The sequence below is a fragment of the Lacerta agilis genome, chromosome 3 (assembly GCF_009819535.1).
Source record: "Lacerta agilis isolate rLacAgi1 chromosome 3, rLacAgi1.pri, whole genome shotgun sequence".
Classification (NCBI taxonomy): Eukaryota; Metazoa; Chordata; class Lepidosauria; order Squamata; family Lacertidae; genus Lacerta; species Lacerta agilis.
Window position 1 is genome coordinate 77954173 of NC_046314.1, and position 143439 is coordinate 78097611.

The 143439-nt window shown below is 41.0% G+C and overlaps 6 protein-coding genes across 10 annotated transcripts in view; 4 read left to right on the forward strand and 2 right to left on the reverse strand.

Moving 5' to 3' along the window:
- Window positions 1–4600, forward strand: part of SLC30A6 (solute carrier family 30 member 6) — a 14315-nt gene extending 9715 nt beyond the window's left edge. Inside the window, exons 10-14 of the mRNA XM_033144418.1 lie at window positions 960–1079; window positions 1170–1272; window positions 2297–2344; window positions 3370–3438; window positions 3597–4600. Coding sequence (XP_033000309.1) covers window positions 960–1079; window positions 1170–1272; window positions 2297–2344; window positions 3370–3438; window positions 3597–4097 — 841 coding nt within the window. The 3' untranslated portion in view covers window positions 4098–4600. The remainder of the gene's footprint in view (window positions 1–959; window positions 1080–1169; window positions 1273–2296; window positions 2345–3369; window positions 3439–3596) is intronic.
- A 2979-nt stretch (window positions 4601–7579) lies between these two features.
- On the reverse strand, window positions 7580–35632 carry QPCT (glutaminyl-peptide cyclotransferase). Of its 3 annotated transcripts, none has more exons than XM_033144421.1 (7): window positions 35614–35632; window positions 15538–15684; window positions 12093–12374; window positions 11817–11996; window positions 10572–10671; window positions 8670–8786; window positions 7580–8309 (listed from the first exon to the last, which is right to left on the reverse strand). In XM_033144421.1, exons 2-7 carry the CDS (start codon window positions 15610–15612, stop codon window positions 8164–8166), a joined length of 900 nt encoding a protein of 299 aa, XP_033000312.1. In that variant the 5' UTR covers window positions 15613–15684; window positions 35614–35632; the 3' UTR covers window positions 7580–8163. The 3 variants fall into 3 exon arrangements, with proteins under 3 accessions (XP_033000312.1, XP_033000311.1, XP_033000310.1); XM_033144420.1 differs by lacking the exon at window positions 35614–35632 and adding an exon at window positions 23724–23822; XM_033144419.1 differs by lacking the exon at window positions 35614–35632 and adding an exon at window positions 20814–21316.
- A 689-nt stretch (window positions 35633–36321) lies between these two features.
- Window positions 36322–84550, forward strand: PRKD3 (protein kinase D3). Of its 2 annotated transcripts, XM_033144423.1 has the most exons (20): window positions 36322–36462; window positions 41004–42025; window positions 59215–59353; window positions 59870–60001; window positions 61863–62020; window positions 63444–63633; window positions 64942–65019; window positions 67874–68057; window positions 69975–70098; window positions 70923–71000; window positions 71847–72123; window positions 73466–73518; window positions 75744–75816; window positions 77358–77464; window positions 77889–78050; window positions 79383–79481; window positions 79900–80167; window positions 81368–81453; window positions 81926–82023; window positions 84022–84550. In XM_033144423.1, exons 2-20 carry the CDS (start codon window positions 41735–41737, stop codon window positions 84038–84040), a joined length of 2616 nt encoding a protein of 871 aa, XP_033000314.1. In that variant the 5' UTR covers window positions 36322–36462; window positions 41004–41734; the 3' UTR covers window positions 84041–84550. The 2 variants fall into 2 exon arrangements, with proteins under 2 accessions (XP_033000314.1, XP_033000313.1); XM_033144422.1 differs by lacking the exon at window positions 84022–84550 and having other exon boundaries at window positions 81926–82633.
- A 2216-nt stretch (window positions 84551–86766) lies between these two features.
- Window positions 86767–98761, reverse strand: NDUFAF7 (NADH:ubiquinone oxidoreductase complex assembly factor 7). 2 transcript variants are annotated; one of them, XM_033144425.1, is made up of 10 exons: window positions 98678–98761; window positions 96833–96996; window positions 95531–95611; window positions 93481–93591; window positions 91502–91709; window positions 91069–91127; window positions 89295–89408; window positions 88493–88636; window positions 87943–88116; window positions 86767–87649 (listed from the first exon to the last, which is right to left on the reverse strand). In XM_033144425.1, exons 1-10 carry the CDS (start codon window positions 98757–98759, stop codon window positions 87434–87436), a joined length of 1353 nt encoding a protein of 450 aa, XP_033000316.1. In that variant the 5' UTR covers window positions 98760–98761; the 3' UTR covers window positions 86767–87433. The 2 variants fall into 2 exon arrangements, with proteins under 2 accessions (XP_033000316.1, XP_033000317.1); XM_033144426.1 differs by lacking the exon at window positions 98678–98761 and adding an exon at window positions 98167–98272.
- Window positions 98762–98833: 72 nt separating this feature from the next.
- On the forward strand, window positions 98834–115609 carry CEBPZ (CCAAT enhancer binding protein zeta). Its single transcript, XM_033145438.1, has 17 exons — window positions 98834–98882; window positions 99023–99198; window positions 99962–101496; window positions 102458–102689; window positions 102871–103036; window positions 103948–104036; window positions 105094–105147; window positions 105665–105767; window positions 105861–105929; window positions 106931–106997; window positions 108375–108475; window positions 108909–108969; window positions 111143–111330; window positions 112053–112136; window positions 113213–113274; window positions 113359–113440; window positions 115324–115609. Exons 1-17 carry the CDS (start codon window positions 98834–98836, stop codon window positions 115461–115463), a joined length of 3258 nt encoding a protein of 1085 aa, XP_033001329.1. The 3' UTR covers window positions 115464–115609.
- A 5847-nt stretch (window positions 115610–121456) lies between these two features.
- On the forward strand, window positions 121457–128903 carry SULT6B1 (sulfotransferase family 6B member 1). The gene is made up of 7 exons (XM_033144427.1): window positions 121457–121665; window positions 123344–123456; window positions 124199–124288; window positions 125734–125860; window positions 126568–126662; window positions 127498–127654; window positions 128541–128903. Exons 1-7 carry the CDS (start codon window positions 121470–121472, stop codon window positions 128660–128662), a joined length of 900 nt encoding a protein of 299 aa, XP_033000318.1. The 5' UTR covers window positions 121457–121469; the 3' UTR covers window positions 128663–128903.
- The last annotated feature ends 14536 nt before the right edge of the window (window positions 128904–143439 follow it).

A 143439-nucleotide genomic window follows, 5' to 3' on the forward strand; every position in this document is an offset into this window, starting at 1 on the left:
GCAGAATTTAGAAGACAAGGTACATAGTTCCTACATTTTCCAAAAGTATTCAAGTGTGGTGGTCTGTGTTTGCTCTCATTTGGTGTAATGGTTTAGAAACCTGACATCCTTGCTAAACCAACTGTCCTATGCTTCCATCTGGTCTTGGGAAAAGTGGGTTCCTGGAAAATGTTTCTAGAAAATGTCACAATAATAAGAAAGTGTTTTGAATTTGCTAGGTTGATATTTGATGGCATCTGTCTCTGCTCTGGTTAACATCATGAAACACCTCCCTTTTATGAGTGAGAGTAGGATCAAGCAGAGTTTGAGTTCCCCAATAACCTTTGTGTCCTGTCCGTCATCAGATCATATGGTGGCTGGCGATGTCCTTCATGTTAAGTTTCTCAAAATACATACATGAAAAAGCAAGATGATTCCCCATGTCCACTTTCACATAAAAATCTGTCTTATACCAAGTCAGACTATTTCTCTACCTAAAATTCCATTCTGTCAACACTTGATTAGCAGCATCTTTCCAGGATTTCAGGCAGAATTCTATTTCCCAGCATGTGCCACCTGACCCTCTTAACTGACAAATCATGCCAGGGATTGAATTGAGAACCATCTGAATGCAAAGTGTGTCCTCTGCCACTAAATAAATAAGTTATAGTTGGAAAGGCCGTCGTGTAATTTCAGTGGCTAAAACCTTTTATGAAACTGGGCACTATCAGTTAAAGCTTGGAGGAAATATGTGTAACTAAAATTGAACAGCTTTTTCCTTGATTTTATTTCTGTATTTAGCTATGCTCCTGTCCCTTGTATCATTTCCCTCAGCAATAAGGCCCACACCTGTGTCAAGTAGAGTTCCCTGTTTGCAGAGGGCTGCCATAAGAGCCACCACTGTACCTATAAATTGCGTGTGTTGCTGTTTAACTGGATGTTTCCACTATTGATCCATCTTATTCCTCGCTTTCTTTTAGTTTGTGTGGGATCATTCCTGGGCTGAGCAGCATCTTTCTTCCACGCATGAACCCTTTCATCTTGATTGACCTCGCGGGGGCTTTAGCTCTTTGCATTACATACATGCTAATCGAAATTAAGTAAGTACTCATGAATTTAACGAAGACATTCATAGATACCGAAGGCTGAAAAACAGGTGTGCCCGCTAATGTTACCCTTGTTTCTTTCAGTAATTATTTTGCAGTAGATACTGCCTCTGCTCTAGCCATTGCCTTGATGACGTTTGGTACCATGTATCCCATGAGCGTCTACAGTGGGAAGGTATTGCTTCAGGTGAGCCAATGAGAGAAGTGACTTTGTGATAGCATCTTTCAGTGTAGCCAAGGTTGGCATCACCCATTTAATTTAAAAAAAAACACACACAGCCTCTCACTGTATGAAATGTTTAAAAATGTTGCATATTACACCTAATATGCAGGATTTGCAACAGCTGCCTATATGATACTGGACCCAATTTATGCTGGGCTGGCATAATCACTGGTGGCTTTCCACCATATAGTTAAAAACAGAGCTTTTCTAGGTCTTTAGAGGATCTGATTAGTTTGTTCTGAATTTGAGTGCTCTACTGTTGTAATCCTTTATTTTTTTTACTTGCATTTCGTCTTCATGACTGTATTTTTTTAAGACTGTGGGTTAGTGTTGTGGGACCATCTGGTGGAAAGCAGTCTCCAAATTTTACAAATAAATAAATGTAAATTTTAAAATATTTCATTGAATTGTAAACAAGGGCCTACAGGGTGAGAACTGAGCATGCTCAAGGCCCCCAACAACCACAGAATGATACATGTCAGTCAGAAAAGAAAACCTGGAGGCATGGGTGGGGAGGGTTATGGAATGGAGTATCCTGGGAGGAGAACACGGCTAGTTTGCTAGAACCTTGAGAAAGAACGCGCCTATTAAGAGGTGAAACACAGTGTCATTTTTTAGAGTCCCACTTTAGAGTCAATAATGCATCCTCAGCAGAAACGGCTTTCTATGCTAACTTCCTGGCATGTGGGCTGCTATTCCTTACCAGAGTGGGAGGTGGCGGGGAGGTCAGTGTGGTGCAAACACACTGGCGGAGCCAAATCTAGTGGTGTTCTTGGTGCATCTACGTTATGCCAACCTCCCTGCCCCCTCTCCCCCCTCCCTCCTGTTAAGCAACGTAAGCCATCTGCCAGGAAGCTGGCATAGCAGCTCCACTTCATGTAGTGAGCCACTTTTATTGTCTTTATATTGTTGAGTCATTTAAGAACTTAGAAAGAAAAAAAACCTCTTTGGCAGTTTTAAAAAGTAATAGTATTTTTTGTTTTTTCAGACAACACCACCTCATGTGATTGGACAGCTTGATAAACTTTTAAGAGAAGTAAGTTAGTTTAAAATGTTACATTGGTATACAGTGACCAGGGCCACCCTTGCCCTAGAGCATGCACAATATATATTTTTTATGGGATGTGTATCCAAGGGAGAGGAGGCAATATTTCCTTATTTTCTAATACTGGTGTTTCAGTTTTCAGTATTGTCAGGGATCCTCTTCCCTTTGGGGTTGCTCATGAGAAATGACCAGCTCCCCGGTGAGCTATAAAACTATTTATTGTTCATTAAGAATTACAGAGTCTTGAAGCATGACTGCTTAATCAGTTTCAGTTTCCCGGACTGCCGAGTTCTCCTGCGCGCACCAACAGAGCCAACTACTCGGCACTCTAAAATGACGTCTGCACCTCCTCCCCCTCGGCTCACTCACTTGTCTGCTACTGACAGTGTTTGATATCTCCCCCTCCTCCGGAGACAATTCCTGATGAGGGCTGGAGGAGGAAGGTGAATGTGTTGAAATTATAGGCAACTGCTCTCTATATCCCAGCGACCCCCCCCCTTTTCTCCCAGCTGCAGCTTGCCCCTTTCTCTCCCCCTGCTCCTCCCGAGCAATCCCTCTTTCCCTGACAAGTATCAATGAAATATTGTGCTTTTTGTAGGGATTTGGTAAACAGCATCTCCCATTAATTTTCCAATGATCACTTTGTTCACATTTTTAGTTTGGATACTATAGAAGCTATAGATACACATTTTTTTTTTAAAAAAAGAACATTGTTAATACTTTACTAATAAATTAATATATAAATATAGAATGTTCAGATCAATATTATGAGATGTATCTGATGCTGTCTTGTGTTCCAAGTGGAGTAGCCTTTTGAAGAATGCAGTTGGTAGAAGTATAAATAGGCTTACATGTTGATCTTCTGCATGTTTACATAGAAAACACATTGATTTCAAGGAGGCTGGACTCCAAGTGAGCTTTTCTATTAACACAACCCTTGGGGCTTTATGAATAAGCTGTCAGAAACATTAGCATTTTAATACTAATATTGTGATTCATTGTATGTCTTCAATTAGGTTTCTACATTGGATGGTGTCTTAGAAGTACGAAATGAACATTTTTGGACATTGGGATTTGGTTCTCTGGTATGTATCCCCCCACCTGACTTTATTTTATTTTATTTTTTCAAAACAAAGCATGTCACTCTTTTTAATCACGTCACTGGAATATTGTTTCTCTCCTGCACAGTTTATATGCTTCAAGTGCAGGGGAGCAATGAGCTTATTCTTCATTTGTTTTCTAGGCTGGATCAGTACACGTGAGAATTCGAAGAGATGCTAATGAACAAATGGTACTTGCTCACGTGACCAATCGGTTGTATACGCTAGTGTCTACGTTGACTGTTCAGATTTTCAAAGATGACTGGATTAGGCCAACCTTAACCTCTGGAACTATTGCAAACAATATGCTGAATCTTTCAGATCATCACATCATTCCAATGCCACCTCTAAAGATGGCAGAAAACTCTAACGTGGCTACATCTACTCCAGCTAAAGCAAGTAGTCCACCTCCAGAATTCTCCTTTAACACACCAGGCAAAAATATGAATCCAGTCATTCTCATGAATACTCAGACTAGGCCCTATAGACTAGGCTTCAACCGTGGAACTGTACCTTACAGCAGTGTCTTCACACAAGGATTTGGAGTCCCAGGAATAGGGGCAACCCAGGGATTCAGGACTGGTTTAATAAATGCTCCCCACAGATACGGAACTGGCACTCAAGGTCAGCCCAGGCCCCAATAAACTATTTTCCATATTTATTGTTTGATTATTTTTTATCTATTTTATTGCTCACTTTTTTCTACAAGACTATTCATATTTTTTAGATGGACCAGGATCAAATATTTCCAATCATGAAAATGTGTTTTTGTTGTTTTATTTACTATCTTATGCAGTTACTATACAAGCGGTGAGCTTATTCATGTTTTATTTTTGCTTTTGTAAGTGATTACAGTACAATATATCATTGGAGCTTCAGAAGATAACAAATTTGATCAAAAGTGAGGTTCTATATAGTTTTCTTGATGGTGATGAAGAGTGTTTCCAATTTCCAAATTTCTCCAAAACTTCTTTGCCTATGATGTAATCATACAATCATTTTTTAAAAGTTACCATTTCCTTAATTGGAAAGGTGTGTGTCATATAAAAATGACCACTTGGAGGTCCAACAGACCCATTTGAAATCTTATTTGACATTAAGAGATGCTTATCTAAATAAATACTTTATATTGCTGCCAGGTTCACAAGAGTTATGAACTCTCCTATGGTGTTAACTATCACAGATTCATTTTTATTTCTGTCATCTGTGTTTGACAGTGTGCTGGGAAATCTTAGGGTGGTCCTTTTAAACTATTGTTAATCCTGTTTGAAGAGTTCAGAGTAGTGGCATTGTATGTGGAATGGATGCTTTGGTTAACCTAGTAGCATTTTTTATTTATGGAAACACTGATTTTAAAACTTCTTTCCAGCTGCTTTTTAAAAAGTGATGGTACCTCTCTGCATGAAGGTAAGCAAGGTGCTTAAATGGGAAGTATAGCAACAGGTCAGTCACTCTGTATCTGAAGAAGTGTGCATGCACACGAAACCTCATACCAAGAACAAACTTAGTTGGTCTCTATGGTGCTACTGGAAGGAATTTTTTATTTTGTTTTGACTCTGTTTTTTGTTAGCAGTTTCAACTAGCATGGTCAGTAACTGATTTGCGTGCATATTTTAATGTTTTGCTAATAAGTATTGTGATACTTTTTCCTTCATTCTGTTGCCAGTGAAAATTTGTATACCACCTGCCTACATTATATACTGTACCTAGTTTTCCTTCAGTGAGTCCTTACCTACAAGGGCACATGATTTAGATTAGTTGGTGACCAGCATCAACTTTACTTTTCTACCATGGAAAACCACAAAGTGTGGCTGCCTCTCTCCTCCACCCTGCTCTCCAAAACAGTCACACTAACAGCATGCATGGAACCAGGTTGCTGCAGCAGGCATGTGGATTCTCCCACCTTCTTCCTACCTCCAGGTTTCTATCCACAACTAAAGGCAGCCATTTACATTCCTACCCTCGCCTGTTTGTGATTGAGAGGACCCTTCTGCAAGGAGGATGTGGGGGTGGTGATTCGATTTCAGGATTTGCCTTCTCCACCTTCCCTTTCCCAAATGCCTTGCTGGACAGAGATACCCTTCCTTTTCTAGCATGTCCGCTGCTGGGTGTCTGGTTTTGATTGTGAGACATATCCATTTCATGCTAAAAAGGCACATGATGTTCTTTGAGGCAGGACAACCATACCAGAGCCATTTCAGGTTTTCCAAGTCCCTCTCCTTGATGCGGAAGAAGTCTATATGCCCTCTTCCACCCAGCTCAAAGAGGCGTGTGTCATTGGGTGTGGGTAGAATTAAAAACAGGGCTGAATCCATTGTTGCTGCTCTACATGTACAACAGATTTCCATGTGCCCAGTGGAACTTCCTCAAGATCAGCTGCAAAGGGATAGGGGTGCCTATGGAGCAGATTTGGGGGTGTTGGGTTCTGGGGGGAGGAGAGGACATGGAAGTTGTGTTATATGAGTGGAACTCCCTTTGATAACAGCCCATTCATTCCCTTGGGCTGTTTTTATTCTGCTAAGCCACAGAAGTTGTCCAGTAAAATCAATTATCTTACCCATTTTGTATATCTTGGTCCTTCAGACCAACATAACTCTGGAGAACTAAATGTGAGGGAGAAAATAGGCTCCAACAGACTTAACAAGTGTTTATTTTATTATACAGTGCCAATATACAGGACACGCGCTTATCCAAATATAAACACAAAAAATGGTGCTCTGTTTTTAAAGACTACATCCAGGTCATTACATATTCATGAATTGGATACAAATCAGACTTAGGACTTTTATTTCAGAATAACTCGGTAGTGTAAATGTTAGATCAGGGGTAGGCAACCTAAGGTCAGGGAGCCGGATGCGTCCCAATCGCCTTCTCAATCTGGCCCGTGGACAGTCCGGGAATCAGCGTGTTTTTACATGAGTAGAATGTGTGCTTTTATTTAAAATGCATCTCTGGGTTATTTGTGGGGCATAGGAATTTGTTCAATTTTCCCCCAAAAAATATAGTCCGGCCTACCACATGGTCTGAGGGACAGTGGACTGGCCCACGGCTGAAAAATGTTGCTGACCCTTGTGTTATATCACCTATCCAAAGTGAAAATTTTACTAACAGCCATAAAATAATGCTGTTAATCCTGCATGCCTGGTACATGGTTGAAGGTTTAAACATACTTTCTAACAAATGCATTCCCAAGTTTGGGATATAATGAAAGGTAATGGTTATAGAGTGTTGGATTGTGACATGTGAGGCCAGAATTAAACTCAACACTGCCGTAAAGCTCCCTGGGTGACCTTGGTCCAGTCATTGTCTCTTGGCTTAACATATCTCACCAGTTTGTTGTGAGGATAAAGTGTCTCACCTTGTTCTCCTTTGAGGGATACACGTGTAAGCAATAAATGCCCATCACTACCATATACTGAAGCCCATAGTTACAACTATTTAGAAAGATATATTTCTAAAGACCATGCTTGTGTAATTGAGGTATTGGAGCTCAAATGTATTTGCAGACATCCTGGCATAGCAACAAAGCTCGCAGGTTGCAGCATTATGTTCCCACACAGGCCCAAACTCTGAAGGGAGGTGGTGGGGAATAAGCAAAGTGGAGGGAGGCAGTGAATCTCAGTAGTGGAAATGTTCTGTGTGTTCATGTTCAGGGAAGAGGGACAGGAACTGGGAATTGACCAAGCCCATCAGAGGACGATGTTTTAGCTGTAGTGGCAAAACTATTCCGGTACAATTACAGCAGGGTTCTGAGATTGAACTGTACAATGAAATCCACAAGATACTACCACTGATGTGCATTGTGTGTGTGTGTTTTTTTTTTAAAGGATCTAAAAATGCAGCCTGAAAATGTGTTACACTCAAAGTCAGGGTAGCTTGATATATTCAGTGGAATTTAGTTAGGCATCAAGCTGTTGCTTCATCTATGATTCACCTCGAAGCTTGAATTCCACTGTTGAATATAATTGCCTGTAGAGATATCACAGTAAGATGGGATGACCCTTCACCTGATAAATGATCGTAGGGCTACACAGTCAGGGCATTGTGTGGTAACATTACGATTTAAAAGAGACCCTTATCCCCCTCCCTACCTTGTACACAATGGTAATCCAGGCATAGGGACTCCTTTTACCCAGTTAGACTACAAGTTATGGCACAGTAAATGAACATTTATTTTGGAACCTCATACAGTGGACCACTTCATGAGATTCATCTGGACAGAAGAATATTAGAAGAAATAAGAAACAAGGATGGATTCCTCTCATCACCTATCTTCTATTCACATTTAACTGCATACCAAGTATGCACTAAATTATTATCACTTGATATTAAAGGAAATAGCACTTAATTTTTTGGAATGTTGCTGTAGCTGAAATCATGAAATACTGTACTGAATATCATTGTGTAGCATAATGAAACTCAGAATTTTCATTTATTTCTTCTTCAATGAAAGATGAACAGTTGTGTTTTTCCTTCTACTTGAACACAGTTTGGTATAAATGTTTATTTTCTCCACACAGTTGTGTGCACCACTAAACCTTTAAGAACTGCCGTTCTTTCCATTTTCCTCTAGGGGGCAAAGCTTAAAAACTAAGCTATTTTATTCCTACACTGTAGTCTCCAAAAGCCTGTTTTTGGAAGCAGCTAAAGCGGAACCAGTGGTAGCCTTAAAAACAGAGCAGGAGTAGTGTGGGAGCCAGCAGTGTGCCATCACAGATTGAGATATTCCAGCACAAACACTTGTAGAATCTTGTTGAGGTTGTCAGTGGTTGGCTTGTCAAGATTTTCTTCATTGTCTTCCATGGTGTGCCACACTCTAGGGAAAGGAGCTGGGATCAGGTGTAGGATTGGAACCCCTGGAGGGAATAGAACAAAGAAGACGATTCTGGAGATCACTGGACTTCTGGGCATGTACTTTACTTGGTTATATAAACACATAGCACTGTGGTGTTGCATTCTAGTCCAGTGATATTTCTTTAGTGAGTATTAGATCAGAAATAATTCCAGAGTTCACTGGTAAGAGGGTAAAGAAATTAGAAAAGCAACCATATAAATAATAACTAAAAAACCCCAATGATTTCCACCTTTCAAGCCCAACCAAAAATGCAAGAATATCACATCATTAGTTAATGCCTTATATCCCTTCTGCCATTGCCCCAAGTTCTCATCTTTCAGACTCTGCTGCCAAAAATATAATGTATAAAAAGTTGTCATACCTCTTCTTAAAAATGGAACGTGGTCATCCTCTACTGGATGTCTTCGTAAGTCAGGCCGGAAATAGGGCCTTTCAGGAGAGTAATTGTTTAGCAAACCCAAAGCAATGAGGTTTTGTTCTGCAGGGTTGTTTTGTAATTAAAAAAAAAAAGTTAAAACAGTGTATGGCAATATTTTGTTAAAAAAAGTCAAGGCCCTAAATCTGAAATGTTTTAAACATTTTAACTATCCTTCCCTAACCCAAGGTCCCCAGATGTTGGACTACGGCAACTCCAAGCATTCACTATGCTATCTAGAGATGATGGGGGTGTAATCTAACAAGTGGGGATCGAAGGATAGGGAAGACTAACTTTGATGCACAAATGAGTAACACACACCCCACACACAATTTCACACAGTACATTGGCCTTGTGAATGATGCAGCCTGTGTATTGTGGGGGATCAGCAGCCAAACAAATGCATATTCTTGCTAATACCACAGAGCTGTATTGTTGCTAGGCAGACCATAGAAATACAAGTGGTAGAGAGTGCTCTGTGTGATGTCATTTCCGCTCCTTTTCCTGGAGAAGAAGGAACATAAAATACTTCCTGTTCCTCTTTTCCTTTGACCAGTGTTGGATGCAGACATGTCTCCACTTGCTCCAGCTCCAGGCACATGCCTGAAGCTGTTTATACTGTAAATATTTTGCCTGCATAGATTTGCTGCTGCCTTTGCTGTGATCCAATGCATAATTATAAAGTAAGTAAAATTATTTTTAAACTTACTTTACCAGTTGTTGCCTGATTCTTTCTTAAGCAGGTTAAAAAGGGGAACGCCAACTTACTTCATAGTTGGATTTGCTCAAAACAAAGTTTTACAGCCTAATTCCTATTAATATTGCTGCCAAGGGTGAGATTTTGAAACTGTTCAACCCAGACATGTGGGAACCTGGAGGAATAAATTGCAATGAATATAACCTCTCCTACCTATTAAAACCCCTCCCCACATGTACTACTTGTGGCCCTCCAGATGTTGGTGGACTCTCAACTTCCCACATCCTTGACCACTGGCCACAGGGGCTGGTGCTAAAGGGACTTGTAGGCCAATGATCCCCCATCCTTAATTTATGACATCTTAGGTTGAAAACAAACAAGTTTGGACTTCTCATATGAAGTACAGTCGTCCCTTGGTTTTGAACAGCTTAGTTCTCAAACGTTTTGGCTCCCGAACGCCGCAAACCCAGAAGTGAGAGTTCCGGTTTGCGAACTATTTTTGGAAGCTGAACATCCAATGCGACTTTCGATTGGCTGCAGGAGTTTCCTGCAGCCAATCAGAAGCTGCACTTCAGTTTCCAAACGTTTTGGAAGTTGAACGGACTTCCGGAATGGATTCCATTCGACTTCCAAGGTACAGCTGCACTGCTAAATGCTGGCCAACTAGCAGCCCATGCTAGGAACTCACTGTTTGGGTAATATCAGCATAGATTTTTATCTTACAGAGTTGGGTCTGGAAACTTAAAGATGAAAGGAAGAACCTGGCTATTGTCTCAGATGTTTATGAAATATGAACTCTGCTGTGAATCAGCTGTAGGCGGTTGTTTGTTGTTTCAGCTGCTTTGTTTTCTTTTATGAATTAATTCATTGATTTTAAATGATTTGATCCTGTGAGGCTTATGAATATTTTAATAAAGAAAATGTGAGATGGGTTACAATATGATATGTGAGTACTATAGTCAGAAATTATTCTTATCATTAAGATTCCACCCCAAGGCAAAAACAATTGCCATATGCAGAGCTGTAAAATTTGGAGAGTAATTTACAGCCAGAATTTAACTCCTACACACATGAAGCTAGAAGAGCTTGGCATTCCTGTTATGGCAACTATTATTTTTTAAGTTGTCATGTTTTGCATAATCTGGTCTTACCGATCGCTTCAAGTCTCCCCAGCCACCGGGCTGTGTTTAGAAAGTAAAGGGGGAAAGTTGGGTTCCGAGCACCGATTAAATCCAGTAGTACAAAAAGATCCTATGAGAAATCAATAAAGAAATAGGCCTTTTAAATGTCACTCACAGAACCCTATAAATATGTTGTACTGACTGGCCCAAATCAGGGAGTGTTGACAGACCCAGGGCGACCACACATACCTTTCATGTTTTCCAGACCCAACCCACACTTTAAAGTTTGCTTGTTTGTTTGTTTTGCTCCAGAGCTTTCCCCGTAACCCCCCCCCCCTCCGCTCTTTAGAGCAGAATTGGAGCAAACTGCTATCTCTGGGCTACTAACATGAGTTTGGCCAAACTGCGAGAGGCAGTGAAGGATAGGCGTGCCTGGCGTGCTCTGGTCCATGGGGTCACGAAGAGTCGGACACGACTGAACGACTGAACAACAACAAAGCTATCTCTGGAAAAGCCAAATTGCCATTTGTTGCTCTTAGAGCTGGTTTTTGTGGGGAAGTTCTGGGGCAAAAAGAAAAATTAGTGCTCAGACAATGAGCTTTAAAATATGGGCCTATGCCTGGAAAAAGCGAGGCAAATAGTAATTGTGGATAAGCCCCCAGAGACATTTTGTGACACAGCCATTCACATGGTTGAACATTGACTATGGACAGTGGCTCATACACAGACCAATGGCTGCATACTGCTATTTGAAACAGAGATGATTTGTTCCACAACTCCAGTGAGAGAGTAAGTTACATGCTAAATTGCCTCCCTTTTAAAAATCAACAAGACTTTGGAGTGCTTAATTTTAGCTGGATTATGCCCAAGATGTCATGCAAAATAAACTAAAGAAAAGAAAATTCTCTGCATCCCTTAGCTATACCCATCAAAAGATTGCAAAGCACTTTTCTGCCTCCATATACCCCATATCCTTCACCAAGCAGAGGTTTTTTCTGGTCATGCTTTAAAACATTTCAGACAGTTGCACCAATGAAATATATTGCACTTTTCTATCTGAAGAAGTGTGCATGCACAGGAAAGCTTATACCAAGAAGAAACTTAGTTGGTCTCTAAGGTGCTACTGGACTATTATATAAATATAGAGACTGCGTCAGACCAACACGGCTACCTACCTGAATCTTGAACATTTCTTAGATTTGTTGTCTAGATCAGTTACTCTAGCTCATGAGCCTTGCCCCCCCTTCCTTTTCCCTCCATAAAGTTCTCACTTACAATGCCTTGAATCTGAGTTGTATGTGTGGCGCCTGGAGGGTGTGGAGTCGATGCCATTTTCTGGGCCAAGTGCCGAGAGCCATATAGAGAATCTGAAGGGGACCATCGGACGAAAGCTTCTTCGCCATCAAAGAAAATGAGCTGCAGGGAGAGATCTGTCTTGCCATTTGAGACGGCCTTCTGTGGAATGAGGGACGGAGGACAAAATGCAAGGTCAGTTGCCATGCTGTGGTTCATGGTTAATGCAGAAACAACTGCAGAAAAGAACCAAATTACCTTCAGACAATGAAGCTGCGTGTCCAGGGAACGTGCCAATTCTAGCATCATAGCACAGGGCACCGCTGAGTCGGTGGCTCCGACAAACACTTTGCCGTCCGACTGTGGTGGGAAGTATTTTGAATCGTAATGGCAAGCAAGCACCAAGTGGCGCTTGGCAAGGGGATTGAGGGTGCTGATGATGTTTGAAAAGGTGCGGTATCCGTAAGGAGTATGGCTCTGAAACGTGTCTTCTTCAACTACCCAGCCAGCCTGTAGTCCTTGAAGACGATGCTTGATATGCTGAAATGTATATGGCCACAAGTCAAAGGAGGCAAATACTTCTTATTTTCAAGCAAAACTTTATTTTGCTTTAAAAAAAACTGCCTAGAAAGGTGTGCCATTATCTGCTGAAATTCAACACTGAAAGGTTAAAGGTGAAGGTAAATGACTCCTGGACAGTTAAGTCCAGTCAAAGGTGACTGGGGTTGCGGCGCTCATCTCGCTTCCAGGCCGAGGGAGCTGGTGTTTGTCCACAGACAGCTTTCCGGGTCATGTGGCCAGCAGGACTAAACCACTTCTGATACAACGGAACACTGTGATGGAAGCCAGAGCGCATGGAAATGCCATTTACCTTCCCGCCCCAGTGGTACCAATATATCTACTTGCACTGGCGTACCTTCAAACTGCTAGGTTGGCAGAAGCTGGGACAGAGCAATGGGAGCTCACTCTGTCGTGGGGATTTGAACTGCCAACCTTCCAATCAGCAAGCCCAAGAGGCTCAGTGGTTTAGACCACAGATCCACCCACATTCTTAGCCGTATTCAGAGTAGAACCGTGGAAATCAAGGGACTTAAGTCTAGAAGGCCAGAGTCTACTAAGCTAGAGTCCCCAAATCTGCTTTGGAGGATCAAGAGAACATCTAGAACAGCACATAGTGGGAGGGGAGGGGGATCCTCCTGCCCAGAAAGCAGAAATCAGAAGAGCACAACGTTAAATTTGTCCCATGGATGCCAATGTGCTTACTCTGACCATACCACCCTACCCATTATTGGGAGTAGAGGTGGTAAGTTGTTCTAAGTTGTTTTTAACATTTTGTTTTGATTGTTGTAATGCACCCTGGGACCTTGGGGTGAAGGGTGGGGAGTGAACTGGAATTGAATTGAATTGTAATAGTTTGGGCCAGTTAAAGTCCAGAAGATTAAAGCATTGTTCAGTAGAGGCAGCCAGAGACACTGGTGGAGGAAGAGGAGTGCGTCGGGGGGGGGGGAGTGCACCGCCCCCAGCAGCGTGATCCCGGTGGGGTGCTATTGAGGCTGCCCCCCCACCTGTGTTGGGCGCCACGCCCCTGCAAACAGCATGCCACGCCCCCAGGACACATGCCACACTCACGGGATGTGCGCCAGCCCTGCCCCCTCCTGTTCTCCGCCTCCCCCCCCCGATGCCGGAGCATGAAGCTCCGCCACTGGCCAGAGATAAATCAAGGTTTCCACGGTGGCAGCGGTGAAGTTAGAAGACGGAGCAGTTGGTTTGCTTGCCTCCCTTTCCTCTCCTACTGCTGGTTGCAGCCTGTGCTGTCACAGAAGGCAACTAGGTTTTTTTTGGACTCTTAACTGTTGTCAGTTAATGACATTTAATTGCCCCTCATTGATGTTTCCTTAGCAACACGTCTCATCTGCTTTAGAAATGGTCCCTGCGGCACATTTCATGTTATTGGAATCAAGGTTTAACAGGGCATCTTATGTAACACTTCAATACGTATGCGTAAGAATCATGCTGCACAAATGAAAAGAGATGTGACTAAAGGATAGCTCTTGATTCAGAAGTATATTATACACTGTCACTTCCATGAAATCAAGCCAATGAACAGGAAATCGTGGATTCAGTCCTTATGATAAGCAATGTGAGAAACAATAATTAAATAAGATGGACCAGCAGTAATGAAAACATGATGCTCAGTGGAGCCCTCTGTGCATTATGAGAAAGGAAGCCCCAATAAATCACATTTAAGCCCAAGGTCCAGAGAAGGTGTCTGATGCATTGCTATCTGCAAAACTAAGCGGGTGAAGAACTCAACAGTTTTTGGGTGGGAAGTCAATAACCTTAGAGATTAATGAAGGAACAACAGAATACAAATGAAACAAAAACAGTAAAACAAATACAAGAATTCAGGACAATGGTTCACCTGTCCTGTGGTGGCGACTGGTATCACACACACACACACAGAGAGAGAGAGAGAGAGAGAGAGAGAGAGCGAGAGAGACAGAGAGAGAGAATGAATGAGAATGAATATTGTCCACTCCAAGCAGATAGTGCTAACCTGCTATTTGACATTGGAAATCTATAATACCTAAAGGAGACATTCTAGTAAACCCAATTTCCATTTCAATTGCATAATTTAATATTCTTTCTAGGAAGTTTTTACTTTGATATTGTTCTTCTCCCCTAGCAGTACAGATTCTTGTCTGTACATGCCCAATGACTGCTGTTCCAGAGATGTCACTGTTTTCTCTTTGTTTGGGCTCTCTGCCAGTAAATCTCCAAGGAAACTACAGCACTAAATGCAATAGATGCTCTTTGAAACTGGCTATCCACCTCCCCCTCATCAACTGCAGATCATTAAACTCACCTGTCTTCAGGTTGCAACTGTACCAAGATGGCTCACAGCTGTTTGAGGGCCTTTCCAAGGGATAAACTTTCAGCTGTTACACGTTCTGTGTTCACTTCGTGCAACTTCCCTCAAAGTTCTACTTCCACTGAAAATATTTTTGGATATTTCCAATATGCAGCGTAGCTGTTTCATTTCATTTCATATCTTTTTTTTTCTTTTTTCTTTTTGCAACTGAGGAATACAATTATTCCTCCAGCTAGCAAAGCTATGCCATCTGGTCCATTATATGAGAATGTGATATTATATTACTGGAGCTAGATCAGAGATAATTATTATTATAACTATTATTTATTATATTTATATAGCACCCTTCATCAAAAGGTCTCAGGGCGGTTCGCAAGATAAAAGCACAAATAAATAATGAAAACAAAAACAACAAAGCAATATAATAGTTGGAAGTGGCTTCTTGCTATGGTGGCTGTGTTCTAATGCCTCTGCATCCCAGTTGCTAGAAATCACAAGTAGGGAGTGTGCTGTTGCCCTCTTGTGAGCTTCCCAATGACATCTGGTTGGCCACTGTGGAACAGGGTGTTGGGCAGCTGGGCTATTGTCCTGTACCAGCAGGGTTCTTGTGTTCTACAGAGTTGGGAGGGCCAAGCCACTGCTGTGAATGCAGAGATTCTTATGGCAAATTGTGACCTATAATCTACAGACCATCGTGCGAGTAATTTACCGAAAACCAGTATCACCCAGCATACCTAGAACTGGTGGAAGGTCAGAGGTATCCTGGAAACGGAAAAGGAAGGATTATTTCAGACATCAGTGTGGACTGCACGTTCAGCTTGTCAGACTCACCTGACGCACGGCATAACTGCCGGGTGATCCTGGATATCGCTCAATCAGTATCGGGTGCAAATCATTTTGCCACATCCGGTTGATATCTGTGTGAGCAGCAACTTGTTGGATGCTAGTTGCATTTAAAATGGTTGGACGGTGGGAGTACTGAGGAAGGAATTGGAGGCAAGATTATTTTAACATAATAAATAATCATAATGAATGACTGGATGAATTTTGCTATAGTGTTTTGTATATATGACAGTAGTGTAGGAAGTATTATTTTAAAATACCCATTAGCAGTTTTCTGTTAAAATAATCATCCAAAGTGCAAAACAATGGAAGTATGTACAGTGGTGCCCCGCTAGACGAATGCCTCGCTAGACGAAAAACTCGCTAGACGAACGCATTCGTCTAGCGGAAGGCTGCTCCGCAAGACGAAATTGTCTATGGGGCTGCCTTTTTCTTTTTTGTCTAGCGAAAACTGCGGTTCGCATTGCCGCTTCGCTAGACGATAAAACCGCTAGACAAAAATATTCGCAGAACGAATTCTTTTCGTCCAGTGGGGCACCACTGTATACGCATGCATCCCCACCCCCAGAAAGAGAGAAATATAGAAACATATCAGCATAATGGTTGCTGCATATAACTGGTTGGATCCAGACTTTGCTCCCAACAACAGAGAGGAGGGTTGGGGACCCTCTCAACATGGGAGGTCATTCCAGGGCTGGTGGGGGGTTCCAGAGTTATGGGGAAAACATAAAAAGTTATTTCTCCCCTCTGCAAACAGGATCTCTCACCGGATCATACGCCATCTGTGGACAGCAAAATATGGATCCTACTGGAGTTTGGGATAGTCATCTCAGACAGATCATGCAACCGTGAAACACCAGGAGGAAAAAAAGGCTACAATGCTGCATACAAATCAAAGGCCATATACAGACCTTACATTTAAAGCATAAATGTACAGACGATACATTTAAAATCCCCCAACCCCAAGAATAATTGGAACTGTAGTTTACCCTACAGTTACAATTATCAGCACCCTTAAACTAAAATTCCCAGGTTTCTTTGGGGGGGGGGAAGTCATGTGCTCTAAATGTATGGTATGTATACAGCCCACATGCAGTCTGCCTACACACACCTTAGCCATGTAGAAACTGCTTTTTCATGGCAAGGATCCACACAGCAGTTGTTATTTAGTATATGAATATCAAACCCAATTACTACCCTGCTGGGTGAGATGATGATAAATAGATGGGAAAGGCCCACAAAATTAGTCCTACACATACAATTCTAGTATTAGTCACACATATTCCAGGGCCACATAGGATAGCACCACAGGGAAATTCTCCTCCCTCCCCAGACCTATAACTGTGCATGAAATGGGCTGTGAGTTTACAGTTCTTTGCAAAAAAAAAACCCTACTGTTTCAACATACATGAAGAGTTTGATTCAGGTTAAAAGTCACCACAGTTGAAGTGTAGGTGGGTTCCCATGAGGCAAGACACCGTGAGTTTGATAAAATTCTAACACTTAGTAAATCCAGAAACTATGGGTACCTTGCACCCACAAACTCTGGCACCCAAACTCATAACAGTATAATATAATTTGAGAGGTATGAAAATATGCAAATAGTTTGGGAGAGAAGTCTTGAAGCGAAACAGAGAGGGTCTTTGCGAATTTTAATATTCTTGTTTTCTTAATTTTTAGCATGCTCAGTTTACTGTGATTCTTAAATTATAGCTTTCTTGAAGTATGAATAGTGGAAATCATTATGCATCTTAGCCAACAAGGCTCTTTGAACCACAGTGAGATTAGAATGATGTTAGTGGGGAGAAATGAGCACACTTAGCATGAAAATCAATAAAAGACACATACAACGGCAATCTTCCTGGCAGGACCAAACAAACATTTACTGTAGCCATTATAAGACAAAATACAGTAATGCTATAATCATGCTAATGCAGAAGAATACGTTTTCTTTGGAAGCACGAGAGATAAATGGAGAAATGGAATTGCTAGGTCTGATCACTGATTAAAGGAATTATAGTTTTGAAAAGTTGTAAGATCTCTCCCCTCCCTATTATTTCATGTTGTAAGTTGAGCTGGGTCTCCTTTTGAGTACAAAGGCGGGGGGGTGTATATGTACATCTTCTCCCCCCCTATATATAGAGAGAGAGAGAAAGAGAGAAATAAATGATTCACATTGTGATATGCATGACTTTTTTACAGGTTTATTTAAAAAACAAAACAAAAAGGAGCATCAATAGAAAACAAAGGGCACTTCCAGACGACTACCGTTTTGAAGCGGGATTCAATCACATACAGTTATAGTTGCTTGGGATGTTTTCTGCAATAAATGCAGTACCCCCAAATATCAGACTTTTTGTGATAAGGAAAGCGATGGGAAGACACACTGGAAAGTGTTCAACATTCTCTAGCCTCCTCACAAACAAATTAGGATGAGTGCTCAATATACAGGTAATCTGGAAGCCCCCCAAAGAACCAGGCTGTGATATATAGCCTGGGTTCTCTGACCTCCAGTGCAAGGGCTGTTGTGTGAAAATACTGGTTGTGCATCCAGTGCAACAGCTGTGCAAATGGAAGTGTATTATGCAGCAGGAAATATAGGAGTTACAGCAATCTGTGGTACACAATGTTTCAAATGTGCTTCAAAGATACAGTGTGTACGCAGCTGCAGAAAGGGAAAAGGAGGTAGCACTAGATTTTGAGTTGACACATGGGTGAGCAGCAGTAAGTTAAAACAACAGCAGCAACTGAAATGCCATGTTTATTTGCCCTTAAGTGGATAAATTCTGCCCAGTTATTTTTCTGCCTACTTTGGCATAAATCCTGGACTGCATCTGTGGCCCCATTGTATGTGCTTTAACATCATATGCACACAGACAGAGCCATTATTTTATAAGACACTTTGATGTCAGGAAATCATATGTTCTCATCAAATGGATGACCCGTCTAGATCAGAAGCAGCAGAAAACTAGACAGCGCTTAATGTTGGCCACAATTATCACAGACTTCAGAACGAAGGTGTTACAAAAGTACAGCATTAGGAACTCTCGTGAGCAGGGCGAAATCCATACAGGTATTTAGGCTTGGCATATGATCTTGTAATAAGGAACTTACAGGTGCTACCTTGCTTGCCATAGCCTGAAATCTGGGATGGGGAACCTATGGTCCTCCAGACTACAATTTTCCTTGGTTATGCTAGGTGGAGCTGATGCAGGTTGGGGTCTAACAGTATCTGGGGAACCACAGGTTCCCCATCACTGCCCCAGATTACATCAAACCTGGGACAAAAGCAGCAAGGGAAGGAGTAAACCATTGCTTGTCCTTAAAAACATAAGGCTTAAAGACACATCAGGGCTTTCTGTGACACACTAGTATTAAGAGTATAGTCTACTGCAGTTAAAAATAACCCACAATGCCCCAGTGCCTTCAAAAGGAATTGAATTGAACCCAGGAGGCCTGGTATCTCAGGGTCTAAGGGACTAATTTGCATTTACTTTATGCCAGCATAAAGAGTGCTAACCAGGCAGTAAACATGTAGCATTATTGAATGTAATGCAATGCACTATTAATACAGTAGGATAGCACATAAGTGTCTGAAGTTAGCATTTATAGGCAAGCTTGCATGAAGTTTCAAAACATGCTTCCTGAACTTATGCTATTTGGCTACACAGAGACCATTTCCCTAAACACAATCCAGTGCATGTTGATTGTTCAGCTTTGCACTTGCATCGGTGGCTGAGCCAAACCTTCTACAACCACAAACACACTTAACAGCAGCACACAATCTTATAAGAGTCTTGTCCAGTTCGGTTCAGAAAGGTTATCATAGGGGAAAGAAGTATGCATTGTTAAATAAGGTTGAAATCTTATGTGCCTTGGAATAGCAGGGCACACCCAACACCCCATTGCCCTCTCATTTTTTAATTGTAGGGTTTGTTTCTTTTCTTTTCTTTTCGTTTTGTTGGTAGGGGAGGGCTGCCTGTCTTTTGGAGGGGGTGTCCTGCTTTCTTCAGTCTGTTAGTTTTGGTGTGAGTAGGTGCTGATTTGCGGAGAGGGGTTCTGAACATGCCCAGTTTTTTATTCAGTGAAATGTGTATTGTGTGGTGCCCATAACCATTTCTTTAGATTTGAAAGTGTTCCTATGGGGCCAAGAAAGTTGGAGGCCCCTGCTATACCCACTTACTTTGGAGAAAGCTTAATTAAACTCGGTATATATGACTATCCATTAAGTGTCTGCCTCCATCAACAAGCACCTTGATATATATATAAAATGGTAATCTGATCCATATAATCAGATCCATATAACCTAAGTTTATAGCTCCAAGCTAGTTACAAAGTTAGCCACCATTTTGGTTTCTGAGCAGATTTTGAGAAGCTTAATTTGAGATTCCTGGGGTACCAGCATATACCAAGTGTGTGCTCTAAGGTTACCTCAAAATACAGTGCACCATTCTGGTTTAGGATTAGCTCCAGTTGAACTCATTGGGACTTCTGAGTGTATGCAGAATTCTACTGTTGTACGTGCATTGTAGGATATTCTAGTTGTAGTTTGTCATTTTACTTAGTGCATTTGTACCCTGCTTTTCTTCCATCATGTAACTACACACACACACACACACACACACACACAGAAGCCTGCCATCCAGGCACCAATCAGACCCAGAACTGCTTTAGAAAGGCTGGCACATCATGTGCCTTGAGACCATGCCCTCTTTTGATTCACTATGATTCACTCTCAGTGTGTATTTAGTGTGCAATTTGCTTGTCTTTCCCTCCTGTTGTTTTGGGGGGTGCTCTCATTGTGTCAAGATGATTGGGCTGAGTGGGTGGCATTTACTTGTACTGTACACCACCCTGCCAGGTCGCCTATTTTTAACATACACAATCACGCTACTGGATCATCTGCCTTAGGGCCCTTCTGAGAAATCCACATACTGTATAGAAACATACACAATTATATAATAAGTGGATATATAAAACGCACAATAACTGCTGGAACACCACAGTGAGCTCATTCCTCCCACACACCCATATTATCATCTTAAGGGTGCGCCTTGGCACCAGTGATTTGCCAGTAAGGATGGAGAAATCTGATGCCTGATAAACTATTTTAAATCCTGCAAAGCCGTGGTGACTGAGAGGCCTGTGACCTTTGCCCACACCAAATCCCTGTCATTCCCTCTCTCCACATGCTACACGTAACCCTCCCCACAGAAGCAAAATTACAAAAAGCCACCAGAGAGAGAGAGAGGCCACCGACATACCTTTTCCTGGGTCCAGTCCACTCGTCCACTCACGAGCTGAGGGAAAGAGGACAGAGCCAGAGAGAGTGCCCAGGCCAGGCATAAGGATGCTGCAGCCTGGCTGCCTCTGCCTCCCCCAGCCATGCCTCTTCAGAAGCGGCTTCTCCTGTTTATGTGGCAACACCCGAGGCTGCCAGTTCTCTCGCTGAGGAGGATCTCTCTGCGCAGACAAGAAGCAGCTTCAAAGTACTAGGCTGGAGGAGGAGGGAAAGGGGGCAGAGCTGGAAGAGCAGGGCAGCCGTTCAGCTGGGAGAGCAGGCATGAGATGTGTGCGGCTGCATGCGATTCACCTGGCAGCCTCTACCTTTGCATCTGCTCTCCTTAATTAGGCACCTTTTCTGCTTCTTAACATGCTTCCTGCCTGCCCGCCCTACAGAAAATGGAGATGGGTGTTTATTCACACATCCAATCAATCCAGCTTCGCCTATCATTTCCTTAGGGAAGTGAATTCTGTCCCTGGCACCACGTCAGCAGCATCAGGAGGAGGACACATGACTAATTCCTCAGGCTTGGGCAGCAGCCACAGCAGGATGGTCTCTCCCCTCCCTCATTTCCTCTCCTCTCCCCCCAGAGATACAGGGAGTGTAGCAGTGCTGTGATACAGAGGAGGGTGGGTTATTCTTTTTTTACAAGTAAATCCATAGCGAGGTGCACTTTGCAATTTTGTTTTTCAAAAACAAGATCTCCATGAAGTAGTATGGAATCAAACCACATTGTTTATTTCTGTTGAGAGAGTGTCATTTCAGTGCGTTCAGCCCCAAGCGCCAGCATAAATTTACAGAGTTCTGTTTTTTTAAAAAGCCACTTATTTTAATCTCCTACAGAAAGCTTAAGAGCCTAACTATTAGGTCCTTTCAAAATAAATTGCACTATTGTTGTTAATCTTCTGTATGAGCCTTGTTAATACATCAGTCTAAGGCTGCAATTCCGTGCATCCTTATCTGGTAGTAGGCCCCACTGAATATACTGTTATGCGTTTGTGGGATGCCTGGACTCCTCTTCTAATTCCTGGGTGCCAGACACTGGATTTAGCATGTTAACATACAAGTCAGGAGCCAGCCTGGTAATGGCCTGTTAAATATGATGGGGGGGGGGCAAAAGGAGTAAGTTGAGAGGGCAAATGGGAGGGACCCCTCCCTCAACTCAGAATTAGTTAGAAAGATAAGAGCCTTTGAAGTACGGGAGTTTTAGAGTTGGAAGAATAGCAGTTGTTTTAGGATTGCAGTTGACGATGATGTGGGCTGGAGGGGAAATAGTTGCAATCTGTTAAACACGGCAAGCTGAGCAGAGGGCCATGGATGATTTCTGCTGGCACCCAAGACTGTGGCAATAGGAGAAGCAAGAACATCTTGGAATATTAATGCTATGAACACTTTCATGGCAGGCTCAGGTTCTATACATGTGTAAATAAACAATGTATCATAAAGGCACCACGGTCTCCACTGTGCCTCATTTCCAAAAGGAAACATGAACCCAGGGTAAGCACCTGGAATCTCTGGAATCTCACACCAATTGGGGTGGCATGTAAGCAAGTAAGCATACATAGGATTACATTGTAAGTCTTTGCAAAAAGATGGGTTTGCATTTGGGTCTCTGGTCTTCCTCCCTCCCATCCTGTGAGCCACAGATTCAGGGTAGCACATCTGCTTTTTGTGCAGAAGGTCCCCGGTTCTCTCCTTAGCATCTTCAGGTGGGGCTGGAAGATACCCTTGCATGAAATCCTGGGGAGTCACTGATACTCAGTGTTAATACTGAACTGGATGGTCTTACTTAGTATAAGACAGATTCCTAGGTTCCAATGAAACAAAACTGGTAAGATGGTCCTGGTTGTGAAATCGAGGGCACATGGCTAAGAGAAAAGCTCTAACTCATGTCATGTCACACAGGCTTCCCACTCCTTCCCCTGCTGCAGGCCAGCTGGTCCCTTAGTAGTTGGATTACCCTTTTATATGCAAATTCTGTATAATCTTTTGCAGGAGGAAGGCCCATAAATTAATCAGGGGCCATACATAATAAGATGTCTGACAGATGGACTAGCAACAGGTGAAGATTTCCCCACAATTGCATTTCCATGCTGGAAAAGGCTCTGACTTAAAAATGTCTGACTACTATCCCTGCTCTGCTTTTCTCCAATGCCACCTCTAAACCATGCCAAGAACTGAAGTTACATGAGTTGTAGAGCAGTTATTCAAAGTCTTATACACCTGCAGCCAAGATACCTGAGGAAGCACCTACCTGCTTAATTACATTCCAACTGTTGGGGCTCAGTAATTAATTTCTGCTGTGAATGTCACCTCCTTTTGAGGCTAAATTGTCTCCCAACAATTTACAGAACATTTTGTCGCAATCCCATGTTTACTGCTTGAGATCCACCCATTCCAAGTGCTTGGCTCAATTAGACAGCCTATTATGCTTTCCTTTAACAGCAGGCTTTTCACCTCCAAGCCTGATGGAGTATACAGTACTTGGGTTGCCATTATTCTCCCTGCTGTGAAGATAATGCTGTTTACATTTTTTTTATTTGGGTTTTGGTTTCTATGGCAGTGTTCTCTGCTCTCAACCAGCTTTGTCAAGTCAGGCAAAGCTCCTGCTTACCAACAGATTACAGTACTTGTAGTTCCTTAGAATGGGAAGAAAGAATGTGTGGTCCTTAATACACTGTTGGACTTCAACTCCCATCAGCCCCAGCCAGCATGGTTAATGGTCAGGGTTCATGGGATTTGGAGTCCAACCATGTTTGGCGATCCACAGGCTTCCCATCCTAACTGTACAATCATTTAAAGTGAATGGAAGTCTGACATGGACCCATTCAGTTGTTGCTGCCAGACATAAAGTCCAACCTAAAGACATTTAACTTTATCTACAAATTACCTAGCAATCGGTGGGCTGCAGAGGACTCATTCTATGAGTAGGGAAAGGTAGAACTAAGCAGCTTAAGCATCCCCTGGAGCAGCTCTTTGAGGCTGGGATCTGAAAAGCAATTACAGAGTAGGAAGATTTCTTTTAATGCATCATCCTAGCATAGATTATAACTAAATTGCTGCATATGCAATCTAGCATTCCTGTAAACAAGCTACAGATTATTCCATCACATCTAGTAGCTGGTGTGGGAATTGGATGCTTTCCTTCTAGGCTGATAATTTCACTTAAAGTGGGAGAATTAGGCAATCACAAAGAAGGGAGGGCCCATAACTAAGCTGCAGCTAAACTGCCTGTTATTTGTTCAGTTGTTCTGATTCAACATCCTGTTGTGGATTTGGCTGTTTTGATCCCCTTTAATGCATGTCAATGACCCGACAAAAGAACATACAAGTTTCTTAAGGACTGTGGATGTTTTATTGAATGGGTGATTCACCTGCTGGGGTGGAGTCTGAGATCAGTTTTGCCTGTAACCTGCCTAAGTAGTTAATTTAAACACTCAGCTGAGTGGATAGCAGCTCAGTTGATTAGAGGGTGGTGCTAACACCAAGGTTGCAGGTCTGATCCCCGTAAGGGACAGCTGCATATCCCTGCATTGCAGAGGGTTGGACTAGGTGATCCTTGGGGTCCCTTCCAACTTTATGATTCTATGAACTGTCTCAAACAGAGCCATTCACCCATGAGGCAAGGTGAGGCGACTGCCTTGGAGGGCAGGATCCACAGGGGCAGCAGGTCTGGCCTCCAAGGAATGAAACACCAGCTGCAACAGCTGCAACCCAGTCATTGAACATCAGACCTGCCTTCTCCTTTGCAGCCCTCCCCAGTGCAGCCTCTACAGTGGCCTCTTGACAGATGGGAGATGCTGCTGGTCAACTCCCATCCTTATGTAGATTTTTATTCCTTCCTTGTTCCTGATGTAGATCTTCACCCACCTCTTCTTCCCTGGTGGGGAGCAGGCATTCTGTGGTTCACCTCAGGTGCCAAAATACCTTGGGCTGGCCCTGGCATCAAATAACAAGAAGTCTGGGCTGTACTTTTTATCCTCCCTGTAAAATGGTTTATCCTTATTTTCAGGGCTTTATGGGACAACTGATGCTTTTGAATTTGGGATCCAAATGGTCCACATCCTGCAGACATGCCTGGAGTTGTTCAGTGACCACCTGCTCAATCACCTTGCCCAAGAATGGAAGATTTGAGACTGGGCGATAGTTGGCCATGATGGCAGGGTCCAAAGATGTTTTTTAAGAAGCAGTTTAATAACCACCTCTTTCAGTGGGTCTGGGAAGGCTCCCTCACAGAGAGAAGCATTCACCACCCCGCGAAGCCCATCGCCCAGCCCTTTTCCAGCTAGCTTTTATGAGCCAGGATGGGCAAGGATCAAGATGACAGGTGGCCTATTTCACACGTTTAAGCAGCCTATCCACATCCTCGGAGGTAACAGATTGGAATAGATCCCACACAATTTGACTAGACAGGACTCTAGCACTCCCCCGCCCCAGTCCTGCTCCCATAGTGGAGTCTACTTCTTTCTGAATCTGAGCAAAATCATTGCAGGAGATCTTGGGGTCCTCACCAGGCCCTGATGGCAACGGTGGTTCAGTTAAATTGAACCTGAAAGAGTCTCCTGCTGCTATTTTCTGCAGATGCAATAGAGGCGGCGAAGAAGGTCCTCTTCACAATCTCTATTGCCACTTGGTAGACTTGATGTTGATCTCTAACCCATGTTCGGTCTGATTCAAAATGAGTTTTCTGCAACCGGCACTCTAGCCATCTCAGGGATTGTTTCATCGCCCTCAGCTCTGGGGAGAACCACAGGGCCGTCCAGGCTCCATGTAATCGGAGAGGAGCCAGACACTTGATAGCCTTGGATAATTCCACATTCCAGCGCGTCACCAGGGAATCCACTGAGAGGCCATCAGCATGGGATAAAACATCCCCCACCACTCTCTGGAAACCATTTGGGGTCATTAAGTGGTGGGGGCAGACCATCTGAATTGGCCCCAACTCCCTGCAGAGGGGAAGGGTTGCAGAGAAGTCATGGATGGCGGTGGTCTTGTGAATCATTGACCTGGCATTACACAGCAGCACCTTAAGGTCATGTGGGTCACCCTTGTTGATTCCAGTATTCTTCTGGTCAGGACCAGGCCCAGAGGCAGGCAGAGTCCTCAAACAATGACTAAACCTGCCTCCTCAGTAATGACATGGTAACTCCTCCTCCTACCTATGATCACTGAGATTGGGTGTCCTAGCGCATCCCCCCTAGTGGAACCTGCTCCAGCCATTCCTCTGGCTAGGGCCCACTCCCGGGGCAGCCCTGAACCTATCACCTGAAAAACAAGTTTTCTTATACAATCAAAACAATAAGCCCACAGAGAATAAAAAGAAACACAATTTGCAAGTACAAACAGATGATGGAAAATGATAAAATTACTGTATTTTTAATTATTTTTAGTAGAAAAATAGCACAAAACATTCTTGAGTTTTAAAAATACCTTGCTTGATTGCTGTTCAATGTAATGTTACAGTGCCACCTGATGGATACTGAACAAAACAACTCTTACAACAAACATATTTTAGATTCTTAGTTAAAAATACATTGTGGTTTAGAATTTTCATATCATTTGCTAATAATATGAGTCCCTGAGGTTCCATTACAGTGCTGCATGACACACAGCAAAGGGGCAGACCTGCAGTTGAATATCACATGCAGGCTCAAAAATCAGTAAGATTAGTTGGCATCTGTCTGTCTCACGAGACAATAGAAGAGTTGCCTTTGGGGGTGAAGTCAAACCATTGGAGAGTTACAGCACCTGCTGTGACTGCAGAGACCGATATGGGAGTGAAATGTTTATTACAGATGGGGCAGATGAAGGCATCTGATGCAGATGTGCCATGGCGTTTCTTCTTTCTGTGCTCTTCCCAGCTTCATTCCTCCTCTGGTCACTGCTGTGGATGCACATGGTATCTAAAATTAAACAGCATAATAAGTGCTTCAGCATCCCACTGATTTAAATGGGACACTTAAATGCATGCACTGATGGATTTCTAATTAAAATCAATGGGGCCCTTGACTGTACTGCTCTTTAAGTCTATTTTTGCAAACACAGTTCATGCCATAGCTGTGAACCCACAGGGTAAGAAGATATAATTCATTCACTTTTCTTTTTTTCTTCTTTCTATGATCTGAGACTAGGCAGAGACAACCTTTCAGTTTCAATAGACAAGTACACTGCAGGAAACCTCAAACCACATTGGTGTCTTATCAGGAAGTGATAATTTACAGTGCCACAAGCATATACGACAGAAAATAAATTTTCATCTGGGGAACCAAAGGATTGTTTTAAACTTGGATACCAAAACAATTATTGATGCTATAAAGTATTTAATTCACAGTGGCCTGAATCCTATGATGTTACCGTAAGGAAATTTGTAGAAGGAAGCTTTAAGCTGCAGTCCTAACCTCACTTCCCAGGGAACAAGCCACATTGAATTAAATACGATGAGTGAGTAGATGTTTACGATTGTGCTGTTACTGTCCCTTTGCTGCCGGCAAGTTAGTGAGGCAAGACTTGCCCTTGCAGAAGACATGCTGGCTCTGCTTCAGCAAAGCTTGTTCTTCTATATGCTTGGTTATTTTATTTTAACAGTACTTTCCACCAGTTTTCCTGGGACAGATGTTAAGCCAGCCAGCCACCAATTTCCAGAATCCCACCTGGATCCCTTAAAAAAAATTAAAAACTGTGCTGCATTGGCCACTTTCTGTTGTTGTTCAGTCGTGTCCGACTCTTCGTGACCCCATGGACCAGAGCACGCCAGGCACGCCTATCCTTCACTGCCTCTCGCAGTTTGGCCAAACTCATGTTAGTAGCTTTGAGAACAGGCCACTTTCTAGTCCTCAGATATACCGGTAGAGGCTGACCTGAAAGACAAGCTACAGATTTTTAAAGAAAACCAGCAATTTCACATTTGAGTTCATATCTGGTCCCAGTGATTTCTCAGTGTTTATTTTGTCTGTTAGGCCTAGACCTTCATCTCTTATCATCACTAACTGCTTCTGTTCTTCAGACTCCCTGCCTGCATAAGCTAGTTAAGGCTCTGGGATCTGCCCCATATCTTCCTCTGTGAAGACAGAGGACAGGGCTGCACTGACAGTCACTTTTATGTAAAACTATGTTGCAAGCAGCTTATGCATAGTGTGACTTGAATTACACACTAAATAAAACCTAAGCAAATTAAACAGTTCAAAATCAATGTTATATAGGACCTGGGACAAAGGGAGAGGCACTGTGTTATAAGGAACATTGTTATAAGGAACAATGCTACACTAAGTTCCATGTGACCTGACCATTTTAATTTCACTTCTGTCTAATAGAGGAAGAACAACACTAAAGAGCCAAAGTGTGGGAGCTATCTCCAACCTATTTGTATCATAGCAACCAAGGGGGCTTCCAGATGTGGACAATTTAGCAGTAATTATTTCTGTTCTGCTTTAAGATAGAAGTGAAATAGCAGCTCTGCTTTCAGACTTCTTGCACCTATTCTCCAGCACTGGATTATTTTGGGATATGTGGCTTTCATTAGGATTTTTGTGTGTGTGTATTTTGTTAAGTATTTGTTACTGAATTTCTGATTGTAATTCCTGCCTGCTGAAATTGGGGGGCAAGGGGAGAAATAAGTGTGACGGTATTGCTATTTGGAAAGCGAAGGGAAAAAGTGATAAAGCTGAGAGGCAGCCCATAAAGGAAATGACTAGCTAAAGCAATCTATGGAAGCCAGAATAATAGCATGAAAGACCACCCACAACAATAGAAAGTTTGCAGGTGTTGCATTGAGTTTAAAAAAAAGTTGGATTTTTCTTAACTCTTTTTAAGTCGGAGGAAGGAAGCTGAACAGAGAAAAAAGTAAGAAAGTTATGTTTTGTTCATGGCACTGTGTAGATGCCTTGTAAAAAGTGAACAAAGTGTAGGTATTCCACAGTAAATGCCCACTGTGGTAGCAGCTCGATACAACTTGCACTACTGAAATGGGAAAAAGTTTGCCATGCTTCTCAAAGTAGCTAAGGGAAGGCTCTCAGAAAGCCTCTGTTGGTGATCTGTTCATGATGTATATGAGGAACAATTAAAGGGCCATTTGTCTTGCACAGGGAAACAAGAGACTGAAATGAATAATATGGGGAAAGGGTCAGTGGTGTGAGGGCAGTGCTAAGGACCAGCCCATGCCAACCCAGTTCCTTCCAGATATTTTGGACTCAATTCCCATCAGCCCCAGTCAGCATGGTTGGGGCAGATGGGAATTGCAGTCCAAAACATCTGGGGGGCACCAGCTTGGCCAAGACAGCCTTAAGCTGTGATGTTCCCATGGCTACTCTCTTCTTCGTTGCTTGGCAGTTAGTGGAAACCATTGTGTTATGAAATACTGGGTTGGTTTTCAAGGGAAAGTAAGGGCATAGGTAAAAGCAGTCTTGCCTGGCAGTGGTGATATCTGTGCACAAACAGGAGATGTTGTATCAGGAGACAGAAGTATTTCAATAACCTTACATTATAATAGATTTTGCCTCTGCTTTCAATGTATTCAAGCAGTGTTTCCCTGAATGGCTTCATGATGGTTCCTAAAAACATTAATTTATTAAATTAATATGTAAAACTTTAAGAGGGTGGGAAGAGAGAGAAAATGACATTTCTACACACACAGAAGCAAGCGCTCGATCAGATATTCAGAAACTGATAATGGTCAAGAATGCATAAAAATAGAATATTGTAATGAGTTTTTTGAGGGGGGCTAGATCCCCCTAAACATTTTATGATTTTGAATTAATCCAGGTTTGATTAAACTTTGCCAAACACAGAAACCCCCTGGATTTAGTAATGCTAAGGAACCAAGCCAGCTGGCAGAGCAAGCTGGATGGGCCATTAGCAGGGGGCAAAGACTGGTGGTCTGTCAAGACTGCCAGTCAAGGCAAGGGGGATCTTTTGCAATAAATAATTGCTGAATATTCTCTACTAGCAAGGCTTTTCCTGCTCTATTCCATTACATGAGGATGGATGTGACTATACGAGTAAAAGCTAAGAGAAAACGATATTACCTTCACAAGAAAGGACCTTTGTCTGGAAAGGTCTTATCTTGCAAAGTAGCTTGGGCAGCAGTTAAAAGTGGAGATTTTCTTCACTGGAAGTAACAAAGTAGCTTTCTGTATGTAGTCACAGTGAAGGTGTGATGTTGCAACCTGGCAGAAGCTCTGTGGGTACCAGAGGCAACTGGCGAGGGCAGACCAAGGTTCGCCACAAGGACTGCTGAGACTGCAAAGAACAATGTGCTGCCAAAAAGGATTGGGATGACTTCAAACCAGCAGGATGCAGAATAGAATTCTGTGGGGGGGGGGGGAATGCCAAGGAACTTAAGAAAAACAAACAAGGAGACAATAACTCTTCCATTTGAAGAGACAATTATTGACTGATACTTCCTTGTACTGGCTCCAACTTTCAGAGCAAGTTGCAGATGGCCATGCTTGCATTTCTAAAGTGTTATCTCAGGTTTATTGTACATTACATTATAGTAGCATGGGAATATCTCATCAGGCAAGCATGTGCCACAGTAGAGTTGCAATAAGGATAGCAGGAAAGGATAACCTCTGCAGGATTTTTTAAGGGAAAGGAAGTACAGTCATACCTTGGTTTTCAAACAGCCTAGTTCTCAAACGTTTTGGCTCCCGAATGATTGAAACCTGGAAGGGAGTGTTCTGGTTTTCAAACTTTCTTTTGGAAGTCAAACATCCAACAGGGCTTCGCGGATTCTTATTGTTGGAAGGGCTTCCTGCAGCCAATCAGAAGCTGTGCTTTGGTTTTCGAAAGTTTGGAAGTCGAACAAACTTCTGGAATGGTTTCTGTTGACTTTCAAGGTACAACTGAAGATTTGAAAGAAACCAGGGTAGACATTTGGAATCTGGCCATTTAGCAAATAATGGTCATTAGTGAAGTATTTTTCCAGTACACTATGATACACACACACACACACACACCTATGTTTGAATACAGGAAGGAATCTAGCTGTTGTACTAACAGTACTAGAACCTCCTTAACCAGGAAAGTGACACTGGCACTTTTTTCCACAATAGAAAGGGTGGTATAGTTTGATGGAGGCATGTGGCAGAATATTATTTGGTGACAAACCACTCACAGCAGGATACTTTGTTGTTCAGTCATTCAGTCGTGTCCGACTCTTTGTGACCCCATGGATCAGAGCACGCCAGGCACGCCTATATTTCACTGCCTCCCGCAGTTTGGCCAAACTCATGCTAGTCGCTTCGAGAACAGTCCAACCATCTCATCCTCTGTCGTCCCCTTCTCCTTGTGCCCTCCATCTTTCCCAACATCAGAGTCTTTTCTAGGGAGTCTTCTCTTCTCATGAGGTGGCCAAGGTACTGGAGCCTCAACTTCAGGATCTGTCCTTCCAGTGAGCACTCAGGGCTGATTTCTTTAAGGATGGATAAGTTTGATCTTTTTGCAGTCCATTGGACTCTCAAGAGTCTCCTCCAGCACCATAATTCAAAAGCATCAATTCTTAGTTATTACCAAGTCCTTTAGTAAGTGACTGATATTTTAGTAGAAAAATAATTGAGCAAATAATTGTATTAGAGATTGCAGGGTGGGATTAAGGTTGCTTTATGGTTGTTGTTGTTTTTAAATAAAAAATATTCAGCCACAAAAGGGAATGGAATGAGCAAATATTATTGTGAAATAACCATTGTGATTTCACATCATTGAGGTTTATGTCAAACAAATAGGCTAAACATAACTCTGAAATATAACACTGTTACCAAATATGTTTGAAGTACTTGACAAGTCACTTCATAATGTTATTACAGAGTTGAGCAACTGTACATTTTCAAATATGGATGGAAATATTTGTTCCCAGTGTTAATGTTAATACTACTACTTAGTGGTCAGGTTTAGCACGAAGTGTGCTTGACAAGAAATAATTCTAGAGAAGTTGGAAAGAATGGGAAGCCCTCACTAACCACTCAGACTTTGCCAACTCTGGAAGCAAAAATGCCTAGTATTATAGTTCCAGTAATCAAATCATTAGTAGTCCCCCCCCATAAATTTTGTGACAATTGGAGTTAAGTTTATTTGATTCCTGAGTCTTTAGGATATTGTACTTTCTATTGTTTGCAACAAGGCGCCAAATCATACTTTTAACAGGGAAGGCTTGCAATCTTTTTACATGTATGCACATAATTATATTACTATTATAATTTGTTATGGCCTTTGACTGTACTCCTGCTGCTCTCCTGATCTCATGCATCCTTGTGTGACACAAAATTGCAAAAAGACAAAAACAATGCAACTGGATTGTCTGGGGGTGTTGCTCACATCCACCTGGACTTAATCCTAACTCATGTAGTCTAAAGGACTCCTGATTCGCTACTCATTACCAATCGGGGGAAAGACAAAGTTAAATAGAGGAGTGTTGTGCCCCAACATCTTATGTAGTCAGTCCTGGACATGTTTTCAATGGACAAAAAGGAATTCCTTGTTAAAAATGTGTTTTCCAACCTCATGGGGATGGGGTGGGGCCTGGAAACAGACAATGATTGCTGATTGGATGCATGTGTCTGCTGGCTTGTGGCAGATTGTCCAACAGAGACAGCAGCAAGAATGAGTGATCTGATTGAAGATTATGTGTGCAAGAGGGTATGGAGAGAGAGCTTACCCAAAGGTAAATTTCTTGCTACCCCACCAATGAATTTAAATCACCAGTGTCCTAATAAATAGCATGATTTCAGTTACATTGTACAGTATAAGCACATACATGACCTCTGCATTTACAGTTACATGTAAAGGTGATCAAAACTACAATGAGATTTAATAGTAAAAACAAAATGTCCCCTCTGGTTTAGTAATGCAGAATCAGAAAATAGCTAAACATCCCAAATGGATGTGTTATTTTACAGACTATTAATAATGATTTTTACCTAATCCACTCTCATTTTTAACCTATGAAAAAGCAGCTAGTATAGTTTATAGCAACAAATTAAAGAAGCTTTGAATCTAGTGGATGTTACATAGCTAAGCTTTACAAAGAAGCTTAATTGCGGCCCCAAAATGGTTGCAGTAATACCCAATATCCATCTGTTATTATTCATAAACTGATATACATTTGGGAGTGGCTGGAAAATATTCTCTGTATACGAGAGCTTGCTTAAAATACTGAATCCAGCTTTGCCTTTAAATCTGTTTATACAACCGACCCTGAGGATGTTCCAAACGCTGGTGTGTGGGAGCCACACTCAGGGTGAAAAAAGAAACAAAGATTGCTCCGAACTATTTAGCATAGCACTTTAGCAGCAACAATAACATCTGTTCATTGAACATACATCATTAAAATGAGCCCAGAAGGCATTCACTTTTAAATGTACAAAGCAACATGCCTCTACAAATGTTATTTAAAATACATCAGGATTTCAACAGTGATAAATTCTAGGCAAATTATCTGGTTGTATAGTTGCAACATAGCTTTGTAAACAATCTCTAACTGTGGAATGTAATGGAATAAAGTATTCTCCCCTCCAAGTTCCTTGTAATATAAAAAACCATAAGTTTCTCAATTCTTCTTCTTTGCTTACCGATGTGTGACATATTTGTGAGAAAAATTGTATAATGCTGATATTTTGGAGGCTCCTCCGGAAGTCTTTTTAAAAATTGTGCATTCACAATGCTTTGTGTTCATGATAGTAATGGGATGGCTAAACAAAACACTGCTCTCAATTTTGTTTGTTCCTGCAAACATTTTAGGGCACACATACTGCTTCATTTCCAATTGGTGCCTGGCCTGTATCTTCCTGATGAAATCCTGTAACCTTGCATACCACAAATGTTCCAGTTTTTTTTTTTTTTTTGGTCTGCTTTCATTGCACTATAGTGCAAGAGTGCCCTTCCAGATGGCAATAATCAAGTAACACTGGGGAAGCACCACCGGGGAAGCCCCACAGAACAACTGGTAAAGCTGAACGATGTGTGGATAGGTCAGTATAAATCCACCACTAATGCAATATTATTGAGCCAATGACATGTTGCAGAATGCACCCACAAGAAAACCCACTCATATTTTGCAAATTGATTTTTGCCATTGAATTTAGACTTCTAGGAGCAAATACAGCCATAGGCATGAGGATGAACAAAGTTATATTTGCCTATTTAATTTTCTGCAAGGTTTTTCAACTGTTAATAATTGGGAGTTGGTTTTGCAATTGTATTTTAATGGATTAGATGTAAATAAATGGGCATATTATCAAAACATCAGAATCTATATAGTGAAGGAAAAGTTAAGATACCCTACAATGTATTAAACAAAGCCTCCAGTCATTGTTAGACAAGGTAAAAAAAATCATCTTTAATATTGCTCATTCCTAATTACTGTTACCTTAGAATAAAAGCCTAAAAAAAGAAAGGCTTGCAACTTGTTGGCTAAAGATTTCTCTCACTAATTAAATGTGGCCTGTAGCTATGGCCATGATCCAGAAAACCACCAAGCTAGTTCCATGATTCCAAGGTTGCTTTAGAATTGCCTTTCTTAAACAGTACTCCACCACATGACAAATTGCTTTGAAGCTGAAAAGTGTTTCAAAGGCGTTCGAAACTGTGTGATGGCATGGGGTCAGCTGTTCAAATAAAAATACACTGAGCTAGTGCAGGCTCCTGGTATGAGCCCAAGCAGCTCTTTAGATCCACAGCTAACACTGTGGGATGATTAACCTGCCAATTAAATCTTGTGACCCTTGCGTTTCATCAAGTGAAAGAGCAGAAGTCACACAGTGTACAAAAGTAAAACGTGCACAGAATTTGTGGAAACTGTGAGGAAAAGGAACAGTGAAACATATAGAAAGGGATCCCATACTAACACTGAGCCTTTTTTTCTCATCATCAAACAATTCCTTCTATGGGCGGGTGCATGGAAGTGTTGTAATGGACATGTCTGGGCCATCTTATCTAATGTAACATGACAAGATAGCGGTGAGCCTTGCGCCCTTTCATGCACTCCCTTCCTCCCTCGCCTGAGGCAGCCACCTCACTCTGCATAATAGCAGGGCTGGCCCCAGCACAGTTCTGTCACCCTGGAGTGCAGCAAGAGTTGGCTTATTGGAAAGCCTTTCCAATTGTGGCTGTGAAGTGAACTGCATCAATGTATTTTCATTGCTGCCAGGGCAGAGAGACCTTGTGGGACACTGATTGCAGGATAACCCACGAGGTCTCTCTTTTGCCCTAGCAGCCAATGAAAATCTGGGCAAGGGTTATTAAGGAGATTGCAGCTGACTGCTTTGGGGGTGCTCTTATTTAACCATAATATCTTTTAATTTTTTTTAAAAAAATCTATTAAATTTTACCCTTTTAATATGCTAAGTTCTATATAGGTTACATGTGATCATTGTAGTTTTGTAAAGATGGTAGGTTTTATGTAGGATTCTTCCAGGCAGCAACATGATTTTTATGCAGTATTTTATACTGCTGGGTTATCTTATATGCGAATAGACTTTGACCCAAGCATTAATAAATGTAAAATAGTTAGTAGGATTGGAATATCACTTGTAGTTTAAGGTTGAATTCTGGACATAATGGAAGAGGTAAAGGATTTGGATTATCATAAAAGATGTGGGAGGAAAGAATGAAGAATAGGGGAGGATGGAAGTTCAAGGGATTCCTTGGAATCTTGTTTTTATGATTTGTGTTTGATATATCTCTGTAAAATTTTAATTTGAAAAACCAAATAAATTTATTTTATTTAAAAAGGAACCAAAAAATAATAATATAAAAAATAAACGACATGTGACGAACTGTAAGCATCAAACCTCTGGGTTGTTTTCGTGGGGGGGGGGGGGGCCTTTTTTTTTAAGGGTCTCGAATGATCACGTTCTTAGCTTGTCCTCAACGCGGCAGACCAGGGGAAGCGAAGGCACTTTGGTAGATGCTCGGAAGAGAAGGGAATGATCAAATGCGCTTGGAATTCGGAACGGGAACGAGCCGAGCGCCGCTTTCTGGCTTCCTTCACCAGAAGCCGAGGAGCTTCTCCCGAGCAGCAATAACGTGACTGAGGCTTGGCGGGGCGCCTGCCTTAAACCAAAGTCAAACAAAACTTTGCGGTTCCCCCTCGCACGTTTGGTCCACATTTCACCCCCTCCTTTTTATTTTTTTAAAAAATGGTGCACCTCCAGCCTCCTTAACCTCATCCCGCCCGTTTCCCTCTGCCGCTGATTACTTTTCTCCTCCGCCTCTTCCAGCGACTCCCTCCATTCCCCGCTCCCCTCACGCTCCCTCGCGCTATAGCGGTTCAGAACACCAACCGCCACAGGCACTAGAAGTAACGGAAACTCTGTCCGGCGGCCCGGCGCCTGCGCCGTCTCAGCCTCTTCGCCTCGCTCTCGCAGTGGCCCCGCGGTCGTTGTAGTTCCCTGCGCCGTTCACCTCAGGAGGGAGGAGGGGGAGGAAAAACTCCCCTTCCCAGCATGCCTCTCGGCCACCCCCTCCTACCTCCACCCCCTCCTCCTGTCCCATCTCGGGCGGCTGAGGCTTCTCAGTGTGTGTGTGTATGTATGTGTGTGTACAGTAGATGGTGTGTTGCTCGAAGTGGGAGCGGCGGTAATGAGATGCGTGTGAAACCGCCCAGTCCCGGGAGGAGACGGAGTTTCGTCGAGACGCGAGTGAGTGGTCGGGAGTTAGAGGGATGAGGGGAAAGAGAAGGAGTCCGAGGGCGGGAGGAGGCGGAATGGGCAGAGGGGGCAACGTGGAAAGTTCCTCCGGTCGCGTCGGGGGCAGCAACGCCACCCTTCCCGGGTGGGTGGGGTGAGGAGACGAAGCGAGGGCAACAGGGGCGCCGGGCTCGGGCTGAGTCCCAAGTGACTCCCTCCTCCCGCGTTGACCATCCAGCTGTGGTCAACGGAGGTGGGGGGTCAAAAGGAGGCCGGGTGTGCCCAGATGTGGAGGGGCCGGTGACTCTCTGAAGGCCACATCATCCCTGCCCCTCCAGCTGTGAGGGATGCTTCCCGATGGAGGCTGCCCCATCTTCGGGGGGGGGGGCTGGATTCGCCTCCTTTCTGAAAAAAAATTCCTTCTCGCTCAGAGCAGTCGGTGCCCCAGGATGGAAGAGAGCCACGCGCTCCCGTCCTCATCCTCGCCTCCTCTGCAGCTGACGCCCCCACGACTTTTCGAGCCTTAATCTCGCCACCAGCTTTCTCCTGAAGTGCTGCAAAGGAGGGTTCAAAACGCTGGTGAGAGGGATCTGGCGGGAAGGGAATGATCAGTCTCCCCCTCCCCACTCCCAGTTCCCCGCAGCAAGTTCTCAGCCTGGCAACCTGTTGGATTGCGAGGGAATTAAGTAAAGATGCCCATGTGGCTTTAATGTGACCCATGTAACACTTCAGTGCTTTAAAAAAAAGTTTAAAAAAAGTTGTAAACTGCTAATTTCAATGGGGGAAAATGTTCTCAAGCGCAGGGGTGCTGCTGTAACTGGCTTGTGAAGCATAATATTTAGTGTGAAGAGTGTAATTAAGAGTTTTTCACTTAGTGAAGGATTTTTGGGAATTGATGGTAATCTCATAATAAGGAAGCAGGAAATGTAGCCTTGGGGAGCAATGGAGGTGTAAATAGAGAATGAAGTGAGTCAGTTCAAATTGTGCCTGACACCCACAAACCGCATGGGGATTATGTTGTTACCTATGGGGATTGCTGATAGTTTGGCTTTACCAGAGGCTATCAGGGTGTCTAAACTGCAAAGAGGACTGCAGTGCACTGGAATGCTGTGTTTTTCAGCTGGTTTCTGCAGTTACTGAAATCTTTCTTTCTGTTCTTTTGACTTTAAGCCTGACATGTACACACAGGATTTTATTAACAAAGGGGGTTCCCTTTTGGTAGCTTGCATCTGTTGCAATTAGGTCCACAAAGTGTTCAGCAGTATAGAGTACAGTAGCCTGTCAGTGTGCCAAGTATCTTCCCAAAACTAAAGCATACTGTGCATGCTTTCTAGAAAGAGAATTGTTGAATTCCAACTTTATTTCAAATAAATTTGCATAATTTCGGTCTGCACAGCCCCATTGTTAACTGGCACCTCTTTACTGTAAAACTTATTTCTCTGCAGCTGGTGTAGTGCTGCATTTTGATTGCTATGTGTTTCAGTTTTAGGAACATTAGGAAAAACTTCAAGGCAATAATCAAGGCAAAAAGTGTGGTTGTCGGCACCCTTCCTCTGCCATTGGTGGTTAGGTCTTGTGTGGCTCCTTGCCACCTTTCTTGCTGTAGGTGCCTTGGCCTCATAGTGGCTAAGGAACTCTCTGCCTCCCGTGCCACTTTGTCTGCCTTGTGACTGAGGCATAGCAATCAAACAACAGCCATCTTTCCTCCCAGCCACAGAGCTGCATCTACGAAGACGACTTCTGCTGCCCCAAGGTTTGAAGGAAGGCTGGGCATGTCATGTTTGCCAGCAGATGAGTGTGAAGAAAGAAAATATGGAAGCCTACTTGTGGCTTTTGAAAGTAGTTTAGGCAAAGGCAAGTAGCAGGGCAAATAGATCAAGATCTGAACTGGAGTGATTACATAAGGATTTGCTAGCTTCTGACTTTGCAACTGATTCTTTGAAATTTAGCTGAAGAAGTTATTAGGAATGGTTACAAAATGATGTTCCTTAAGTTAATCATGCCTTTAGTCGTGAATGAGTCAGTTTTGGTTGCTATTGCAATTTAGAAAGTGGAAGAGAGCCATTTCTAAATTGAATGTATAGTCTGATCATTGTGGTTCTTCATCTCATAGTTCAAATTAGCTTGTACAAGGTTTAGAGCTGCACTGAAGTCCCTTTAGGTGTAAGAGTAAATCTTGGAATGATGTAGGCAAATTCTTTCTTGACCCCATTTCTAGCAATTTCTCTTTATTTGACCACTTACCTTTCTTGCTTAACTATTTTTTATTTGGTCCTTATACTTGGAGTTCCTTTCCCAAAGTTAAGACTGCTGCAATAAAAACCATGGTACTTAAACTGGAGCAATTTGTGGTAATTGAAGAAGCATTCTGAAATTGTTAATTTAAATGACACAGTGCATTCCTCCTTTCTTTTGTTCATCCATTTATTAGCTTGATATTGCCATGCCAATGGGAAATGACACTGGCTTCAATAACCCTAACAGTGCTCTTATAACTGAATTTGCAGTAAGATTCTTCAGGCACTTCTTTGCATTTACCACTAAAAATCTCTCTATATTTTCCCCCATTCTCACCTCGATTACTGCAGCCTCCACCCCTCCAGCTGGCTCCTTACATTTTATTCAGTTCAGATTACCACTGCTAAATTAATGTCTTTCTCCTGTTGGCCAGACTCTCTGTGTAGAGTTTGTCATATTTTCTAGAACAGTGTGACACCAAGTAGTAGTTTGTTACTTACAAAATACTGTACTGATATTTCAGATTTTCACCTCTGGATTTGCTGGAGTTTTCACTGGCAGTTGCACAAATATGTTTCTCTGGCAGCTACTTTTGTAGTTATATTTTGTAAAGGGATGTGCCATTTTTTAGAGGCCTTGAAATGTAATAATTCATAATCAGTTTGTGAAACATTTAAGAATTTACAATCTTTTCTGCTAACACTATGTAGCTTTGTCACTTAATCCGCTAAAGAGAAGCTTGTTCTAACATTGTATGTAAAAGGTAAAGGTAAAGGGACCCCTGACCATTAGGTCCAGTCATGGACGACTCTGGGGTTGCGGCGCTCATCTCGCTGTATTGGCCGAGGGAGCCAGCATACAGCTTCCGGGTCATGTGGCTAGCATGACTCAGCCACTTCTGGTGAACCAGAGCAGCGCATGGAAATGCCGTTTACCTTCCCGCCGAAGCGGTACCTATTTATCTACTTGCACTTTGACTTGCTTTTGAACTGCTAGGTTGGCAGGAGCAGGGACCGAGCAATGGGAGCTCACCCCGCTGCGGGGATTCAAACCACTGACCTTCTGATCAGCAAGCCCTAGGCTCTGTGGTTTAACTCACAGCGCCACCCGTATACTATATACATTGTATACTTTATACATTGTATATAGATAGTACCAATTGAATCAGCATTTAGGATTTGATATATTTGCAGTCTTGTTCTTCTAGTGTTCTTCTTTTCAGTGATGCTATTCCTGAGAGCATACTGCTATGCCAAATACCTTGTAAAGTAATATACCGGTATGCCTGCTTTTCCTTTGTGTCTTAGACAAAATGGCTACTAATGAAAATACCTCTGATGCGTTAGTTAGAAATTATATTAGCACATCTTCAAAAAAGTTGAAACAAAAACATTGCCAATTAACTTTGAAAATTAAAAGTTAAAATGAACATGAAATTACATACTGTTTTAGAAGAGACCCACCATACTTTTCTTAAGTGTGCAGGAACATTGAACTATGGTAGGGTAAAGCAGTGGTGCTTAACAAATCCTTTGGACCCTTCAGTAGTAGTCATTGTGGGAACCTTATCAATGGTTAGCTACAAGGAGCTGAACAAGGAGAGGAAGTGTAGGTATGTTGTGTGTGACTTCCAATGCTAGTGCAGCTCACAGCACACATGAATATGGCATGCACTTTCAATCCTTCTTGATTCTCTTAACATCTGAACTGCAAATGGGTGAAATGCATGTGGAGGAGAGGGATAACATTCTACTTTTTCTGCACTATTCCTTGCACTTTCTCTTTACTGCACATGCACTAGACTGAAAGCACAAGGTACTCCTTTTCAGCCCTGGATTTAGTACTGTGTTTGAGAGACACTTATAATTTCACTGAACTTTTCTACATATATTTAACTACTCCATATATCTGTATTCCAAACACCTTCACTGTGGACCTCCCACTCCCTGATGTTAAGACTTTTTGAATATAACTGTTTTCAGTGTCCCTTCACAGCAGCATTATTTTTATTGAACAGCTCTGCAATCAGTGTGTTGCATATTATTTTTCTGCTGCTGCTATGAGCCATGCTAGATTAGATGTAGCAGTTATGTCGAGGAGCTGCAACATCTTGTTCTTGATATAATATACATGGCAGCTCCCTAAAAGATAGAAGAATAAAGTCAAGTATCTATGCCTTAAGGAAATTAAAGCAGAAATAGGTTGTGGCATATGCATTTGGCCTCCCAGTATCATTTCTGCTTTAAGTAGATTGATTTTGGTGTTATGTAACATTTCTAGCATGTGTGAAATGTACCTTTTTTCCCTTCTACTAGGCAGTACTTAACACTTCAAAATGCTGCAGACTACCACTGTGAACCCAACAATTCCGTTCCTTGTACTTGTATTCGTAGAAATTTTGTTCCTTCATTTCGTAAGATGAACATCTTCCAAAAATGACGACTCAGAGACCATTGAGTGGAACCTTATTTTTTCATCTCTATTAAATGAAACAATAACGTCTGAAAGTTGAATAAATTCATTGAAGACAGTACTTTTGATCCCGGACATTATCCACATTTTTTTAAACTAACAAGCGTATTGACATAAATTTGTAAGTTGAATCCTTGAGTGCACTACTTCGAAGTGTGCTGTTCAGCAGGTTTTTCTCCTCCTGCTGAAGCGAAGTCTAAGGTTGTCCTAGAAGTGGTGAAATGAAGAGGCTGTGTGAAAAAACAATGTCTATTTCTGTTTCTGAAGAGAACAATTTCATAATGATGTAAGCCTCTCCCAACATCTGGATGTGGTGCTAAAGGCAAAGCATTTTTGATCAGCTGACGTGAAGCTGTGCAAAGAGGACCTTCATTAAAATAGCTTCTTGCCAAAATAATCTTAAACTTCATCATGCACAGACTGAAAAGAAAAATGAAGATGGCTTAGATACGAGGATGTTTCCTTGAACCTTGAAAGAGAAGTGTGAAATTACACTTGCAACATTGCAGGGTAAAGAAAGAAAACACATTTTCTTGACTATTAGACAGGTCTTGACAGATTTAAATCAAGTCAGATGTCATCAAACGAATCTTCTCCTCCATCCTTACAGAAGTTTTCCCCATCTGCGTCCCATGTTGCTGCTCCACCTACCCCTTCTTTATCTTCAAGTCCACAATCTGGACTCTCAGGCCGACTGTCCAATGGCAGCTTCAGCACACAAAGTCTCACCAACTCCAGGGGCTCTGTGCATGGCATCTCCTTCCTGCTGCAGATTGGTCTTACTCGTGAGACTGTTACAATTGAGGCTCAAGATGTTTCCCTTTCTGTTGTCAAAGACCTAGTGTGCTCCGTAGTTTATCAGAAGGTACAGTACAACATAGAACATTATTGATTTTGATTATATTATTCCGACCATTTTTTTTACCCTCAGGGATTGGGGTAGATACCTTCAGGCTTAAAGTGGGGAGGGGATGTGCATGCAATCCTCCCTGTGTCTGCCACCTCCGCTTCAGACCTTCCAGTGCTGAGCAGGAATGTCTTTAGGAAAGGTCTAAGCATATTCAGGCAAACTCCTGAAGAGGGCTTAAACAATCAGAAATGTCTGCATGGGAGTTAAATGTTGCTCTGAATCCAGAGTATAATTGTTTATTTAATGAACTGTTTGTAGCATTATAATTTGTCAGAGGGAACTAATGAATGTCAGGTTTTTCATCATTAAGGTATGATTACCTCTTTTGTAATTTAAGTGTTAGCAGCAAATTTTTACATTGTGCACCCTCACAGTATGATTTGTTTAGAACGTTTGATACTGTATTGTATCCTGTCCTTCTAAGGAGCTCAGAGTGGTAAGTTAGCCTCACATCTATGCTGGGAGCAGACTGTCAAGAAGGCCAGTTTCTATTTCTGAGGTGTTTCTTATTTGGTTCTTCCCCCCCCCCTCTTGTGTCTGCAGAAGAATGGATTTTGGGTTATCCCTCTTTCTCTCACTGTGGAGAGAAGTTAATTTTCTAAATCATAAAATCTGACATTCTCAAATGGTGAAGGGAGAAAGAAATGGGTGCAGAAATTCAAGGTCCACTCTCAATTTTCCCCTGGATAAAATCATTGGGGAGAATATATCAACTCAACAGGGCTGTGGGGGCTTGCCAAAAACCACAGAGAAATGCTTCATAGCAAGTGGGTATTTGAATGGGAGCTTCTCACATATAAACTTGACACTCAGATATTTGCATTATGCTAGCTTTTTGTACAGATGAGGAAGACTGCAGCTTGTGTGTTTCCTAGTACCATGAATAAATTGGGCATTGGAATTATGGAAAACTGGGGAATGAAAATGCATTGCATTGTTCTTGAATGCCTTTGATCCCCCTACATACAACTGTAGAAGGCTTGGATTTCCTTTCCATGTAGTGTGAATCTGCCCTGCTTATTGCACAGTATGTGGCTGATTAACCAAAATTCCATTCCTGTGAAAAGGACCTGATGTTGCTTACTAGGATATGATTTTTGCATTGGGTTTGACTACTTGCTAATAGAATCTGAGTTGAATTCCTAGTAATTGATCAAAAATGTATTATCAGGTCCAGCGTTTAGAAAATGAATGAAGCAACATGAGTAATAGATCTAGTGTATTGATGATTTAATTTTCTAGTTACTCTGTGCTTTTCTGAATTGTTTCTCTTGTGTAGACTTGTTAAATTTAATATGCAGGTGCTTGTTCCTCCCTGCCCCAGATTTTAAAAGTTTAAAGTGACATTGGATTTTTAGAAATTCAATTCTTTTCTCTCTGTTAGACAATAGTTTCTTTTTTGTCAGTTTAGAAGCTTGCATCAGCATTTTGTTTAGTTTATGCCCAAACTTTGACAGCATGCTTGGTTTTTATTGTATTTTATTTTATTTCATTGTATTGCAGGCTAATCCATATTTCTGCCTTTAGAATAGTTTGTGTGTGCGCACACACATGTACACTATCTTCTAACACTTTATTGATCTGCTCTTCCTTATTTTCCTGACTTCACATTTGTCTCATGTTTTTCTTTCTTGCTTAAGTCTTTTAAGTTTGTCTTCCTGTCTGTTCTTGGCAACTTCTGCTTGAATCAACAGAAGCTCAAAAGTACATTATATAGGGAGCCAATTGTACTGTAAAATGACTAGGACTTCAGATTCTGGTCTTGTCCTGTCCAATTGGCTTTAGTACAGCTTTATGTGAAGGAAAGCTCTGATTATGCTAGCATCAGCTGCAAAGTGAGCACATGTCCTATGCAGGCAGCAAACTATAGTACTGATCAGGAAATGGGGAGGAGGGATGCTTATTTGTGGTGGATTTCTTTTTCATAAGTACTTGTGCAGCTGGTGCACAGGTGGCAGTGTTACTCCAAGAGCACCGGCAGATTTAAAAAGTGCATCTGATCCTTGGCTAGGTCTTAGAGGCACATCTATAAGTCCCAGTGCAAAGATCTAAAAATCAGATTATAGGCAAGTATAATATAAAGTCTGTCCAACTTGAAAGCATTTCTCTACCAAAAAGGAGTGGATAGCAATTCTGTAATGTTAAAGGCTCCTCTGTCTTTGCTATTCCATTGCTGACAGAGGTTTTTTCCCTTGGTGCTGATTGCTTTGTCAACTTTCTGGCAATTTAGGACCTGGGGATAACATCTCTATACTTGTGTTTTTAAAAATGTATGCAATTCAATATTCATTTGTGTGCATTATATTTATAGCCCACCCTTTCTCCCAAGATCTCAGGCATACATGAAGTTTCCACACCTTTAACCTCACAACAACACTGTGAAGTAGATTTGGTTGAGAGAGTGTGATTGGCTCAAGGTCACTTAGGGATCTTCGTGGCTGAGTGCAGTTTGAACTCAAGCCTCTGTGACGCAAACTGAACCTCTCTACTAGACTATGCAGTTCCTCTTCACATTTTACTTCCATGGAAGGCACTGAATGAGGAGGAGTGAGATTACACTACTGCCAACAACACATGGCCACGTTAGCTCTGGTGTCACCATTTTGAGCACCAGTGTCTGTAGAGGCATTTGTATGCATAAACAGCTACTCATGTATAGTGGTTGCTTTTAGACACATACTCTGTGGTTGATTCCAGGGATAGTCCTGCCACTTCTACATGAGAGTGGTCTTCATGCAATTGAATTGTGTATCGTGTAGAAACATTTTTTATTTTTTTTTGTAAAATGTAAGACTTCAAGTTTCTGACTTATAATTGGGAATGTGCCTTGATGGTGACTCAGTTACTTTGAACTCCATAGAATGAAAATTGCAGGCCATGTTCCCTTTAGGAGTAAAATAATATTATTTCACCATCATTTTTCATGATTTATATTGCTGTAATGTGTGTTGAGGTGTTTGTGTGCAACAGAGCACTCTAAATTGCAACTGTTTTTGTTCTAGCAAGAACAAAGTCGGGGCATTCTGATGGCAGTACTACAGAAGAGTTAGTGCTTAAATTCCAGTCAGATCCTTGTTTTGTACATTTGCCTGAGTAGCAACAGTTGGGTTTACTTTTTTGAAAAGGTTCCTCGCTTCTATATTTCAATCCAATATCAGTTCAATTGTCCGCCTCTACTGGCTACTCTTGCTCTTCTTTCCATTCTTCTATTTTCCTATTACTTTCACCCGCCTGCCTGCACTTTGAAGCTGATCCCAATGTTCTCTGTGGTAACTCACCAGAGCTTCCTACAGGTTTCTCTACCTTTGAGAAAAGGAAGTACTGTATCAATGTGGCACAGGAAAACAGTGTAATACATAAATGTTTGTTGACTTCAAATAGACTCAGAATAAAGTAGCCGCAGGAGTAGCTAACATGTTGCCATACAGCTGTAGTTGGACTACAGCTCCCATAATTGACCATTAGCCTTACTAGATAGGGCTGTTGGGAGGTTGGAGTCCAGCTTCTAGGTGGCAGCATGCTGGCTACCTTGGAAGTAGAGTAACCAAAATAAAATGGAATGAATGTTTCTCTGGAACGTTGGAAGCTGTTGTATACTAAGTGAGACCATTTTGCTATCTATTTCTCGCTATGGTCTACATACACTTGCAGGCTGTGACTCTCATCTTGAAACTGCAGAATCTTTCCTTATCCTACCTGGAGATGCCAGGACAGAACTTGGGACTTTTCGGATGCAAAACTTGTTCTTTATGACTAAGGTCCCTCCCCAACTGTGTGAAAGGTGAAAGCTATAGATGTAAATTAGGAAGGTTCCAGTTTGCACTAGTTTTAACTATACCCTAATTTTGCAGCGTGATTTATAATCCCTTGTTGTTTGTTACTGTGGTAGACAGTGGGGTTTTCCTGATAGCAATCCGGTATTTCAGAATGGGAGGCTTAAAAAATGTGTGTGTGAACATTTTGGGTGTTGAGTGTCATGTGAGCAGGCTGGTGCAACTGGACTTCTCCTTCCTCTCTACCCCCTGCAGCCCATCAAATCTGTTTTGAAGGATTTTTCAACCCTTGTTCTGGTTCTGGTGCCGTGAACTATGTCATGCTTTGCCTTAGGGACAGAGGTTTTCAACCTTTTGGGGTCCATGGCTCCCTTGACCAACTACATTCTTTCTGTGGCATCCCTGTGGGGCTCAGGAGCCCAGCTATGTCACCCCTTGCCTGCAGAGCTGGCAGCCTCTCAACCCTTTTCGAACACCATCCTTTGAGTGTTCCCTCAGCCTCCTCTCTTCTCCTTGGGAGTCCTCTGGGCAGCCGCAGCTGCATCCCTTGGTCTCTGAGCTGCTCCCCTGCCCCAAAGAGAGGTGCCTCCTCACACTGCCCCACAAGGGCCTGGGAAGCATCCCCTGGCCAGCCCCAGAGGCACCATTCGCCTGGGGGAGCTTGTAGCCAGGGCTGCTGCAACAAACAGCTGTGCAAGCCTTTGGGAAGCAGAGATGCAAGAGGGCATCAGAGGACGGAGGGAAGGAAAGAGGGACTGAGGCCAGTGTTGCCCACGGCACCCCTGACCATCATTCAAGGCACCCCAGGATGCCATGGCACACTGATTGGAAACCACTGCCTTAGGGGGTTGTCTGACCCTGGACTCATGTTCCATCTCCTCAGTTCAACCACAAGCTGTAAACCAGAAGCAAACTTTGGTTCCAGCTCATGGTTTGTTTGGACTGAGACAAACGGGGGTTCAGACAGTATGCTAATCTAAACTACACTTCTGCCAGTAGGTTCAGAGAAGGAGCAAAGGGGCCACAATCTCCTTTCTGGAAGCCCACACACTGACACTAAGCTATGGTTTGGCTTAGTGTTACATGCAAACCTAGGAACTGTTGGATGTCAGCCTTTATCTGCTAGCTGGCCATTCATTCTCCATCCCACCCTCCCAATCCATAATTGTTATTATCATGAAGTTAGATTACAAGTATTATTTCTTTTTCCTAAGAATTTATGTAGCGTTTTACATTACTCATCTTTCCCTGATTTGCCTTCCATTTTTCATTGCATTCTGGCTTTTCTCTTATCTTAACTAATGGCTCCTACAGTGTTTCCTTTAATGGCTCATCTTCTCATTTCTGTTTCTGGCATCTCTTAAAGTGGTTTTCTCCATTATCTGCTCTTTTGCCCAATCTTATATGTGCTCTAATTTCTTTGAACTGCCAGCACTCATCTGATTTTGCATTCTTCTGGTTTCTAGCCAGCCTCTCCCTCATGATTCAGCTCCATCCCTCCATTGTTAGAGCAGCTTTTTGGCTTCTGCTATTTATCCTTAATTGACTTCCTCAAAAAGTTAACCTGCTTCTAATAAACCTATTTCTATATCCATTAACAATTTCTCATTATGCTGTCTTTAAGACCGGTAAGCTTCTTTCTGCTGCTGTGCTATGTGACTCTTCCTAATTTTGCTTTTTCTCTCACCTTAATTTTTGACTAATCTTCTGAGTCTCTCTCTCTCTCTCTCTCTCACTCTCTCTCTCCTGCTCTTGGTGTGCATATGTGAAATATAGAAATGCATTTTATTTGGTTTTAAATCTGATGGCCATAAAGGAAGATCAGTTCATTTTACCCTTCCAATGTGTGCTATCATATGGTGAACAGATGCATTCTGTGTGAACTAAAAGTTTAGTTCTAAAAGATGGAGAATTGTATACTTTTTCACATTCGTAACTTCTTCTGGTAGGGAAGTGTATTTGATCATTATTAACAGGAATGGCTTCCTTACCCATTCCATGCTGTTTTCCCCTGAATGTGAGCATCTGCCACACAAACACTGGAAGGAAGAAAAGACAAAATTGACCACTGAAAAGGTTATTATTTCCCCATACTTAAACTGCAGTAGGTTCCATTGACAGGATTGCACTGTTAATACTGCAAAATGTCATAGGCTCTTGCTGGCAGACTGCATATGGGAATATTTAAGAGACATTCCCTCTGTAGGTAAAAGAAGAAAGCATGCAAAATGTATTCAGTGAGAGAAACCAAATTCAGGGCCTGGTTGTAAAAATGAAATAATACTCTAGTTGTAAACGAACCACAATTTAGTGGTTAGATTTGTACCACTATTTAGTAAATATATCAAGAAGTATCAGTGGGAAACATATTTTAATTCAGTTATTTAAATGGGGCAACAGAAGAAATACATTTTTGGTATCTCGTCTTTTCTGGAACCAATATGACAACAGCTGTCTTTATGATTGCCTCATCCTTTCAGATTTCCATTAAATGCAATGTTTTCAGATACTTTAAAAGTGCTTTCTTTCCTCCTACAGAGGCATCACTCTTTTTAAAATCTATCTCACTGCATCAAAGTTGTTTCTGTGTGCTGTTTCTGCTTATGTCTGAGTATAACTTCCCTATCCATTTAGCTGTGTCTTTGAAGCTGCCTTCCATTGTTGTCTATCTTTTTGATCATAATGTCTTCTGTGCCATCTGCAAAGAATACATTTCAGACATGACCTATCTCTTTTTCATCTCATCTCATGAATGTTAAGTTTCCCCCTTAAACAAGCATTCAGCAATTTGTGTGTGCATTTATATCTATCTATAATTGCTAGATACTTATAATTAAAATAATTTTTGCCAAAATCATAAGCAGACAAAGCTGATTTTAAATGTATGTAGTTGGGAAATAATTTAAAAAGCATAGTATAAATTAGCAGAAGTGTCATGCTTGTTTTGACCTTGCATTTTAAGCAAGAATCATTTACTTTTTAAGGTTGAATTAGGCATTTAACCTGTAGTGATTTGTCATTCAATACATTTCGTACTACAACTGCTGATTTCTATTTTTTTTTAAATGCAAAAAGCACATTCCTCTTATTGTTTTAGCTGCTGTGATCAATCAAACATGCAGAATTGGTTTCCCCTGAAGATTGTACTTTTGAACAAATTGTGGTGAGTGTGGTTTCATGGCAGCATCCACTCTCAAACTGTGTATAGCATATACAAACGTACAGAACTAAATGGGGATGTCTGGGAAGCTTCTTATAGTTGGTTCAATAATGGCATGGACTCTAATGTACTTCAGAATTTGAGAGTCTGAAGTAGTATACCTTCAGGAAGCAAAAAGAAAATCAGTAGCATGTATGAATGCAAGTTATGAGAATAATGGTTGTTAATATATTTTATCCAATAAAACAATTGCTTCCACCTTATTTCAGGAGATTTTTGGGATGCTGTGTTTGCCTACATTGGCTCCTTATTTGTAGTTCACTTGGCAAGTGGTTCCTGATAGAATAAATTGTTAGAGGAAGTAAATAAACTGATATAAGGAAGGTATAGAAATGAGGTATAGAAAGGAAATGGACTATTTATAGATTTTTATATAGAATGTTCTACTTTAGAAGGTATTGCTCACTAAATTCATGGATCACAAGAGCACAGACAAGTCTAATTTCAGTTTTATGTGACACTCATTAATGCTTCACCAGCATAAATTTTGGCAATGCTTGCTATATAAAAAGGATATTATAAGGTAATTGTTGTATTTATAAAACAACACTTTTAAGAAATGTGCTCCATGGTCTATAAACTAGCTAAGCCAGAATATATGGTTTTCAAGATAACATAACACCTTGCAACAAAACGGGCTGAAATGGAGTTGTAAGTAATTGGTTGGGGTAGCTATAATTTATTCTCAGGACTTTAGGTTGTAGTCTTAATACACACTTAACTGGAAGTTTGCCCCATTGAACTCAAAGGGACTTACTTCTCAGCAGACAAGTGTAAGATTGCATTGCTAGTGTGCTTGTGTCTTTAAACAGGATCTGTGACCTCACCTGGAAGGTCTTCTGCCACATCTGATGGCATAAATACCTCCTGGACTCCTCCCGAGACACTGGTGTCATCCTCAACTTCTATATATTTTTTGGCTGAAATGCCTACTTCAAAATAAAAAGCAGCCCTGTCTCATTTAATAATTAATAACACTATCATTTTTTGATGTGACTCCCTAACTGAGAAGGTGTGGGAATTATTGAAACTAGAAGCTGCTTTCTCCCTAAGGCTCCCGTAGAATCCATAGCATTGTACAGTAGTTGGAAGAGACCTAGAGGGGCATCTCGTCCAGCCCCCCAGCAGAAAGGAGCATAGCTACCTGCTCTGCTGCTTCAGTTGACAGTCCAGTTAAAAAGCTGATTCTCCAGCTTCTTGCTCTGAGGAAACACCTGTGGGCTATTATAGTGAGAATTACAGCTGGTGAACAAAGAGTAGAGCTCTGGCTGATGCATTCCAGAGACTGGAGGCGGGAGAGACGGTACTGGACAGGAGGAAATACAAACAGAATCTATTGTGAAAGCAGAGAGTGCAGTTTTAGTTGAAGAGCTGAGATCACAAAGTGAACTTGACCTAGTTGTCACAGAGGCGGTAAAACCATTCCTGAACTGTACTGCTTGACATTATAATTGAATTCTTCTCCCTGCAAAAAAATGGACTGCATGTAGAAAACTAGATACTGGGAAAAGGTGTTCTAGTTTTCTAAACGGGGGGGGGGGGGGATATGGAAAAAATATGAATCAACTTTCAGTTATGTGAACCCATTTTGCACTCTCAGCGCATATAGGCTTCTCAGCTCAGTGAGCGAAGGCTATTTCTTTGTTGTCCAGCAGCTGTTATTCAGACACGTGCTGCTTCTGTCCTGGAGGCATGTTCACGGAGAGTAAGGCTAATCCCTTTTATACAGTGTCTGTATAAAATTTTTCATACTGTATGAAATGAATACTGCTGGTATGCTTGGGAGACATGTAACATGAAAAATAACAGATATAACTAAGGATTGTTTGATCTGCAATTCAAAGTGAACTGACCTCTTGGGCTAATGTCCAAATTGGAATGCAGTTATTCTCCAAATTTTGCAATGCAGTTCTCTGCTTAGAAAACTAACCAAAATGCATATTTTGGGATAAAATATTTAGCAATGTATACACTCGGATAGAATACCTTCCAAACTATGATTTTAAAGACAATTTTTATGCATTTATTTTGTAGATTATACAGAAATAGGACAGAAAGGATTTGGGAATAAATACCTACAAAACTGACATGGCCTGGAGATGGATGACTATCCATCCCTAGATATAACCCTTAGGCAGGTAATATTTTATGATGCTCTAGAGATATTTCAGCTTCTTATATGTTATAGGAATTATGTTCCCTTTTTAGGATTACTGTAATTTGTTAATCTTTGTGCATTCAGTGCTGTCCAACGTTGGGAACTGCTAATGTACTGTTGCCCTAGGTTGTGAAAAGAGCCGCTCAATGAGCATCAGCTATGGACAAGTGCTACCCTCTTTCCTAAGCTGAGGATTTTGGCAGGAGGCCACTTATTTCTGAAACTCTTCCACTTAGGCGGACTAGCAGGTTTATTTACTTTGCAAGGGAAAGTGGTAAGGCTTTCTACAGGAGGCACTTCATACAATCAACACTGCTGCTTTGGCATGGATCTGGCTTAGGACCAAATTAGACATTGCATTAAATATATGGCTGGCTCTTGGATGCTTGGCTTTCCTTTACTAAAAAACAGGTGAAGCTGATCCAGATTGGGAACATGGTGTGGAGGAGAATGAATTGAACCCTTTGCCCCCATTATGAATGGTGTATGGAATTACCGTAATACTCTTTGATTTGGCTTATTTCAGAGGGGCTTTCTTATTTTGTATAAATGATTCAGCTTTCAGGGTTTTCATCTGTATGTATTGAACTAAAATTCATTGTACCTAATGCACTAGCATTAAAAAAACTGATTATGAAATTATTTAACAGGGATGCGCTTGTGAACAGAGAGAGATTGGCTTGTTTTAGTTAACATGTAGCTTATTTTGGACTGTACTTTTGTTTTCCTGTTACGGAGGGGTGTGGAAGAACATTGGTACATAGACTTTTAGGAGTTTGGAGCTTATGAAAATAGTATAATATTTTTGCACCAAAAGAAAATTAGTGTTGTGACCCAGAGTTGGTCATTAGTGTATTGTGCAACTTTGAAGCAAAACCTCACCTTGTAATTTGCCCATTTTCCTGCTTTTAAGCAGAGACAGTTGTATGAGGCAGTTTTACCCACACTGGCCATTGGACTATTATATATATATATTTCCTGTGGAATATGTGTGGTATCTATAGTTTCAGCAGCAAACACTGCCCCTCACAGAGTGTTCTGATGTGATCTTTGTTTGAACAATATTTGGTGGCAAAGAGGACATGATACAATATGTATTTTGATTTCCTGCACTCAATGGCTGCTCACTGAAGTGATGGTGCTTAGATTGGTGATAGTGTGTGTGTAAAATAGTAGAATTTCAGTTTAATCAGACTGTGATTTCTGACCTCTATGTTAACTTCTGAACATTTGAGAGAACTAAGTTTTAAAATATAGTGTGTGTACATCTAACTGTATTGGGTTCAGTTTTGAACTGAGTATCTCACTTTTGAGATATTAAATTTCCCAGTGTTGTGATACATCCTAATTGGGTGCCTTTAAGTGATGGGGGTGGGATTGCTGGCTGAACTGCTTATCGAACATTACATTAAGAAAATCGTTTAAAAAATAAAATTTCCAATATCATAATGCCATCATTAAAGTCTATTGTGTGACTGCCCTTGGTATACTATTAACAGTTCTGGCTACCACACCTCAAAAAAGGATATTGTAGAGCTGGAAATGGTTCAGAAAAGGCCAGCCAAAATAATTATGGGGCTAGAACAGTCTCCCTATGTGGAAAGGTTACAAGGTGGGAGCATGATAAAATTGTATAATATTATTCAGAGAAAGTTGATAGAGAACCGGATCCATCTAATGAAGCTAAATATTGGAAGATTAAAGACAGACAAAAGCAAGTACTTCTTCACACAGTGTGTGATTAATCAGTGGAATTTGCTTCACAATATGTAGCGATGACCATTAACATGGATGGCATTAAAAGAGTTTAGACAAATTTAATGAGAATTTAATGTTGGGGGCAGTATGTATCTGAATGCCAGTTGCTGAAAATCACAAGCAGGGGGACTCAATTGTGCTCATGTCCTGCTTGCAAGCTTCTCATAGTTGCTTTGTCAACATGAGAACAGAATGCTGGGCAAGATGGGCCTTTTGATTTGAACTCTTGTCTTATGTCCTTAAATTGACTGCTGTGTCATAGCTTGGCCTAAGACTCCCAGGGAAGGCCTGATGGAAGAAGTAGCACCTATAGAAAATGACACAGTAATGTCCAGAAAAAAACAGTAACAAGTCTGATGGTCAAGTTGATGGTAGGCTATGCCAGATCGCAGTTGGCAAGAGGAGGGAAGGTATGGTGTGTCAGGACCCTGGACAGGTCACTGTGGCAGGTTCTGGCTGAAACTCACCCAAGGGGAGCTGCTATCTTGGCAGCATATGGAGCCCTTGTGAATACTGGCTGGTCTGGATTGGCTATTAATCCTTTGAAGAGCTGTCTAGATTTTAAAAGAATATTGTCTGATTTTGCAGCTGCTGGCTCCTACAGCATGGGAGCCGTGAGGACTGTATTGTGCAGGGCAGGTCATCTTCTGAGTCTGAAGAGTCTGGTCTTGATAGTTCTGTACTGAGGGATGATGACTTCCTAGGTGATGCCTCTGAGTTAGTTTGAGGTTGATACCAGAGAACATGACATTGCATGCTGAAGAAGAAAGCAAATCAATGTTGAATTTGCACAAGAGTTGCCATACACATTTGTTTACTGTTGTATAAATCACTACAGATATCTTTGCATCAGTTCTTTTATGAGCTGATGAGGAGGAGATAAAGCAACAAATGTAAGGAACTACAAATATTACACTAGGAACTGGCTTCTGCACAGCCTTCTGTACACCTTCCCTACCCATAGAGTTTTACATCCTGACATTAACTTTCTGCCTTTTTCCTTCCCACACTTTTTGGTTACTCTTTTACTATTTCCCCCGTTTTCTTTCCCACTTCCCCTAGTTCACAGTATTTTGTGCATTGTGGCCAGAGAGTTTCTGCCACAATGAGTTTAGGTCTGCAAGAGGACCATGTCTTCATCAGTGCGGTGAAGTTTCTTGAAGCCATATTTAGTGTTTGTACATATGCAAAAAATAACTGACATGTAACTGAGGGATCTGGTAAGTGTTAATAGTGGTTTTCCTTTGTTTTCCATTTTCATGTATGCAAACTTCCAGTCTTGCAAAAGTCAAATATTTTAATATTGAACACAAGAGAAAACAGACTTTTCTAAGACATTAAATTTTGTCCTGGTGATCTGCATAAAATATGTATTAGGGGAAGAAGACCTCAAAGTTGGAAGATACCATGATGAACCTCCTGATATTACTTGGTACTTTCCAGTTCTCTGACAATGAAGAACTAAACATGTCAATATACCTGCTAGAGGTGGTGGGAAGAACAGGCTGTGTCAGTAGTGTCTTGTTAATGATCAGCATTTGGAGATCTAAGGAATTCAAACTGTTGTTGATTACTTACAGCAGTTGCATTTCACATTGCCTGGTGAATGTCCTATTTAACTATTAGCAATATGTGTTGTTTTTCTAACTCCTTTTTCCTAGTTCTGCTTATAGGCAGCTGTGGTGAGCTGGTGTGAGAGTAAAGCATATTCTTAGCCAAAATATGCATACTTGTTAAGGCCAAAGAAAGTGCAGATGAGGTAACTCTTCTTTTCTTTACCTAAATAAATAAATAGTGATCTCATTCAAGCCCCGAAATACACAGCAACCAAGAACCAGAAGGCAAGTGGTAAAATTTCAGGAATACTTTCCCACATTAATGGATGGTGCAACATGATTCATAGGAAAGTACTGGTTATTCAGTTGCATATAGCCTACAGGCAACCATTCTGAAAAGAGAAACTAGTTAGGGCAGTGGGAAGAGAAGTATAAATGAGAGAAGATCCTGGTTTATGAACTCTGCCAAGAAGCTGGAATTTGAGTTTATCAGCCTTTTGGATGAAAACATGGTTGCAGCTGTGTCATTCTTGGGTGCCATTTTTTAAAAAGAAGGAAATGAACTGTTATACCAAAAATGCGTAAGTTTTTTTTTATAAAAAAAATTGTTCAAGCCTTATATCCACAATGAAAACTGCAGTAAGAAATAAACTAGAGCCATTTGTCAAGCTGTATTAATTGTTAGCTGGGACCCAGTTCTTCTCTAAATTCCATCTGTTAATTTACCAATTTCTGCCAAATTTGTACATTTTGCTACCTGTACTTGAATGAAAGGAAACTGGGCCCAAACATTTTCACCAATAGTCAATAGAAATATTAGGTATTGTTTCTTCTATTATATTGAATGACATCCTTGGAAGGTTTTAATATCCTATGTAAAATTATATTTGCTTCCAATAATTTTGGGTCACCTGACATTCCTCCCACATATGAAGAAGCTCTGTATGGGTGGGACTATGCATGTCTAACTTGTAAAACAGAAGCAGCAACTCAGAGCAGGATTTTTTTTTATTTTGTATGCTCCTATTCTGTGGAATAGTATTCTTGTTGAAATACAGCGGGCACCCACTACTTGCACTTTCTGGAAACAATTGAGGACATTTTTGTTCTGAATGGCTATTCCAGCTTGTTAAATGGTCCTTTACCATGAGTGTCTACTTTGATCGAGTTTTAGTCTTGTTTTGAAGTTTTTGTGTTTTTAACTTTTTCATTATGTTATTTGTAATAACCTTGAAATGGTTGTTTAGAAGGCAAGTAATAAAGTGATGATGGTGATGGAACTGAGAACATCCCATTATGCCTGCCTGGTGTTGAGCATCAGCATAACAATCATTTATATTGCATCCTGGACAGAGAGGCTTCAAGCTGGTAGCCTTAGAGAAGGAAGAATTGTTTCATTTTGGTTCTTATATTATAATTCCCAGATCTCTTTTCTGCAGCTCCTTTAACTTTTGCCTACCTTTTCCCTCCATACTGCTAGTTAGGATGTAGAATGTAGAGATACTTACATTCACCACTTATATGTCAAACTTATTAAGCTGTTACTTCCTAAGTGTATAGGAAGGTCTTAATTATTCATTTGAAAACAGCAAAATTATGGGGTTTGGGGGGGAGTAGGTGGGGAGGAGGGAAATGAAGCTATCTCTCTGGGTTTGAGCAAGCTTCTGTCCAGATTATGTCTCCCCATCTACTACCAGTTCACCAAATGCTGACACTTTATTCACTTCTCAATTGTGCAAAGCATAAAACTGACCTCTCAAATAAAACTTTTCACATTTTACCACAGGTGCTAATGGATACATCCTTGGGTGTTATTTTTTTATATGTACCCCATGTTTTCATAAGTTGTTGTACAATTAATCTCAACTCTTTTTGGTAATCTGTTTCATTCTTGGAGATCCAAGGGAGCACTTCTAATAGGATAGCAATGCAGAGTTGGTCTAATTGGTACCATGTGTTTTTCAGTATTTTCTGATGTCTCTGAACATAGCCAACATAATAACTGTGTGGCTTCATAGTATACTAACAAACTTGGGACTGTAAATCCATCCTTGTGCATTGGGGCCTGTTTAGTAAGAGCCTTCCTCAATCCTGTCCAATATCTTCTGCCAATTTTCCAGCTCTTGATCATCTGAAGCAGTGAAAATATGAATACAAATAAAACTTAATAGTTGTAACATTTTAATTGTACAGATTAGATAGTTTGTTCCAAAATGGGAAGTGAAAGTTATGGCTGCTTCGTAGAAATAATATTTCTATGTAATTTTAATTTGAGTTGTGTTTACCTGAACCCAGTGGCTTGGATTCAGTCGGAGGAATGCCAGCTGAAGGGTGTTGATGGAATGTGACTTTCCCACCCCTGTAAAGCTTCTCTTAAGGATCCTGGCTGGGCTGAGGGAAAAAGTGGATTACAAAAATGAAGCAGAAGCACTTTCCATGAATAGGAGATTTGTGATTAGTCATTTGGTTTAGAGAAGCAGATGTAATTCCGGCAGGGAGATTCTAATCAGCAAATAGAGCATTGCTCATTAATGATGGGTTTTCATAACCTCCTCAAGGACAATAGAAGGCTCACCAGCTTACCCTGTTTCTCCTAAAATAAGACATAGCCATAAAATAAGCCATAGCAGGATTTCTATGCATTTGCGAAATATAAGCCGTTCCCCAAAAATAAGCCATACCCCGAAAATAAGCCATAGTGACGTGGTACCTCCCATTAAAACTGCCTGGGGAGGCATGGCTATGCAGTGTACCGATGCAACACGGTTAAAATAAGACATCCCCTGAAAATAAGCCATACTGTGTTTTTTTGAGCAAAAAAAAATATAAGACGGTGTCTTATTTTAGGAGAAACACGGTAGGCTAGTGAACAAATTTGCGAAAAACTGTTCCACCTTGCAGTGTTTCTCTTTGTCAAAAGCAACAAGGCCCTTGGGCAGCACACATCCAAGCATTTATAGGACATGCTGGGACACAGCCCATCTCCAAAAGTAGTTTAGGGAAGAGAAAAAGTATATTTCTCCAGGTCTACCTTATTGTGGGGCTGGAGTTTGGAGGAAGCTTCCTCTGGTTGGACTGGGTATAGATAACTGGAATTCTCTTCATCTCCCACTAGCTTCAGCAGTTCTCTGCTTGGGAACCATCATGAAGCTTGGCTTTTTCTGCCACTAAAATTCCTTACATCATGACTGTTCAAAAGTCTCTCACTGATATTGGCATGGTCTCCTTCTCTTGAACAATAAGCTTTCATGAGGATTGAAATCCATGTTTTCCATTTGTTGCTGACCTTTGATGATATACTGATTTATTGATAAAAGTATTGGTTGGAAACAATTTTGTAACCATAAAACCTAAATGCTCTTGTTAGTGTAAATAGACTGTGATGCCAAGGGAATTAGGTAGCAATCAAGGATGTGGTGATAACCGGGACATTCTGGTGAGGTGAGAAATGTAGTCCTATCTCACTCCCCATCAAATGGAAATGATCCCATCCCTCATGCTGAAGGGAGGAACCTCTAGAACAGGGTGGTCGAGCTTTTCATAGCAAGTGGGCCACAAAGTTAGTACAAGCACTAATTAGGCTTTGTGAAGGAGGTGGGAAGCACTCTTAAGACCCTGTCTGAGCCCTCATGCATGCTTCCCACAGCTCAGCATCTTGCTTACCTCGCTTTGGGCAGGCAGTGTGAGGGCTGGTGTGCGCGCCAAATGTTGCTGAGGACCACCAAAAAGTCTCAAGGGACCACCCTACTCTAGAATATGGTGCAATGCAAAACACAATATTCATTTATCAAATCTGGTTGACACTTTGAAGAAATGATGCAAAAACATCTTGCCTATAGTTTTCTTTATCAGAAACAGCAGCTATTCCATCAGGCTGAAAGGCTCTTTTGGTGGCTCCTACTCTAGCTGGTCATTCCTCTATAAGTAAGAGGTTTCCTCTCCTCCCCCCCCCCCAATTCTAGCCACTTTCCTTTTTTATTACGTATCTTAGGTTGTAAATTTGAGGGCGGGGATTGTTATCAGTGCCATTTGTAAGCCACTCTGGGAGTCATCTTTGGCAGAAGAGTGGGAAGAAAGTTCCTTAAATAAATAAAACTAATTTTACAGATTGTTCAGAAAGTTGTCAGGAAAGTGTACGTTTTGTAATGTAGAAAGCTTCCGACCTCCTTCTCTGGAGTTCATGCACCTTATAGAATGGATCTGAACATTGGAACATTTAATCATACATGCTTAGCTGGCTTCTGGCTGTTTCCCTATATAAATAAGAAATGGGGAGGGAGAGAAATCTATCTGAATTTTCTAGTCAGTATTTCTTCTGCCTGGTTCACATACCAATAGTAGTATGCGCCAGGTTTCACTTGCTACGTCTTCTATCTGAAGAGGAGAGATTATGCATGTTTATTCTATGTTTATTCTATCAATGCCAATGAGAAAATAGCACAGAAACTTTATATCATTCAACATTAGGTAGCCTCTATTGCAAACCTTTTAACTTTCAGCTTATCTTCATCAACACATCTATTTTTCAGAAGTTATTAAGGTATTAATAGGTTTGCTGTGTTCTAAAGAATGCATGCATTCGGGTTTTCTGTAGTAGCAATAGTTGGAGATTTGTATCAGTTTGAGATGAGCAAATTATGACATGCTATAATTTGGAGTCTGCTTTTTTGTTGTTGCAGTTCCCAGAGTGTGGTTTTTTTGGCATGTATGACAAAATTCTCCTGTTCCGCCATGACCTGAACTCAGAAAATATTTTACAGCGGATTACATCAGCTGAAGAAATACGTGAAGGTGACCTCGTTGAGGTTGTTCTCTCTGGTAAATAGGTTTTCAATGTGGTTCCCTTGTTACATAAAGCCATCATATTACCATTGCTTCAAAATGGTTGAAATTTGTGGACTGTTTTATAAATATTAGAGGTTACTTGGAATAAAGTAGATGAAATGACACCTTACTGAACCAGCTTCTACAGATGAAAATTGTTGAATTTGCGTGTAACAATTGGATAATCTTAATTATCTTCTGAATTTTTTGGAATTAGTAAATTGTCAGTAACTTGATCTACAATAGTAATTGCTGTGTTCTAAATAGTGTAGAAAGTTCTTCATGCAACCTTTATTAAAAAACAGGTTTGTTTGTTTTTATTAAAAAATGTATATAGTTGTATGTCTTGCAATGCATGCTTGTAGGAGTTGAGCATAGTCAGCAGTTTCTACCAAAGGCAGTTTGCTGAGGCTACTATTATTTTAAAAAATCATTTCAGTCAACCATTCTTATAAATATTGCTGTAATCAAGAGGGACTCACTCCTGTTTTATAATGTATTTTTTAAAAGCATTGGCTACAGTCGAAGATTTCCAGATTCGTCCTCATATGCTATATGTGCATTCTTACAAAGCTCCCACTTTTTGTGACTATTGCGGAGAGATGCTTTGGGGCTTGGTACGACAAGGGTTGAAATGTGAAGGTAAGTTTGTCAATAAGTGCATCTTAAGTATGACATGTATCTATTTTTTTTTTTTTTTAAACCGGGAATTTTCTTACTTAGTATGGTTGGCAAGGAGATACCAAGTAAACAAAAAGAAGTTTTTCTGTATGCGACCGCAGCGGCCAGAATGGTAGTCGCAAGGTGCTGGAAAGATCGAGAAGCACCCAGAGTCACTGATTGGCAGGTCAAACTGCAAGAATTTGCGGAGTTGGCCTTATTAACAAACAATTTAAGAGATAATACCAAACAGGATTTTGCAGGCAAATGGGAAGTCTATAAAAGATACATGCTGAAATATAATAAGAGTTTTCTTACCATGCCAGCATTCGAGGGATGAATGGTATAGAAAGAGATTGTAGAAAAAATGAGGAGCAAGGATATATTCAAGAATGTATTTAAAAGGTGGCATAAGAGATAGCAAGGGATTGAAAGCATTCATATAAATTTTTGTTTAAGCGAAGGGGTTTGTCAGGAAGTCGCAAACTATGTGGGGAGATATTTGTTATTTATTTATTCAATTTCTTTCTTTCTTTTTTTTTGATTATTATTTATTATTATTATTATTATTATTATTATTATTATTATTATTATTATTATTTTTCTTCTTATCATTTTTATTTATATTATTATTATCTATTGATTCACTATTTTGGCAGTGTTTAATAGGTGATACAGTAAGAAGTTACAGTGTAAAGCAAGACACGGATTAATATATCGGTATTGTAAATAACTTTATTATTAATGTAAGGCACTTTCGTTGTTTTTTCTTTTTTTCTTTCTCTTTTCTTCTTTTTCTTTGTCCACGATTGTTGCTTGTTGTATTTGAGATGCTGGAACTTTGTATGTGGAAACTTTAAAATATGCAAATAATTAATAAATAAATATGGAAAAAAAAGTATGACATGTATCTATTAAAGTCCATGACAATACACACTTTCAGTGATTTTGTGTATTGTACTTCAGTCATATTTAAAAATCAAACATAGTAGGTGTAACTCAAAGAGCAAGACATGTTATTATTTGAATTTGTTTTTCTAAAAGTCTTACAAAGTCAGCAACCACTTCCTCCCCGATAATGGCTTTCTTCTGTGGCAAGCAAAATTCCTGTTTGACAGTGCTACAGAGATACAAACAACCCAATCCTAAGGGTTTTAGGGCTGTCATATTAGGTTTAGGGTATGCAAAGCCAATGTCAGTGCAACATTGGAAGCTGTAGCATTATGCCAGTGCTGCAGACAAACATGCTGGTACAAATGTTTTGGTGTGACGTGTTGATTAGAGAAATGTTTCCTTTTCTTGTCACAGCTTTTTATAACATCCAAAAAAAGTTCTGGATGGGCATACCTTTTCATGTGGCCCTTGTTCAGTTGGCTGTAGTACCTTCCTCAGTTCTCCTGTCAACAAGCTGTTGTCCAGGTATTAGTAACACGACACTTCATGCTTATTGGCTTTTACTCAACTCCTGTGGTTCCAGCTGAGCCAGGAGTACATTGTTTAGATAGTCTGCCAGGGGAAAGAGAGCTGAGGAAGATCAGCAGCAACATGTATTGCATAACAGGCCCCGTTTTCAGGCTTTAGCTAGGGTGAAGCAGGGTCAGAAAAGCAAGTATTCAGGCCAAAAAAATTCCATGCATTACACAGATCTGCTGATAATTACACCACCACTCTGTTGTTCTAGGAGATTATTAAAATTATATTGAGAGTCAAATTCACCATGTTTTGGTTTGATCTGTCTTTTCTGAAAATATGATCCTAATTTATTACTGTGAATTCTATTTAAACGAATGGTATCATTCATAATAAGTTGTTTATCCCCCTTCCCTAATGTTAATTTTATTAGGGTGTGGATTAAACTACCACAAGCGATGCGCCTTCAAGATCCCAAACAACTGCAGTGGTGTAAGAAAGAGGCGTTTATCTAATGTATCTTTACCAGGATCTGCACTTTCAGTCCCAAGATCAGTGCAAACTGAATACACAGTCGCAGTCACAGAAGAGGTATTTAGATGAATTTTTTTCTCTTAAGGTGGGATTCCATTCAAGTTGCATAAGCTACTGTCATGTGTCAAGGCACATAACCCCAAACCCTGCATTCCTAAATATGTGGGGCTCCTGGAGCTCCTTATCTGTCTTCTGATTTAATTTGTGCTGAGGTTCAGTGGCTCAAATAGCCTTAGAGTAGATTTTCAATTCCAGATATTTGCCCTGGAAAGTTTGTTGCTAAGCTTCTAAAGCACTCTTCTACAAAATATCAAAACGGATATATAAAAATATAAAAGCATAATAAAATAATAAAGTATAGTCTGAAGTCGTATGAGGACACCATCTTGCTAGAGCTCGGTAGGTCTGGGTCTGGTCAGTGCTTGGATGGGTGACTTCCAGGGAACAAAATTCATGCCACCTTGGGTTCCATGATGGAAGAGAGGTAGGTTATAAATGTAAGAACAAATGATTTAATGGTTCAGATTTGTGAAGTAATTGTGACAAGATGCTAAATATGTAAGCCGTACACTTACCAATACATGACATAATCCCATTTTTGGCATGGTGCATGTTGCCATAAATCATTTGAAGAGTGTGATGCAAGGTATAATCACTAACAACTTTCCCTTTCTTATTCTACCCCTCCAAAGTACAGCAAATTTAATATGGTTTTCCTTTTTTGCATGTTGTGTGTGTTTATAACCAAATCAGTCACTTAACACTAGGTGATAAAGATTAACATTGGAAATATTACATACTGTATATATTAGGTAAAAGTAGGATTTAAGAACCTGATTTATTGCTATTCTGAATGTAATAGGATGAATATATAGTTCAGCAGTGCCCTATTACTTGAAAGGTGGATGGCTTCATTCATGAATGTAGATGTTACAGTTGTATTAAATTAAAAATCCACCCCGTCTGCAATCCAGTAATGGCTAGATCAGGTTAGATCAGGCCCTCAGTCTGACTTGAACCCTCATCTCTCTCACTTTAAGGAATTAAACACCAGCTGGTGGCCATAGCAAAAACAAGACATGGAGCTTATTAAAAGTGATGGTGGATGTCTTCTGAAGTATTAGGGAGGACTGTTTAATATCACTGGTAAATGTCAACTATTTGGTTTCAGCTCACGCCTAGGTTGGTGTAGCAATATATGGCTTCTGTGTTATTTAGATTCCTTATTATGGATACTTTTTCCAGGCTTAAGTAGAAACATAAGAAGAGTCCTATTGGATCAGACGCATCTAGTCCAGCATCCTGTTCTCACAGTGGCCAACCAGTTGCCTTTTAGTTTGCTATACTGTAGTCTTATTGGTAAAGGAGGCCTGGAAAGGATTGGGGAGCTAGGAATGATAGGAGCCTAGGGAAAATATCAGGAGAATTAGGTCTGAACCACAAGTTCAAGCCCTGCATGTCTGTCTGCTTTTCTTTTCAGCGTCCCCTTCTAGAGCCCAGTAAAAGGATTCCTTCCTGGAGTGGGCGTCCAATATGGATGGAAAAGATGGTGCTCTGCAGGGTGAAGGTTCCACATACCTTTGCTGTTCATTCTTACACTCGACCCACCATATGCCAGTACTGCAAACGATTGCTCAAGGGTCTCTTTCGCCAAGGAATGCAGTGTAAAGGTAAGAGTATTCACTGCTGCAATATTGTTATTCGTACAGCTTTTTCATATTCTTAGTCATAAAACCATGGCCTGAGTTAAAATTCTTTCAGCAAGAAGGGATGCAAGCTTTGAACTACTCCACTAAGTCCTCTTTGTAGCTTTCTTTTTTAAAAAGAGAAGTAAAAAACCAGGCAAAACTACTGTGGTTTTTCATGAACATAGAATATCCCAAGTGCACAGAAACTCCTACCTTCTCACATTCACCCTATTAGTATTAGACACAGGACCACAAACTTTGCAATTGATATACATAGCATCATAGAATCGTAGAGTTGGAAGGGACCCAACCCCCTGCAATGCTGGATTACAGCTAAAGAATCCCTGACAGATGGCCATCCAACCTCTTAAAAAATCTCCAATGAAGGAAATATGAGGGACCAGATGGGAGGCTGGGGTGTGGTCCAGCAGATTAACCTCCAGTTGCAGATCCCTGTTGTAGGCTATTGGCAAAGCAAGTATTTATAAAGCCATGCCCACTTTAAAAAAGCTGTTTGCATTTAATTTATACTCTTACTAAAACTTTAAAGAGTGTATAAAATATTGTATTATTATACTTAGCTGAGAAACCCACTTACTTTCCTAAGTCTCAAATGTAACCTCTGATTCAACATGGCAGTATAGTTTTGTTGCTTATATGCCATCAATAGCCTGTGTCTCCAGATCATGGATCATCTTTTTTCTTTCCCCCCGCAGGCATATGCCTCTGTATATTTACTACTTGGTATGAACCCTTGTCTTATATTTTCTAGGTAAAGTGCTTAGTTACTTGTGGCACTCAATAATACGTTGTTTGTGTAGGGATTAGTTTTTTAGTTTCATAGCAGTAGAGATATTTTAAGGTAGAGAGTTCAGTAATGAAGTTTGCAAATTAATACACACAAATCGTTTATGTGCCATTTAAAAGAAACAGTCTGGGGACATCCTTTTCAAGAACATAGCAGTGGTAAATAAGCCTGCAAAAAACCTACTGGGGCCTAGCTGTGTTCTTCCAGTACCCCATTGCTTTTCTGTGCTGCCTTTCCTCTGCTGGCATTTTTCTACTGGTTTTTCTCCATCCACTTGGTTTCTGTGGAAGGCAGAGAGGAGGGATGGTTCATACCCCTACATGCAATTTCTTGTTGCACATGGCTACTTGGTGAGTGCTTAGATACAATGCTAGGCCAAATACGTCCTGAAAATAAATAAAATGTGGTGTCATATAAGGGATATTTCGAAGGAGTTTCTCCATAAATGTATGACTGAAAGAAACCATTTTTTCTTGCTTTAGACTGCAGATTTAACTGTCACAAACGTTGTGCTTCTAAAGTACCCAAAGATTGTCTTGGAGAAGTTGTGTTCAATGGAGGTAAGAGCAAACATGTTCTGAAAAAGTAAAGATGAGTAATGAAATTATTTTTGTATTAATTTTCAATGTGACTTGCAATATATTTAAAAGGTGAAATAAAAGTACTTATATATTTAAATTTGGGTACTTTGTAAATGTTCTTATATACTTGAGTTGACTGAAAGTGCTCCCTATCTTTGTTGAAGTGAAATGTATTAACAACTTTGGCCTCTTCAGCAAAGTTGATAGTGAATTTCCACTGGAAGAGTATTCAGTCTTGTGGTCCCTAGTAGAGTGTCTCAGGAGCCATAAGATATTGTGCTAGGGTAGGCTGCAAGGCACTCTGGGCAATTTATGCTTGGTAGCACCACCACCACCATTTCCCCTTTAAGTATTACTACTGTAGGTCTGGCAGTAAAGAAATCTAGACCTGAAGTATTTATAGTATTATGAGAGCAGGGAATGCTTTTCTAGACTCCAGCTGTGCTTATGGCAGCAATCCAATATGTAATTCTCAGTTTCTCTCCTTAAAAGCATAGAGGGTGGGGAAATGCTAGGCAAGGTGAGTAGACCAGATCCCATAGCTATGCAAAAACATAATCAATCCCAGAGTTCAAATTACAAGAGCAGATTTATTTAAAGCACTGGAAGAAATAGAAAGCTGTTTTAAATATAAGGAAACATCTATTTGCTATCCAAGGCAATCTTAGTAATTTACAAATTATTTTCAGCTGACATGCAAAACAGCATGGGTTATCCCAGGCAATTCATAGAAGGCATTCAAGGGAGAGATGGAGATCATTTAAAGACCTTGCCCTTAAAAAAAACAAAAAACTCTGAAGATTCATTTGGGGGTGGTTGCGGTTAGCTGGCCAGGTAGGTAAGGTATCCACCAACCAAGGGAAGAATGTTCTACTTGGCATCTTTGAGGTTCATCACATATGCTGATGAAAGGGATAAGAAGTGTGAATGGGCAAATTACCTGATTTTTCCCAGCCCCACCCCATGGGGTCAGAATGGGGTAAGCAATCTCATATGTATGTGAGGCAGATATTTTAGATGTGACTTATGTGTCCTAACTAAGGACACCAAACCATCAATTTCAGCTGGGATTCTGCGCAGTTCTAAGTGGAATTCAGTGTGGGTGAAGTGGGGGATGCATAGTGGGGAATATACTGTTCCCTCCAAAGTGTTGCTGGGCTGTGCAGGCCAGGCCAGGAGGTGAGGAGGGGGCAGACCTGACCCAGTGTTTTCCTTTTACACAGTTTTCCTTCACATTCTATTCTCTTTCCCTGCTCTGCCTAATTGGTTTCAGTGATTGGTGTGGTTTTCTATGGGTCCCTCAGGGTACCTGAGCTAACTCCTCCAACTTCTCTCACCCCTCATCCTGGTCTGGACCCCCCCCCCCATGTCTCATGATATTAAGGCCCAGTCCAGGGTCTCTTTGGAGAATGAAGGGTCTTGGATTCAATGGAACCAAGCCTCTGTTGGATCCTTCAGAATCCCAAGCTCTGGGGCATAAGTTGCTTTAGGGCCTAGTTGTCAGTGGTAACTGTGTTGGTAATATAAACCTATTGCACCTCTGCAGGTATAATAGGGGCTTCTGCAGTGGTAGTGCCTGCCCCCTTGGTAGAGGTCTGTGGGGGGGGGGACCTACCTATGCAGTTCTGGACCTTACCAGCAGTGGGATCTGGAGATTGGGATCTCTCCATTAAATATTGAAATTGAGGGAAGATGTTTGGACAGCATATGCTTTCACTGGTGCCTTCAGCATCCCACTGCTTCACCCCTGTTGCAATAAAACTTGAAATAATTATTCTACTGTAGTCAGTAGAATACTATTTTCAAGCATATTTTAGTTGGTGGGTGTTTGGATTAACCTTTGTATGCTGAGCTGTGACACTCCCCTGCCTGGCTTGAAAAATTAGGGTTTTAAAATTGACTCTGATACAAGGCTTTTTTCAATAGTTGGGGGTGGGGCATGATCTTTCTTTTGGGAGGGAAGGTTAACCCTAATGAATGGCAGGGTGGAAGTTTGAATGTGTGTAAGTGTGGTTGTGGTGCACAGAACAGTTTCTCAGGTTCTCAGATTTATCCATAGCCCGCAAAAGTTGGGCAACCCAATGCCAGAAGTTGATTCTGGTGCCTCACAGTAGCTGCCATTCTTTGCACTCTGCTGGAATTGACTTCCTAGCCTTAAGTTTGACACCTCTGTTTTAATTGCTAGCATTACATAACTCCTAATTTCTTCTGTGTAGGGTAGAATTTGCAGAATCTTTTCTAAAGCAGAAATGTTGGAGCGCATAGCTGTCTGTGTAAAATTACTTCTTCATAATTTTGTCTCTGTGCCTGTCTAAAGATACTAGAAAAATCAACCCTGTGTGTGGCAGTTGTGGCTGCCTATCCTTGGCTGCCCTGCTCTGTTTGAAGCAGCAGGAAGCTGGATTTAACTTGCATTAGTATTGAACCAGGTGTAAAGGGAGTTCTGTTCTCTGATTCCCATCCTGTCCACACCCTTCCCTGGAAAGACATAGTCATGATGTTCTTGCATCAGAGGAGAGGGAGTTGGCTGGCACAGGAGGTGGAAGAACTATGATGATGCCAACTTTCCACTGATGGAGAATTGCCCTGTGTCAGGAAGTACCTACATAGCATGAAGTGGCCTTAGTAAAACAAAAACATAGCCCAATTGTTTTTACTTTTTATCCTGTCTTGGCTGTGTTTGATTGAGTATATTTCATTTTGTTACATATGTACTGAGGGTTGCTACAGATTCCTAATTCATTCCTGACTAAAATTGTGATGTAAATGATTTTTATAACAACCTTAAATGAATAATAATATTTGGGAACCCTTTGTTTTTATATGGAATAAGAACCGGCTAGTCCAGGTCAAGATATGGATATGCCAATGGAGGTTGACAGCAGTGAAATGAACAGTGATGGAGGTAGGAGCTTGGATGATACAGAAGAACCCTCTCCCCCAGAAGACAAAATGTTTTTTATGGATCCAGCAGATCTAGATGGGGACAAAGATGAAGAGGCTGTCAAAACTATCAGGTTTGTAAAATCAAAGCATTGCATTGCAGGTCTGTGAAGCTCCTTATTAAAGACACTTTTCTGTTGAAAGGAGAATGAATTCTGCTGTTCACTTTTTATTATTTATTATTGGTTTTACAAGAGATGCTTTCTCACACTTCAGCATAAGTGAAAAACAGCAATTAACATAATTGATTAAATGTGAAAGTATGTAGGCTTGAACCTATTGGAAGTAGAATCCCCTGTGAGCGTCAACATGGAAATAAATTACATTATTGAAGAATGCTTAGCTATACTGACTAGTTGATGGAAAATGTTATGCTGACCTAGATTTATAGGGCTACTTTATTCTCCTGACCTTAGGCCAAACTCATTCCAGTCCTAATGCAAGTCAATTGATTGAATGGAGTTACATAAGGAATCAATTTTGCTCCTTGTGTGTGTTGCAAGTTAGGTTAAAGGAAACAACTTTTGGCTCATTGGATGTGACCTCTAAAGGGTCATGTGTTTTTACTTGTATATGTACTACTAGAGTAAATTATTTGAATTACAGCTCATACTATTGTTTATAAAAGAGGAGATCCAGTGTAGTTTATTGAAATAGAGCAATGGACTTAGAATAGTGTTCAGCCATGGACTCATTAGGTGGCCTTTAAGAAATTTAAGCCTTAGCTACATACTGTAAAATAGGAATAATAAAGACAGATTTCAGTGGGATGTAGTGAGAATGAAAGGGAGGATTGTAAGGCTATTTATCTACCTAAAGCTCAATTCATGTCTACTGTATGCTTCAAATCGTTTTCCTGTGTAGCAGGGTGGGGAACCTCATGCCTAGGGGTCAGATGTGGCCCTCCATGCCTATCTGGTCCTTGAGACACTCCCCAGCCTCAGCTCCTCTGCCAAGGCCACACCCCTCTGCAGCACTGCTTTCACCCTCCTTGCGTGTTTTTGTATGGAGGGCCTATGTCCTTAGATTCTGATGTTGCTTCCTGCTTGCCTGCATGGAGGATAGAGAAGAGTGGGTGGATGTGTGTAAAAACTAGTCTACCGTACAAAAGTAAAATTCATGTTCACAGCTCTTTCTGTTACCATCCCCACTTTTGCTTGTAGCCTCGCCTCCCACCAGCATGTGATTCCCAGAAGGTTGCTTAGAAGGGAATACAGCCCTCTGACTGAGAAAGGTTCATCACCCTCAATGTATAGACAGGGCTTGGACTCAGTACATGGCAGCCAGAATGCAGGGCCCTGCTTGGTACCATCTTTCTTATGCTGTGCTTGTCCTCTATTCCCATGAGAAGATTTCAGAGGGGAAGTGGAGCTGAGTTCCTGTCCTACTGGGCACGATTCAGGATAGCTGCTATAGTACTTATCTCTCCCTTCAAGAAAAATAGGAGCACAGGAAGATGATTTTAATTTAGGATAAGACTTAATTTAGGATAAGATTTTTGCTCTTTGTTACTGTCTCTGCTGCTGTTGGATGTGTGTATATGGGGAAAGAGGACTGAGTTTATATTCAGGCTTGGTTTGATGAAGGAGATCCTCCTAGGACCCCTTGTTTTGTTGTATTGGTTCATAGGGCAGGTTTGGGCTTTACTGTGACCTACTGCCCAACAGTTAATAAGTCTGCCTTGGCATTTTCTATAATGTTGTAAAGGACTTTGACTTCCTTATCTAAAACTGTGTCATAGCCCCTTAACATGGTAACGTGTCTTGCCTAATCTGGGTGGGTGGGGGGGTTTAGTGGTTTTAAAAACAACTCTCTTGTCATCTGTATGATCATGATGTGCCCTACATAATGTTTTTTCTTTAGAAGATTTTTGTTTAAGATACAAGTAATAGACAAGAATATTCTACTTGAAGTTTATCCTGAATTATAGCACAGCTATAGGGTGTGCTGAAATATGTATGATTAGAGACATGCGTTTCTTTTTTCAACAGCCCATCGACAAGCAATAATATTCCATTAATGAGGGTTGTGCAATCAATCAAGCACACAAAGAGGAAGAGCAGTACAATGGTGAAGGAAGGATGGATGGTTCATTACACTAGCAGAGACAACCTGGTCAGTAATTTTGCCTCTACTTTTCAGTGTGATATTTACATTTAGTTATTTTAAGTCTGGGATGGAGAAACTGGCCTTGTAGATACTGTTGGGCTCCCAACTCCTTCAAAGCAAGGTAACTTGACCAATAGCTAAGTTTATGGGAATTGTAGTCCAAGATTTAGAGAACCACAAATTCCTCACCTCTGTTTTAATTTTAAAAATTGCTTTAAAACTCTCAAGAAAGGAAATAATCTATGCTGCTCTGTTTATGCAAGCAGGGCTTCTTCAGTACCAGCTACGGGAGGAGAAGGAACTCTCTGTGCTGGCTGAGCTCTGTCTGCCATTGTAACCAACAGAAGCCTTGTTTATATGTTGGGTTCAGGATCACAGTGCTGTAGTAGGGTCTCCCTTATCCAAGACAAGCTTCCTGAGCCAACTCTGTTGCTCCTCTGAGGAGCAGCTAGAAAATGGGGCCACAGTATTGTCCTCCCCCTTCCACCGTTTTTCTGCTCTGATCTCTTGAGTCTTAAAGTTACCCTCTTGTGCCTGATAGGGACTGTCCCAAAGTGCTAGGACAGTGATACCTACTGCTGCTACCCTGGGATAGGATGTGGTCACAGGGAAAAAAAAGAGGGGCACAGGAGGTACTGAGAAACATCTTGGTCCTATGCATTGCTGCACAGGCTTGAGCTTTAGAGTAGGCACTGTCTGAAAAAGCATAGCTGATAGTACCTTTAAAGGTCATCAGCATCAGTACAGGCCATTGAAATTGCTAACATGGATTCTGCTAGAGGGTACCAATGTCTGTGTCTTAAAGAGAAACCCTCTCATATTTGTTGCAGAGAAAAAGACATTACTGGAGGCTGGATAGTAAATGTCTTACACTATTTCAGAACGAATCTGGGACAAAGTATTACAAGGTAAGTGATAATACAAATCTTTTTTTTTTTTTTTTTACTTATGTCAGTTTCCATCTAAAGTGCCGTTCCCCTAATGTTAATCTGTAGTTGAAATCCTTCATTAACATCCTTTTATCTGCACAAGACTCTTTGTGTATTAGCTGTTGAAACCTGAATATCATAGGTATGTTAAAATTGAGATGTTATTTTAATGAAGCTGCACAGTGTCTCTTGTGTACAGTTCTTTATCTGTTGATTTGTGTGTTACAGTGCCCAGCCATGCATGGATATTTTATGCCCTTTGAAACCACACTAGTGAATGTTTGAGGGACTGGGGTAACAGAAGTAGAATACTTCCCGAAGAAAAGGATAGCATATATGGGAGGAGGCAAAGGATTGAGAGAGCCAAAATTGATCCTGTCCTGTGACATAGCTGGGAGTAAGAAGGCTTACAAAGCTCCTGACAGGCTGTAAAACTGAAAATAAGCAATTATGTCTGCTTGCTGAGTGGATGGTGAAAGGTCTTCTCACTTTGGATATAGTATGGTGATTCTGTAATGATGAACGGGGTCATCGGGCTGCTATAGAAAGATTAATTCTATAGACAATGTAGCACCAGAGATGAAAGGCAATTCTAAACTGTATCGTGGGAGGAAAATGCCAGTTGGGTCCAGAGCAAAGACAAAACTTTATTAGTAGCCCTTCTTTATTGTAATATTTGTGCAATCCCTAGGAACCTAAAGAGGGACTAAAGCCAAGGCCACTCAGTGCTATCAAAATATTTCTGGTTGAGTTCAGTAGCATACATTTTGTTATTGTTGCATATGCCCCCCACTCTTAGTGTTTAACACCTTTTGTTTCCTTTAGGAGATTCCGCTTTCTGAAATTCTTCAGGTGACTCAGCCGCGGGACTTCTCAAATGTGGTGCAAGGCAGCAACCCACACTGCTTTGAAATAATCACTGACACCATGGTGTACTTTGTTGGCGAGAACAATGGCAGCAATCATCATAATCCAGTTTTGGCTGCTACTGGAGTGGGACTGGATGTAGCGCAGAGCTGGGAGAAAGCTATTCGTCAAGCTTTGATGCCAGTCACGCCTCAGGCTAGCATTTGCACTGCTACGGGACAAGGGAAAGATCACAGTAAGAGCAGAGAAGCACTCTCTTCTTCCTAACGGAGATCTGTGAAGTAATGGGCCCTGGTTCAACAAAATATTTTATGGGTTGCTTATGCCTGCAACATGTCATGGGGTTGGCTCTGTATTTGAATTAGACCAACTGCTACATATTTAGCATTAGTTAGTACGCCAGTGCTGTGCCTCTTGGAGTTGATTCCTGTCTTGCTTATTCTACATATGTAACAATTAAGGGCCTGGTTTTAAAACTGAAACTGTGTGGAACACCATACAAGTAAGCAATGCAACTCTTCCTAGCCCGGTGTTGAAAGCAGGCCTCATGCTGCTTAGTGTAGCCTTTCCAAAAATTCTTTCCCTTCCTGTGTGAGAGTTGCAGCCATTGACTAAACTCATCTGAAGTCATGCCATTTCTATTCTAACTATAGAGCAAGCAGGACCCTGCTCGTAGAATGCTGACGTGTAACACAGCTTTTGTGGAGGAACTGAGAAGTCAATTTGGCTTACAGAAAAAAAAAAAACATGCAGAGAACCGTTGTCCTAGGAGCAGGAGGAACTGTGTACTGATGGCAGGAAGAGAGAGGGTGGTGACATGGGTGTTGATGGTGAAGAGGAGAATTGGAATCCTGACAGAAAGAGAAATGAGTAGGCAGGGGGCTAAGGAAGGCATGACCTGAGGGAAGGGCAGGTGGAATTACAAAATGCATGCTTCATAGCCAAGAACAGTGCATTTGTGTGGGGTGGGGGACAGGGAGGGCTAAATAGAAGGGTGGCGGGGTGGAACAGCTTGGACTGGGTTTTTCGTGATTCTCCTAGCCCTGGCACATTGCAGCTCTGAGCTGGAGGCAAAGAATGGAGAACTTGTTATGAAAAGCAGGACTGGGTTGCCTGGATGTTGAATTAAAGGAGATTCTGGCAATGCTTAATGCCCCCAAAGACTGGTGTTTAGGTTCAGACCTGTGTAACAGTCATGCAATACATTCTGTAAGCCTATTTGACTTGTACATAAGAAAAACGTATGTGCTTACAAATCCCTTAGTTCCTTCAAAGTGGAGACATAAGGAGAGCAAATGTCTTGAAGAAAGGAGGAACACCGGCAATGTTGATGGCCAGTGACAAAATAGAACTGAAGAAAAATATTCTGTGTTGTTGTGGTAGAGTTCAGTGCAAGGGAGATTTTGAAAGCTGTCTGTTAGGGGAACACAAAGAGGTGTTTGGAAATGTGATGCAGAGTGCTAAGGCTACATTTCACATATTAATTGGAATGTCAATAAATGTTTGGCTGCTAGGACATTGGTCTTTCATTGTAACACTGCTTCCACTTTAAAAACTTGTATATTTTCTCATTGCAGAAGAATTATCTGTCAGCATTTCTGTTTCAAATTGCCAGATCCAAGAAAATGTGGTGAGTCACAAAATGTAAATACTATTGTAGCTGGATTATTATCAGTTGTCCCCCGATGGCTATTTTATATCAAAATAATTGGAGATAAAGACAAATGAAAAGCTGAAGAACACATTTTTCCCATTAGGCAACCTAGCTTATTTAATACAATGACTTGTCTGAAAAAAATCTATATATGGTAAAGTTTCTTAACCTTTTTAGTGGTGAGCAATGCAGAAAGAGAAGCCTCATAAATGATACTGTTTAAGTATCCCTTCCCCCACTTGATATGCAGGAATGGAAAAAATACAATAAATATTACTGACAAATTTTGAACCTATAATTTAAAGCCATTATCAGTTGCTGGATGAGAATTAAGACTTTCTTTTAAAAAAAATACTATTGTTGGGGGCTGCCTTTTTGGTAGTTATTTCCCAAAAGTAGGAATGACTTTGTTCCCCAAGCATGAAATGTGCATCCATGTTCTGATATAAACCATACTTCAATGCCTTCTTATAGTAGTTTATCTGGGGGAAGGGAAACCCCATAGTCTAGGAAAACAAATGCTGCAGTCCTTTGCCCAGTTACTTGAAAGCAAGCCTCATTGAATTTGACAGAACGTCTAAATGAATATGTATAGGATTTGTAGTTTGGGTAGAACATTGGTAGGATAATTGAAATGTTTTGGGACGCGGGTGGTGCTGTGGTCTAAACCACTGAGCCTCTTGGGCTTGCTGATTGGAAGGTCGGTGGTTCGAATCCCCGCAATGGGGTGAGCTCCCATTGCTCTGTCCCAGTTCCTGCCAGCCTAGCAGTTTGAAAGCACGCCAGTGCAAGTAGATAAATAGGTACCGCTGTGGCGGGAAGATAAATGGCATTTCCATGTGCTCTGGCTTCCATCACGGTGTTCCATTGCTCCAGAAGCGGTTTAGTCATGCTGGCCACATGACCTAGAAAGCTGCCTGTGCACAAACGCCGGTTCCCTCAGCCTGAAGCAAGATGAGCGCTGCAGCCCCATAGTCACCTTTGACTGGACTTAACTGTCCAGGGGTCCTTTACCTTACCTTTACCTAATTGAAATGTTTTATTTTATTGGTAGTTTAGGTGATGTGTGGTTTGTACTCTGCTTCCCTAGTCTTTTGTTTATTATATTAGTGATATGCCTGCCAAGTTTGCAGGATAGAGCACCTGTGTTTTTTGTTCGTGGTCTCTGGGCACATGGTGGTTCAGTGCCTGTTCAGAGCTCTTTGGGAAATGTCTCTAACTAGGCTAGAGTTTTAGTCATCATCATCAAAATTTTATTCGACCATCAGTCAGAAAACAAGGATTTATCCATACAAAGGCTAGAGTTTTAGTAGGTGTCCTGTCCCCACCTTTCATGTACCCGTATCAAAAGGGCATGGCTTCCACCTTTGTGCTCAGTTTTCTTTCTCCCTCATTTCAAGACTGCTTTTTGTTTGTGAGGCAGACAGGTTCTTCTAGTCAAGCACTGCTTAGTGTGAGGTCAGAATGTTCTCTGGAATGTGCCCAGAAATTCTGGAATGTTTTCCTGTGGATCACCTTAGAGCAGGTCTGGTGGTGGCTAAATGAGTTTCACCCAGTGCCAGTGACATAAATGAGGTAGTGATGCCAAATCTGGGGCCTAGCCCCTACTCTTGCTCATATTACAAATATGTGTGACAATGTGCTTACTACAAGTACAGTTGTCAGGAATCCATCATTGGTTGCAGCTCCTCTTTTGCATATACAGATTACATCTACAATGTGGCAAATGTTCTTGATTGGCCCTGCTAAAGAAACAAAGATATATGGTTCTTTTGGGATTTTCATATAGACTGGTCTTAGCATATGAGCACACCTTCATGCTGACAGAAAGGCTGGTTTGTATGCTTTATCATTACACAGCTGGAGACAAGTTTAAGGAATACAGATTGTACTGCAGTTTGTAAATTTGCAAATAAATTACAAATAAATTTGTAAATGTTATTTTTGTGTGCTGTTCCCATCTCTGTCACACATACTATACATGGTAAACAATGCTAGCATGAACAGGTTTTAACAGGTGGAAATGGACCTTTTTTACTCCCCTTTTTTGGAGTAATTTTTAATTGGGTTATAAACAAAGACTTTCTTTCCCTTTTTGTGTCCATGAAGTGTAGCTCTTAACATTCTAGCTTCTGCCTCTGTCACTGAAATAATTGAATATAATATTTACCTTCCCCTGCCTGCACCCTCTCTTCCCCTAGGATATCAGTTCCGTATACCAGATCTTTGCTGATGAGGTGCTTGGCTCTGGTCAGTTTGGTGTTGTGTATGGAGGTAAGTTTGACTAAACAATCATTGCAAGTTCAGACTTGTGATATTTGGTTTTGCTTCATGCTAGATCTTAGTTGAGGAGAAAGTAATTCAATAGTTCCAGTTCAAGAGACAGTTTCTGTCTCTTATGCAATTGCTTGCCTGGTTTACAACATTAATTCCTATTGAGTTGGTTCTTCTGTTACCTTGCAGAAGTTATGGAATGTTACTGTTGGGTTGCCTTTCTTTTTAATCTAATGAAAATAAGCCTATATTTTTTGTACCTTTTACTTACACTTAAATCTTTAAGGCAGGTACTCTTTCTGCTTGCTCCATGCAACTATCTTCCAGAGCAGTTATTGTACCCTGACTAATTACAGAATCACCAGTACTGAATAAAGAACTCCAGGTGAGGTCTAGCTAGGCCTCTAAAATAGTAGTAGTGTGGTGTCCTTGTAGCATTTCTTTAGCATTCTTTCTGCCCCTTATGTATATTTTGTGCATATCTCAAATAAACTGATCAGCTTTTCTCATTAATGTTATGAGTATCAAGGTTCTTGTATGTTTTATTCCATATCAGCTGAAGTGCAATGTGATAGAAGCTAGGGTTATCCTGTAGGTAGAACCTGGATTCTGATCTTAACCCTTTTATTAACTCACTTGGTAATTCTGGACCATTTTATTAACTCAACCTAAATTCCTCATCTGTGGAAGTTAAGTAGTAATTTTATAAGCGAGTGTGGCTAAAACTGAATATAAGCAAGTCTCTTTGCACATTCAAAGCTATAATGTTTGTAATACATGAAGAGCCCCTGAAGGAGCAACTTTTGAAATTCTAATTTGTTTTAAGCAAACTTTGTTGCCTCTCATTTCTGCACTTTGAGAGAGCAACTAAACAATGATTTTGTTGAATTAGGCTCTACGCCCATATTAGTAAAGGTGTACAAAAAATATCCCCATGCAAATTAAGGACTGAGAAGAAGCCCACCCCACTAAAATGAAAGTGTTATTCTCACCTTGGACATGCAGGGATTTTGGTCTTAAGGTGAGATTAGATTTTAACCACAGAGATCTAGACAGCAGAGCAATAATTGCCTTAAGCAGGGGGAAGCATTTTGATAAGATGCAAGCTTCAGCACTTTGCATGCTTCATTTGAGATTGTGATTAGGGTTATACTACTTCCCCATCCTCTTTTTCATGTGATAATCATGTAGACTTCACATTTGCATAGGAACCTGAATGCTTCAAGTCCAACAGATGCAGGTGCCTTATTCATGCAAACTGTATGTTCTTAATATTGTGGTGTACAGAACATGTGGCCAGAGCCCCTATGCAAGCATGAAATCTAACATGTGAATGTCAGGTGGGGATAAGAGGCAAGTTCTCTCCTCTCATGTATTGGTTGAAAATCTGTAAATGACAGATATATTTCCCTCCCTGTTTTTCAGTGTAATATTTAAATACATGTTTATCATGAATATCTACCTTCTGTGCAAAAAGTTTGTTTCTGACTCTCCTTGTTAGGTTGGAGATACTAAAGTGTACTCTGTGTGTGTTTATGTAGGAAAACATAGGAAGACTGGAAGGGATGTGGCAATTAAAGTCATTGATAAAATGCGATTCCCCACAAAACAGGAAAGTCAGCTGCGCAATGAAGTGGCCATTTTGCAGGTACAAAGATTATTTGAATCTGTTATGTTACATCATAGGAATAAATTTATTACTGTATTGAAATACTGCAAGTAGGTGAGCAATCAGAGGCTTGAATTGTACAGAGGCTTGAATCTACTGTACATGTTTCAGAGTTGTGAACACACAGCATTTCTGTGTGATCATTGTTGACATAGCTGGATACAATCTCTGTGTAGTCTTGCATTTGTATATTTTAATATTCCTGCTAATGGTAGTTTTCTGAGCTGCACAGGAAAACTGTAAAAAGAGCCATAGCTTGTGTTTTCTATCTACAAATATTGCTAGGGATTGTTCGAGTGCTTTCTAAACAATAAAGCATAGCCAGGACCTAGGCAGATATTCTCTGATTTTCAGTACATAACGGTGGTACATTTTTCATGACAATATTAAATATGTTTCCTAGAATTTGCACCACCCTGGGATTGTAAACCTGGAATGTATGTTTGAAACTCCAGAAAGGGTTTTTGTTGTAATGGAAAAACTTCATGGCGATATGTTGGAGATGATTCTTTCCAGTGAGAAAAGCCGGCTTCCAGAAAGAATCACCAAATTCATGGTCACTCAGGTGAGTGTGCTCTCAATAATGGCTTGTACAGTTCTGTTGTCACACATTCAAGGCAGGTTACAACTATTTAAAATAGACTGTTAAAACAATTTAAATCAAACCACAGGAAACTACATTTTCATAACATTTCGGAAAAGTATTATATACAAGGTGACCTTAAGTAGGGATCTGGATCTCCTAATATTTATTACGTACCAGGTAGGAATCTTGGTAGATTGAGTTTCCTTTTTGTTGCTGTTCTCGAAGAAGCACCTTTCACAAACAAGCAGTCAAATAGTGACTCAGAGTTGCATTCAAGATAGTGCTACATTAAAGAGAGTTAGTGTTGAACTTATTCTGCTAACATGTCACTTGGGGGAAAAAAGATTCCAAAATGAATAGCTTGTATGTGTATGGAAAAGTTGTAGAGGATGGAAAAATTAAAGGTAGCTTCACAACATGTCTGGTAGTGCAGCCTCTTGCACAAGTGAACCTGTTGCTTTCAACTCCATGGCATGGTCCAGCTGCTGAAGCCTCTGCCTCTAGAATCTCTTGCTGCCTGCCCCCTTCTTTGTGGTACCAGTAATTTTCTCTTCCCCAGCTGCTCCCTTTTATTTATTTATTTTTAAATATTTGTTGACCCTAAAGTAGCAGCAGCCCTGGCACCAAAGGTCCTCTTCAGAACCAGGCACTATGGGTAATGTGACCAGGAAATGTCTGTTCAACATCCATGGTTTGCCACGGCAGGGAGGTGGGAGACGTGCCAGTCCACCATGGATTGGAGTTGTGCTTGGGTTCTCAAGCAAAGCACTGCCTCCTAGGCTCAGTGGTGGGTGAGTGGGCAGTAGGTTGGGCTGGTGAGCTAGCACTGGTTTGTGGGCAGCATTGAGAAATAGACCTCCATTAGTGCAATGGTCTTCGCACTAGGAAACTAGGAAGCTGCCTTATACAGGAACAAGACCATTGGCCCATCTAGCTCAGTACTGTGTACATTGATTGGCAGTGACTCTGTAGGGTTTTAGGCAGAGTCTTTCTTAGTCATGCCTGGAAATGTTGGGGATTGAACCAGGGACCTTCTGCATGCAAGGCAGATGATCTACCACTGAACTATGGCCCTTCCCCACTAACAATTTGACAGCATTGGCTCCAACCTCAGTCTCATGTGAAGTTGGGCCTTTTCTCCCCCTCCCTAGCCCTAACGTCTTTCAGAAGAGGGGCTGAGGAGGACTCCTGGTGATCCTTAAACTGAAGGTAATTTCACCTGTCCTTTAGGCAATTCTTGGAGACATAATATGTTGCATCTCTTTCTCTTTGAGTGATTTTAAAAATGCTTTTTTCCTTTTATTTTCTTAGATACTTGTGGCTTTGAGGAATTTACACTTCAAGAATATAGTGCACTGTGATTTAAAACCTGAAAATGTACTATTAGCATCAGCAGAGCCATTTCCTCAGGTGGGAAAGAATGAAGTATTTTTTTAATGGTTGTATATTCTGCAGGAGGAAATATAGGATAAAATGTTCATTAACTCTGTATTTTTATGCCATTTGGGAACAAAGCACCATCTTTTGTACTTTGAATATATCTCATAAAACAATTCTCCGCACACCAGTGTTTGTAGGTCTCTGAGAGAATTGTTACCAAGCCCAAAAGTTAGAACCATTCCTTATGGTTTACCAAGTGGCCTGGTTGGACACTTCAGGTATCAGGGTGTTGTTTTTTCTAACGAGCAATTCTTGCAAAATTGTATGTTGGTGCACAACTCCCTACCCCCATCTGTTTTGTTTTAAAGAGTTGGCTATTACAGTTAATGAATTTTTGATACTGATGTTCAGTTCAAGGTAATTTAATCAAGGGATATTTGTTTTACAGGTGAAGCTGTGTGATTTTGGTTTTGCACGTATTATTGGTGAGAAGTCTTTCCGGAGGTCTGTAGTGGGAACTCCAGCTTATCTCGCCCCAGAGGTGCTTAGAAGTAAGGGCTACAATAGATCTCTGGATATGTGGTCAGTGGGAGTCATCATCTACGTGAGCCTTAGTGGTACATTTCCATTTAATGAGGATGAAGACATAAATGACCAGATTCAAAATGCAGCGTTTATGTATCCACCAAATCCCTGGAAGGAAATATCTAGTGAAGGTAAATATAGTCTAGAGGTTTTGGATATAATATCTTGGTTCATAATATTTTCCATGTGGTAGTAATCTGTATTTTAGACTATAAAGGCATGGCATTTAGTGTGAGTGGGACCATGGAATTATAAGAGAATTAGGAGGAAACAGGAGTTAATTGCAAAACATTTTACTGTAATAAAAAATATTCATTTATTGCAATTGATTCCACCTTTCTTTCCAAGTAATTCAAGATAGTGTGCAGGCACCTGCCTCTACCCTGCTTTTTATCCCTGCAACAACCTTGTAGGGTTTGTAGACTGACAGATAACAAGGTCACCCAATGAGATTCTGGCTGGAAAACAGATGTGAATCTGGGTCTTCCAGGTCCTGGTTGAACGCTAACCACTATACTGCAGATGGGTATCCAGCACAGATGGATAAAAGGCTTTAACTTTTATGTTGGAAGGGTTCTGCTTCATGTTATAGGGCCTGGTTTGGAGGGTTGTAAGATTTTTCCTGAAAATCCTGGAGATATGGCCCTGTCAGGCATTATATTTAGGGCTTTCCCAGTGCCTTCTGTAGAAAGGAAAAGAGCCACCAATTATCATAATGGACCCAGGGAGCCTTATATGAAAACATGCCTGTAGTTCAGTGTTTTTCAGTTGCTGTAATGTGTTATTCAGCAATGCACTTATTGGTACACAGCCCTTTCCAAAGTTGTCTTGCTTCCTCCCATGTCTGTAGTCAGCATTTCCAGAAAAAAGAACTTTACTTGTGCTTAAAGCTTGCTAATGTCATGTTTAGTTTTCAGCACTGGTGTGTAGGTATTGACAATATGGAACTTATTATTTAGGTCTTTTGCATACCTTTTGCAGCAAATGTACACTTTGAAAAACTGTTTCAATAGTAGGTGTTAATTTGTATTGAAAGCATCCTATCCATGTTACTCAGAAGTAAATGCTTCTCTGTCCAAAAGTACTTACTCCCAATTTAGATGTGTTTAATCTTTCAGCAATATGGTACAATTCAAATTCTCTAAAACAAATAGAAGTCTTATTGACTTCAGATGAATTCCACCCATACAACACAAACTGTTTGTGTAGTACTGTTTACACAAACCCAAACTTTCCTTTGTCTCTTAATTACTATTTTTTCCTTCAGAATTATTATCGTGGGTGACAGGAAAGACAAAATACTTATTTTGATTACTTTTTTCCTCTTCCAGCTATCGATTTAATAAACAACTTGCTTCAAGTGAAGATGAGAAAACGTTACAGTGTTGACAAATCACTTAGTCATCCGTGGTTACAGGTATAGCTAACGCATACCAACTTTTTGTGTTATATGTTACCCAGTTCAATTACATGAATCATAATCTGACTCAAGTAGTTGACAGGTCTTGTATAAATGAAAACTTGGAAAGTTTATTTGATTCAATTTGAGTAGAGCTATCTATTTTTCCTTCCTCTCTTTTTTGGGCATGATGAGAGTTTGTTTAATTTGGTCTGGGTTTAGCAGTATGCACTGGGTTATTTGAAATAATGGATGTTAAGAGTAGTAGTTTTGGGATTTAGAGTGACTTCTCTGACTCTCATTACTTTATAGCATTGGTTGTTGTATCATACAGCCAGCCACCGTTACTGGCTGTGGCGAGAGTGAGGAACTTGTCCACCATCAGAACTGAATACTGTTGGGTAACACACTGTGCTTTTAGAAATGAATCACTGCGCTATTAAGATCAACATTGTGTTCAGAAACCACTCATCTAAACTTTTCTTTTTAGGATTATCAAACTTGGCTTGATCTTCGGGAGTTTGAAACTCGCATTGGAGAGCGTTATATTACCCATGAAAGTGATGATGCTCGCTGGGAAGAACATGCGTATGAGCACAATCTTGTATACCCCAAACATTTCATTATGGCCCCCAATCCAGATGATATGGAGGAAGACCCATAATTGTTATCCAGGGAAAGGCGCTTAACTTAAACCATTACTGAGCAAGTATTGCTCTTTGCTCTTCAGTCTATAAAGCAGTGAAGGATCTTCCATCAGTTTTTGGATGGTCTAGATGATTTGGGAAAGGCTCCACATCTCTAGTTACTGTGACTATGAATGTGATCCGGCACTGGGTTAAAAGCCATGAAATATTTGTGTAACATTGCCTTACTGGTACATCACAGTGATGCTACTGGCCGATGAAGTGCACAGAGACTTGATGTAGTATGTGAAATTTCCAGGGTTTTTGTAGTTTACACAATAACAAAATAATTTTAATGGTTTTCTAGTTCCTACCTACTAAGCCATAGAATACTATTTTCTGGTATTTAGATACACCTGTTATGAAGCTGTAGAGAAACCTGAAATATATACCATGACCAAATAACTACAACAATGCTTGATTTTTAAGCCCCATACAAAACACTGGTAGAATATTTATTTAGCAGGTATGAGTTGGAAAAGCAATAAAAGTAAAGGGAGCCAATAATTTTAGGGCAGATTTGTGGTCCTTCTGCTTAACTAGAGCAGCCTCTTGATATATGGAAGTGCAGAGCACTAAAAGTATTCCATAATCCCACTTAATACAGACAAGGTGTATTTTCACCTTTACACTTACATTAGAAGAACAGCAAAGCATTATGGTGAATTATCATTGTGTGGCAGATGTTTGTGTGACTTTGAGGCTTATGGAGGGCTTTCGGCCTTCATTTATCCATAGGCCAGGATCCAGAGATGTAATTTGCATACTGCTGCAAAGAAAAAAGTGCTCCACTGGTTGTTTTTTGGGCGCAACAGTTCCATGTGCTAGACATAAACTTTTAAAAGCAATTGGTTTCTTTTGCAGTGGGAGTTGTTGCTCCAGCCAATTAGCATCCAGTGCACAACTAAGATCTTCAGTTGTTTAGCCTTCCACTGTGGAAATGTGATTTGTGGTGGGAAGTTTAAAGTAGTAGGTGCATCACAATAGCCTTGTGGTGGTGGGGGCATACTTCTGTGCTGTCATTCATTTTGGTCTGGAAGAGACTTGTCTGCTGCAGTTTGACCCCAAAGAATCTTTTAATTTCTTGAAAGGAATAAAATTTTACTTAATTTTCAATTAATTCTAGTAACTAGAATCCAGAGTGTAATATATCCTTACGATCTCTGGTGTCATGGAAGAAGATGCGGTGATTTATATTTCCAGGTTGCTCTTTGCTTTCTGCTGTTTGCTTTTCTTCTGCCTTCATTAAACCCTGTAGTCTAGCAAAATCACTCTTAGCTGCTGGTGATGAGGGGGTTGTGGCCTTTTGCCTCCCACTTGCTGGGTTTGTCACTCAGAAGTTAAGGGTGGAAAGAGAGTTTTCCCTCTCCCTCCTTCCTGTCCCACACAAATTTACTTGCAAGGCATTCCGCTTGATGCAGTTGGCTTCTTCTTAAAAGATCTACTGATAGGAAAAGGATGGGAAGTGCCTTGGAGGAAGGGCTAAAACCTGTCACCTTTCTTCCTTTCCCTTCCTGTTAGCAAGTCTGCTTACAAAACACTGACATTTAATCCTCACAGTTCTCAATTACAGATGAGAATCAATTTGGCAAGCACTCCTAGATTTAATGAGTGTGAATGGGTGGTACTTTATAGATAAAAAAGTTAACACAATTATATGAATTCATTTCCTGGCCACTGTTTGTTCCATCATAGTGTTAATTACTGCTGTCTGAATAGCAGCCTGTCAGTTCTGTTTTGCATCTGCTTTTCTTCTTTCTGATTTCCTGTCCATCTCCTTCCTCAGGTCGGTCTTCAGCATCTTCTCTTCCTCAACTGTCATCAGCTGACTTCTTTTCACTTTGCTTTCTCCCAGCATTTCATGCCCTCCTTTCACTTGCCCTGCATTCTGTCATTACAGGACTAGGCTTTACACTTGACATAAAAGTTATTCCTGTGCATGTCTGTGAATTACAACTATGTAAAGGGCAAGAGAGGAACACAGAAGAAGAATCTCAAAAATCTTATCCCAATAAGAAATGTCCAGTGCATACATTCCCTTAAGTTAAACCAAATTTTTTGATCTGGAAAAATGATGGAAGCAGCAGTTCAAGAACAAGGCTATATGAAGATAACCTCAAGCAGTCTCAGAACATTAAAGGCTACTGGACAACCAGTGCAAATGTCACTAAAGTAAATCTAAAATAAAAACCTTGCTTAATTTTTTATTTCATCTCAACCAACTGTTCTGTTTATAATAGATGACTGGCAAACAAATGAACTAACCTGGATCTAGTTATGAAGTTAACATTTTCAGGGAAATGTGGTCTACAATTCAAATAAGCTGTATATAAATGTCAGCAAGAACCAGATGTGCAGTTGAAGCGTTCTGTGAAATTTTCATGGCAACACTTGCTCTGGCCAAGGCATGCTGCTGTAGCTGTTGCAGCTGCAGCAAAAAACTTCAAAGGAAGTTCCAACAGTGTGTGGCCCCATCTCTAGGATATAGCTTCATTTGATCATGACCTTTAACAGCTGTTCACAGGCCAGTTTATTTCCCAAACCCTCTAACAGTAAAAGGATTTGGCCACCTCTCCATCTCTTCCTCTTGACCTTAAATTTATTAGTGTGTTCTGGATACTCTGTGAGCATTCAGTATAATGGAATTTTCTATGCTATACAATCTCCAATTAGATGCCACAAGTAGAGGAAAATGTGTCGAATAATATACACTATGATGGAGCAAGCTTTAGAAGGACCTTGTATAATTATTTAATTTGAAACAAATATTGTTGATTGTAATGTTTTGTTGCTTTGCTTCAGTTGCCAGACAAACTTACAGACACACTCAATTTCAGTGGTAGCATTTCTGTAATGTGCAAATTTTAGATGAACGGTGCAATTCACAACCTCCTTATTTTAGTCTAGCAGGAGTGAAGCAGAACAATGACTGTGTGCCATTGGGGGTTACAGATTCATAGTCTGAGGCATATGAGTTGCAACGGCAGGATATATGAAATATGGGTGTTTATTCTTCCATTTGTGTGTGTCCCTTGATTTATGTTCAGCTGAATGTGAGCGGACTCAGCTAAAAAATACTGAGGTAATGTGATGTGAAAATTCTGCCTGTGGCATTTTGATTTATGAAGACTATTTTGCATGTGCAACTCATCACTGGATGTTGTTGTCACTGAATAGAGAACATGCATTTGTAAGTTCACTTAGATCCTACAATCCTTAAAGCAGTGTTTTAGACTCGAACTTTCATTAGCCCCAGCCACCACGTCCAATGGGCAAGGATAATGGGAGTAGGAGTCTAATAACATATGGAGGATCATGTGTTCACCACCATTTTTAAAAGGGGTTTGTAGTGCACCTATGGCCTGCTTCAAACCAGAATTTGATTAGGATCATGTGGATTGATTTATGATGGACTGCTGCATGGATGTTTCTGCATTGTGCAGAATGTTTCACTAACTCACTGATGTTTACTGTGACCCATATGAATCACTGGCCTAATTTCAGGCATATTTGTTGAACAGATTTTGAGTGTCAGCTATGCACCTGCAGTTCTTCATGTCTTTGCTCTGTATTCAGAATACTTGGACTGAAACTTTTTGTATCTTATTTTGTTATCCCATTACAAACTCCAATGTTACATGGTAATTAATGTGTAAAAGTACTGATTATGTAGGTAGTTACCTACATGACTGATGCTTTTATTATCGAAGTGAGTGGACAACCAAGAATCTGTTTGATTGCAGGAACTTTGCCAAAGCAGTAACATGTAAATTGGGTCAGTGGGTTGCAAGTAACATGTGGATTCGAAGAACATTCATTTCTACAACCTTGAATTGGAAATTGTTCCAGGTAATAAAATTCTACAACTGGGGGAGACCCTCTGAAATAATGCAGCTGTTTGGAAATGCAAGAGACATGTTTAATGTGGATGAAACCTTCTCCAAACCACAGAGTCCAAAATAATGAGCCAGGATTTTTTAGGAGATTATCCTTGTAGTTAAGCTACAAATGTATTTGTATTTGGGGTTCAGTCCAAGTAAATCTAGAAACTATTCTAGAAAATGTTTCTCACCTATAGAAAAGGTCATTGTAATTTTATTGTCACCAGTTACTTAACCTTTTCTACAGTAGGCGTTGGAAGCAGTGCTCTCAGTGGGGAGAATCCACAGCACAGAAGAGAATGACTAAGTCTCAAAGGCAGACAAAATGTCATGGATAAGTGAAATGATTGGAAGCCCCTATCATAAATGGTCCAATCATGTTGTAAAATTATTGGAAGCTACTATTCATTTTTTTGAATATACAGCTAGAACTATCTGTATTTATAGCATGGTATTGAACACTGAAAGTAGCTGTTCTAGCAAAGCACATTTTGTTGTGGCATAACTATTAATCTATTGGAAGTGTTCATAGATGTTTCACTGTTTTGTCTTATTGTTTCTTTGTAAACTTATGCAACAACAGAATAGGATCAATATTATTTTGGATTGACTCAGTTGTTATCCTATAGATGTCTACTCAGAAATAAGTCTCCTTGAGTTCAGTGGGGTTTGCTTCCAGGTAGGTGTATATAGGATTGCAGCCTTAAGATCAGTTGTAGCACCAGAGAGCCATATTTAAACAGCAGTAAAGCAAGTCAAGAATGTACAGTGTCAGGTATGCCTCTTGATTTAATTTCAGGTTTCAGGATAGCAAAATTTTGGACCAGTAGGGTAGGAATAAAAGCCCTGTTGTGGTTAAAGATGAGAAATAACTGGAATGTTTCTACTCTATAACAGCTGTTACACACATTTCACAAACCATAAATAAACTGCATAGCTTGCACTCTAACTTTCCTATGAATGCCTACAAATATTATTAAATCAAAGCTTTAAGTCACTGAAGGTTGGCATTAAATCTGTTGCTCCAGATGAACTTGTACCCAGTGTTGCATTATCATTAATCTTTGTTTTTCAGTTAAGTTGCATTCATTGAAGAAATAGTTCTGTATTGATGCTAGAAGATATTCATGTAAAACTTGTAGCCTCAAAAAGACACTGTCAAGTACTTTTTATATTTTTATATGTCCCGTTGTTTGTAAATATCCTCTAAGCTTGAAAATAAATTTTATTTCCCTATCATGTGTCTTTTCCCCACTATTCTCTGTACTTCCTCTAACTTTGGTAACTTTGGTAACTGTATCTAAATCCCTGTGTGCAGGCATTGCTACAGAAAAGCAACATGATTGTTATGACACCTATCTACATACCCCTATTTCCATGATTTGCAATGGGAAGCCTGCACTGTTCTGTTAAAGCATTCACATTTGGGGTTCACTTCCATGAGAGTTCACCAAAGCCAGCAACAAATGCTGAACGTGATGTCGAGTCTTTTGACTTCTTTTGCTGATCTGAAGCTGTAAATCTGTAGTGAGGTAACATAGCAAAAAAGAGGAAACGTCCTCCCATTTTATCCAGGTCCATTAGCATTTCATAACTTCGAAGAAGCTGAGTCTGAATGGCAGCATCATTGACACTTTTCAATAGTACCTAAATGGGAAAATGAATGATTTTAATCCCCTTTAAAATGCAGAATTGTCCAACTGTGCTACCTGTAACTTGGCTACTTTCCATCCTAGAATTACATCAATCTCCTGCCCTTCCAAATTGGTATATTCTGAATTTTAACTTCTTCATTTGATAAATTTATATCCCACCCTTCAAAATAAATAATGCAAGTTCTGTCTCCCATTACAATGAGACTTAAATCAGCTACAGATAGTCTAAGTGTATTCAGTTAAGTAAGACTAGTTTTTATAAACTAGCCAGAAAGTGGCCCCTACCTGCAGTCTGATATCAATGCCCATATTTTTCAAAAAATCATGTTGCTTTATGGGACCCAAGGTCGCTACTCTTTCCTGTGCTATTTTTCGCAGGTAACTGAAGTCAACATCTGCTGTGAGGTCCGCTGTTCCTGGAGATATTAAGACATTGTGAAGTTCATGTCCACGGAATCCCTGAAAAATAATAGAAAAGGGGGGGGGGAAATGGTTCACTTAGGCCCTGCAGCTTTTGGGGTTGCAGACAAATATAGAGCACAGAGGAAGGGCGACCTCTAATTATAAAAAGGGGATTTTTAAAGTGTGGAATTATTTTTGAAAAATTGTATGCTGTCTTAAGCTACAAAAGGTTCCCTTTCCAAAACCTTACCACTTATTGCTGGCTATAACATTGACAATAGATAAATGCCACAAAATGGTGCACTTCTACTCTACCTTTTATCACAAAGCTACTTTAGTAACTGCCCCAGATAGTAGAGAAGAAATTTAAGCTTTGGAAAAAACAGACTGTTCATGCAAACTGTCCTGTAGGAACCTGTATAAATCAACCTACCCTGAATGTATCTGTTTTGGTTCCATTGTGGCCATAATCTATGATCAGTGCATTGCCCCCATTCTTTTCAATATTATAGGCCAGCTTCTGGATGATGATACCAGCATCAGGACACACTTCTATATGATCTCTGGATTCTTTGTCCTAAATGAGAATTCAGGGGTTGAACAATCAGTTATGTAGCAGTATATGTACACATGCCTACAGCTATAAGTTCTGACACTTTCCTGCAGCTTCCCTCAAGAGAATTTTGGGTTGTGAGTTTTATGGGGGAACATGAATCGTCCATCAAACCTGCAATTCTCAGGATTCCCTGCAGGGAAACGATAGCAGGAAATCTGCAAGACGGGGTTTGCCACATGTCTATCTGGATCCTACATTTGTACATTTGCTATGAAATAAAACCCCTTGTCGGAATAAACTAGATGTGGTATTTGTTGCATTTTAGTAATGATCTTACTAGTTATTTTGATAAATACCAGGTAAGCTGCTAAACAAGATTCTATAGTTTCCTTGGGAATCTATAGCTTAATATTCTGCTTGTCCATCTCTTTTCCTAAAATGAAATACAGATGTATCACACTTACTGGTCTGGTTTCGCATGGGAAGTAGCCTTTCCTTACAATTTTATTGCACATAACAAATGCATACTAAGACGTTATCAATAAAAACCGACAGATAAGTATGTTTGAAACAGTGATAATAACTGCAGTAAGTACATTTTGACAACAGTGAGCAGCTCAAAATATGTAACACAATGGCAGTATTAGCTGGATGGAGAGGATTATATAAGTGAGCTTACATGTATGAAGGCTTTTGCAGCAGGAGTAGCAGATGGCGCAAGGACAAATCGCAGCTTGTCAGGAGTGTCTGGATCAATGTCAACCAACAACTCACGCCACCCCTTTTCTGTTTTCTGTTAATTTAAAAATAAGTTGGATACGGATTTTATTGAACATTGTCAGCTACACTGTTTACCATTTCATGTAAGTTTATTCAAGGATATGCTCTTGACAAAAAAGCTGATTAATCATTTATTATACTTTTACCTCTCAGTGAAGTTCTTTAAAAGCAAACATGAACAGATTTTGCTTCACTAATTTGTACCATTGTGGAAAAGTTCCTGCTGTATTCCTTAGTATTCTGACCAGTAGAAACAAAAAACTCAGTCAACTGTGTTGATCCATTATTACACACACTTGCACATCTGAGAGCAGCTGTGTTCTGTTTAATATCCAATTTATTAGAATCAGCATGGCAGTAATCCTGTGCATAGTTTCCTATAAGCTCTTATCAAAACTCTGTGGTACTTGCTTCTGATAGGATAGATTGTAAAGCACACTGGGCGTTAACAAAATACTGTGAGCCAGCTGAAATGCAAGTGTTAGCTTTTAATTAGGAATGCTAGAAGCAAGAAGCAGGAAGCTCATGAAAAAGAGAGGAAACAATCTCCAGCCTCAGCTTGACTGTTTCCCCCATTCTCTGACTTCTATGCTAATTTTCTAGAAACACCAGGAAAACTGAAAGTGGCCTTACCACCACATTCACCTGCCAGCAAGGAAAGTCCGTACGTAACTTTGCCATTCTAGCAGATGTCATGTCTTCTGTTCTGAAAAAAGTCCTGGAGCAGTGCTCCCCTACATTTCTCCTCCAATGCACCACTGATACTGGCCAGTAATAATATTATTATTTATTAAATTTGTAAAAAAATATATACAAATTTATATGATATGTATACCAACCTTGTAGAATAGATAAACAAGTGTGCAATTAGTAGAATAAGAAAAACACAAATCCTGCCATTACCTATTTAAATCAATAGATATAGTTAAAAGCAGAATCTTGTATTATTGCAAGACTGCTGACTTTTGTCATTGTCTTGTTGGGCTGTGTGTGTGATGAAGGGGAGCCATACTGGGGTGAAGGCATCTTCTTCTATTTGTCCCTTGTCAACACTCACCCACCCCACTCACAAAGTCCACCACAGCCAACCACAAATGAACAATCACACCCTATGCCAACCCTGACCTCTCTCACCACCAAAGGAGCACAAGCGAACAACAGAGAACCTGCACAAACAATGCTGACACAAAACCCTACATATATTAAGTAAAATAGAAACATCGTCAACCCACCCCACCCCACCCATCCTGCCCACCTCTACCCCCCTTTTCTTCCTAATGTCTCAACAAACGAAACTGATTTGTAAAAATGTTACATGGAAAAAATGCAAGAGACATTGCACATACCTTTGTAAATCAAGAAAATCTTTAATAAAAAATACTTTATATAAAACTTTTGCTATATAAAAAATGCTGGGAATTCTAAAATAACCAGGATGAATTTAACTTAAGGATTTGACTTAATTTGCATAATAAACCGGTACACTTCATTGTACACAATAAGTTGTCGTTAAGTTAAATTCATTTCTTATTTCATGTACTTATTAAAGCATGTCAGTTCCATGACACAGACACACTTGTTCTCTACCTCCAATGGATTGTACCGTAGTTTTGTTCTCTTTCTAAATGGTAAATACTTTTAAAGTCAAGTCATGCAATAAAGAGCTATCATACCTGAAATTTGTGTATAGGAAGAGCATCAAAAAATTCATGTGCTAAATAAAAACTGAAGCCTAAAGGAAAAACAAAGTGTCAATGAAATTATAACATCTGAAACTAACATTTTCCACTTAAATAGCATCCCAAGTCTTCCCTTGAAACTGTTGTATGAGGTATCTGTTGCACTAGATTCAAAACTAAAATTTCAAGCACAGTATGAAGACCCATTAGAAAATTGTTTTACCACCACAAAAATTGAAACCTTCAAAAACAGATTTACTATAAACATTTTGCAAAAAAAACACACCTATCCAAACTCACATTAAAACATACCAAGGAACAGATCTCCCGTTATATAACCTCTGGACACCCCACCACTACAAAGCTTTAAAAGAGAACTAGTGACAGTTCAATAAATGCACACACACACACAAACACCAAACCTTACCTTCTGGCACATCATTCAGGTCTTGGTACCAGAAAATTGGCAGCCTGGTCTTAGTAATACCTTGCATGTAGGTAGTGGGACTCTCTGTTAATTCTGTCTTTCCTTCTGTGAGTACTGATGCTTGAATCTCACTTAATTTTGGACTGATTTCCACCAAATGAACAGAAATATCACATTTACTAAGTACAGAACTAAGCTGATTAAAAACCTGTAAATGAAGAAGTTTAGTTAGAGACAAAGAACATGTAGTGATTTTTTAAAATTCTTCAAGGCTGTGCATAAAAGACTTCTACAACAGTTTTATAGTTATTAGCTTGTATCCAATGTTGCCTGTATGTGAGCAGAATGGATTTCCACTCATGCAATGCAGCTTTGCATTCTTCTTTTCCCTCCCACACTCAAAATCCACTCTGGAGAACTGGGGGAGACACCTGAGATTTGAAGGGGGCACGGGAGGGACTGCTGAGAAGAGGAGAGAACAGTAAAGACCTGTTACGCAAGCAAAACTCTACTTGTGCAACATTGGATTCCTCCCTTTATTTTTCAAAATGATAGTGGTTTTTCTTAAGCACTTAGGGTTAAGTGGCATGTCAGCTACCTTGGCATCACAATGAAATTCCTGATGTTAAACCTGAAAGGCAGGGATATAAATTTGTTTTGCAGGCCAATAAGACAGAAACTGGTAGGTACTAGGGACCAAAGAACGGCTGAAAATCAATGAGATATAGACAGAATTTCTAAAAACCATAACTCTGCTGTGCCTCGCAAAGGCTTGTTTTGAGGCCTGATAAACCAAACTTTATGAAGTCACGAAAGAGCACTGGGATCCAGGGGCGTAGCAAGGTAAATTGGTACCCGGGGGCAAAAAAATTCTTGTCAACCCCCCCCCCCCCAAAGGCGTGGGAAGGTCAGGTGGTACCCGGTACGGAAAATTTCTTGACAACCCCCCCATTGATTCCCCCCCCCTGCAAAAATGGTTTTACGTTATGTCATATTTTCTTACAAAGGAATAAGAACAAGTAATAATAATAACAAACTTTTATTTATATCCCACCCTCCCCAGCCGAAGTCGGGCTCAGGGTGGCTAACATCAGATACATAACATTGGTATAAAATCGAACAATAATTAAATTACCTCCTAAAAGCATCTCAAAATCAAAATCAAATTAAAGTCTAATTACAGTAGATGGTTTTCCACAGGGTTAGGGTTGGGAACAGTAAGTGCTCCACTGAACTGAAATTTCAGCCTTCACGACATAGGAAAACAGCCAAGTAAACAGCTATTTTGGTGGAGGAGGGTCAAGATATTAACTGATATGTATGAAATTTCATATATAGCTATATAATCCCTAGTAAGATAAGACCTTTGGAGCAGACATTTTCAAAAAAAAAAATTTCCCAAAAGAAATTGTTTCTTGATAATTTGTCACCCCCTCCATTATGCAACATGGGGCAGCCCCCCCCCTTGCTACGCCCCTGCTGGGATCAAGTATTCTTTGCCTCCTTCTTCCTGTCATGCACTGGCTTTAGAGTAACAATTCTGCTTTGTATTCAGCCATAGTTTGCCATTACATTAGAACTGGGAAACTCTGGTTTAATGTTGGTTAACAAACTAGGAAAACAAGCTGGGTCAAGTTCGGATGTAACAAAATATTTGGCTTCATACAGACTAGTATGATGGTGATGATAGTTATACACTCATGTTAATGATGATACATAACAGAAGGAGGACTGGGGTAAGGGAAGAGCTCTAGGCCATGACACTTGTTCAAGGCCTTGTAAACCAAGATTTATTTATGTGACACCAGCTATTCTGCACTAGACAGAAAGGTTTGAAACAAACGAGGGTTTCCTAAAGCTTGCTATCTAGTGCAGAATAGCAGGTGAAACAAAGAATTTTAAGAATTTCAGCCTGAAATATACAAAAAAGGCAGGTTTCAAACCACCAGACTATGGAGGAAAATGTTGTATTTACTTACCCGCAAAATATCACTAGTAAGACTACCTCTTCCTGGGCCCAATTCCACCAGCTGAATTTTTTTTGGCTTGCCAGCAGCCATCCATTCACTAACAAACCAAACACCTATTAACTAGAGAAAATAAATAGATGTAATATTTTTTTTCATCCTATAGAACACTTTAGTTGAAAATTGAGTGGCACATAAGCATTTCATCTCAGAGAAAAATGAAAATTTAAAAGCTTACAATCATAGTAAAAGGGCTGCAGTTTTGCACACAGTAAAATTGCTTAAACACTATTGAAATACATATGTTTACTGTATGCAGGATGGTAGTTGATGTTTTCCTGAATCTTCATGTTCAGTGCTTAGAATAACTCTTCCTGGGAGCACAGCCTGGGAGTCATTTTGGACTTGCAGCTGTCCATGGAGGCACAGGTCAATTCTGTGTCCAGGGCTGCTGTTTACCAGCTCCATCTGGTACGCAGGCTGAGACCCTATCTGCCTGCAGACTGTCTTGCCAGAGTGGTGCATGCTCTAGTTACCTCCTGCTTGGATAACTGCAATGCGCTCTACATGGGGCTACCTTTGAAGGTGACCCAGAAACTACAATTAATCCAGAATGCGGCAGCTAGACTGGTGACTGGGAGCAGCCACCGAGACCACATAACACTGGTCTTGAAAGACCTACATTGGCTCCCAGTATGTTTCCGAGAACAATTCAAAGTGTTGGTGCTGACCTTTAAAGCCCTAAATGGCCTCAGTCCAATATACCTGAAGGAGCATCTCCACCTCCATCATGCTGCCCAGACACTGAGGTCCAGTGCCGAGGGCCTTCTGGCGGTTCCCAGAAGTGAAGTTACAGGGAACCAGGCAGAGGGCCTTCTTGGTAGTGGCGCCTGCCCTGTGGAACACCCTCCCACCAGATATCAAAGGAAAAAACAACTACCAGACTTTTAGGAGACATCTGAAGGCAGCCCTGTTTAGGGAAGCTTTTAATATCTGAAGGACTATTGTATTTTAATATTTTGCTGTAAGCCCCCCCCCCAGAGTGCCTGGGGTATAAAAAACAAATTATTATTATTATTATTATTATTATTATTATTATTATTATTATTATTATTTTATCTTCAGAATCAGACAAATCAAGACTGGGAAGGTGGCTTGGATTCTTGTATATCAAAAGAATTAACTAACAGTGCAGTCTATATGTGTTAACTCGGAATCAACTCCTTCAATGGGGCTTACTTCTGGGTATCGAACTGCTGCCTAAATTCCTAATGAAAGATACTTACTTGGGAGTATTTCTTTCTTAACTTAGTGGGATTTATTACATCATTAACAATGACATCAGATTGCTTAAGCAGAAATTGTCTCTCTTATTATTTACCATGGATAGGTATATACTGAAAAGAACCCAGCTTAACTTTAAGATCTTAGGAAAACTTTTAAGTGTACTGTATTTATTTACTATTTGTTGCTTTTCTGCATATCTGTGTCCACAGTGGCTCACAATACAAGAATAGCAATACAATAGCAGGAATACACATCAATACATCATTACAACAGTAATTTGCCAATTCATTACAAAATCTAATATAGCACTCCAAACATGTAACAGTTCATTTCAAGAACAGCAACATCTTAAATTCGTTGCAAGTTAGACAATATCAGTCACAAAAACTAACATAATCTTAATTGTTAAAATGCATAAGCCAGAGAGTAAGGTGTGATAACATTTCCCACTGTTCTCAGATATTAGTAAATCATATAACCAGCAGCAAGTTTCTCAAAGTATGAAGTGCAGGAAATAGTTGTCATCATTTTTGCAACAGCTTCATTAAAAATGCTACACACAGAAGTAGCAGGCTTGATACTGAGAAAATGCACTTTTTTTGTAAATTGAACAAACGTTTGGAAATTGCTTTCAGATACTTCAGAGACAGAATAGTGACACTGCTCTGTATGGAAGAAGACTAGTATGCAAACCTTGACAGGATAATGGCTTAAATAGCAGCACCATAAAATGTTACCATATCTCATTAGATAAAATGTACTTTAAAAAATGTACCTCCCCAAAGATCTGACTTATTTCAGGTGAAGTAACAAAATCTCCTTTTTCACCTAGCATGTCACGATGCATATAGTATCCCTATAGAAGAAGAAAGAACCAATCAGTTCCCAACTCTTGATTATGTTCACTTGCTAGTTAGCTACAACACTGAAATTGTTTAATGAAAGAAACTAACAGCCCTCTTAAAATATAAACAATGTCCTCATCCTTAAACTCAGCTAGGAAACTATATGGGAGGAGGGCTGAAGAGACAGAGAGCCTTAATACAGACTAGCTGAAAGACAGAGGGGCACATACAGTGGGTTAAGAAGCCATGGCCTGAGGCAAGGATGGGTGGCAGAGGCACACAGCTGGTAAGAGAAAGAGCCAAGGATGAAAGAAAGCAAGAGTGAGGAAAAAACTCACGGAGGGCCAGAGACTAGGAGGGGCCACTGATGTAGGCAGAAGGGAGTGAATGAGCAATCCTTATCCCCAAATTTGCTGGCTAGAGGGTGTTAGGATGGAGTGGGTGTGCCTCTTCTCTAGTAAATGAATGGCATGCCTGATGCAGAGGCCGCTCTAGGATCGCTCCATAGGCATTGATCTATTGCAGGCCTCAAAATGTGGCATTCTAAGGGCAGGGCAGAGGCACTGCCATCTGATATCAAAGCCATCCTGATTATCCAGTAAGCTCCAGCTCACTATCTTAAGGGGCAATTTTTGGACAACAGCCATACCTTGGATACAATGTGATGACAACTTGTATAAAAGTTGTCTTTGTATGTCTAAAAAGTTAAGCATAAACAAATGAGATCATTTGAATGAGAATGTAAAACAAATCACAAAGAAACTATACTACACAGTTATCATAGTAACGATGTACAACCAAAAGCTTAGTACGCAGTATAGATCTCACCTTCTCTCCAGCCATACTACCACCTTGTCTCCTAGGGCTGGAGTTCCTCACCCTTCAAAACCCCCTTGCAATGCAGTTCTAAGTGGGGTGTGTGGAAGATGCGAAGTGGTGGAATGACCACCACTTCCATAGCCCTGCTGGGTTGCTAGAGTGGGTAGTGTGTGGGGCTGATTTACTGTTTTGCCCCCTGCATGTATCTTTGTTTTTTTATATATTAAAAAATCCCCCCATTGGTTTGAATTGGGGTCAGGGTCAGGGCTGGCATTCCTTCTCCTCTACCTCCCCTTATTCTTTGTGCAGCATCATTGGTACAAGCTTCATCTGAATAATAGACAAACATAAACTGGAGCTTCAAATCCCAAAGTGAAATTTGAATGATGCACATTTAGTGGTACTGTTCATACCTTCACAGGATTAGTCAAAACTTCCCGCATATATTCAGCAACTGTAATGGGACCAGTTGACTTTATTTTCATCATTAGATGCTTCAGCATTGGAGTCACTGGACTGTTTTCCTCTGCTTTACTTTCTGAACTAAAGCACTGGCATTTCAATGTAGTGGAACGACCTATGTAAAAACATAAGATCAGCCACCCACAAATGATCCACTGAATAAATAGTATCTCTAGAAGTGGCTAATATGAGCTATGTTTGAGGAAGCATACAAAGCAACTAAATGATGATCAGAGGAAACATTTTTTTTAAAAATGGTGTAGGTGTGGGGCCATCAGCTTGTTAAAGATCCCTGGAAAACATGGGGAACTGAACATTGCTTTGTAAGAAAGTAGTATTTAAATTCTAAATGCATTACTTGACCCAAAAAATTATCAATCAAGATGCAGAAAGTCCCAGCTGCAATTGCTGGCATCAGCAGGTAGGCTAGGGAAAGACCTCTGCCTGAAACCCTGGAGAGCTGCTTGTCAGTGTAGACCAGGCATGTCCAAAGTCCGTTTCGGGGACCTAATCCGACCTGCCGGTCAGTTTAATCCGGCCCTTGTGGCAGTTTACTTCCTGGGGTAAAATCCTTAAAAAACCTCAACTTCAATCCTAAAAAAAGGTCAACAACTTTGGTTGGCCCTCTGGTTCAGTGTTTTTCAACCACTGTTCCGTGGCACACTAGTGTGCTGTGAAATGTTGCCTGGTGTGCCGTGGGAAAAATTGAAAAATTACTTTATATATAGTCAATATAGGCACAGAGTTAATTTTTTTAACATTTTCTAATGGTGGTGTGCCTCGTGATTTTTTTCATGAAACAAGTGTGCCTTTGCCCAAAAAAGGTTGAAAAACACTGCTCTGGTTGGCCCTCACGGACCTTCACTTCATCAAATCTGGCCCTCTTTGAAAAAAGTTTGGACAGTACACTGCCTGACTCAGACAAAGGGGTGACTCAGTCACTTAATGCAACTTCCTGTGCTTCAAAGGCATGTGAATAAATGACCTGGGTCAAACAAATTAGGCAGGATCCAACCAAAACGAAGTACTATTAAGCTCCATTGAAATCAGATTGCTCATATTTACTGATTCCTGCCTGTTCTTTTCCATTCTTGCTATTACCACTAATTGACTTTTTCTGGTGGTGGGCAGAACTCCCTTTCCCCTTTCTCGTAGAGTGGGGGCAAGGTGATACAGAAGCAGTTGCTCAGAGCAAATATTTGGGGGGTGATGTGCATTTCTCTGATCATCACCACTGCTTTCTACTTGCAATTGGAGTTGCGGTGTTAACTGGGCGGCTTCTTACATGCAAAGCTGGATAGTTTCTGCTCCAACAGGACCCCCAAGGTCTCTTCAAACTCTACAATTCTGTGATTCTAGGGCTCAATACAGGGAGCTGCCTGGTTTTTTGTGGGAGCGTCTTTGTAGAGGGAGCGGGTCTGTAGGGACTGACACGAGGAACTCCTGCGAGGCAAAAATTTCCTACCCCACCACCGGTCTCGGAAGTGGGGTACGAGCGAGGCACGGCTGCGAACGCTCTCAGGTTGCAAGCCCCGCGCATTTACTCGGGAGTAAGTCCCACTGAAGTCAACAGGGCTTGCTTCAGAGTACAAGGAGAAGGGGACGACAGAGGACGAGATGGTTGGGCAGTGTTCTCGAAGCTACCAACATGACCAAACTGCGGGAGGCAGTGGAAGACAGGAGTGCCTGGCATGCTCTGGTCCATGGGGTCACGAAGAGTCGGACACGACTGAACGACAACAAAACGCAAGTGAAGTTGTGTTGTTAAGGTACGCTCCAAGCATCGTTCTCTTTACCATGGAGTCGGAGGAAACGGTCGCTTCGCGCGACAACGCGCATCCCCCGGAGAAAGGTTCTCCCCAGCAGTCCGAGCGCCATGCTCGCGCTGTCTGCAGCTCGCGCCGCGGCCTTCCTTCACATCATTGACCCTCTTGTCCTGGCAGCATAATAAAATGATTATTTTGCGAAGCGCCAAAGGAGTTTACCTTAGGGCCCGTGTCTGTACTACGATGCTTATTATTACAATACAAATAGACAATCAGTGCGTCCCTCTCTCTGCCACTTACCTGTTTGTTTCCTAAATCTGTGCAGTTCATAGTACCTTATATGTATCTAGCAGGACCTTTCCCCTTCTAAGTGAGTGTCGTCATCACTACTACCCGGAAGCAAGGGTGACGCATGCGTGGTCTGGCCGAGGGAGATGGCCGCGTTGTCGGAGTTGGAGCTCGAGAAGTCCGACGAGAGAGATGGCGAGGAAGAGGTTGATGATGGAAGCGGCTTTACTCTGGAGGAGGTGCTGCGCCTCGGGGGCACCAAAGTAAGAAAGAGACCCTGAGGCGGCCAGGAAAGGGGTCCAGGGAGGTCCCTGCGCATCTCTTTCCTTCCACGTGGTGGGAAAGGGGTGAGAGCGTTGGGTCAGCCTGGCTCTTTTCCCTCGGAAAGGATGTGCTTTAACAGGCGGAGTTTCTCCAAAAGGGCATTATTCGCCCTGGAAGGAGATGCCATCTGTCTAATGTTGGCTTCTCATGTGTTGCCGTCTTTTTAAACTGGTGGAAATAAATGGCAGATCCGCTGCATGTGTAGCTTGAGGGGTTACACACATAGTATGTGGGCAGCGAACAATTTTTGTTTTCATTTTTAAACATCTCCTCCTCCCTCACTGGGTTTTATACAAAGAGCCTTCTGGCCCCATGCGGACCAACAGATAATATTGTAACAGAAATGTGTGGCCACAAATTCTTATGTCACGACTAACCTGTTGTCCTTAATTTTTTTTTATGTGCTGCCACTGATTAAGACAGATTCCCCCCTCCCCTCGATTTTTGTACATGGTTTTTAGTAAAACAAAAAATAAAAATCCAGCACTTTGAGAGCAGGTGGGACATTTCTTAATACTGGATAGTCCTTACATTGGTGGATATTTCAGAGGTGTGCAAGTAATTTAGAAGCAGTAATGAGCAATGTTGTCTGCGTATGTTATAAGCCTTTTTGCAATATGGATGTTTTATAATGCATGCACTGTCAAATGATGTTATCCATGAATACGTTGCTGATACAACTTGTTACTTTGTTTTATGCAGCAAGATTATATCATGCTCGCTGCTTTGAATGAGACCGAAGAAATTGTAGATGGTGGAAAAAAAGGTGCCATTGATGATCTGAAGGATGGTGAATTGGAGGCATTTATAAAATCACTGGGTGTAAGCAGCTATTCAAATAAATTCCTGATTGCAGCAGATGAAGAAGAAGAAGAGGGAGCAGCAGTTGAAGGAGAACAAAAACTACGAAAAAAAGAGAAAGTCAACCAAAAGGAAGTAAACAGAACTACGGTAGCAAAAAAAGAAAACCAAGTGAAAGGAAGTAAAGGAAAAACAGAGTCAAGTTATGCCCAAGATAATAAGAAACAGTCAGTTCCCAATAGTGCTTTGTTGCTTGGAACAAAAAAAGACAAGGAAGTGGACACTTTTCAATTTCATGAGCGGCAGATACTTCTTATAAAACCAGGGGGCAAATGGTATGATCTGGAGTATACAAATGAATTTTCTACTGAACCCCAAAACCAGTCCCTTGTATCCAAGTATAAGGAATTGGCTCAAAAGCTTTACCAACAAGAGGCAGACCTCTGCAAGAGTAAGGCAAATCTATGGAAAGGATCATCATCAGCTTGGATGAAAACTGTAGTATCATCAGGGACTCTTGCTGACAGAATGGCTGCCATGACCCTTCTTATCCAAGATGCTACTGTCCACTCACTTCAGTTTATAGAGACCCTTGTGAATCTGATAAAAAAGAAAGGTAGTAGAAGGCAGAGTTTAATGGCCTTGGATACTTTCAAAGAGCTTCTCATGACGCATCTTCTACCAGACAATCGTAAGCTGTACACTTTCTCCCAACATCCTTTTGGCTCTCTGGAGAAGCTCTCAAGTGGCAACAGAGATTCGAGGGATAGGCGCCTGATCTTGTGGTATTTTGAGCATCACCTGAAGCACTGGGTGGCTGAATTTGTGCAAGTGTTAGAATCACTGAGCCATGATCCCCTGTTGGCAACAAAAACCCGGGCTCTTGCTGTTGCACATGAACTTCTCTGTAACAAGGTAGAGGAAGAGAAAGCTTTTCTTGTGCAGTTAGTAAACAAACTGGGAGATCCTCTAAACAAAATAGCCACCAAAGCATCTTATCTGCTAGAGACTCTGCTTCATAAGCATCCCAACATGAAAGGAGTGGTGTGTAATGAAGTGGAGAGGCTTCTCTATCGATCAAACATTAGCCCCAAAGCACAGTACTATGCAATCTGCTTTTTGAACCAGATAGTTCTTAGTCACGAGGAGAGTGAGCTGGCTAACAAACTCATTACAATCTACTTTTGCTTTTTTCGGTCTTGTATCAAGAAAAAAGATGTTGAGTCCAAAATGCTTAGTGCTCTCTTGACAGGGGTGAACAGAGCTTACCCTTATGCTCAAGCTAGTGATGAAAAAATAACGGAGCAGATGAATACTTTGTTTAAGGTTTTGCACCTTGCGAACTTCAGCACTAGCATCCAAGCCTTGATGTTGCTGTTTCAAGTAATGGATTCTAATCAGACTATATCTGACCGATATTACACAGCCCTATACAAGTAAGCATCACATACATTTTAATGTTTCTATTAAGCAGCGTTTTGTAGAATATTTACTGCTGATCATTTTTTTTATGGTTCATATGAATTTAAATTGTGAATATTGTGATGGCAAAAGAATTATTTTGTCCCCCTTTGCATATCAGTAGTTGCCTGTCTGTTTTTGGCAATTGATAGGTAAACTGTTTTGCTTGACAATTCATGCCAATGTAGACATCTGTAATGTGGAGGTTTTGTTTTTGTTTTGGTTATTACTGGTATTTTCCAATTGATTATCCTTTATTGAAGCAGGGTTGAGCCAAGAGCCTCCTGTTGTACCAGTTTTTCTTTTTCCTTCCTCTGAACTCAGTTTACAGAACAATCTTAAGTGGGGTGGGGATTGAATTGGCAGATGATCCAAAGGCTTGCTGGCTTGCACCACCCATGGTGGCAGTAGAACACGCTTCTTTTTGCCCCTGTACTTCTTACAAACCCTTACTTTGCCTCTCCAGTTGAAATAAATGGTAGATGTATGTCCATGGACCTTTCTGCTGGCATAGTGGAGGACTCACCAGCAAAGGTCCCATCCACTATCCTAACCTGACTGTCAGTAGATCCGAGGGTTAGGTTGCTTTGTGAATGTTTAAATAAAACAAATGTAGAGATCTGAAGGCCTACTTTTACCCAAATTTTCAAAAACAAAAGGGGAAAAAAGAATGAAAAACAAAATACAAGGGTTCTCTCCCCATTTTTCTGTCCCCCCGTGTCTTCACATATCTAATCAAATGTGACTAATTATGGGATATTATTCATTAAGCAGTGGTCCACTTTAAACTAGGGCGAGTATAAAATAATAATTTTGTGTCAACAGTAGTAGTAAATGATGCAGCTGTCATATGTTGGTCTGTACCTCATATTTCAGAAGAATGAGTGAATTCATGAGCAGAGTTTAATGCTTATAATGCTTATTTTGTTTTTGCAGGAAGCTGCTGGATCCAGGATTAGCACTGTGTGCCAAACAGTCTATGTTTCTCAACCTTGTGTACAAATCTTTGAAGGCTGATATAGTACTGCGGCGGGTGAAAGCTTTTATAAAGCGATTGCTTCAAGTCACCTGTGGTCAAATGCCACCATTCACCTGTGGAGCTTTGTACCTTGTGTCCGAACTTCTGAAAGTAAAACCAGGGTTACGAGTACAGCTGCAGGATCATGTGGTATGATATCTGCCTTATAGAGTTGTTTTTAGCCTGCCTTTGTACAACTAGCTGTTGACTTCAGTTAAAAAAAATGCTTTCAATCCACAATTTTGGCTTTATATGCTATCCCTGGAATGTAACTTATCAGTTTTGCATGATTACCACACTGGTTTCATCGTAAAACTGATTCATTTCCTAGGAATCTGATGATGAGGAACATTTTCATGACCTTGAAGAAGCTGAAGAAGAGGAGGAAAAACTTGTAGATGTTGATGAAGAAACAAAAATAATAAAATTAGAAGAATCTGTGAAGCCTCATGACCCAGCTTCAGGAGCTTCATGGGTACATCACCAAAATCTAGCAGGTAAAAATTGAAAAATTGTGTGAGATTCATCTGGCAGATGTTGACTGGAATGTTTCAGGTCCTAGTAGAAGGTATTAAATTCTGCAAACCTTAATCTGAATGGTGTTACCCAAAGGAAACTTTCCTTATCCAAACTTGTTTATGTGGAGGGGATTGAATAGAGCCAGAGGAAGGCCATCTGCTAAAAGTGTTAGGGAACATTGTCAGTACATAAGACATTGCCAGGGTTATGGGCCATTGTTGCTGCTGCTGTATTAACATATTTCATGAGACATGCGTTACTTAAGTGGTGTCCCTCCCCCCCTTAGTTATATTTCTGTAAGTAAAAAGTGACTTACAATGTCATGTCTCATTCACTTCTCCACCCATCTTTTGAGTTAGGCTGTTGTCATTTCCATTTTACAGAATGGGAACTGAAGCCATGAGACTTTGGCTGGGCTCACGTGACTCCTCTCATGTCCAAGTCCAGAAATCTTACGTTCTTGTTCACTCTGGTTTCTGATCTGTTCTAGACATCTGGCAGCTCTGTGTAATAATGAGAGTATTCTTCTTTCAACTAATCCCACCAGATGTTGCAATGGCACTAAAAGAAACTGGCTTACCTTCCCACTCTGCTACCTAAACCAACATGCATTTTGCAGACTGAGTTGTATGAAATTGGAGCAGGGCACAGAGATTTTTGTTGTACCTTTTGTGGTGTTACTACAGAAGGACTCTCCTGTCTTTGAAATGATCAGGAGAAGATCAGGAGTAGTTGATGTGATGCTCATCAGATTTTGCTCAGGGATGATGGGAGTCCACAACATCTGGAGGGTACCAGGTTGACTACTTTGTTGGATAATTTGGTGTTCCCCTTTTAAGTATCTAGATCTGTTTGTTTTCGATGATACAAAACATGTCTTCTTTTTCAGGTGGCAAGAATTTGGGTAGCTATGACCCATTACATCGAAATCCTTCATACTGTGGAGCTGATAGAACAAGCTTTTGGGAACTAAAGAAGGTACTGTTTTTTCATGAACACCAGGAATTTCAATGTGGCTTTTGTGGAAGGGATCCCAGACAACTTTATTTTATTTTTACAGAAGTTTCCCTTTAACAGTGGGTTTGTTATAGTTTCATTGGTTTGGATCCAGAGTTAGAGTAGGCCCATTTAAATCATTGGTGTAAGTTAAGTCTCTTGAGTTCATCAGGCGCATTCTAAGTATGACCAAGTGTGGAGTCAACCTATTGTACAAGTTTTAAGAGGAGGGGAGCCTTGTTCAAAGATTAGTTCTGGCATCTATCTTATGACTTTACATTGGAACAGGTCTAAGATAACTTCCACCAGCTTCATCCAGCATAGACACTGCTCAGGAATTATGGGAGTTGCAGTCCAACAACATATGGAGGTCCTCACGCTGGCTATCTCAAACCTACAGCTTTCGCTCTCCCTTCCTCTTCCCAGTAGAGGTTACTTCTCAACGTTGGGGATGGTAACATAGTGCTGCAAAACATTTAGATTGACTACATATCATGGGGAGTTTCCATACTGGCACCTGCTGCTGGAGCTAGTGCAGAGCCTGTCTGATGAGGTAGATTCATGTGATAAAAGTGGCATTTAATGTAACATCTAATATGTGGAGAAGTCAGTTCCAGAAACTGCCACATGGCGGATCATGGCCTCTTGCCATCTGGCTTCAAAGCTACTTAGGTAATTTATATACTTCAGCTACATTACAGACCAATCAAGAAGTAAGGAATTAGTAACACATTTATTAACAGCAGTTGGAATGGTAATAGACAGAACTTTACTGGTTTACTGTAACCAGCTGATTATTGTGTACTGCAAAACAATATGTTTACTATTTTATCCCTCTAGTGACCTGTTTTTTGTTAGTCATGTCATGTTTTATGATTTACGTGTGTACAATTTTGTAGCAAGAAAATAAATAAATAAATAAATAAGGAGGAAAATAACTGGAGTGAAGGTTAAGATTTCCATTTAATCTGTTAATATGGTGCCAAAACCTTGTATCGGAATAAGATTTTATATTACAATATTGATTTTATTTTTCCAGCTTTCAGAACACTTTCATCCATCTGTAGCCCTCTTTGCTAAAACTATCCTAGAGGTTAGTTGAATTTCTTACTTTTTTCACTACTTTGGTTGTCCTCTTGGGTATCTTGTCACATGTACTTAATGATTTGGATTGCACATGAATAGTAGTTTCCAGACAGAAATGGGGGCAAGAAGTAAATGGGGGAACCATTCTTGATACAAATATTTTTCCCTGTAGAAAACCAGATTGGCTAGGGTTTCCACCTTGCTACAGATACTTAAAGCAGGAGACAAGGCAGTCTTGTTTCTGCCTGCCTCCCACCTGTCCTGTTGTCCACCCCTTTCTTCACTTGTGTGGCACACCTGAAATCCTACGTAGCAGACCAGGAGTAGCCACTGCTGCCTTGCCTCCACTTGAAAGGGTTGTGTGTGATCCAGGTTTCAGAGAGGCAACCTATTTCATCTTTTCCTTCATCTGAGTAACATCACTTATTTGTCTGCTGAATCCAAACACATGTGATTCTGCTGCCATTTCCATTCATGTATTTCTTGATGCAAATTGACACTATGAATGTTTAACTTTGTTTCAGGGGAATTACATTGAATACACAGGTGATCCTCTGCAGGACTTCACTCTAATGAGATTCTTGGATCGTTTTGTGTACAGAAATCCCAAAGCTGCTAAGGGCAAAGGTATGTACCCTATCAACATTTGTCAGGTGTAGCAGATAGGTTAAGGTTAATAACAATTAATTTTTTGTGTGATTTCTTGACTTTCTAATGCAGAGAACACCAGTAGTGTGGTAATGCAGCCAAAGAAGAAACAGTCCATGAGTGATGTACGAAATCTTGCGGGTAAGTAAAGAGCTTTCATTCTAAAGATCATAGTCAGTGGTACCCTGTTCATAAATACAATGCATTGTAAGATCCATCACTTTCAGTGGAAGATATTTGCACAATCGGTTTTATCCAATATTGTCATTCCATTCAGGAATGGAAGCGGGGCCAATTTTTGCTAATTCCTCCTTCCTGCAGCCCTCATGCTGTTGTGGAGGGTCCCCGATCCTCAGTAGTAGATGAGGGAGGCCTTGGAAGGGAAATTGATAAACATATTCCCCCCAAAAATGTTGTGATCCACGGCATCCAACAGAAGGGCAGTGTTCCTTTGATGTAGCTAACACTCTTCACTCCTCCTCTGCTTCCTACAACTTAGCCAATTTGTGATCCACAAGAGGATAGCTATTTCAGAAGGAGAGACATCACATTAAGAAAAAAGAAGGAAGGGGGAGTGATGTTATTGGATACAGAGTTCATTGTTAGACTCTCAGAAGTAGGATCCAGATGAACAGTTAAGGCTTTAACTCATTAACATTACGACTAAGGATATTCATGTTATGTAAACACCAGTAATGATGTGATATATAATAGTGGTTTTGTGCGACCTCTCAAATTTCTATTTGTAATCCATGTTCCCATGATATCCTATAACTACATTTCTTCTGCCTAAGTGATCTAAGTAAGAAAAATTAAACTTAGCTTGGATTATATAATAGATTTACTTGTTCTGATTCTGTTTAATATTAGGTTATTTTTTAATTTAAAAGTTAAATTCCTTTTACATTCTGAACTTTTGTGCTCTGGATCCCCCCCCCAATTTTTTAAAGACTGGGTGGGTGAGGGAGGGGTATTCATTTTGCACAGAGAGATTTAGTTGATCTCACTGGATTGATTGGTTTTGAAGCTAGCAGCCCTAAAGACATTGCTTAGGAAAAATGTGTGTGACATGGCATTTGAATGACCTTTATAGCAAGTTAATTTGATAAATAACCATCAGTTATTTATTGTTTTATTTCCAGTGAATAGCAAGGAATTCCTTGCCCAAGATGAAAGCAAAATCCCAGTAGAGGAAGTCTTTTTCCACAGGTATTGACATCTTTGATTGATACTTCCATGTGTTCATTGCTCTTAATTTTGTTTCCTTTGGGGAGGGTTTATTCTTGGAGATGCTTTCTACAGTTGTGAAAGTATTACTGCAAATCACTTCCATACATTTTTATAGGATAGGGAGATCATGGCTGGGAAAAATGGATATTTCAAATTACTAGATAAGATCAGTGGAGGAAAAAAGGTTTTTATAAAACACATCCATTTCTAGACAACAGTTCCTTGGAATGTTCCATACATCACAGTAAAACAGCAGGGAATTTGCCCAGAATAACTGTGCTGTTATGGCTCATGTTCTTCCATCAGGTCATCAGCAGCACCTGTATCTATTATGGGATGCACTGGTTGGTTGCTGGTGATTCTGTTTCAGCCCTGGAGAAGGCAGTGTACATACATCTTGCAAATAAGACAACTGCTTATCTAGTCTTATATGACCAGAATAAGAATCTGGAAACAGCAGATTATACCCAAGCCTGTCTGGCGCATAGATAGCCCCATCTCTGTAGCCTTTTGGGAATGACTTGTCTGTTAAAATGGATATGAAGGAATGGGCTTTTTTGTGCTGAAATGGGGAAAATGCTTAGTAAGGTAGGAGATGTGGGAAGATCATTACAGCTGTTTGAACGTAAACCAGATCAATTTTATGTTATTCATGACATTATGGCACATCAGATGTTTATTGTAGTGTTTTACCATGGAGGAGGGGGGAGGATATATAACCCCCCACAAGCGCCATGTGGCAGCATGACTTTCTGTTAGCGTTTGGAAAGAAATGCCCCCATAGTAGCCCTGAACCAAAGGCTCTTTTTGCCAGCAAATGAATGTTGTGACATCACACTCTGATAAATCATATTGCTACCCTGATGTTACAGGGTGGTACTAGCCCAATTGTCTTTATAATACAGGGGTGGGAAACCTCAGGCCTGGGGACCGTACATGTTCCTTTTGGCCTCTCCATCTGGTCCTCAGAATGTTCCCTTCACTGGGCCTGCTTTGCAACCCAGCTGTTTTTGTTGGGCTGGAAAGTGTCTTTGAATTCTAATGCTTCTTGTCTGGATAGAACATAGAGAGCGGTGTGGGAGTCTGTGTAGAAACCAGCCTAAAGCACAAAGATAAAATTTACATGAATTGTTCTGTCCACTTTTGCCTCTGGCCCTGCCCACCACTGGCATCTGGCCCCTGAAAGGTTGTTGCAATAGGAATTAATGACTTTAAAACAGTAGGACATTGCTTGATGCTTAGGCAAGTTTAACGTCTTGAAATATCCTTATTTTATAAGTTCATCAAATCAGGATGTCTTAATAACCATGTTTTATATGAATGTGAAAACATTTCTTTTTTCTTTTTAATACGCAGATTTTATAAAAAGTTGGACTTGGAGAAGGAGAAAAGGAAACCTGCGAGAGATGATGAAAGTGTGGAAGATGTGGATGATGAAGAGTTTGAAAGAGCTTTAGGTAACACTTGTCCCATCCTGTCCCATTTTTCACCCCAACCAGCCTGTAGTTAATCAAAGAGATGTAGAGGACTTTGGCTTCCCTGGAAGATTGGTAGTAATCCTTTGGCAGTTCTTCTAAGACTGGTCAGTAGATGGAACTCAAGTTTATGTGAATTTCCAGTTCAAAGATGTGGGTGGGGAGATGAGCCAACTCAAGCTAAACAGCTGCTTACACTACAGTGTTGCCTGGTTGCTCATTTGGTATTTGCTCCTCTAAAACTTGGCAAATTCCAGATTTAATGTTTGGTCTTGGTCTTGGTGGGTTGTTAGGTGGCAGTTGCTTCATGCAAGAATATAGGGCACATTGCAGATTATAACAAATTGCACTTTGAAACAATTTGTTTTAAATACCAAATCAAAATGTTTTAATTTTGCCACCTTCTTTCTTTCAGATTCATTTGAACATGATTGTTATTTTGATACACTTGCCAATAAGGACCTTAATTTTGCTGAGTAAGTTTTTTTTTAATGGGAATAAACAGAGTTTCTGCATGGGCACCATGAATGACTGGATAAAGCAAATAGAGTAAATTGAGTGTATTGTGTATGTGCATTATGTCACAAGGCTCTTCTAAAACTCTGTGCTCTGTAGGAAATTTTTGTTGTTAAATATTCCTCAAATGTATTCAGAATCCTCCTTCCCTCCTGAAATGTAGCTACATTACTTCTGCAATTATGAATCAACCAAATTACAAGGAAGCTGATGCAGTTTCTGTGCAAAACGAACAGCCAGACTTCATCTCCCTTGATCTCCTTAGTCATGATCTAGTTTTGGGAGGGAGGAGATTTGAGAACCTGAGTTGTGACTCCTAGGGGTGCAGACAGTTGTGAAGATTAGGGCACCTTCTTCCCTTTTCCTTGGAAAGGATTTGTATTCTGCCTTATATTCTACACTGGCCTACCCAGTAACTTTTGGCCTGCCAGGTGTCATTGTACTTAGCATGGCCAATAGTTGAGGATGATGGGAGTTGTAGTCCAAATGCATCTGTAGGGCTGCAGGTTCATCCTCCATACTGTTAAGTATGCTTTGGATCAATATAGCTGCTTTCACTCTGCCGCCTGGCATATATATATATATATATATATATATATATATATATATATATATATATATATATATATATATATATATATATATATATATATATATATATATATATATATATATATATATATATATATATATATATATATATATATATATATATATATATATATATATATATATATATATATATATATATATATATATATATATATATATATATATATATATATATATATATATATATATATATATATATATATATATATATATATATATATATATATATATATATATATATATATATATATATATATATATATATATATATATATATATATATATATATATATATATATATATATATATATATATATATATATATATATATATATATATATATATATATATATATATAGGATAGATGAGAACCCTGCTGCTGAATGGGCCTGAGCTAACTTATCTTGTAGGTTCCACTCCCATTAGTATTCCTTTTTCACCCGTAGGCATGTATTAGGAGGGTGGTGTAATCTACTTGTTAATTGCAATCAGTGATTAGAGTGATGAAAGCTGCAACCCGATACACACCAAGTGAGAATAGGCACTACTGAAAACAATGGGGTTTAGAATTGCAGAGTCAATGGCATGATGAGATATATCTTCTGAGCAATTGTGTGTGCTGCTTGATATGTAAACATGGCTTGAAATAGTTTACTCTTAAATGAAGCTCGACCACATTTGGCTTAAGAGATCAGTTTTTCCACAGATGGATCACTTTAGGTTCCTTCCCCCTACCCCATTTCCACTCCCTTAGCTGAGCACACAGCACTTCCTCCTTGCTGGCTCAGAAAGCAGGCAAAGTGATTTTCACACGCTCATTGTGTGTTGGTGTTCCCACTGCCTTAAATTTCATACTCTCTGAAATGTTAGTATTACAATAAAACAGGCTTTTGGGTGGAATACTGATACACTAGGATCTTGGTATATTATATAAGGAGTTTATAGCAGATTTCATTTAACAATTCCCTTGTTATTTAGAATTGTGAAAATATCTGTAGAGTACTTTATGAACTCATTTATTGTGGAAATACTCTTGTTATGTGCCTGATAATTTTGGAGTGACTCTATGGGCATTCATCCAGTAAAACCCCATAAAGCAGCTTTGCAATTTGCTATTTCTAGAGCAGGCAGTTTTACTGGTCAAAAGAGAATTGATCAAGTAATGGTCTAGTATTTTGTAAAGCTGCTAACATTCTGTGCTGTATCCAGTGGTATTGTCCTGTTTGCACAATGTCTTTTGCTTCCCTAATGGAACTTACCCTCCCACCCCCTGTAAAATCCCCCTAAATCTATTCTGGGGCATGCAAGGGAAGGAGATGAAGTAGGATTATTCCATGGATAGAAACCACCAAAACCTGTTTAGCTATGATATATGCATTAGTTTAACAAAATTTGAGTGTTTTGTTTATAGACTAAACTCTGTATTGTTTGCTGTTTGTGATCTTCCTAAGCATTATGAGAAAGTTGGATAGGTGGATTTTTTAAAAGCTTTTAAAATTGTATTTTTAAATCAAATTCCAGTAATATAAAAAGCAAAGGAAAAAAGAAAAGCCAAAGTGATGAGGAAGCATTGGACGATTCTGAGGATGATTTTGATGACCTTGATGATGAGGAAGTGTCTCTGGGTAGTATGGATGAAGACTTTAGAGAAGATCATGATGAAGATGGAGGGACTTTTATGGACATCTCAGATGATGATAAAGCTCCAGGTAAAAACACAAATGCACTTACTGCCAAATTATTGAATTGCTCGCCTTGTTAAAACAAAGATTTTAAATGCCATAGGAAGCTAGCTATTTTTAAACCAACTTGTTTGCCATAGTGTTCCATCAGATAATTTATGTGATTTCGCTGGAGCAGAAGACCACATAAGCTAGGTGTTGCGGTGGACAGATCCGAAGGATGCATGTGCCAAGGCTGATAATGGATCATCAAAAATAAGTGTTGCATCTACTCCTGCATCCTGTAGAGCAGTGTTTCCCAAACTTGAGTTTTTGGACTATAACTCCCATCATCCCTAGCTAGTAAGACCAGTGGTCAGGGATGATGGGAATTGTAGTCCAAAAACAGCTGGAGACCCAAGTTTAGGAAAACTGCTCTAGAGCCTAATTTCATGTTAACATTGGGTCACATTAACACTGTTCACTAAACTAAAATGACAGTAATTGGACCAAGCTATAGTATTCTTATGTGCAACAAGCATGGTTGAATAAACTCTGTCATCCTGTTGCATTTTCAGTATTCAGAAACACACTGTAGAAACATCTGAGCTGACTAGGAGTAGTCTGTAAATAGGAACTGAGATAACCACAATGTTTCAGGCAGTTGGTTACTTTCTCTGCGCGAAAGCTGAAAGTGTTTTCATATTGACAAATCATGTGTTTTATGATGTAGTCTGAGCAAAAGTTTTAATAGCTTTCCTTTTTGATAGATGACAATGAAGAGGAGCATGTCAAGCCTGCCAATAAGAAAGGCAAAAGAAAAAAAGAAATGGATTTTGCTGGATCGATGAAAGGTAACATAAAGACCTCTTAATATTTGATAAAAGAAAAACCAAGGCAGCCTTGGGTGTCAGAATGCTGAGGGGTTGTGTACCAGCCTGCCTCTATGCTAGAAATGTGACTCAAGTCACTAGTTTGCTGTCTTTCCACTCAGAATTGTGAATAGTTTCTGAGAGGGTCAGGGGTCTGTATTAGCTGTGCTGGCTAGATATAAGGCACTTGAGCTTCATCCTATATCCTCTTTCCTGGAAGTAAGCCCCACTGAACTCAGTGGTATTTACTTGTGCATATATTTGTTTAGGACTGCACTGGTCATTAATAGGCCCATTAAAGGAAAATGACCCAACAGACAGAATTTACTCTGCAGAATTTACTCACCTAATCACATTGACTTTTAACATTCTGTTTTGGTTAGAGTCTGAAAATCTTCATGTCCAGTTTGAGGAAGGAGAGATAGGAATGAACTATAAGGTATTAAGAAAACCAGAGCAGTGTGTAGTTGTTATGGGGGAGACAATATGTGGTTGTGATAAAAAGTGTGATACTGTATAGAAAGTGCTCTTACTCTTCATCAAGAAATAATTATTTGATTTTCATATCAGACACAGAAAACCAGATGGAAAGGAATAGTTCAGTTTTCAGCAGGATACAGTTTTCTTTCAGTTGTACACCTGAAGTCTTATCAGAGATGACAAAGGATAACTGGTTTAGAACTTGATTTTTAAAAATTCAATAGTTAGATGATATTTGCCCAAGCTCTTAAAGAACTAGCATGTAAAACTGCTAAGGTACTTAATAGTTAGCAAAATCCCTTTCCTTACCTAGAGGAATAGTAAGTGGTAAACTATTTGGTACAGGGACAGTGCTGTCAAGGAAGTTAGAGATCATTGTTAATAAAACATTGAGAAAATGTTTTTAAAAGGATGGAGTTTTGAAATATAGCACCTTGTTGTAGATAGCATAGAAGAGCCTGAGAAGTGCTTCCTGGGAGTCTCTTCCTGTTTCCTGCTCAAATCTATTCCCCACCCAACACACACTTTGCTTTTTGTTCTTCACGTAGAATAAATAATTGCATATTCATGTTTTAAAGGGTCAAAAGAAAACAAGAAAAGAAAACTAAAAGAGACTGGCATCCTTGCTACTGCAGAAGAAGTAGGTGCCACCAAGTTTTCTATTTTTAAAAATGTGTTTGGTCTGCTGGTTATCAAAGTACTAATCATCATCTTTCTTTTGCAGTTTGGTTCCTTGCTGGATGAAAACATTGGGTCCAAGTTTGATAGTATTGGGATGAATGCAATGGCTAACAAAGATAACGCAAGTAAGTGACTTTTCATATGTTCAGCAAATATATTTACCTGTCAGGCATTCCAAATGCTCATGTGATGGTTTTAGGAAGGTATTTCAATTAGTTTCATTTGAAACAAATGGAGGAGCATATTTATTTGATTTCTATTCTGCTGTTTCTCCCAATTGTACCTTCTCTTCCCCAGTGCCACCCCTGTGTGCACTGCACACTTCATGTCCCCACCTGTCCTGTGTTGAGCAGGAAAGTCTGAAAAGAGCTTCTAAGTGTGTTCTGAAGGGTGCTTCTAAATGCCTTCTAAGGATTTCTGCTCAAGAGGAAGTTGATTCATACCAGTGCATTTAGAAGCCCTCTTCAGACCTTCATGTTCAACTTGGGAAGGTGGTTGGGGTGCAGGGGATGCATCTGGAGCACACAAAGCCTTCCCACTTTGAGCCTCACGGGATTCTTCTGGATTCCTGGAGGGGGCTTAAGATTCCAGTTATATCCTCCCATATCCAAAAATTACATGGATAACCCAATTCCAGTGTATTGCATTATTTATAGGATGTCTAGAAACTGCCCTTTGAACCTTACAGAACAAGAGAGAACTAACTCTTGATGGACTTGACAGTCATATAACTAACTGTTCAGTCTACTAAAGTAGAATTAGACCTTTGTGTATTATCTCCAGCTGCTCTCTTGCAGCTTTCTCAAAAAGAGAGCTGCATGGTCATCTCCAGAATCTTGTCAATTCCCCTTTTCCCAATTACTACCTCCCACTGTGAACTTAATTTTGTGCAGATTATTCTTGTCTTAGTGCTGTAGTCTAAAACACCATTTAAACTTCTGAAAAGCATTCTACATCTAAGAAATTACAACAGGTTCATTATGCCTGCAGTACAAGTCAAATGCCAGGGTAAATTTGCCTGCACTCTTTGGCCAGATGAGAGACTGTGCTGTATGGCAGCTTGTAATGACTGTACGTACTAATGTTTTACGCAGCATTTTCAAGCAGATTAATGAAGATAGGTCCTAAGCCTTTATACATAAATCCAGTAGGGCTGAGTTTGTCACTTGTAGACAAAGTGGATCACAATTGGTACTTAAGATATTATTGGAACACCCCAAAATGAAAGTGAGCCACTAACTGCTATGTCGCCCAACACACAGAGAAGTATTGGATCGAGCTGGCAGCACAGTAACCAAACCTCCTTAAATGCCTATTCTAGGTAACCTTTTTGAACAGATTGTTCAGCATGCTATCATAAGTGGGCATTCATACTAAGTATGTTAAATGGAATTTGAAATAAATTGCTTGGTTATACAGCACCTAAGATTTCAGGGGTGTGTGGGTGGGTGTCAAACAAGTATTTTGCTCCATCCCTTTTATGCAAGGATTCCATCCTGTGCTTTAACTTACCAAAAAACATGCTTCTTTTGAAGCATTAGACAAAGGATGTATGATCAACTTAATTTGCCAATGGTACAATGGATGAAATTTACCAACGGCAATTCATTTATGGAAATTCCAGTTGTACATAGTATGTTGCTGGACTTTGGGCTCTTGCTAATAACTTTTTAAAAATCCTCAAGTTTGCATTTGTAGAAAAGTATATGATGATTAGCATTGAATCTTCAACTTGATATAATTCATTCCTCATTGGCCCAAATTACATTTAAGTTTGAAAAATGTAAGTTGTCTGAGACAAGATGGACTGTTGAGGGTGAGGGAGGGAACTTTGTATTTATTTGTACATAAAGCATTTTGTGTTTTTAGGACAAAACATGGCAGAGAGTTTGTCAGTCATGAATCTCTTGCTGGCAGTATTCTTTGCATCCATAAAACTCAATGCCAGATTTTTCCAGGATGTAGTCACTCCAAACTTATCTATGTGCTCTCTGTCTTCCTCCATTAGATGTCAAACAGCTCAGGTGGGAGGAAGAACGTAACAGGTGGATTCACAACAAGGATGTGAAGAGCATCATCAAGCAGAAAAAGAAGTTTAGACACAAAATGCTGAAAAACAAACACAAAAGTAAAAAGACAAGAAAATAAATATGAAGATATTTGATGTAAACATTTAAAAAATCATTTCTACTTACATTTAGCTTTTGTTGATTAACCATGCTGCTTGATCTTTCTCCCTTTTTTCGTGAATACCAGCGTATTCATTACATTTGTAATAAACTATGAAAATAGAAGAGAGTACTTTTTTATCTTTTGCACAACTGAATGAAGATTGACTTTTCAAGATCTAATTTTGATTGAATATATCATTTTGATAAAACTAGTAGGATTTCCTCTTTATCTGCATCGGAATGTGTTTTTTTTAAAGTGTTGGGGGAAAAGAATTACACCATCATCAATTATCACATACCTTCTAGGATAGATGGGTATCTCCTATGCATTTTTTGTCTGAAATCTGAGAAAATAAAATGTTAAGTTTGTAACAACAGTACAGTGCACAAGATTTCGGTCACAAAAATTAAGTAGTGTACATTTTATTACATGGTGGCTACATTTCCTAGGTTTTTTTTGGTCATAAATACCTGTGGTAATCTTACAGGTAATGCAGCAACTTGCTTGTTTAGCCTCCTCAGGCCGTATTTCCAGTCGAAGACTTGCAGAACTTAGGCTTGTCACATTGGTCACAAAAGTTGAAAAAGGGAAGGCTATCAGACTCATGTATACTTTAAAATCTCAGTGGTAGGAAGTCTAAGATAGCACAAATTAATCTTTTAACACATTGGATCACAGGTCTAAAACATCACAGGGGGATGCATAAGATCTGCAGAGAGGGCAATGCCTTGCCCTTCGACTGCTCTCATCCAGAATGTGCCCTACCTTTCATTTAAGAGTGGCATATTGGAACTTGTCATGGTCTATCTCAGTTTAAGGGAGAACAGGTGGTTGGTTTTTTTTGTTTTTTTTTAAAGATGTGCCACAGAGTTCCATTAAAATAGTAACTCAAATTCTCCTTGTCTATCCTGAACATTTCCTACCCAGTTGCCAGTGTAATGCTCATTGTAATGTGTAAAAGTATCCATGCCGGATAAAGCACGGAGGAAGCTTTTTCCCCATTACATGAATATACAACTTTACCCAAAGAAGCCCTGTACTTAAGTTAGTCAGTACATAGAAGTGAAAATAGGATGCCTGAACGTGAAATATCAGTCTAGGTTGGGAACAAAGACCTAAACATAGCAGCACTGCCGAATAAGCACCAGGCCTACCCATGACAAGCAGGGAAGATCTGAATTAAGCTTCTACACATTCTTCCTTGATTGCAAGTACATGCCTCTGTGCAACTGAACCTAGAAAAGTGTTAAAAGTGTGAAATGTGCATACCTGGCATAGGCAGGGTTTGTGTGTGCAGCCCCATGACCCCTATGCAAATAGATGTTTTCTGTTCAGACAATGCCTGTGAAAAATTGCTGGTGACTGGTACTATGCTACAATTGCTACATGACAACCTAAGCAGGCTAGATCCTGAGACCTACTGCAGTTGAAATAATTCCAAAAACTGAAGAGCTGTTCCAAACAAACAGCTTAACTGGTATATCAGGAATTTTGCAGTAACATTAGAGAATGTCACCTTCAAGGACAACTTCCTAATAGGCAATGGATATAGTTGCTCAGAGGGGACGCAGGTGGCACTGTGGTCTACACCACAGAGCCTAGGGCTTGCCGATCAGAAGGTCGGCGGTTTGAATCCCCGCGACGGGGTGAGCTCCCGTTGTTCGGTCCCAGCTCCTGCCCACCTAGCAGTTCGAAAGCATGTCAAGTGCAAGTAAATAGGTACTGCTCCGGCAGGAAGGTAAACGGCGTTTCCATGCGCTGCTCTGATTTGCCAGAAGCGGCTTAATCATGAACCCGGAAGCTGTCTGCGGACAAATGCTGGCTCCCTCGGCTTATAGAGTGAGATGAACGCCACAACCCCAGAGCCGTCCGTGACTGGACGTAACGGTCAGGGATACCTTTACCTTTTTATAGTTGCTCAGTAGACAGAATGAATGTAAATGAGTGAGTTCAGAAAGGCTGTGTAATTATGTTGGTTATAATACAAATACTGAAATTCCTAGTGTGTTCTCTAAATTTTGCTAATAGAAATATGCTACTCTGCTTAGTCTTCCACTTAAGAAATGAACTAGATTTCAATTACAGATTTCAATGTATATCCTCCTTTTATGTGTAAATAGCACTAATATTCTTGTGACTGCAAATTCTCTGGTCAAAATGCTCTGTGGATTGACAGTTATTTGAAAAAATAATGAGATATAGTTTGTTACCTTGATTATTATCCATTTTAACATATAGTGCATATGCGCTAGCAACTCCGATAATTTCCACAAATATAACTCCTTTGAAAATCTTCCTTACAAGCTCAGGATTCATGGCACAGCTAGTCCCAAGTTCTAGTAACAGAGGGGAACAAACATTTCATTAATGACATAAAAATGTTATCAGAACAGGAAATAACTGATTTGTATGTATGGTTTGGTCAGAGGGATGCTGAAGTATAGTTGAAGAGAGGCCCCAAGGGGCTTTCAGAGGAAAAGAGAAAACTAGAGGCAGGATTTGCTTTCCACTGACTGTGCTCTGCTGAAAGTTCCAGTGCCTTCTCTTAATATTGAACATGTGCTTATCCAGACAGTCACCCTTTGCTACAGGGAGAATGCTGACAACTGTGTAGCAGCTCAGAGGCTGTGCTGTGAATTAAGAATCCATCAGTTGAAAATTTAGATGGACTTTTAAGCATACAACTCTTGAGTCTGCAATAAGGGGAAACCTAACTTGACATAGCTGGTTTTTAAAATCATGAATGAGAAGTGCTTTGAACAGTCTTTAAAACTTTGGAATCCAAGGTGTAACGGTAAATGCTATTTCTAGAGTAGTTGTGACAGGCTATTTCAGCAAACAAAAGGAGTCTTGTGGCACCTAAAAGACTAAATAATTTATCATGACAAGCTTTCAGAGAACTAGTCAACAAAAACTGATGTTTTAATAAAGTGATTGTCTTTGTTGGAATTTGTGCTCAAAGTAATGAAACATGGTAAGGTTCCTGTCTGCTGAGGATTCCGTACATGACCTCAGACATTATTGGTGAGGTTATGTATGGTTGATCTACATACATGTTAATCATAGCTGTCAAGTTCTCCCTTATTTTAAGGAAAATTCCATTATGCTGAACAGGCTTCCTCATGAGAAAAGGTAAAACTTGACAGCTATGATGTTAATCATGGATTGACCGTAGAATAAAGGGATGGTATGCATAGGTGAACCAGTTATTCAGCACAGGTGATACTTTCAATTTATCCAACTTAAAGACAAAAACAATATTCAATAGAAACTTTGCAGCTTGAGCCAAGAGCTCAAATTAAGCATGTATCCACTCCAGTGTACAGGGAACAAAACTAGCCACACTTAAGAGGGCTAAGTGGGATGGTAGCTTAGCAGTGTGATCCTAACCATGAATTCATTTACTCCCTGGTAAATGGTGATAGGACTGCAGCCTTGATTTCCTACACGGAATGAATTTATGTTCTGCAAATGGTATACCATCCTATGTGCAGTTTGACACGAATGGTGAAAACACGTCTGTTTTGTTGCATAATAAATAATAATTTGTACCCTGCACATCTGGCTGGGTTTCCCCAGCCACTCTGGGTGGCTCCCAAAAGAATATTAAAAACAGGATAAACATCAAACATTAAAAACTTCCCTAAACAGGGCTGCCTTCAGATGTCTTCTAAAAGTCAGATAGTTGTTTATTTCCTTGACATCTGATGGGAGGGTGTTCCACAGGGTGGGCGCCACTACCTAGAAGGCACTGCTAATTGCATAGTGGACTGCATTATCATTTAAGGATCTTGTAAATTATATCATTTAATAATCTTGCAACGTTTTTAAGTTCTGTGGGTTTTGTTTGGTATTGTATATGGGTGTTATTTCTTTCCCGCTTTTTATGTCTTATTTTATCCCTACAACACTGTGCATTTACACACACACACACAATATTTATATATAAAATTTTATATATAGTTAAGACAGAACTGCAGGAGATCAACTAGAAGCACAACCTGTGCAATTTCCCATACAGAAGTCACCTGAGCATCTCGATTTGCAAAGCTGAGCTCCTCCAGCTCACTTTGTGCAGGTGAGGCTACCAGCCGCGCAGCCAATGGGCCAGTCTAGGCAGCCGAAGGCAGGACAAGAAACATCTCCTCTCCTCCTCCTCCTCCCCATGGAAGTGTTATCGGCCTACCTTCCACTGGCCACGTGACCTCAGCACCCCTCCCCCCCAACCAGTAGAGCAGACAAGCCAGGAACAGGACTTCCTCCTTTTTTTGTTTCTTCCCCTTAGAGGACGAGAGTCACTTTCGCTGCTCATATTAAGACACAAAGGCTGCAGCCGTACCTTGGCGTCTCTGCTCCGCTCCAAATGTGAGAGCGGCGCTTTACTACCAAGTAACAAACACAAAGGCTCCCAGCACCACGTCCGCCCGGGCGTAGTCGAGATCCACTTCCGGGGTGGAAGTGCCGAGGCACGCATGCGCATGGGCGCGCGGCCTCTTCCTTTCGCACATGCGCTCAGCCTTCGTTCCTTCTCGCCGGTGCTGGAGAGTTCGCGCTGACTGTGCTCCCTCTGGCGGTCCTGTTGGGACTGGTCGTGTCACTGTGCTGCCTGTAGGTGGCAGTGTAACGCAGCCGTGTCCTTTCGATCCGTATAGGAAGGGCCAGCCCTTCCTGCTACCAGCGGCTTCTGGAGTGCAGAATTTCCCGCCGCAGTTGAACATAGCAGTGTCGGCAGCTGCCTTATACGGAGTCAGACTTTTGGCCCACGTAGAACACATTCACAGCTATTCCCAGAGATACCGGGAATTGAACCTGAGATCTTCTGTATGCCAAGCAGTTGCTCTGATACTGCGATCTTCTGCAAGCTCATGGAGCCAGAATATACGCGTGTAGGAAAGATTGGTCTGTAAAGTCACTTGCAACCCCAGCTAAAGTTAGCACCAACTAACTTTAACTAGATCGAGGCCGATTAAAACATTTTGTAGAAGAGAGTTTGCTTGCTTTTATTTTAAAATCTTCTTTTACGTTTCAAGATACCCATCAAAATAACACAATTCAAGTCAACAAGTAGAATGGATATAATAGAGAAGTATCATGGAGTGGAACCAACGAACCATTAGAAAATAATTGAATGGTACATTGCGCAGTTAAAGCATTATGTAACACAGCTAGAGAGAATGTTTGCTCTATACCGTAGTATTGGAAGGTAAAATTGAGAGCAATTCAAAGGCCCCGATCCTCCCTTTGCTCTGTTGAGTGCTTGATTTGCAGGCAGAAAGTCACAGCTTCACTCCCTGATATCTTCTGGGAGAGCTGGGAAAGGTCAGTCAGCTAGGAAGATACTGAGATAAATGGGCCAATGTTATGACTTGGTCTAAAGCAGCTTCCTATGTTCTAAAAGCGAAAATACCACCCAAAAAGATTTATACATGCACACACGGTGTTTCCATGCGCTCTGGCACTTGTCACGGTATTCTGTTGCGCCAGAAGCGGTTTAGTCACGCTGGCTGCATGACCTGGAAAGGCCTGCATTCTCTCTTCTTAACTGGACAGCCCTTGAAATAGACAACTGCCTTTGTGTGAAGTGGAACACATGGGCATCCTAGTGACCATGGTGTGAGAAACTCGACTCCTGGCACTATTATGTAACTCTGAATTTAATACATTGTCCGGTAGTACCTGTTGAGTTAGTTTTTGCATGCCTTTTACTTTGTAGAGATGCCCATGCTGTTTGCTTTCAGCAGGGATTACCCGAAAGGGTGAAAAGTATTTCCATTACCTAAGGTGGGACAAGTGGGTTGGTTTTCATTTCAGGAGAATAGATTCAAGGAAGCTGAACTGATATGGTTGGCTTGCTCATAAAATGCAGAAAACAAAAGGATAAGCCCAAAGCTAAATAAGTTTTACTCCGCCCTCAAAATGCCTTCTTTAAAGGCCTTTGCTGTCCTAGAGACCCAGCAATAGCTCACAACGAAGAGGGCAAGGATGACTGAGAAAACTTTTGTCGAGGAAATAGAGAAAGCTCTGGAAAAGTCCAAAGGCCTTAGCATCCATGAGCTTCTCTTTACCTACCAGGGAATTCTCTACCCGTCTTCTGTCTGCAGTGCAGAAACATTCCAAGCTCTGGAGAACTTCGAAGCCAGAAAAGATGATGTGGTATTGGTGTCTTATCCCAAATGTGGTGAATACAACCTTCCATTATTTTTCTACATACAGCAATGATGTCATGAGCAATGCAGCAGACTGATGGGTGGTTTTCTTAGGACTGTATAAGGAAAGATATTAACTAGCATTGTTGAGGGTAGCGTGCACTAGCACAGAAGTTGCCTTTAACTGGTTTACAGAGTGGGTCACACCAATAAGCTTACTATTTTCAATACATCTGAAAGCTGTTGAAAACTAGACCACCTGCTCTTCCATTATTGCTACTTGTGCAAGCCATTGAAAATGCAATTAAAGCCTTAAGACATTTCAACAAAAATGCTTTGCATTTTTTAAGGCACTATCAAACTGAGTTTGGAGTGGACAAAGCCAGAGAAACAATGTCCTTGTTTAGATGTCACAACCAAACCACGTGTCTTGGGTTTGTGCAGTCTTTCCTCCCTTTTCTCCTTCCTTTTGTTCACACGGATCCCCCCCCCACTTTGTTGCTCACAGTAACCTTTCTTTCTTTCTTTGAATGGTTGTCACAAACCATGGTTTGCCTCCAAATCAGAACTGGAGGCTGACTGTGGTTTGCAGTAATCATAGGACTCAAGCTATACAGCTGCAAATAAAATGTTTTAAGTGTGTTTTAAGTGCAAGACACAATGTGACACTAGATGGTGATGGTGAGTCTTATGGAAAATTCAATGTATTTTTAAAAACACTTTAAAAGTACATTTTCAGAAGGTTTTTTAAAAAATGTGTGTGTAGATTTCATCATAGTTTGACCAGGTTTGGATGCCACAGCAAATGATGGCTACCAGGAAGTACGGGAGGAGAGCTTGGTTTTCACAAGTGTGAGGCAAAACTCAAGAGTTGTTGTTGGTGTTTTCTGGGAGGGATAGTAAATTATTCAATATTTTAGGTGGCTGTATTACAAAGAAGATATGTTTTTAAAAATAAACATGTAGTAGAGTAAAAGCCCAAACCAGTTTAATGTTAAAAACTGTTAAGAGGTTCGTTCTTTTTAGAGGTGGCACAATATTAAAACTGAACACTTCTACAGTATTTGAATATTTATTGATTTGAAAAACAGTTTCAACCTGTCATTATAACAAGCTTAAAACAATACTGCAGAATGATTTATTTGTGAGACCTTGACCAAGCACAATCATGGTTATAAAGTTGGTCTTGAGCCTATGGGCAGGGGTAGCAACCATGGCTCCCTGCAGATGTAACTGCATCCCTGCTCCCCTCAGGCTCAGTCAGCATAGTCAATGGTCAGGGGTGGTGGGAGTTGTAGTCCAGCAACATCTGAAGGGCACCACATTTGCAACTCCTGCTATAGTCTCTCAGATATATGGCCATGTGCCTTCCTGAAAGAAAAAAGGCATGAATTTCTTTCATAAGAAAGCACCTCTGGGCATGTATTGTCACTTGTCTTCTTGTCACTTGGAATTAAAGGGCTGGCTTTCCTCTGAAGGCAGACAGCATTTCTTTTGAATCTCCAGACAGCATTCTGGGAATATAGCCACCCATCAATTCTGAAATGTCAACTCTTCCATCTTATAATGGTACTTCTGTACAATCTGTAAAAGTTAAGCTGGTGTGCCAGGGCTGGGGATCCTTTGACCATAAACTTGGGGTGGTTAAATGTCTTGAAGTCCACAATAAGCATTACAACTTAATCTTTTCCACTTGTTTGTTTGTTCCAGGTATTAATTGGCTCATTCTGATTGTGAATGATCTGATCGCTACCACTTTGAAAACCAAGCACGAGAACACAGAGCTTCCTTTCATTGAGTGTGGGGATCCAGAAAAGTATCAGGTTAGTAAGAAAACAAAGCCTAGCCTCCAAAATTAGACACTTCACTCACACACATGCGTTACTCACACTTAAAGGAAGTCAGAGAACACAGGCAAGCAGCTCTTCTGAAGCAAACCTGCCCAACTGGTGACCCACCAAGCCAGAAGTAAACCATCAGCCATGTTTGGCAGTTCACCAAGTGCTCAGTAGTGATACTGATTTTGTAGTCATTCTGAGATTACGAAGAAGCAAGGTAGTGGTGGCGAAGAACCTGGGGCACCACGGAACACGGCTCAGCCAATGGTGATCTGTAAGTTCTGCTGGTTTATTCTGGGAATCTCAATTATTCCAACTGCCTTTTGATCAATCTGTGTCAACAGAGCCGATCATTTTCATGAATGTCTGAGTCATCCATTTGATCAGGGCTGGATTTAGGTTTGATGAGGCCCTAAGGTACTGAAGGTAATATGTCCAGCTGTCCTTTGTCATCAACAAATTGTCGCTGGTTTTTTTAAATGTATGCTATACAGTATGGTAATTTATGGACCTAATAGGTCCATACAGAACACAAAACACTGTTGCTGTGTGTAGGTTTTATTTTATTTGTTTTTTATCTTATATTTTGGAAATGTACATCCAGTTTTTTTCCTTTAAATTTTTTTGGGGTCCCCAAAAGAGTGGGGCCCTGAGCTACAGCTTGTTTAGCTTATACATAATCTGGCACTGCATTTGATGCTACTTTTCTGTTCCTTTTGTTTTTAAGAGGATGAAACAGTTCCCATCTCCAAGGATTGTGGCTACGCACCTCCACTACAACCTTCTTCCCAAGTCCATCTTCAAAAATAAAGCCAAGGTAAGTGCTATAACATCAGCTTCTTTAATTTGTCAGGAAACATTTGCAGAAGTGACTCACAACTGAAAAGAACCAATACTTCGTCGCCTTGTGGGCATGGTAAGATGTTTGCGTGCCAATGTCCCTCCCCTCCCCGTGGAAATAATGACACAGACACATCATGTAAATTTTAATGGGCGTAAAGGCCACAACTTTATTGGTTACGGATGTTGAGCGGTATTGGCTTAGGCATTGGACCCTAACAGCTATATCTGATCCCAACTCGTGTGTTGGAAGTCAGGGAAGGGTTAACCACCAGTAAGGAACCCCAGTGATGTACATCGACCGGAACTCCCCCTGTGATCACCGTTAGGGGCATACCTTAGGCCCTCAGCTCCCCGGGCCTTTACCGGAATACTCTTCAATTGAGGTGCACTTGATGACGCTACCTCCCTTCCTCACCTCTATGGAAATTTTCCAATGTCTAACCGCCAAACCCCTTTGGCTAGTCCAAGTGGGAAAAAGTCCTACCAGGCCCCCGGCCAACCAAGGCGACCAACCAAAGTCCATAGCAAGGTCAAAGCTAAATCTAAAAGGGTGGGTGGGTGAACCTAAGCAGCGGCGGAAGTGGGACAAAGAGGGTGAGTTTCCCGCCCGTCTCTAGCTTAAAGGAACTAGGACACGCCCCCAGGTCGACCGGATTGGTTGGCCTGCGGGAGGCGTGGGGATATTTTACCAATCGCGCAGGGGCTGAGGTCAGCCCCTACGCGCGTGGTCGGGTCGTGACGCCCGCAAATCCACCTCCGTTCAAGTGGCCTTCTGGTGCTGGATACTGGTGACAATACAAGACAAGAGGTTAAGTAGGAAGGAAGCATTGGGTCACTCCTTTAGTCAGCCACAAATAAAGGGGGGAAACATGCTGTAAAGCAGTGTTTTTCAACCTTTTTTGGGCAAAGGCACACTTGTTTCATGAAAAAAATCACGAGGCACACCACCATTAGAAAATGTTAAAAAAATTAACTCTATGCCTATATTGACTATATATAAAGTAATTTTTCAATTTTTCCCACGGCACACCAGGCAACATCTCGCGGCACACTAGTGTGCCACGGAACAGTGGTTGAAAAACACTGCTGTAAAGTGCATGGGTCAGTCATGAATTTCTTGTGGTGTTTACCTGTACCCAGACACAATTTTTATAATACCAGATGTTTCTAGAAACATAATGTATCACAATGGGCCCATGCTCCAACCTTCAGGGGCTGTGAAACCAGAGAGACTGGAGTGCCTGAGAAGGTGCTTTTTGAAGGTACTCATGACATAGTTCTTTCTGGCCATAATTTCAGCCTGCCCTTTTCTTACTAAAGAATAGCTTACTTCTAGTTGTAGTTTAGGTAGCAGAAAGTGGCATTGTTTTTGTTAATGACAGGAGGAGTTAAAATTTATGTTCTGTTTTCTCACCTCAGGTACTGCTGCTATTTCGAAATCCTAAAGATGCGGCTGTATCATTTTTCCATTTTCACAACAATGCTCCAAGCATTCCCAGTTATAACTCCTGGGAGGAATTTTTTTCACTTTTTATGAATGGGCAAGGTACTCTATTAATACTTTTGAATGGATTTGGGAAATTAAACCTCTTGTGAAAACATGTGAACTATATTAAAGCTCTACCAAGTTTGCTGATAGTAGTGCTAGCTGGGGGAGGAAGACTTGGGTTTTGCCCATGATAATTGTGATTTGCAGTTTGAATGGCTTTTTAGAAATGGAGATACAATCTGGAGGGGGAAGCATCTGTGTGCCTTGATAGGTGAACATGGGCTGAAAACTAACGGTAGTTGTTGAGAGAGGTTGAATAATGATAGAGGCATTATTGTCCTTGGTGTACACACACATTTCTTTTGTCTCAGTGTCACTCCCAAACAGGAGTATTAAACCATAAAAAACTATTTGCTGTACATGAATATTGGATGAGTGTTTTCATCACAGTCATTCATGTCACCTTCAACATCCTGTTGTCTATATATAGCTGAAGCCCAACTGAGGGTGTGCATGAGTGTGTCCCCCCCCCAAGTGCTGGTCCCATATTATCAGAGACAAAATTTGAAAGACTTTTGTTGATCATTCTTAAGAATAAATCTCTCTTTTCTTGTGATTGTATGTTATCTCTGTGGGTATATGTTATCTCACTGTGGTATAAAGAGATATTGTGTGAACACTATGCAATGTTTTAAAAATAGCCGACTGTTAGTTTCTACTAGTAATAAAATCATTTTGATGAGTTGTCTTGGTCTGACCTGCAGTTGCCTGGGGATGCTATTTTGACCATGCAGTCGTGTGGAACAAACATATGGATGATGAAAATGTTCTGGTTCTGACATATGAACAATTAAAAGAGGTGAGCATATTCATAACTACCAGGAAACGTAGTCTAAAAATAAGACGTTATCCCAACTTACATAGGTTTTGCAAGATATAACTAGATCAGGATCATAGTTTGAGGGCGGGCGCACCCATGTTTCAGCTCCTGAACTTTTTCTGAATGTGAGGGAAGAGCCTGGAATATTTGAAGTGATAACAAAGGACACAGAGTCTCTGATTATCTGAGGAGCAGCTTTCTTCCTTGATTTGGCATCTAAAAAAGAACGTGAGTGGAACAACCCAGCCAATGCTGCCCCTTAATGTCATCAACAGTGGAATTCCTGGCTTGTTTCTGTAACTCATTTGAATAGTCAAGGAATCGCTGGCAATACAGTAGCAGCCAAAACCTGTTTACCAAGCTGAGAGATGAGTATGGCTAACCATACTAATGGAAAGTATGGCTTTCCAAAGAAAGCAGGAAGAGCAAACTCTGTTATAGGGGGTTGACGTACTTCCTTTTGGATGTGCCTCAGTTGTGACATCCATTTCATTAAGAGTTTGTTCCCCAGCATTCATATTAGTGGCAAGAACACTGATTGCAGTAAGGTAGTCTCATGCTCTGGATGCTTGTCATAGGGAGAGAGTTGAACATCCAGTACCCATTTGTGTGATGTAGTTTTCATCTACCTGCAGAAAGATTATATATGGCTAGTGTGGATCTTTCTGTTTGGTGGCATCACCAAGATTAGCCCAAAGCAACCATAACTGTGCTTGAATACTAGCAATGTATTCTGAATCCTATATTGTTCTGGTGTAGCTTACCATAGGAGAAAGAACTTTCAGTATTGACCTTCTCACTACATTGCTTTCAGGACCTGGTTGCTGGAGTGAAGCAAATAGCTGAATTCTTTGGTTTTACGGCTACTGCGGAGCAAATTCAGGCTATTGCAAACAGGACTACCTTCCAAGCAGTGAGGGACAAATCACAGGAGACACATGGAGTGGCTGGCCCACTGCTCTTCCGGAAAGGTTGGTGAGAGACTTCTATTTTTGCTATAGCTTGCTTTAGAGCAGTCACTTATGAGTAGTCATAGTGTCTTCAATTTTTAAATTGATTAACCATGCAGTCCTATGGATATATATCTGGGGAAAGCCAATGCCGTGCTCTCTATGTGTTTTGAGCCACAGTATATATCATTCCTTGATCACTGGCCATGCCAGCTTGGGCTGCTGGGAGTTGTAGTCCAACAGTATTAGGAGGGCATTCCATTAGCTATCCCTAATCTATACTCAGAACAATGAGTATTTCAATGGAGCCTACCCTCAAATAAGTGCACACAGGATTGCAGCACCCATCAACCATAGCCAGTAGTTGGCGATGACAGAAGTTGTAGTCCAACAGCACTGGGAGAACACCATGTTGGCTGTCTCTAGTCATTACTGACTGGCAGAGGCTCTCCTGAGGTCAAGACTGGGGGTCTTTCCTGAAGATACCAGAGACTGAGCCTGAGACTTCCTACATGGAAAATGGTTTTTGTTGTTTTTATACACCACCCTGCCTCCCAAAAGGGACACCATGTGCTCTACCACTGAGCTAGGGCCCTTCCCCACTGTATATAGTAAGCTACATGCATCCAAAATGAGATCCAATAAATGAATGTGATGGTCTTACAGAACAAGAAGCACTGCAGAGAAGACTGACAGATTTGACACGGGAGGGCCATTGCTTTTGTGGCTGTATTCAGAGGCCTTCCTACTGGCCAACCTGAGGAAAAAATTGTACCATTTTGTTCCCAGTTACCATAACAAATCCTAAAGATTTTTTACTGGATGATCTTCATATTTCTGTCTAGCAATGTTTATACGATGTCTGTTAAGTGTCTCTTCCCCTCCCTCCATTTTCCTTTCATTCCAGGTGTGGTTGGTGACTGGAAGAACACTTTTGATGAAGCTCAGAGCCAGAAAGTGGATGCTAAATTCAAGGAGTGTTTAGAAGGAACGAAGCTGGGAGCAAAGCTGAAGTATGATGTGTACTGAAAAACCTGAAAAGAGCTTCTTATGAAGTGCTTCGTTTTCATGACAGTTTTGTTTGCTATCATATATTCAAGAAAAGCTACAAGCAGAGCACACATTCCTTTGAGGCAATTTTCAGATATTGTCATACTTCTAAGATACATTTTCATTAAGTTGGATCTTTTCATGCTGCTTAATAGAACACAGGGCAAACTATTTCTCCCAAACCGTATCGGCAAGCTGCTACTATTATGTTTCTAAGAAGTAGGGGCAGGTGACATGGACATGCCAACCTGGGGAACCAGGTGCCAACCTGGGGAACTTGTCTGTCTCTTTCAAAGCTCTGAAGGAGCAGCAGGTTTCTGTTACCCACCTGCATTTGTAGCTGAAGGCAGAGGTGGACAATGGATACATGGAACTATGGAGGCGTGGGGCGATTGGTACTGCACCTGGAACTTTTACTGTTCCCGAGACCTATTAAAGCAGGCATGAGGAACTCCAGATGGTGTTAAAGTACAGTTCCCATCATCCTTGGCCATGCTCTTGCTGGTTGGGGCTGATGGAGTCCAGCAACATCTGGATGGCCCCAACTTCCTCATCCCTGCTTCAAACAGACTGCTGGGACACTAAGTTGGCTGTGGTAAATCCTACACAAGGCATTATTATTATTATTATTATTATTATTATTATTATTCCCTTTACACCTTGGGGTATCACAATGGTGTGGTGAAAGAAATTTGGACTTTGCACTCTTCATAGTTGAATAGTAGGCGCTGAGCAGTGCTATTTGGGATCAAGCATGCATATGTTTCCTGTTCCACTTATTTAGGCTCTCTAAGTTGTTTGTGGCAAGGTAGCGGACTCCTGTGACTTCAACAGCTGAGAGAAATTCAGCAAGTGAAGCTTTTCCCAACGTGAAGATGTAGTGATGGAAAAAGCTTCATGCCGTGTTACTCTGCGATGTAATAACTTGAACAGAATTCCAGATAGCTGAGACCCTGTTCCAAACTAATTTTAAGGATGAGAAGGCCGTTGAAGACTAGGTTGTCTCCAGTGCTGTGTCAGTGGGGTTCTGCTGGCACAATGGGACTTTCCTCCCTCCTTGCACCCCAAAATCCACTCTGCGGGATCCCCCAACTGATTTTGAGGGTGTGAGGGGAACTGGAGGGAACAGGAGAGCAAGAAGACGTTCCACTGCACTCACAGAAGTCCCTTGTGTCAGCAGAGCTGCAGGGTTGGATACAGCCCTCAGTTTTATGTTTTCTAATTTGGGGAAATTATATTTTTGATAAGTCAATCTGGATTCACATAATAAACCCCATAACAAAAGAATCATTGAACTCCATTAAAATCTTTAAGGAAGTGATCTTTATAATGGCTTTAAGCCCCTTTTCATAGCAAAGCAGCATGTTGCATTAGGCTTCCAGACAGAGCACATTAGCAGAAGCAGATGTCGAAATTATTCCAACACTGATGAAATAATTTGAAATTTACTCATTACATCAAGATGATTCTTTCCCCCCCTCTTGTTGACATTTATTTCCTTCGACTATGAACTTCATTAATAAACTCTTGTTTGTTACTGCTGTGTTACATTCATTTGCTGGCATGTTTCAAAAGCACTGTATAGAGCTCCAAAGGAATTTCCCCATTCTTTTTCAATCTGTGCCGGGGCTGAAATCTCTAATAGGATCACACCTATTAAGGCAACAGTGAGCAGTTTTCTGGCTTGTGGAATCCACTTTGGTCTTTTTCTTACTAGATCTCCAAGATCCACCAACTGGAGCCAAGCAATTGCATAGTTCAACCCATACAGCACATAGGCGACAATTATTCACACAGTAAATATTCTTGTTCAAAAACAAATTTTCACCATTTATCAAGTTTGTGTGAATAAGACAATTACTTCCAACATGCCATGAAAACTTATAAGCTATCTAAAATAGAGTGATCTTGCAATATCAGATTTTACTAAGTTCTTACAACTTCTTGACTCAATTTTTGTTTTTTCTTGTTTTTTTAAGTAAATTCAAGAAGAAGGTAGGTAAGTTCAACGATGTTCCCGGTAGCTGTGAAGTGCAGATGGAAGACAGGGTGCCAGCGTTCTATCCTCATTTCGCCCTAGCAGTCCATAAAGTTGAAGAGCTGCTATTTCGCCCCCGACAGGGCCAAATTTTAACTTGGCGGATAGCCTACCCTACTCCCTGAGCAGAGTTTTCTGGCCTTCCTCAGTAGTCTCGAGCTTAGCTATTCAGTTCTTTATGCTTAAGCCAATAAATTGTTTCTATAGCTACATTTAGCACTAATAGATACATTAATGGCTCGAGACTACTGAGGAAAAACACAGCCATGGGTAAGTGCTGGGAATCCCTGTGTTATAAGAAAAAAAACTGTTCCTTTTCCCCTTATGGGGTATCCAAGAGCCTGTATAGAGTCCTTATGTAGGTTCTTGTGGCATTTGCCCAATCAGTATGGTGATGTCATATTGGGGGAGATAGAGAGTTAATAGTAGTCTGACGAATAAAAACCCAGGGGCGGAGTCTAGCTGTGTTTAAGACTCAGCACAGAGGTTTTGGCAGTCAGTTCAGTCAGTTGTTCAGTTGGAGATAGAGAGAGATCAGTTGGAGAATTCAGTTGGTGGTTGGTGGTTGTGAGGGTGGTGTGTGGAACTTTGTGGTGGGGAGGTAAAGGAGTTAGAGTGAGCTATAGACAGGAATGAGAATGAGAGCATAAAGTGTAACAGTGTAATTAATAACAAAAGCTTGTTGCTGAGTGAGAATAAACTTGATATTCTTTGTTCAACTTTAAATCCTGACTGAGACTCAGTGTATACCAGGGAGGACCTACCTGGTTGGTGGCAGCGGTATAGTGGTGGCACAGGGTCAATGGTGAAACGACCGGGGGCCCTGTGTGATCACCACAGTTCTCTATCAGTAGGAGAAAACAACAGGGGCCAACCAGAGAATATTGAGAAGCAAAGCAGCTAGTAAGCACAATCCTTATTAAACTGTTGCAACAGGGTCCTCTGCTCACCCCACACAGGGAGGGAGGAGAGGAACCCAGAATATTGGTGTGCAAGCTCTTATATAGACTTTTGGAATTGCCTACCCTGTAGCTCAAGACCACCCCCCAAAACATCATACATATGTCACAGAAAGAGGTAGTCCCCAGCAGAAATTTGAGTCTGTTGCTTCTCTCCTGTCTGCCAGGATACCTGATAATGCCTTTTCTGGGCATAGCTGTCAACTTTCCCCCTTTTCTTTTTGTGGGAAATTCCCTTATTCCAGCGCCGTTTCCCATTGCAAAAAAAGGGAAACTTGACAGCTACGGCTGTTTCCCAATACAAAAAAAAGGAAGGTTGACAGCTCTGTTTCTGGGTAGCCTGACCTTTCCTTTGAAATGGTAAATACTTAGTTCCTGAATCTCTTACACATATTGATAGTGTGCTCAGCTTAACAGATACTTGCCTGACTGTATTTACAGGAAGGTGTAAGCCCCTACAGTCCAAAGACAATTGGAAACTTTTCCCATTTCCTTCCTCCTTGCAGAGAAATATCTGAGGTCAATTTGGGCAGTGGCGGAGCTTCATTCTCCGGCACCAGGGGCGGGGAGCAGGTGGGTCAGGGCTGGCACACGTCCTGGGGAGAGGCGTGCCTTTAAAGGGGCGGGGCACCCATACCAGGGGCGGAGCACGCCGTCCGCGGGGGCTTGGTGCGCATTCTGGGGGCGGGGGGCGGAGCCTGTGGGGGCAGGGTGCCCAGTGCGGGCGGGGGTAGCCGCAATGGAACCCCACCGGGATCGCGCCAATGGGGCAGAGTGCTCCCATCGCCCCCCTTCTGAATTTGAGAGAGTCAAAATGGCTTCAGGATTGCTCTCCTGTACTATTTCAGACACATGGTTTATCTACTTATGTATGTGTTTGCCTTGTACATTTATGTACATTTATTTTATATATGAAAGACCTTAGAATTCCTATAACACCTGGAATCTCACACCATTTGTGGAGATTGGGGTGTCGTGCAACAATATAGTGCTCATATCACTATGGATTAGACATTTACAGCTCAGTCCTACCCAGAGGTAAATCTTGTTCAGTTCAGTGGGGCATACTCACAGGTCTTTGGGGTCAGCGGCGAAGGAAGCTGCTTGGGCACCTGGGGGCGGGGTGTTGCTCCATAGTGCGCATGCGCAGCTGACGCCCCTCCTTGGCCCACCCCTCGCCTCTGCTCCAGCCAGAAAAAGGAAAGCACACACAGAGCAGGTTTGCGAGCAAGCTGCTGGAGCGTGCTTTTTACCGGGTGGCAGGGCTCAGTTTGGGCGTTGCAGGGCGTGCGCACCGAGTGTCACCCCCTCCAGGGTGGCATCCAGGGCGAACCACCCCCAATGCACCCCCTTGCTCCGCCCTTGATTGGGGTTAGGATTGCAGCGAAAGCCTTTCTTCAAAGTCCCACTAAAAGCTGACATTGCAGAATAAATTATTTACCCATGGGAAGAAAGTTTGGGAAGTTTAAAAACACCGCAGAGATAAATTCCTTGCAGGTTGTGTCCAATGTCAGCAAACGGATTTCTGTTTAAGCTTGAATTTTAGATTTAATCTTTACGATGACAACAAAGAAGCAGGGAAATAGATAAACAATATATTTGGCTGTGGACAAATGGGATGTTGTTTCTGAAGAAGGGGACTCACAGTAAATCCTCCCTCTAAGAAAGATGGTTACCTCCATGAGCTCAGAGTCGAGGAGAATTATGATGCAGGCTGCTAATAAAGTGAAATGGAATCAAAGCAGGCAGAGTGGCTGAGATCCATTTTCTCATTTACAAAATGTACACGGTTCAAATGGCAGCATTTTCCAATATTTTAATGGGAAATATAATTAATGTTAGATTACAATAGCAGGAACGTTAAAGTACAAGGTGCAGATGACATCAAATAAATTCCGAGGGCAGCTTGGCAATTAGAACAGAAGCCAAATGGATATATAATGAAGGGGGGGGCCTTGAAATACAGTTGTACCTATTATACGACTGGGGCAATTATCTGCCATTGTGTTCCCTTTAATGATCGTTCTTTGGCGAGTACACCAGCACCTGGCAATGAATTTATGATGCAAATAACTCTATGATTTCAATCCCACCTTTATTCAATTCTACCTTTATTGTAGCATAGCTGTGGCAGTCTATTTTGGAGCACTAAAATTAAATTACTTTGTAATTATTTATGGCTGCTAATAGTCTCAGGATCTGCATTTGGGAAGGGGAGGGAATAAGTACGCTTAAGAAGTGGAGGCACGTTACAGCAGGTACCCAATATTTGAGCTTGTCATCAAAGTGCTTAGAGAGAATGTTTAACATATGGGGGCCGTTTTCCAAGCGATGAACATAATTACTGTTAAGTACTGCAACTGGTAATTTTTAGGCAATGGGGGTCTGCAAATATTAAGTAATATCAGTGTTGGCACATCCATGCAGATACACCATTATTTTTATGCACAAGGAACTACTTCACGAAAAGTGTTGTGCTTTTGAACGTGGAACGTTTCACTGTGGTTGAGAACAGAAATATTCAAAGTGTAGTTTGCAATTCGAAATGGATCTGTAAATCCCCATTGATCTATGCCTGCACCGTTCAATTCAGAGTTGCCAGCTAGCCAATATTTTACTGATATTTTACCATAAAATCCTGTTCTGACTGGTAACTTGGATTCAGTAAGCTCCAGAGTCTTTGGCTTCACCCATAACTGATCAGACTGGCAGACTTCATCTTCACTTCTTCTCTTGACCTATCAAATTCTGTTGCCTACAGAACTGGTTTCTCAGTCTGAGCTAATAAAAACCCTGGCTCTTTGTACAGATGGTAAAGACATATGGATGCATTTTCAAGGTGCCCTCTGGACATGCTTAGGCAGGGTCGGCATAACAAAATAAAGTTAAAAACCTGCGGTTTTGATGACTTGCAGAAAGGATGCTTATTAATTGTTTTTTCTACAGAAATTTGTCAGGCTTTGGGGACTCAGCTTCCTCCCCCACTTTGGCTGTAGTTGATTTTGATTTTGAAGTATTTTTTATTAAAGATTTTCTTGATTTACAAAGGTAGTGCAATGTCTCTCGTATTTTTTCCAGGTAACATTTTTACAAATCAATTCCGTTTGTTGAGACATTAGGAAGAAAAGGGGGAAAGAGGTGGGCGGGATGGGGAGATGGGTGGGGTGGGGTGAAGATATTTCTATTTTACTTACTATATGGAGGGTTTGGTGTCAGCGTTGTTTGTGCAGGTTCTCTGTTGTTCACTTGTGTTCCTTTGGATGTGAGAGAGGTCGGGGTTGGCGTAGGGTGTGATTGTTCATTTGTGGTTGGCTGTCGGGGTTTGGGTGCTGGAGCTCCTCGTGCACGGCCTTAGACTGGTTATGCACGAGGTACCAGTTGCGGGGAAAGCGGCCAGCGTTCCGCGTGCTTTTGAGCACGGTCGCCGGCCAAGCCTCACAGTCTGAAGGATGTTGAGTAAGCCAATTGACGACTCCGAAAGTTTGTGAGTTCCTAGTTGCCTTCTTAGTGAAAAGTTGCCTCGTGAAATAAAATATATATACCCTGACTCTGAATAGACGGACCAGTTTAAAGAAATTAAAATTTTTACTTTACTCCCCCTTTTCAACCCCAAAGGAAGACAGACACCGGTTGTATCTTTAGTGGCTTCGGCAGAACCCGCATAGGCTCGTCCCCTAAGCTAAGTTCTCCTAAGCTTAAAGTCCCTGCGCGCCCAATCTTCCGCGAGGCTAACTAAATAAACTAAAACCGAAATATCTTCCGCGGGCCTAACCCTAGGCTAACCTAAAAGAACCTACCTAAAACTAAAACCGAATGATCTTCCGCGATCTAACTCTAACTAAAGAAAAAAACCCATCCAACCCATCCAGCCCGCTCCTAATCCCTTAAACTAAACTTGACTTAAACTAAAACCCAAACTGAACATGAACGAACTCTCTCTGCCTAAGCGGGGTGCCTCTGCCTTTTATTAGGGAACAAACGTGACATCATCAATCATGTTTTAACCAATAAAATCACTGTTGCTGCCCTCCAAAAAGGCGGGAAGCAAGTTTAACGCTCATTAACAACTTTGAACATGACCGGAACTATAAAATAAAGGCGGATTAATCTCGTAAGTGAACCACACTATTCATTCATGCTTTCACTTTCGCTTTTACGCGCAATTATACCAAAAGTAGACCTCGAAAAACTCATAAAATAACCAAATAAATATGAATCCATGGCGGATCCGTGAAACGTATTCCGACATATCATCTTTCTTTTTTTGTTTTAAATTAAATTAATTTTGATTTAGTTATATAAAAAAAGAAGGTTAGAGATATCATAAGCATTTATCTGACACAAACATTACCATTTGTTTTGATATAGACCTCGACATGAAAAGGCAAACGTCAACAATGTTGACTGTGTCCACACCAAAGTCTACATCAAAACTGTGATATAAATATCAGCAAAACCATTAACATCCACCCCTTTCATAGGAGGAAATACTTGTACAATAATGTAGCAATAAAGTCATGAAAATAACAAACCACTAGCCGAACATAAAAAGTGATCGATCCGATACACTGTAAACCTTCTAGGCATATATAAATACTTCAATATGTAGTGTAACACAACAAATCACCTCATAAGCATGTATATTTTCGCGTGCAGCGTAAAACAACAAATTACTCCCCAAACACAAGAGAGGACCTGATACAGGTCCAAAATTAAAAATAACGGATAACGACTGCCCAAACATAAGAGAGGTCCCGATCCGGGACCCAAAATTAAAGTATAACTAGAGCTGGGGCTACATAGCCTACCCAGACCCCTCCCCCATTTTTTTTAATTTTTTATTTGGAAAACTGAGGAAAATGGATAAGGTAACGGAAAAGGGTTGTGGCACTGAGGCTACAGAATCGAGGGAACTTTCAGGAAGGTAGATTCTGGACTTACCACAGCGACCACAGGTAACGGGGAACTAGGGTCCGATTCCAGAGAGGGGATTTAAGCCACCTATGTACAAGTGGTTTTCGCCACAAGAGGGGATTTAAGCTACCTACATAAAGGTGTCCCAGCCAGGATGAGGATTTAAGCCATCTACGCAAGGGTTTCCAGCGAAACGAGATGGGATTTAAACCAGCTACATAAGGGTCTCCCATCAACAGCAGGAAACAGAGTGAAGGGAAAAGCTGGGAACCTGGTTTACTGCCAAAAGGTAGCATATAGAGGGGGATTCTTTAAAAGAAAATAGGGGTACCAAAAGGGTAGGACGCCACCAGACTTGACATATATACTTTGAACAAATCCGAGAATGACCAATTTTTTGATCAAGGAAAATATTTCAAATAAGGTATATAAATGTTACCACATTTTGAACTACAACTTTTGTAAGCACAACGAGGAGATTTAGGATTACTGAAATAAAACATATATGCATGAATATGTCTATGACTAGAACTGCACAAAGACGATGCTTTGACCTTACGTAAACATTTCCATATCATCAAAATTGTGACGCTCTAAATGGAAACCATTTCAGAAAAGCTTTGTATATATATAAACACCCATATCATTAATTACCAAGCTATATTGAAAACACATGTAACATGCGAGGCGGATATTTCAAGAAGCATACAAAGGTAAATATGCAATTTTACAAGTACAATATAAAGTACAAGACAGGTTTAGAACTGCAAAATGGTGTTGGAGAGGAGGATGAAGACGATGAATGAGTTGCCGGTCGTCTTCTTCTCCGACTACACACGACCACGTAGAAGAAATAGTCCTGGAACTCAGGAAAAGTTCATGGGGCTCAGGAAAGTTCTGAAACATCGAGTTCTGAAGAAACAACGATACCTGTAGAAGAAAGGAGGTTAAGCAAGCAAATCAGGGTGATCTGCTAGTGAATGCAGGTATGGGAGTAACTGGAACAAATCCAGGCAGCCAGGAATCAGAGGGCTGCCCAGAGGCAAACAAAAGGCCTAGGTTGAGGATAGTTGAAGAGTTGCTGCATTTGACAGGAAGTTGAGAAGTTAGCGAATAGCTAACAACCAGAGTTAGACATCACGGCTTGCGATGAAAAGGGAGTATCAAATTTCACGCAAAGTTTGTCCAGCGTGTTTCCTGAGTGAAGAATGGAGTTGAACACACAAACAGGGTGTGGGAAGTAGGAGTTTTTTCCGCAGAAGTACGGACAGTCCTCCGCTGAGAAGGATTAAGCAACAAGGGCTGTCGTTGAAGATGCAGGCTGGCAAGTACCACGCAGGGTTACATGACTTGATCTTCAGGTGAAGAGTTCCTTGCGGAAGGCAAGTCGTTCTCTCCCAGCTGCACAACCAGCGCATCAGGGGGGCCTTCCGCATCAGCCCTAGCCATCACAATTGGCAACATCTCCCTCCATCGCATCCCTCGTCTCAAAATCCATGAGATATGAACACCTTCCGGAAGACCCAGCTGGCACCCCAGGCCACTGGCAATTGCTCTCAACCGGGCCCAATGAACAATGCTGTGCCCAACCATCCAGATCTCATAGCCCTGGGTCCCTGGAAAGGAAGGAAATGAAAAGAAGGGATCAGCCATGGATTGTTCAAACCGATGAGCCAGCACGGATGTAACTTTTGAAAGCATTAGAACTCCATCGCCCCAAGGTCTTTATTCTATCTGTTGACAATCCCCAGTGAAAAGCAGTGGTAGCTGCGCCGATCCTAAAGGAATGAGCAGCAAATTCCCTGGCTGGGAGACCGCAAGCTCCGATAGCCATACGCATCACCCGAGTAAACTGCTGTCTGGCCAAACGGGACCCATCCTCATGCACTAGGAGGGGACCGGAACCAGGGGGCCTAAGGTCGAGAAATCTTTTTGTGTCTTTCACGGGACATGGGCCACTCTGCATAGTTGCCGGCAATCGAAGCATGGCGCCCTTTCCCCTCTGATCAGTTTTTGAACGGCGGATATAAACCACCAACTCAGTAGCTGAAAGCTGGATGTCGCTGAGCTGTAAGCCTCGGGATAGGGGGCCTGGCTCACCCTCATGGACTACTTCCCCCACCCTTAGTGCCCCAAAAAACGCAATTGAATAGGCTGCTGCAAAAAGCCTGGCTTCGTTACAGGACTGTGGTAGGGATTGAGAGCCAATGCAAGCTATCATCTCACCACACATTCAACCACACATCTGAACCTCTTTTCGGGATCCTTGGTGGGGTAGTGCAGAGAACCAAGCTAGTGATAGTGTTAGAATTTTATCTTTTCTATAAACTGCTTTGAGGTTTTTTCCTACAAGCAAGCATTATATAAATTTTACGAAATACATAAAAAATAAACCATGAGATGACAGGGCTCATCTCTATAGATTTCATCAAGTGGTGCCCTTTCACTAATGGGATTCTGTCCATTTGTAGAAGGGTCTTAAATCTAGTGGAGACTTCCAGTAATGAAAGAGGGTTGATTTTCCTCCCAGTTCCCCTCTCCACCCCTGCAGCTCACTTGTGTACCCCCCCACCCTGTTCTGGAAGATTGTCTAAGCCCCTAGAGCAGATTTTTGAGTAGCACGGGGCGATCACACAGGGTCCCCGGTCGTTTGACGGACTATTGATCCCTGTGCCACCACGGCGCTTTGCTGCCACCAACCAGGATCCCCTCCCTGGTAATAACTTTCACAGTCAGGGTGCAATTTTAAACAAAATAATAAGTGTTTATTTAAAAACTTCAACAACTTAAGATATTGCTTACAACCCTGCCTACGCTCACCACTAGACCTCACCACCAACCCTCACAATCAACAACCACCCACCAACCAACTCCCTTGATCAACTGTTCTTCATCAACTCCCCTTAACTCCCCGCTCTCTAACTCTAACTGACTCCTTCAGCTGCCCCTAGCTCCTCCCCCCTCTGTTTATTGGTTAGCCTAGGGCCAGCCACTTAACCCCTTACTTACTCCTTCTCCTATATGTATACCCTAGGAAGGGCAAACGCCACACCTTCCCCTTCCAGTGGCGGAGGAAGCCTCTTTGCTGCCCGGGGCGGAGGAGCAGAGGCACCCCCCTGGGGGTGGGGCGTCACGACGTGTGCGTCGTGACATCACGACGCACGTGGATGCACTGCGCATGCCCGGAATTTCCGGGCATGCGTAGTGCATCTGGGCTGGCGCTGCTGCTCCTGCAGCAAACTGGCAAGCGAGCGGCGGCTTGTGGGGATGCCCCGGCCGTGCTGCTTTATGGATGGGGCAGCCCCACGAGCCGGTGACCAAGCGGCGGCAAGTGGGACTGCCCCGTCCGTCCGTAAAGAGGCATGGACGGGGTGCTGGGCGGCGGGGGAGGGGCAGGAGGGGCTAGGGAGTGTCACCCCCTCCCCTGGAACCCGAGGCGGCCCGCCCCCTATAACCACCCTTCCTACGCCACTGTCCCCTTCTATTAGCAGAAGCCTTCACTGGATCAAAAGCCCTTCTACAAATGGAATGAACCACTGGAGAACTTTGAGCTCTTAGGAAAAGTGCTGTGTTGTTGTTACTAAGGTTCACAAGTTTAAACCTGAAGCTCTGTTTGACTGTGGGTTTATCCACACTTACCTTTCCTCTGTTCTTTCCAGGCACGGTCCATACTTTAAAGCTCCAGGTCCAAGCACCCCCCCTTTTTTTACTGTAGAGCGTTGCCCACAAAATCCCACTCTTTAAAGCTCAATCGGACTAAATAGCAATCCGACGAAAACCCAAATTGATGTTTGCACCTATTGAGCACTAAAGAGTGGGTTTTTGTGGAGAAAGCTCAGGGGGGAATGAAAGAAAAAAACACACACACTCAGACATTGAAATTTTAAGTGTGGACCTGTGCCTGGAAAGAAGAGGGCAAAAGATAAGTATGGATAAACCCTGTATCTCTTCCAGTATGAGGCCTATAAGACCTATAGAGGAAGCCTGCCTGCATTCCCATTATTACTAGAAATGGTTCAGTTGTGGGGTGTGTAGCAAAATATTTTGCAAAACAAGAACATAAGACCAAAGGCACACCAAGCCCAGCATTTTGTTCTCACAGTGGCCGACCAGATGCCTGTGGGAATCCCAAAAGCAGGAGCTGAGCACAAGATCACTCTCCCGGCTTGTGATTTCCATAACATAGCTGTTGTGGTTAGTAGCCATTAACAGCCTTGCCCTCCATAAATTTGTCTAGTTCTTTTAAAAGTCATCCATGTTGGTGGCCTTTACTACATTTTGTGGGAGGGAATCACACAGTTGAACTAGTTTAGCTGTGTGAAGAAGTGCTTACTTTCACCTGTCCTCTCCCAACATTCAGCTTCATTGGATGGCCCTGAATTCAGGTAAAAAAGGTAAAGGACCCCTAGACGGTTAAGTCCAGTCAAAGGCAACTATGGGGTTGTGGTGCTCATCTCGCTTTCAGGCCAAGGGAGCTGGTATTTGTCCACAGACAGCTTTCTGGGTCATGTGGCCAGCATGACTAAACCGCTTCTGGTGCAACGGGACACAATGACAGAAACCAGAGCGGACTGCTAGGTTGGCAGAAGCTGGGACAGAGCAACGGGAGCTCACCCCATTGGGGGATTCGAACCATCGGCCTTCTGATTAGCAGACCTATGAGATTCAATGGTTTAGACCACAGCGCCACCCACTGTAATCACCACCATCATCATGTTCACATATATACACTGGCATTTATGTGAGTTAAAGCCACACTTTCTCTCATCCTGCCCATCCCAACTCAGAGACTTAACTTGCATAGAACTGGGTAAGAAAACAAATTCCTAAACCCCTGAAGAATAGTAAATAATCACAGTAACAAAAATTTAACAAGGCATCTCCTCCAAGTAAAACTAGGAAGAGTGATTTACCCCAGTAAACAGCCGAGGGTATGGCACGCCATATTGTGCTCTGAAGGCATTGTTTATGCTCCTTATAAAGACTTCAGGAAGTTTATATAACTTGACAAGGTGAGTCACAGCTATTTCTAGCCTGTTACCTGTTTCCTCATGCTGTAGAAGTCTTATTAATATGATTATGGGGGCCTGCTGGGTCATAGCTTGAACCAAACCTTTCTGAAGTTGTTCAGTATCTTTTCTTTGCATGCAATTATTTGGGTTCTAGCCTTTAATGGAGAGATGATATTGTTAACACAGTAGGCATTTACCCATTTGCCGTCAGACACTCCAGAGCGTTTTTAATCTTCCTCATGCTGCTTTGTACTTATTTACCATGTCTGCTACTCATTAATTTTCTTTTTAATTCCAAAAATTGTGAATTATCTGGCTTTTCTGCTCAAGCAATCAGAGGCACGCCTGGTCTAATTAGAGGTTTAATTTCTGCGATATGCAGATTTAAATTACCGGTAGATCCTGTTATATCCATAGGGAGAGTAAGGCCTGGGAAACACTGAGTGAAAAGGACAGTGCAGACATTGGACAGCTGAAGCAACAGCATTTCAGCAGAACACTGTGGAAAACCACTCAATAGCTCTGTAACATTCCAACTTTTTAAATGTGTGTGAACATGCCAATACAGGGCTAGCACCAAAACATTTTCCTGTCCCAGGCAAAGATGGAGCCCCTTTGTATATAATCACAAATAGCAGTTGAATACTTTGTCAGCACTGGTGATGGGGCACACATTGTCCTCCACTGCATCTGAGAGAGCAGGCTAGCTTAGGGCAGGGGTCAGCAACCTTTTGGGGAATGTAAGCAAGTGTTGTGGGCACCAGTCACAAAAGGGCTGTCATGGAGTGTATGGAATAACACAAAACAGTTAAAATGGCTTGTGCAGCATAACACAAAATGGCTGCCACATCTAAAAGAGTAGAGAGAGAACCACTAAAAGTTGTGGGCAGGAACCTATATCAGCCACCACCATGCTCTCTCACAAAGGGAAGTTCTTTGCACATCTCCTGTTCAGAACAGAAGGGTAGGTGGGTGTTTAATCCTGGTATCCAGTGAAATGTGGACACCTGAGGTAGCATGTTCAGTGTAGGGAAGACAAAGTCAGTACAAACAGGAACTGAACAAGGAGAGTAGATCTGTATCTGATGCACAGTAGATTTTTGAGGGGATCTACACCAAGACATTTCATGGATGCCATAGCAGGTAGCCTACTGGTGGTTGTACCATAGTTGTCAACCTTTTCCTTTTTTGTGGGAAATTCCCTTATTATAGCATTGGGAAACAGCAGGGAGGGTTGACAGCTATGTATATAGCAGTGTGGAACAGCAGGGAGGGTTGACAGCGTTGTACTGGTGCCCAAAACCACCATGTTGGCAACCTCTGACTTAAGGGGCACAGAGCAGTTTGCTTGGAATGGTTGATGGTGACACAAGGAAGAGCTTTTTCTGTGGCTGTTCCCATAGTGTGGAATTCCTTCCCAAGAGAGCTCAATTGGCTCCCACTTTGTTATGTTTCCATTGGCAGGCTAAGACCTTCCAGTTCAAACAGGCTTCTGGAAACTGAGGTGCAGACAATGCTGATCGCTGTGCTGTCAGGGAAAATTATATTTTAATTGCTGGTTTAAAATATGCTGCATTGTATTTCAATCATTGTTTTCAGCTAGTTGTTTTTATTATTCGGCATTTGATAATTGATGTCTTAAAAATATATTAAGTAATAATAATAATAAAATAAAACTCTATTCTCCGGCAGCTTGCTACTGCTGCCCCCCCTCCCAACTCCACCTGGCACTTGCTCACTGTTTGCTCAAACAGGTGCTGCAATCCTTCCTGACCATCGGCTATGCTGGCTGGGTCTGAGAAGAGTTACATTCCAATGATGAATGGGGACTCT

Bases quoted from the DNA above. Each gene is read 5' to 3' on its own strand.
- PRKD3 (XM_033144422.1), top strand. From the start codon at position 41,735: ATGTCATCAAACGAATCTTCTCCTCCATCCTTACAGAAGTTTTCCCCA. The intron at 75,817-77,357 runs GTAAGTTTGACT...GTGTTTATGTAG, and splicing joins GTTTGGTGTTGTGTATGGAG to GAAAACATAGGAAGACTGGA. The intron at 81,454-81,925 runs GTATAGCTAACG...TTTTCTTTTTAG, and splicing joins TTAGTCATCCGTGGTTACAG to GATTATCAAACTTGGCTTGA.
- CEBPZ (XM_033145438.1), top strand. From the start codon at position 98,834: ATGATTATTTTGCGAAGCGCCAAAGGAGTTTACCTTAGGGCCCGTGTC. The intron at 106,998-108,374 runs GTATTGACATCT...TTTAATACGCAG, and splicing joins GAGGAAGTCTTTTTCCACAG to ATTTTATAAAAAGTTGGACT. The intron at 113,275-113,358 runs GTAGGTGCCACC...TTTCTTTTGCAG, and splicing joins TCCTTGCTACTGCAGAAGAA to TTTGGTTCCTTGCTGGATGA.
- SULT6B1 (XM_033144427.1), top strand. From the start codon at position 121,470: ATGACTGAGAAAACTTTTGTCGAGGAAATAGAGAAAGCTCTGGAAAAG. The intron at 121,666-123,343 runs GTGAATACAACC...TGTTTGTTCCAG, and splicing joins GGTGTCTTATCCCAAATGTG to GTATTAATTGGCTCATTCTG. The intron at 127,655-128,540 runs GTTGGTGAGAGA...CTTTCATTCCAG, and splicing joins CCCACTGCTCTTCCGGAAAG to GTGTGGTTGGTGACTGGAAG.
- QPCT (XM_033144419.1), bottom strand. From the start codon at position 20,936: ATGGCTGGGGGAGGCAGAGGCAGCCAGGCTGCAGCATCCTTATGCCTG. The intron at 15,685-20,813 runs GTATGTCGGTGG...TTCCTTCCTCAG, and splicing joins TGGACTGGACCCAGGAAAAG to TACTCCCACCGTCCAACCAT. The intron at 11,997-12,092 runs GTAATTTGGTTC...CTCATTCCACAG, and splicing joins CGCAGCTTCATTGTCTGAAG to AAGGCCGTCTCAAATGGCAA.
- NDUFAF7 (XM_033144425.1), bottom strand. From the start codon at position 98,759: ATGGCGCTCGGACTGCTGGGGAGAACCTTTCTCCGGGGGATGCGCGTT. The intron at 88,637-89,294 runs GTAAGCTCACTT...ATTCTCATTTAG, and splicing joins CTGCAAAAGCCTTCATACAT to GACAAAGAATCCAGAGATCA. The intron at 87,650-87,942 runs GTAGGGGCCACT...TTTCCCATTTAG, and splicing joins GCATTGATATCAGACTGCAG to GTACTATTGAAAAGTGTCAA.